Source organism: Sorex fumeus, unplaced genomic scaffold (assembly GCF_029834395.1).
Source record: "Sorex fumeus unplaced genomic scaffold, SorFum_2.1 ptg000034l, whole genome shotgun sequence".
NCBI lineage: Eukaryota > Metazoa > Chordata > Mammalia > Eulipotyphla > Soricidae > Sorex > Sorex fumeus.
Window position 1 is genome coordinate 22,922,081 of NW_026606091.1, and position 143,391 is coordinate 23,065,471.

The window sequence follows — 143,391 nt, forward strand, 5'->3', positions numbered from 1 at the left end:
GTTCTGACATCCGTCGACGATCAAGGATCAGGGACGCTGTCTCATTTGCCAAGGTGTCGAAAATCAGATGGGCTGGTCACGTAATGAGATTTAAAGACGACCGTTGGACTAGAGCTGTTACTGATTGGATTCCACGGGATGTCAAGAGACCGCGTGGCCGCCCACCTACCAGATGGTCAGACTTCTTCATCAAGATCATGAACGATCGGTTTGAGGCCCTTCATGTTCCCGGAGCGAACAGATGCCATTGGGCTACACTAGCACGTGACAGGGACAAATGGAGACGTTACTGGCGCCCGCTCGAGCAAATCGACGACTAACGGGAAGTTAAGTGATTAAGTGATTAATAGGGAGTGGAGCAATAGCACAGTGGTTAGGGCGTTTGCCTTGCACATGGCTGACCCGGGTTCGATTCCCAGCATCCCACAAGGTCCCTGGAGCACTGCCAGGAGTAATTCCTGAGTGCAGAGCCAGGAGTAAACCCTGAGCTTCACCGGGTGTTACCAAAAAGCAAAAAAAAACCGAAAGAACCCCCAAAATAATATAATAATAGTAATAATAATAAATAAAAAATAAACTTCCTTGCCTGGCTTTGATAGGCAGGATAAGAAAGGAATGTCACTAACAGAGGAAATACTGTTTGAAATGAATTACAGACTGGACTTGAACCCTCACCCCAATCAAGAACCCCAATCTTTGGACAGAGAATACAGGGTTAAAGCACTCTCCCTGCATGGGACCAAGCCCAGATCAATCCCAGGCCTGTATATGGTTCTCTGAATATGTTCAGGAAGGGAACCCTGAGCACAACCAGGCATTTTCCTGAGCACCAGCAGTAAAGAGGGGAAAATAAAAAACCCAGCCTGTAAATTCCTCAAAGGTGCTTAAATTGCTTTACTATGATACAGCAGCACAAAGCTAAATCCTCCAACAAACCTTTTGATTCCAAATTAACCCACCCCAAGCAATAGTAGACCAGGTAGGGCGTTTGCCTTGCACGCGGTCACCAAGGGTTCGATCCACAGCATCCCATATGGTCCACTGAGTACCGCCAGGAGCAATTCCTGAGTGCAGAGCCAGTAGTAACCCCTGTGCATCGCTGGGTGTGACCACTCCCCCCCAAAAAAAAATTAACCCATCCCACTCAAGGCAGAAGGGAATTCCAAACCCAGTGCTCGCATGGTCTAGTTTGCTCACTCCTGACCCTTCTCAGAATGGAGGGAACTAGCCACTCTGGCTTCCGGTGAGGCCCCATCTCCACTGCACACGTGCCTCCTGTACTGCTGTGTGCTGATCTTTGCAGCAGGGACTGCAAACCCTGACTGGAACATGCGCAGACCAGCAGTACGTGCGGTGGTTCCTGGAGCGGAGTGCTGCGTCTCCTAGCAACAGACAGGGGAGTTGCAGATTGGGTGGATGCTCTCGGATGTTCTTGGATTCCATAGACAGTGTTTAAAGCCTCTGATCAGGCTGCCTGGGAGCCAGCGGGACAAGGATTATCTTCCATGAAGCCACCTTTGTGCTCAGGCATAAGACTCCAGGAGCACTCTGTCTGGGAACATATCCGTGGCTGGCTGTCAAGCTGCATGACACACTGAGGCAAAGAACCTGGGAAATGTAACAATTTTTCATCACAAATGTAATGCATAGGGCTGAAGCAATAGTACAGCAGGTAGGGCGTATGCCCTGCACACAGCCGACCTTGGTTTAATCCCCAGTATCCCATATGGTCCCTCAAGCACCACCAGGGGAGATTCCTGAGTACAGAGCCAGGAGTAACTCCTGAAGCATCTCTAGATATGGACCCCAAACAGCAACAACAACAAATGTGATGTATACGCTTTTGGTTTACTTCTTCAAGCAGTACACCCTGTACCTTGAGAGGACTCCATCCATGTGTAATACAATGCTAAATTTGGGGTAAACAGAGGAATGTCCCCAAAAAGGAAAAAAAAACAATCGGGGCTAGAGTGATAGTACAGCAGGTAGGGCGTTTGTCTTGCATGCGGCTGACCGGGTTCGATTCCCAGTATCCCATATGGTCCCCTGAGCACCGCCAGGAGTAATTCTTGAGTGCAGAGCCAGGAGTAACCCCTGAACATTGCTGGATGTGACCCAAAAAGAAAAAAAAAAAGGAATGTCAATTTTCTGGGAACTCTATCAACAATAGCTCACCTGGAAAAGAGGTTTCATGGGTCTATATAATTTATCTTGTGTGGGTTCCTTCTAACTCTTGTTATTAATCACATCGTTCTAAGAGTTATTATTCAAATCACTTAGTAGCCTGGGTGAAGAAATGAAAAGGTGTTCACTCTTCCAAACTGTCCCTCATTGCGTCTCCTATAGCATAGTCGTGGTTGTTCATTCTCTTTTTGCTGCTGTTGTTGCTGGGGGGAGGGGGGATGGGGTGTCACACCAGGTAGTTGGTAGATCTTATTCCTGGCTCTGCATTACTCCTGGTCTCCTGGTGGTGGGGAATCATATGAAGTGCCAGGGAGCAAGGCAGGCACTTGACCCACTGTACTCGCTCTCTGGTCCCCATTTCTCTTTTTTTAAATTAGGCCCTTTCTTCTCCCCACTCCCTGCTTCCCCTCCACACTGCAGTGACCAGACATCATCATCCACCTTTGGTGATGGTGCTCATCAGCTGTCGTGCACACCTGTGGCCCTCTAGAGATGGGCTTCCCTGTGGTACCATGTATCCCCAACAGCAGGGCCTCTCAGGGGTTATTCAGGTCTGTGGAACAGTGTTGGGGGTCAAAATCAAGGGCTCACAAGCCTCAGGCTTGCAAGGAAGGTGACTCTGCCACAGAACTATCCCCTGGCCCCGCTTCCTCTTATTGATTACAATTCCTTACAAAATAGTGTTCTTAAAATTTGTGTTTTGATTTTAATTCATTATGCTGGTGCCGCAATGTGTTCATTAAACTTCATTCAGGTCTGAGTCACCAGTGGCATGCACCAGTGTCAACATGTTAATATTAATATGCCAGGCTGGGGCGATGGTTCAGTGGTAGGGCATTAGCCTTGCACGTGGCTGGCCCAGGTTCAATCCCCAGCATCCCAGATGGTCTTCTGAGCACTGCCAGGAGTAAGCCCTGAGCACCACCAGCTGTGGTCCAAAAACAGTGAAACTGAAAGTTCACTGGAGGGCCTGAGAGATAGCATAGGGGTTAAGGTGCGGTCTTTCATCTAGTCTGAATCCCCCGGCACTATTTACAGTTCCCCAAGCACCAGCAGGAGTCACTCCTGAGTAACAGAACAGTCCCTGAGTACAGCTCAGTGGATCCAAAATATCCAAAAGTGAAAAAATAACTTTGGGCCAGAGTGATAGTACAGCAAGTCGGGTGTTTGCCTTGCACACAGTCGGCCCTGGTTCAACGCCTGGCATCAATATAGTCCCCCCCAAGCACCAAAAGGAGTAAGTCCTGAGCATCACCAGGTATGGCCTAAAAGTTGAAAATAAAAGTCAGTGAGCACTTTATTTGAACTGTGAATGTTTCCAAATTAAGGAACCTCGAGAAGGGTGTGGTGGGTGAGGTGCCAGAGACTGAACTCAAGGGGTCATGCATACAAGGCATGAGTGCCACCCCCCAGCTCTAAACTCACTTAGATGTTCTATAATTCCTAGTCCGAGACAACTTAAGTAGTAGAGCACATTCCTGGCATGTATGACACCTGGATTCACTGCCAGAGACCACATGCCTCTATTGGATATGGGCCTCAGCCCCTACCCCCTGCACATGGAAAGAGAAACAGAGGGGCCAGAGGTCTAGGACAGCGCCTAGGGCGCCTGCCTTGCATGTGTCTGATCCAGGTTTGGTCCCCAGCATTCCATATGGGTCCCCCAAGTCCCCACGAGGGATGCCTGAGTGCAGAGCCAGGAGTAAGTTAAGCACGACTCCTAGGTGTGGCTCCCCCCCCCCAAAAAAAAAGGGAAAAAGAAAAATATAGTGCATTGGCTCGGCCTGGGCTTCAGGGAGATCTCTGCCTTAGTTCAGTAATTCAAGATGCTTCTAGCTGTACTGGTCTTCAGACTGACAGTTCGTACTGTTAACATCCTGTTTGGAAGAAATGCAGTCCGTGCCACTGACCTGGGGGTCATGATGCAAGTGATCTCTAATAGGATGAGTGGTGCTGCTTTCCTCAAGAAGCTCATCTTGCTCAAGTCCTCATCTTTTAGATCAAATTACTAGGAGCCTGTCAGGAAGGGCTTCCAGCTCTCTGGAACCCACTGAGAATTTCTAAGGGGGGGGGGGGGGGGAGTGGAGGGAGAGCTGAGTTGAAATAAAAATCCTGACCTGCAGCCTTTAAGGAAAGCGGAAGATAGTCCAGCAGGTAGGACACTGGCCTTGCACAGCTGGCCAGGAGTAATTTATGAGTGCAGAGTCAAGAGTTACTCTGAGCATTGGTGGGTGTAGAAAAAAACAAACAGAAAGCATCCTGGAGACAGTCAGTTGGTGCCTGAGATCTCAATGAACAGAGAGGATCCTTCCCTCCCAAAGAGAACTTCTCAAGTTGGAATCCCGATACCAAGAGGATACAGAAGCACGTAAAAGATAATAGATCCCCTATTAACAGGAATAAACTGTACCTATACATAATTCTGGAGAGCCAAGTCTTCATGGGTTGCATATATTTTTTAATCTACCCCATGGAAAAATCTTCATCATTCTGTGGAAGTCTGAGCTGGGGTTACTTGGAGAGAGGCAGGCCAGTTCGGACCCAGTCCTGACTCCCGGATATCCAGTGACTGGCTGCCAGTGCCAGGCTCCATGCCATGCCCCTGAATGTACAAATTCTTAATAACTATGCTAAGCATGCTCTGGTGTGGTCCATGGAAAGATCATTGGTAGGTAGATCAGAGACGGGTCCAGAAAAGGAAAATATCCATCTGTGCCCCAAGCCTAAGGCTAGCTACACTCATTCCAAGCCCCAGACCAAGTCTTTGAGAGAGAGCTCTGGGCGGAAGAGATGGGAGCTATGGAAAGAAATGGTCAGTAAGTCCAGGTCATCTCCAAAGAGCCTGGGGACAGAGCAACCTCCAACACACATGGGAATACAGTCATCCTTCCTTGTTTACCTGGTCCAGACTCTGCAGAAGATAGGCCTGAACCTTAGCCCAGAAAGCCAACCAGGAAGTATAGGCAGCCCAATCTCAACATTCAAATACTTTTATTTGGGGGGCACTGGGGGGGTTGTCTGTTTCTGGGCAACAGTCAGCAGTACTCAGGGGATATTTCTGACTCAGTTCTGGGGGGGCCCTCTTGGCAGTTCTTGGGGGACAATTTGATTGCAGGGGTGGAACTGGGCCTCTAGCATCAAGTACTCAGTCTACTGAATTTTATCTCCAGCACCCTCTGTCACTTTTAATATTGTGGCTCTCCAACTTTAGTGTAAATAAAATTCCTGGGTCCAGGAGACTGTGAATCAGTAATTCTAGTTGGTTTTCTAGACCAGTTTTTACTTTTTTTGGAGGATGGGGTGCATTTTTAGGGCCACCCCAGGTGATGCTCAGGAGTTACTCCTGACTCTGCACTCAGGAATCACTCCTGGAGATGCTCAGGGAACCATATGGGATGCTGGGGATCGAACCCAGGTCAGCCGTGTGCAGGGCAAATACCCTACCCACTGTACTATATAGTTCTGGCCCCGGTGTTTACATTTTAAAAAAAGAAAATTTGATGGAGTTCATGCCCAATTCAATCAGTCTAATCAATGGCTGAATAAATAGCAATACTCCTACATTTTAAAAAAAAAAAAGAAAATTTGGTTCTAACCTTAGGAATTGGGGCCTGAGGGGGAAAAAATAGTAAAGTTTGCTCTAAACTATGGAAAGGACATAAAGGAAAGAGAAAAGTCATGTTTCACTTACATATACAAAATCCAGAGTCCTCAGAAGACTTGACTTATTGGTTTCAGGGTCTGATTTGGGGATATTTGTGATTAACTGATAGGGGAAGAAGTGCACAAAGTAGAGATTAGAGATAAAGAATTAGGATTAGAGGGCTGGAGCAATAGCACAGCGGTAGGGCGTCGGCCTTGCACACAGCTGACCCAACCCGGGTTCAATTCCCAGCATCCCATATGGTTCCCTGAGCACCGCCAGTAGTGATTCCTGAGTGCAGAACCAGGAGAAAGCCCTGTGCAACGCCACGTGTGGCCCAAAAAGGAAAAAAAAAAAGAATTAGGAATAGAGACAGAATACTAGGAGGAGTGCCTGATGGAACTGGGTGTGCCTTAGGAGCACTGTGATGGGAGTAACTCAAATAAACCTAAAGCTCCTTTGAGAGGAGCAAGGACAAATCAACGTCACTTCTTAAAATGCTTAGAACTGTAATCCAATAGGAAAGTACCCCATGAACCCCTACAGGAGAGAAAGGCGATGACAGAGCAGGCCTGTAGGCCCAGGGTAGAGCCGGACAGGTATTGGAGGTAGCTGAGCTGATTAAAAAGGACCATATTCCTAGTGTGCTGAAGGAGCCGTGGACTGAAACGAGAAGTGTTAGGCCAGAGCACACGAACAAAGGGGTCTTAAAGGGACCGACAGTCAGAGACATCAGTGTTCTGCCACGGAAAGCCTTTGCCCCGTAGACGCCCAGAGTCTCCGGGGAGCATCCGGCTGCAGCTGCCTGTAAGTAACAGGACACTACATTTATAGTGCTCAACTGAGAGGGCAAGTAATGGGTTTAAACCAAGACCAGCACCAAGTCCAACTCGGAAGCCCAGGATCCTTTATAGACTATTGGTTCTCATCTTTAAATGGGGATTAACCTACCCTCAGAGCTACATGCAGTGAGAAGTAAATGAGACGAGTTAAATAAAGTATGTAACATAATACCAGACTCATAGGAGTTGGACAAATGCTAGCTGCTATAAACATTAATTACTGCTAATTGTTAGTATACTCACGCTCAACCATAAACCACTCGAGCATCTTGTTGATTTGTAAAGACACTGAGGTCAACTGAGGTCTCTGTGGGTTAAGTTCTTGTAGCCCTAGGAAAGCGACTGTTAAGGATATTGGTTTTAGGCCAGAGAAATAGTACAGAAGGCAGAGAGTTTGCCTTGCATCTGGCGAACTGGGGTTCTATCCTGGCCATCCCAAGTGGCCCTCTTGAGGACAGCCAGGAGTGATCCCTGAGCACAGAATCAGAAGTAACCCCTCAGCACTGCTGGGCGTGGCCCAAAAATCAAAACTAAATGTGGTGTTTTTTTTACTTGACAGAAAATCAGATCATCTAACCCCAAAATTCAATAATTTTGTTACAGCAATGTTTTACATTTCCCTTCATTCCCTGACTTGATGTTACTGTTCTGTCCAAATTTGTTCTGAGGGAAAAAAAATTATACCACTGAACAACTACCTTTTCGTGCATAAAACTGATTTCATGATTTACTTTAACTCCTGAAAGTTTCCATAAACAAATAACTTTATTTTCAGATAAAATATTCATGCAGTCCAGCAAAAAGTAATCTGAAGTTGAACCATGGTAGGAATACGTCTGGTCAGTATTTCCCTAACAGTCCAGGAACCCCTGATATTAAAATAAAACCCCAGGGCTAGAAAGATCTTAGGTGGGGAAAAGGTGCCTGCATTGCTTGCAGCACCATATACTCACTGTAGTACTGCCAGGCGTGATCCCTGAGCAGAGTCAGGCATTATCCCTGAGTAGAGCCAGGTGGGATCCCCAAAAAACAAACACAACAACAGAAAAATCAAAATACCATCTGCAGATATAAGATGAGGCAGTGCTAGCTCTTTGGAGCTGGAGAAATAAACCCCCAGCCCCTCTACAAAGGGGGCCAGAGCAATAGTATAGCTGGGAAGGCGCCTGCCTTGCAGGTAATCATGAAGGTTGATCCTCAGCACTGCCTATGGTCCCTGATCCCCACCAGGAGTGATCCCTGAGCATGGTACCGGGAGTAAGGCCTGAGCACTGCCAGCTGCAGCCTAACAAAACAAACAAAAAACTCTACCAACCCCCTCACCCCCCCAAAAAAAACCTCTCCCTGCAAAAAAGTAGAAGAGGAAGAATAAAACTCTGTCACTTCACCCCCACATCTCACCAGTGTGCTCAGTTTGCTAATGAGACAGACTTTCTGAGAAAAAAAGAACATGGGTGGTTTTCTTAGCACTAAAGTGGATTTTTCCGCACTTGCGGGTTCTTAAGAATGTATGAAAGATATGCATACAAAGCTCAGATGCTTAACTTAAAATTTAGGGGCTAGAGAGAGAACAGGAAAGATCTTTGCCTTGCACACAGCTGAAACTGATTCAATCCCTGGCACCCTATATGGTGCCAAGACCTCCAAGAGTGATCCCTGAGCACATAGTCAGGAGTAAACCCCAACCACACTACTAAGCATGCCCTGCAAACTTTTTTCCATCTTCCACATGTACAAAATCATTTGTCTCCTCTCTCCCCTTGCCCCCTCCCTCTCATCCAGGAAGATAAATGTAAAGACAGAAATACAAGCCAGGATTTAGTTAAGTGGTACAGTTCAAGTTTTGCATGCATGAGGTCCGAGTTAAATCCCTGATCTCTCTCTCTCTCTCTCTCTCTCTCTCTCTCTCTCTCTCTCTCTCTCTCTCTCTCTCTCACACACACACACACACATACACACACACACACACACGAAGGAACATATAATCAGCCTCTGGTTTTCATATTGGAACATAGTGCTATTCATGTCCCAGCCATCCTCATCAGAAAACACATCCGTAACAAACCCTAATACCAAACCTATTTTGAACTACCCCAGTCACAAATAGGACAAGCTTTGATTTATTGGGGGTGAGGGGTGCAGTCTGGGCCATACCTGATGCTGCTCTGGAGAACATATGTGGTGTCAGGGGTTGAATCAAGGTTCGCCACATGCAAGGCAAGTGCCCTCACTTGCCTTGCAAGGATGTACTCTCTCTCCAGCCCCCAAAGCTGTGCATTTTAATTCGAGAAATGAAAGGTCCACCCACAATGCAGGACAGGTGCCCAGCTCTGGATAGCCAGCCACAGTTTGTGCAGTAGACCACGCTCCACAGAATCACTTCGACCAGTGCTTCTTGAGATGCTCTTTCAGATGAGGCATGGAAGGCAGCAGCTGCTGGCACTCGTGACAACGGAGGGGCAGTTTCAAGAGCTCAGGCATCCCGTCTCGGACTGTCACTCTGCCAGATTCCTGTATCATCTCCACCACAGCTGCAGGCAAGGACAGAAGCTGACTTACTCTAGAAAGTCAATCTGATAGGAAGGAAAGGGGAGGGAGGGAGGGAGGGAGGGAGGGAGGGAGGGAACTTCAATATGATACAAAGGAAAGGAAAGGAAAGGAAAGGAAAGGAAAGGAAAGGAAAGGAAAGGAAAGGAAAGGAAAGGAAAGGAAAGGAAAGGAAAGAAAAAGAAAGGGAGGGGCTGGAGCAATAGCACAGCGGGTAGGGCGTTTGCCTTGCACGTGGCCCAACCCGGGTTCGATTCCCAGCATCCCATATGGTCCCCCGAGCACAGCCAGGAGTAACTCCTGAGTGCAGAGCCAGGAATAACCCCTGTGCAATGCTGGGTGTGACCCAAAAAGCAAAAAAAAAAAAAAAAAAGGGAAAGGAAGGAAAAGAAAGAAAGAAAGAAAGAAAGAGAAAACCTGATTCCAAATGAAAATATGAAATATGCCAGGTGTCCTAAAGCTGGGCTGGAGCGATAGCACAGCGGTAGGGCGTTTACCTTGCACACGGCCCACCAGCCAAGCCAAGTTCGATTCCTCTGCCCCCTCAGAGAGCCTGGCAAGCCACTGAGAGTATCTCGCCCGCACAGCAAAAGCCTGGCAAGCTCCCTGTGATGTACTCGATATGCCAAACACAGTAACAACGAGTCTCATAATGGAGACGTTACTGGGCCCATTCAAGCTAATCAATGAACAACGGGAGGACAGTCCTAAAGCTAGTAAACTTCAGGTTAGACTCACTGTGAGGAAAATGGTCTTGATGAGATTCTCAATCTAGAAAACCTATTTCTGAGATGATGACATCCCTTCAGGTTTGTGCAAAACCGCTGTTCCTCGGCCCTGTTCCAACCATGTGCCCCCTCCAAACCTCGTTTCCTTTCTGCTGCCCCCTGACCTACCCGAGTCTCAGGCCGTGGTTTCCTATTTCACCTGTCACATCCTTGGGATACCTTGGGATCACATGCCCTCCAAAGGAGAAACAGCTGCTCTATATAATTCATGATAAAATGTCAAAGGTTTATTAACAGAGCTTTGCCCCTCAAAAACCCTCAGTCAGTGGGAGGGTCGCTGTCATCATTAACATCCCAGCACTGAAGCTGAACAATATAGACACTGGGAAATGCATCCTTCCATGCACACACGGGCTGGAGCGATAGCACAGCGGTAGGGCATTTGCCTTGCACGCAGCCAACATGGCCGACCCCGAGTTCGATTCCTCCGCCCCTCTCTGAGAGTCCAGCAAGCTACCGAGAGTATCTCACCCACACAGCAGAGCCTGGCAAGCTACCCGTGATGTATTCGATATGCCAAACACAGTAACAAGTCTCATGATGGAGACGTTACTGGGCCCGCTCAAGCAAATCGATGAACAACAGGAGGACTGTGACCATGACCATGCACACACACATAGCCTCCCTGTCTTTAAGGACCTTGACGGAAGACTTTCCCCAAGATCATGCCCTGATCATGTCAGATGAGAGGAAGAACTGCTCAGAGTTTAAATATCCAGAAACTCCAATAATTATCAGAACAGCCTTTCAATCCCTTGCTATTACAATCAAACACCCTTCTATTCTTTCTAGATGCCCTAGAAGGCTACTCACAGCAGTGGCAATCCACTAACAAGCCAAATAACCCAGCTTTTGGTCTTCATTTGGTTTTGTGGGTTTTTTAGGTGTGTGTGTGTGTGTGTGTGTGTGTGTGTGTGTGTGTGTGTGTATGTGTGTTCCTGAAATAGGGTTCTTTCTCATCAAGAAGAAAAAGCAGAACACAGGTTTTTGAGAAACATTATTTAAGGAAACAGACATAAAACTGAAGAACAACATTTACCTTGTGATTCTAGGAAGTATTCTGTATTGAAAGAATTCCAATGCTTTTTATTTTTAAGACAAGGAGAATCAAAATCCTGGCTGATTACGTGAAGGTGTACTTGGCTAGTAGAGAGGGAAGAAAATTGATCATTAAACTGATTATAAATTATAATTTAACCATTGTAACTAACAGAAGTATGGTCATGTACAAAATAGTGCTTTTATTTATTCATTCACTCAAGAACAGTGCACAATAATGATCTAGAAATGACTCAATAGTAGAGCAGATATCTCACACCTCTGAGGTCCTGGGTTCAATTCCTGACACTGAAGGGGAAAGAAATGAGGTCAGAGAGATAGTACAGCAGATAAGCATTTGCCTTGCGTACAGAAGACCTAGGTTCAATCCCTAGCATCCCATGTGGTCCTCTGAACACCAGGAGTGATTCCTGAGTACAGACTCTGGAGTAACTCCTGAACATTGCCAGGAGTGGCCCCCAAACAAACAAAAAGTACTCAAAAAATGCTGCTCAGCTCATGTCAAAAGCAGCACAGAAGCCAACCCAAAGGAGCTGCCAATGACCAAAGCTGGAACAAAGCAAATGTAAACAGACTGAACCAAAACCAGCAGATTAGGGGGCCGGGAAATCAAAGGAGCACACATTTTCTGTGCAGGAGCCCCAGATTAGATCGTAGCACAACATGGTTTCCCAGGCAAACGAGCAACATCCCTGAGCACCAAGGCCCTGAACACATGCAGGTATGCCCCTCGCTCATCGAAAAGAAAAAAATAAAGACCTACAGGCTACAGCTTTGCTCTTTCAAGCTCTGTTCTCTTTCTGTCTCCTTGTTCGCTTTTCCCCACTCTGGAGGAACCCTTGCTTCCTCTTAAAATATGTATCCCTCTCTTTACTCTCACACTTTTCTAAGGAAATTCCATTCAATTGAAAAAAAAAAAGACCTATAGACTAAAATAATTATGAGTCCACACTAGTAAATGATCGAACATATAGATAACAGGAGAGACAGCTCTTCCACACACAATTTCCAACTAATAAATTAGAAGGAATGAAGAAACATAAAATCTCTAGTGGTAAACACCACAGTCGTATTGCAGGTTAGGAGCACCGATGGATGCTAAAATCACTGAACTAAAGTTTGAGGAGAATCAGGAAAGTAGTATAATCTCAAACCATTCTCCCAAAGATATTTATCAATCACAAAGGGGAAATTCATATAGTACAGTAGAGAAACACAAGACACCACCACTTAGATAAAAGTGGATAAGGTTAATATCACAAGCAATAAACCATTTCAACACCAGGCAATCCTTGAGGCACTGAGAGCAATACAATAGCATTTCAGTGATATTTTAGGGAAAAAAAATCTAATCAGAACTTTTTTTGGGGGGGAGGGGTCACATCCAGCAATGCTCAGGGGTTACTCCTGGCTCTGCACTCAGGAATCACTTCTGGCGGTGCTAGGAGAACCATATGGGATGCTGGGAATCGAACCCAGGTAGGCTGTGTGCCAGGCAAATGCCTTACCCGCTGTGCTATCACTCCAGCCCCATAATCAGAACTTTAAAGTGCATGATGGACCCTGATCGAGAGACAAAGCAATGAAAACAGCAGCTCGCCAGAGATTTCTCCAGACCCTGTGTGGAGCCAACTTCTCCAGGGCCTCAGGTGGAGCAGGTGTTCTCTCTCTGCCCACTCCAAATGAGCCCCTGGTGGCCAAAAACTTCCAGAAGAAAACCCCAGGTACTCGGGACCAGGGACTGAAGACTCCAGACCACATGGGGGCGGGGACAGGCCGTCCCCTCCCATCTCCCCACCTGCTCGGGGGTCCTGGCTGTCAACCCCACAAACTGCCTCCAGATGCCATTTACGCGCATTAATGAACTTGATCCAGAGACTCACAAATGAAATCTCAGAATGGATTAGCTACCTACAGAGATGTTTCCGGACCCCAATCATTTACAATTTTAGAAAAACAGGAGTGCAAGGCCTCAAAAGCAGCCATGGGAACTCTCATGATATTCATAATAAGCAACAGAAAAAAAATTATTGAGCATCTGCCTGTGGCAAGCAGGCTTAAATGGTAGTGGGAAAATTTGAAATAATGGTGGTGGGAAGGTGTAATGGTAGTGGGACTGATGTTGAAATATTCAATGTCATTAATTAATGTGAACAACCTTATGAAACTAAAATTAAAAAATTTAAAAAAATCTAATCACGAAAAACACCAAACAAACCCAAATTGAAGACTTCCTCTAAAACAAGATGTCTCCAATCAACACTTATCAAAAGTGTCAAGTTTGAGCTGGACCGAGAGTACAGCAGGTAGGGCATTTGCCGGGTAAAAGGTAAAAAGGTAAAGGCCCTCCCGTTGATCGTCGATTTGCTCGAGCGGGCCCAGTAACGTCTCCACTGGAGACTTTTGTTGTTACTGTGTCTGGCATATCGAATACTCTCGGTAGCTTGCCGGGCTCTCCAAGAGGGGCAGAGGAATCGAACTCGGGTCGGCCATGTTGGCCGCGTGTAAGGCAAACGCCCTACCCGCTGTGCTATCGCTCCAGCCCCAGGGCATTTGCCAGACCCAGGTTTAATTCCCAGCATCCCATATGGTCCCCCAAGCACTGCCAGGAGTGACTCTTGAGTGCAGAGCCAGGAGTGAACCCTGAGCATCACCAGGTGTGACCCAAAAAGTGAAAAAAAAAAAAGTGTCTAGGTTGACTTGCTCTTTAAACCCATGTTCAACATGTATCTTGCTAGCTTGTATTTCTTTGCTTGCCTTTTCCAGTCTGAAGACTATGTTCACTCTCAAACATGTAGTTCTCCCTTTCTTCACTTACATCTTTCTAAATAAAGTTTCAAACTGTCAAGGTTATGAAACCCAGAAAGGAGGAACTATCACAAATTAGGAGAGACTAGAATGACAACAAATAAATGTAATGTGAGATCCTGAATTGGGTACTAATTTGCCTTGCACGTGGCCAACTGACCTGGGTTCGATCCCCGGCATCCCATACAGTCCCTCAAGCACTACCAGGAGTGATTCCTGAGCACTGGGTATCACCCAAAAAAGCGAAGGAAGGAAGGAAGGAAGGAAGGAAGGAAGGAAGGAAGGAAGGAAGGAATTTAATTCTAGGGTATAGCAGGTAGGACACTTGCTTTGCATGCAGCTGATCCGGATTTCATCCCCGGAATCCCATATGATCTACCAACTACCACCAGGAGTGATTACAGGGTGCAACTCTGAGTACCACTTGGTATGGCTCAAAAACTGAAAAATAATACTAATAATGAAAAGCAGGCTGGAGCAATAGCACAGCGGTAGGGTATTTGCCTTGCGTGCAGCCGGCCCGACTGAGCTGGGTTCAATTCCTCCGCCCCTCTTGGAGAGCCCGGCAAGCTACCTAGAGTATCTCGCCCGCACAGCAAAGCCTGGCAAGCTACCTGTGATGTATTATTCAATATGCCAAAACACAGTAACAAGTCTCATGATGGAGACATTACTGGACCCGCTTGAGCAAATCAATGAACAACAGGAGAACAGTGCTACAGTGCTACAATAATGAAAAGCAATTCTAATAATATTATCTGTTTCAGGGGGGCAGAGAGATAATACAGCAGGTAGAGCACTTGCCTTGCACTTAGCTGACCAGGTTCAATCCCTGACACCCAATATGGTCCACCAAGCACCACCAGGATTGGAGTGATCACTAAGCACAGAGGCAGAAGTACACCCTGAATACAGCTGGGTATGGCCTAAAAACAATAAAACAAAAAGTGGGGAAGCTAGAGGAAGGGACTCCAGGAAGCAACTGCCAGGCAAGCTTGCGATCACAAATTCAATTCCCAGTGCGACCCATGTGCACCCAAATCCTGAGATCCCTGATACCACAAAAGTGTGTAATCTCTGGCCAACAGTCAGGTGTGTTTAAGCACTACAACTAAAATACAGAACTGCCAACAAGCATTGGAACTAAACGATGAGCAGGCCAGAAATGCCCTCAAGAGCAGCAGCACTAACTGAAAATGACCTCACCAGTGTGACAACAAAGGGAAGGGGACTATACGGAGATAATGTCTCACAGTTTTGTTAATGTGCCTGCCCTGTGGCCTAGCAATTCCACTACTAGGTATTAACCCATGAAGAAAATGAAAAAAGTATGTGCACAATATATGAAAGCGCATGAATGAGTCTCAAAATTACAACTAAGAAAAGTGGAAAGAATGGGTACACATGTATGACTGTGCTTATGTGAAGTTCTCGAAGAGACAAAGCTAATTTCTGCTGAAAAATATCAGAAGAGTGCTTCAAATTTGAGGGGAGAATTAATTGGAAAAGTGTTGGATAACACTGGGTTGACCTTGCACCTCCCATAGGGAGCTTAGATTTATCGAGTTACTTCCACAACAGTGCTCCTAAGGCACACCCAATTCCATCAGGCGCTAATCATCCTATATTGCTTTTCTCTTTCCTTTATGCCACTTGCATAGTTTAGCAACGGCTTTTTCGTATAGACACAGGCAGACAGCTGATGCTATCCTTTATAACATGGGAGTTAACTGACTCCAAAATAATCTTTACTCCTGGGCATCTGTCATTTTTACCTGACTTAAGCCTCAATTGCCCTTACTTCCTAACACCCCCCCACCCAAAGGAAGGTCCCAGCAAGGGACAAGAATGGACCCAGGACAAGCCGTAAGCTACCCATGGAAATGGGACAAGTTAAGTGCCATAAGAAGTATATAATAAGTCTAGAGCACAGTCATGGGACAAACTCTATCATGACCCAAAAAGAAGTAACTGAATAAGACCCTGCTGAGGTTAGGAAAGACTAACCTGGCCTGAGCACTGTAGTCTGGGATATATAGCAAGATGCTCCCAGGAAGAGCCAACCTTTATGCTTAATATATTTGATGATTGTATAATTGAAACCCAAGCACAAAAATTTGTAAGTCTACAACTGTACCTCATGGTGTCTCACTAATAAAAATTAAAATAAATAAATAAATAAATATATATATATATCATGATCACGACCATCCTGCTGTTCGTCGATTTCTTAGAGCAGGCACCAGTAACGTCTCCTTCTTCCTAGCCCTGAGATTTTAAAAGAGCCATTTCAATGCTCTTTCAGGATTAGGAGAATGAGACCCATCATTGTTACTGGTATTTGGCATATTGAGTACGACACAGAGAGTTTGCCAGACTCTGTCGTGCGGGCAGGATACTTTTGGTAGCCTGCCAGGTTCTCCAAAGGAAAAATAAGATAATAAGATGTCGCTTCTTGGCACTTCCAGGAGCTGGGTTTTATAGTCTCTACGTCTTGGCCGTTGATGGGACCAACCTGGCGCTGGTGGCAGCTGGTGGGTGTGGCGCCTACCTACTGGAAGATTGAGGGGGAGGGATCTGGGTGGAGAAGGCCCTGTCCCAATCCGAGTAGGCTTGGAACCTCAGCCCCGGGACCCACATGCCTGGGTTCCTCTGCCAGTTCTTTCATGCATGAGGCCCGTCCGGACGTGTGGAGAGTGGTCCCAGTATGGCCCTGGCTGGCTCCAGAGGTCATCAGCTGCTGGGGCTCTGCTCGGGGGGCGGGGGGGGAGGGGAGACCTCAGCCCCAGGACCCGCATGCCTGCATGCCTGGGTTCCTCTGCCAGTATATATATATATATATATATATATATATATATATATATACACACACACACACACACACACATATATATATATATATTTTACTGTGTCCATACAAAACGACTAGAACTATTAGTAAGAAGTAATTTTCCTTAAAAAAAAAAGTAATTTTACTATGATTGCTTAAATGTATTACTAGCTGAGGAAAGGAGAAAGTAATGCACCCTAGATGGGATCCCATCCTTAAGCGGATTTCCTGGTTATCTAAAGTGCTTGAACCCCCAGAGATGAGATTTTGTCCTTTAGTTAATGTTTCAGAAGAACTTCCCCTGAAGGAGTGGCTTTACCTCTGTTTGTTGTTACGACATCTTATTATGACATCTTATTATCTTATTCCTACTTTGGACAAACTGGCAGGTTACCGAATGTAGCCTGCCCACACGGCAGAGTCTGGCAAACTCCCTGTGGCGTACCCAATATGCCAAATACCAGTAACAATGATGGGTCTCATTCTACTAAAGAGCCTTGAATATAATCTCAGGGCTAGGATGAAGGAGACGTTACTGGGGCCTGCTCGAGGCAATCGACGATTAACAGGATGATTTGTGATTTGTGATTTTGTTGTTATGACAATGTTCAACCCCACCTACGTGTACCCCCACCCTTCATGATTTCTGTATGACTATGCTGTAAGGGAAGGAGCTGGGGGGAGAAGAGATCTAACTATGTGGAAGAAAATACTGACACTGTAATGGGGAAGAGATCTAACTATGGGAGAAATTACTACGCTGTAATGGGGAGGAAAATCATGACACTATCATAGGGGAAGAGGAGAAATAACGATGCTGCTGTAAGGGAGAGAGAGATCTAATGATGCTGGGGAAGAAACAACTATGCTGTAGGAGAAGCAGGAGAATGAAGCTGTAAGGGGGGAGACGGAGAAGAGAGCGAAATAAACCACCAACCAGCCTGGGGCCCTATTTCCCCATTCCCCCATCCTCCTGTCCTCTGTCCGTTTGTAACCGTGGACCAGCCAGGAGAACAGTTCTCGGCCATAAAAACGCACGCATCCCTCGCACCCACGCTCCTTGAAGCTCACAGAAAGGAACACAAGGGATGCGAACACGAACCATTCCTCTGTACCTTGATCAGAGTGATAGCTAATTATTAGGCACATAATTAATTTGTCAAAACCCATCAAACTTTAAATCTTATTATGCCTGTTACTGTATGTGAGTTAGGTGTCAATTCAATAAAAAGTGTTGAAACTCACAACAAGCAGTCATTCAACCATAGAAATTAAATGCCCAGTGTCGGTATAATGAACATAGACACACCAGAACCACCACCAAGGCTTACCTCATGCTGGGAATGGCATGGTAGCCCAGTCGGAAACGGACCTCACTGGCGCCAGCATGGTCTGCAATCACCTTCTCCCCCACGGAGTGCATGTGTTTGAGCAGCTGAAGGTGCTCCCTGCTCACAACCTTCAGACTGGAAATGGACGCCCACGGTAAGACCAGCCAGTGGTACCGAGCCTTGGGGTATTTATCCTTGATCACCACCACCTGCTCGTCTTTGTAAACCTAGCAAAGAAATGCATGTGAGAAGGAAATGAAGATCTACTAGCATCTTCTCTGTGCCAGGTGCTTGCGTATACAGTATGTCACTTAATTCCCACAACAATCTTGAGCAAAGGGTCCTTAATATCTCAATTTGACAGTTAAGAGAGCACAGAGCTTCAGGCAAAATGAGCACCCTGTACATAGTCACAGGGCTATTAAGCGGAAATCTGGGCTGGAATCCCAGGTCCAGCTGAGTCCAGAGTCTGTGTTTTCAATCTCTACACCACACACAAGGCCCAGTGTGAAATAGTTCCTAGGGACCCGATATATCCTCAGGGATATTCTCAAATATCACCCCCTCCCTCTAACAGCAGACCATGACACATGCACATGTGTTCCAAGAAGCCATAATGGATCTGACACTTCTCACTGAGTTGTGATTAGGAACTCAAAGACTCCTCCTCAGAGGATGCCTATTAATCCAACAGGAGTCAAGTAACTCCAGTCACAACATATTGTCTGATGTACCCTTGAAAAGGTACCCTTAAACTAAGTTTAACACAACGTTTCTTAATAATATCTAAAAATGGGGGAGCAGGAGATAGAACAGCAGATGCGGCATTTGCCTGGCACACGTCCAACTCAAGTTCAATCCCCAGTACCCCATATGGTCCCCTGAGCATTGCTAGGAATGATTCCTGAGCACAGAGCCAGGAGTAAGTCCTGAGCACCACTGGGTATAATCCCCACCCCCCCAAAAAAACCCAAAAGTTTAGAAAGAAAAGGATATTCATTTGAAGAACTTACCTCCTCTAAAGAAGAAAAGTTGCTAATTTCCTGGCAATAGAAAATACCCTTTTTTTTCTCACAGAAAAGTAGTCCAATAAAACAAATCTCATTCATTTGTAATCAGGACTAATAGCTAATTTTGTTTGTAATTAGGACTTCTTGGAGGGATTATTTAAAACATAAAATGTATTTACTGTAGGGGGAAGGGATACTGGGGACATTGGTAGTAGAAAATGTATACTGGTAGAGGGATGGGTGTTCGATCATTGTATGACTGAAACTCAAACATGAAAGCTTTGTAAATGTTGCTCTCAGTGATTCAATTTTTAAAAAAATGTATTTACTTTAATGCCAAAATCTTATTCTGACCTGCATTTTTGGGTCCTGCATAGAAACCTTCAAGCCTTGACTCCAGTGGCCCAATGATTCCTAAAATCAAGAAAACAGAGATATCTGAAAGCTTTGTAACTTCTCTCGGTGATTCAATAAAAAAAAAAGAAAGAAAACAGAGATATGATTTGCAAATAATACCAATTTTAGTTTGGCATTAGTAAACAGTATCTATTAGAAAAGTCCAACCAAACTTGGAAGACTAGTTTTTAAGACTTAACTAGATTGGAAGGCAGCTATGCTCACCACTGTACCACCAACGCAGGATTACTTCACTCTTGTCTTTTACAACCATCAGGCAATTCCATTGTGTTGCTATTCAAAGCTGTGTGTCCAGATGAAAGCTGGGTAATCTCATTTGCATAACCCTCTTCATCTACTCAGCCTAAGATTTCACATGATAATCACATGACCTCTGAAAAGTGCTCCTATAGCTCTACAAACACCTGACTCACTCTAGCAGTTCAATAGTAAGCATACTGCCACTATCACCCTACCTTCAAGTGGCTAGCCTCAGGAATTGAAGAGAGAATAATGAGATAGTCAAATGATTTTTCATGTCACAAACAAATGACTCTTTCATCATGGTTTAATAACCCCTTACTGTGTCTGTTTTCGGTAAGCTAAACAATTAAGCAATCATTACATCTCATTTAGCCTTTGGCATCGCCTATTAAGCACATAACCCTCACCTTCTTGGTAGATGCATCATCTTTGCTCTTCTTTGGGGAAACAGAGCATTGGCTAGAGTGGATCCCAGACTCCAGTCTAGTCCCAGGCTCAGGCTCCGGAGCAGCATTACTTTCTAAAGAATCCCTGTTGCCTGACCTCTTTCTCTTCCTGGGTGTCATCGGACCAGAGCTCGTTGACTCTTCCTCAAACTCTATAATATATGGATAAAGCTCATTCACCATGTGGAGAACCTGGCCAGGCTGCAGCTTCACTTCTTGGTCCTTCCCAATTATGACTGAGTCAATGCTGGTGGGATTGACCCCGACCTAGAGAATAAACAAGCAAAAAATAATTATAGTAACAGCAATAAAACCATCAGTAATATAGCCACTGCTCTATGCCGGACACCATGCTTAATGTTCATTTCTATTACTCTGTCACTGCTGCTCGTTAACTGGCACAGACATTCTAAAATCAACAGCACAAGGAGATCAAGTATAAAATGAAAATCCAAGTTACATGCAGACGTACCTGCTTCACCTTGACATAGCCTTTATTACATTCTGCTTTCAATTGTACTGAAAGAGATTAAGAAAAGTTAAACACAAATACCACAAAGAACCAGTCTCCTGCTTCCATTCCCCCTATAAGAAAATGATGCCTCACTTTGGGAAACCACCTGACAGGTGTTCCCTCAAAGGCCTGTGAGCAAAAACCATTTGTCACACAGTGACTGATGCTCCAAATGCATCAATTTCTAAGAGCTCCAAATCCTCCAATAAGGACCGGAGCAATAGTAAAGCGCAAAAGGCGCTTGCCTTTCACACAGCCAACCCGGGTTTGATCCCCAGCACCCAATATGATCCCTGAGCACCACCAGGAGTGATTCCTGAGTGCAGAGCCAGGTGTGGCCCCCAAAACAAACAAACCAAATCCTCCAATCAACTGCCCAGTAGTGCATAGACTCCCTTACCTACTACTAATGTCACTGTGAGGCGGCTTCATAAATTTCCCTATTTCAAAGCAGCTGTTCTACATCTGGTTCAAACTTTGCAGCCAAGGAAGGAAACCCACTGCTCTCACAGCTCTTGGTTGTAGGATTAAATACGGTTTCCACTCTTACATAAAACCATCAGATGCCTTTAACAAAGAAAGAGATAAAATACATTTCTAGGGGCCAAAGCAACAGCACAGCAGGTAGAGCACTGGCCTTGCACCTGGCTGACCCAGGTTCAACCACATCAGGTTCCCAAGAACAGCCAGGAGTGATCTCTGGGTACAACAAGAATAAGATCTGAGCACCATCAGGTGTGGCAAAAAATAATAAAAAATAAAAAAAAAATAAAGGATTCCTGGTTCAGGCCAGTTTTGAGTATAAAGACTAAAGAGAATGTTCAAAAGGAAAAAAAAGAAAAAGAAAGAAAGATGGCAAGAGTCTGTGTGAGAAAAAATATTAAGTACTGAAGTTCAGGTAATCTTCATAATGAATACAGATTAATATAGGGCTGAGGATGAGGTTGAATGGTGAAGCACAGGCCATGGATGTGTGAATCCCCAAATCTAATATCTGACCCTGGAGTCAAGAAACAAAGTTTCTGGTACCATTCAGGAAGCAGAAAAGAGATATCGCTGCTACTCTCTAGGAAAGAAAGACAGAAAACTGGCTGGCAAACAGGTCCCTACAGCTGCTGCCAAAGAGAAAACAATGTCTACTTCTGCTTCCTGCTCAAGCAGGGCTTTTCCACTGTGCAGATTAAGGGCTGGGAATGCAGCTCAATGTAAGGCCCTGGGTTCATTCCCTAGAACTACAAAAAAGTAAAGGGGGTAAGTCACTTAGAGTCAATCACATGAAGGGAAATCTTTTTTTTTTCTTTTTTTCTTTTTGGGTCACACCCAGCTATGTACAGGGGCTATTCCTGGCTCATGCACTCAGGAATTACTCCTGGCAGTGCTAGGAGAACCATATGGGATGCTGGGAATAGAACCCAGGTCAGTCATACGCAAGGTAAATGTCCTACCCGTTGTGCTATCACTCCAGTCCCCCTGGAAATCTTAATCAGTGCTACAGACTCCAGTTCTTGAAAAGGGTTGGCAGTAATGGGAGTATGGGAAGCTTGAGCAGTAAAGAGCATGCCTGAAGTTTACAAGAGAGAAAGAGAGGTACTTGATACAGCTTTTTTTCTGAGGAATTTCATTCCATTAAATCTCAGGAAAGACATTCCAATGGCAGGATGCCAGAGCCTTCTAAAGTAAGGCAATATTGGGGCTGGAGCGATAGCACAGCAGTAGGGCGATTACCTTGCATGCGGCTCACCCAAGTTCGATTCCCAGCATCTCATAAGGTCACCCTGAGCACCGCCAGGAGTGCATGAGCCAGGAGTAACCCCTGTGCATCGCTGGATATGACCCAAAATAAATAAATAATAAAGAAAGGCAATATGTGAAGGATGGGGTCATCCCATCACTTCTCAAAGTATTCTGCCTGCCTGGAGATTTCCAGAATTCTGTGGTCTTGCCACCCATCAAGAAATATCCCTGAGGGAATGCCCTGCCATAGAGGCAGGGGGGATGGGGGGGATGGGGGGTGGGAGGGATACTGGGATCCGTGGTGGTGGGAAATGGGCACTGGTGGAGGGATGGGTATTTGATCATTGTATAATTGAAACCCAAGCACAAAAATTTGTAAGTCTATAACTGTACCTCATGGTGGCTCACTAATAAAAATTTATTAAAAAAAAAAAATCCCTGAGAAAGAGACCTGGATTTAGTCTCACCAGTCCACAGTAGCAGAGTAGAATCTGTCTACTCTCTACATACAATCTACCCTGCCTTAGATATTACCGATTTCAGAGGGTGGAACCAGGAGTGAAGAGGGCCGTGAGTGGTGCTGACTAAAAGTCCTGCTTGTGGCTGACTGAAACCAAAAGGTTTCCATGAAAAATTCGTACGCTTTTGGTCATCACGATCCTAAGGAACCAGTTTGTGGTGCTCTACATTCCTGTGAGCAGTTACCTTGTTGGCGGGAACATTTCTTGTCTGTGATCTTGGTCTCGGGGCTGCGCCCAAGCACAATCACTTCCAGATGTGGAAGCTTGATTCGTTGGTGCCGATTGTCCTGCCTCACCAACCAGCACGCCCGCATCATTACTCTGCAAGAAGACATGATGGGGTCACTGGAAACGCTGGCACTAGGGAGTCACACCCAGGAACTGCCACCAGCCATTTTGCCAGCTGTTCATCTTAAGGTAAGTGACTTCTCCCTAGTCTCAATTTCCCCACCGTAAAATGTCATAATGACAGGACTCATGAGGCTGCTGTGAGGATTAAATGAGATAATGTGGGTTTACTGCTATCTATCTGAATCATGTTAGAAAATCAAATATTTTGTTAAGACTACTGACAGATTCCATGCACTGGACATTGCACTACAAGCTGAGGATCAAAGAATGATTAACACCGTGCCCATCCTTCAAGGACCTGGAAGGGCAGTGAAGCAGACAAACTCATGTATCAGACATTACCAAAGAATATGATTAAGACTGTGAGAAGAGGCTAGTGAAATGTGGCATTAGCTCAGAAAAAGAACAGCTCTGGTGGGGAGTATTTAAAAAGGTTTTTTGGGTTTGTTTTTTTTTTTTTTGGCTTTTTTAGGTCACACCCAATGATGCTCAGGAATTACTCCTGGTGGTGCACAGGGAACCATATGGGATAGCAGAGATAAAACCTGGGTCAGTTGTGTGCAAGGCACTACCCACAGTGCTATTGCTCTGGCCCCTAAGAAATATCTTTACGGGACAGAGAAATAGCAAAAGAGTTTAAAACATCGCCTCCCTTGCAAGTACATGGTGAGGAATCCACATTCCCAAGTATTCCACGGGCACAACCCTGGCAGCTGTACTACTGCAAGCACTACAACGAAGAGGTGCAAATACTGCAGCCAAAACATGATTTCCTCACTGGTCTGGCACATGGTTGACTCTGGTTCAAAATTCCAGCACCACATATGGTCCCCTGAGCCCTGCCGGGAATGCCCTGAGCACAGAGCCAGGGGTAAGATGTGAGTACCACCAGGTGTGGTCCCAAAAAAGATTAAAAAAAAAAAAGGCAGTGAAACTTGTGTGGAGTGTGTATGTGAAACCAACAACAACCTCTGGCAAACACAACCACTGCCTGTGTGGGCAGAAAGCATATATACAAACACCACAGCTACAGGAGTGCAAACTTTCCTAAGCATCACCGTCAAGAGTGCAAACACTACAACCTAATGTGTAACCACACCCCAGCCAGCGGGGCGGGGAGGAAGGAGGGGGGCTTAAGGCCACTTGTGTGGCTGACAGAAGCCAGCACCCTCCAGGTGACTGTCATCTCCTGGTGGCTGTGATCTCTGACTTCCTTCCTTCTCAGCATACTTCACACGGCCCCTGCGCCTGCAGGTAGCCACAGGCAGCCCACCGTGGGCAGTGCTGCCATGTCCTGAGCCGTGACTCCAGCCCCTGCCCAAGCGATCCTGCATCCTCCACGCGTGCATTGCCGGGTCGGGTGGGATGGGGTTGGAAGCTAATCAAAGGCGGCGGGGATAGGGACTCAAAACGTTAGGGCCACACTGTAACAACCCCAAAACCTTAAAAAAATTTTTTTAAAAAGCAATTAAGATCAAACCTAATGATCTGTATATAATTTATCATTTTATAATTTACAATTATAAATCATAATTATCGACTCATGTAAGGCAGGCAGTGCTGACTGGCACCGGGTCGAAAGGGCACAGAGGCACTTGTGGCCTTCTGGCAGACTGGCCACCAGCCGTCCAGCCGGGCGTGAAGCCCACCCGGCGCGGGGCCTTCCTGGGCTGCATCCGAGACTGTAGGGGATGGAGAGGGGGTGGTCTCCGGCTGGAGGGCTCCCACTGGGAGCCCACAGGAGCGCGCCCGGCCGGCTGCCGGCTCTCCCCGCCCCCTTCCCTTCCTCCCGGCCCCGGGCGCAGCCCGCAGGGGACTGGGAGGCGGGGACCGGGGGGCACGTGCACGGCGCCGGCGGGCGGCCGGGCGGAAGGGGCCGGCCGGAAGCCCGGCGCTCGGCCTGCCGGGAAGGAGGGCGTGCGTCAGCGGCGGGGCCGAGGCCCAGCGCTCGGGCCGCGGAGGAGGCCTTCCCGCCGCCGCCGCCTTACCTCGGATGCCCAGGCTCCCCGCCACGCTGCCGGCTCCGCCGCGGCCGGCGCCTGGGAGTGACGTCACGGGGCGTGTCGGCGCCTTGGAGTGACGTCACCGCGCGTGCCCTCGCGCTCCGGGCAGCCGCGCCCCTTTCACAGCATCGCACGCCCCCAGCTGGGAGGCTCGGCTGGCAGGCAGTCTTAGGGCCGTTTCGGTGCGCCCTGCGGCGTCCTGGTGCTTCCCGGATCCGCCGCAGATTGTCCCTGCGATTGCATTGCCCGGCCACCCCCTCCTTCTCATTTATTCGGGGGTGGGAGGCGGATTAGGCCACACCCGGCCGGGCTCAGGCCTCACTCCGCGTGCCTGTGCAATTCAGGGATCACTCCTGGCGGGACTCGGGGGACTTATATGGGGTGTTGGGGATCGAGGTCAGCCGCGAGCAAGGCAGCCCCCCTCCCCCCCGCCCTGCAGTACTATGTCTCCCCTCTCCCTTTCAGTTTACTGCAGTCTACTCTTGCTTTTTTTTTCTTCCGGGGAGAAAAACAGGATTAGAGGCAGGGAAAAAATACACTGCATTAGGAGCAGGAGGTTGGGATGAGTCGTTTGAAATCTTATAATGACTTATAAATCATTCCAGAATGTTCCCTAAAAGTGGTGTTGCAATTATGCAAAGGCAGATGGAAGAATCCTATTTTAGGGATTAAGACTTGGTTGATCAACCTGATTTCTCAAACTCGATAGAAACTGGGTTTTAAACAGATTTCTTCATTAAGATGAGGCTATTGTTTCCTCCCAAAGAAAAGCAAAAACTCCACTGAGTGATGGAAATGCCAGCTAAAACGAAAGTTGGGTAAATTTGCAGGGAACCTCAGAGAGGGTTGTCTTGCTAGCACAGAAGATGCGGGTTTGTATGTAGGTCACAACAGGAAGTGGGGAACAGGAAGCATCTCCAGGCACTTGAGGACCCGTAGCCAATGGTGTGCGGTTTCCCTGCTTGAGGTGGGAAGGACACGCTGTTGTTTCTTAGCTCAGAATTATCCTTCTGCTCGCTTTAGTGAGTCTATTTAAAACAGATCTGGATTATTCAAGTATGTCAAATAGGTCTTTTCACCCTCCGCTTGTTCCTTCCAGCCCTTTGTCTCAGAGAATGCCTTGGTCAGAGAAGTAGGATGACTTAGCATGGAGCAAGTTAAGAGAATTATGGCAGGCCCGTAAGACTTTCCAGCCTCCAAATGTTTGCTCACAGATATACAGTAATAATATAATGGTCTGTGATATCACCAAAGTGATAGCTAAAAAGGCACTTTGTTGGACCTCACCACAGATTTAAGATGCACCAGAAAAGGGGAGTACGGGGGTAAAGCCAGCAATCTTTTTTCTTTTAGTTGAATCGGGTGAGATAGTTATAAACATGTTTATGAGTTTCAGTCATATAGTGTTCCAACACCCATCTCTCCACCAGATTTCCCATCACTGATGCCCCCAGTTTCCCTCCTTCCCTTCCCCTAACCAAAAGCCTGCCTCTAGCAGATATTTTTCTACTTTTCTACCCAGCCCACTCTCCCTCCTTTTAGGCACCATGGTTTGCAGTACTATAACTGGAAGGTTATCATACATGTCACCTTACCTCCTTTCAGCACTCAGTTCTTGTCAAGAGTGATCATTTCCAATTATCATTGTCATAGTGGGCCCTTCTCTGTCCTAACTGCACTCCCCACCCCATCCCCCACCCCTTGTGGCACCTTCCTACCTCTGAATAGTCCTCCCGGCCCTTGTTTCTGTTATGTGTGGGTATTACTCTCATCTTTGTTTGTTTGTTTGGCTTTTTGGGTCACAGGGATGCTCAGGGGTTACTCCTGGCTCTGCACTTAGGAATCACTCCTGGCAGTGATTGGGATGCTGGAGATCAAATCTGGGTCGGCTGTGTGCAGGGCAAACACCCAACCCACTGTATTATCGCTCTAGCTCCCTATTCTCATGGGTTTTTTTTTTTTTGTATCCTACAAATGAGTACAATCATTCTATATCTGTCCCTCTCCCTCTGACTCATTTTACTCATGATACATGCCCATTCATATATAATCAAAGGGCTAGGACAAAGGAGACATTACTGGGGCCTGCTGGAGGCAATCAATAAACAACAGGATGACAGTGATGTAGTGATACATTTTTCCTAATGGCTGTATAGTATTCCATTGTATAGATTTACTATAGTTTCTTTATCCAATCATCTGTTCTTGGGACACTTGGGTTGTTTTTCAGATTCTAGCTATTGCAAATAGTGCTGCAATGACCATAGGAGTGCAGATGCCTTTTCTTTTTGTGTGTTTTAGGTCACCAGTGTATATTCCCAGGAATGGTATTGCTGGACTGAATGAAAACTCAAGTTCTAGTTTTTTGAGAAGTGTTCATATTGTTTTCCAAAAAGGCTGGACCAATAGGCATTCCTACCAGCAATGAGTCCCTCTCTCCATTCATTCATGCCAGCACTGGTGGTTCTTGTTCTTTATGATGGGTGCCAGTCTCTGGAATGAGATGACATCTCATTGTTTTTATTTGTACTTCCCTGAGATGATTAGTGATGTAGAGCATTTTTCAAGTGCCTTTTTGTTGCGGGGGGAGGGGGGAGACACACACTTGGAGGTGCTCATGGGCAACACCCAGCTCTGTTCTGGAGTCACTTCTGGCTGTACTCCAGGGACCATGCACGTTGGAGATGAACACAGGACACCTTCATGCTAAGCAGTCACTCAGCACTTAGGCCTATCTCTCTGTCCCCCAGCAATATTTTGGAGTCAGGGAGGGGTGTAGGCCATACCTAGCAGTGCTTAAGACTTACTCCTTGCTCTTCACTCATGGATCATTCCTGGTGGGGCTCTGGGGGCTATATGGAGTGCCGGGTATCAAACCCAGGTCAGCCTATGCAAGGCAAGCATCTTACTGTATTATCCAGTCCTTCCCTGGCAATCTTTTAGTAAACATCAAGGCTGTTCTGATGCCTGCTCAAGTTTTAAATTCACTGCCAGAAGGTCAAGTCTTCAAACTGCAAATGTATTTTGTGCTGTACAGTTCAAGGCCATTGGTTCTTTTCTCTTTACTCAAGTCCTTTTATTAAAAAAATTGTAGCCAAGTACATAAACCTAAACTTGCCATCTTACTCATTTTTTCCTTAATTTTTTTGGGGCCACACCTAGCAGTTCTCAGGGTCTATACCAGGCACTGCATTCAGGAATTACTCTGGGCAGTAATTTTTCCTGGTAACCTAGGTCGCAGCATGCAAGGCAAATGTCCTACCTGCTGTACTACCATTCCGGCCCATCTTAACGATTTTTAAATATATAGGTCAGTATATTCATGTTGTATTAGAACCTGTCTCCAATACTTTTTAACTTTGAATAAATAAAACTAGGAGCTGGAGCAAAGGTACAGCAAGTAGGGTGTTTGCTTTGCATGTGGCCAACCTAGGTTTGATCCCTGACAGCCTATATAGTCCTTTGAGCACCACCAGGAGCCATCCCTGATCATCTCTGGGTGTGACCCAAAAAGCCAAAAAACAAACCATAAAAAGGTGAAATTGTATTAATTTATCAGCTTCCCATTTCTTCCTCCCCTAGCTTCAGTCAGCAGCCACTTGCTTTCTGTGAAGTTCACCACTCTAAAATACTCTAAATATTTAATATAAGTGAAATAATAGCTTCACTGTTTGTTTGGGAGCCGGGGCCGTGCCTGGTAGTGCTCAGGGCTATTACTCCTAGCTCTGTGCTCAGGAGTCACTCAGAGAGGTCATACTACCTCAGTGGGACCATATGTGGTGCCAGAGAGGGTACCAAGGTCAGTTGCATGCAAAACAAGTACCTGAATCTCTGCTCTGTCTGTCTGGTCCCTGTTTGGGGGTTGTTTTTTTCTGGGAGGGAACCACAGCTGTGAGTAGTACTCAGAGACTACTCACATGTGGCTCTATGCTCAGGGGTCACTCCTGAGGGTGCTCAAGGAACTATGCGATGTCAGAGATTGAACCTGTGCGACTGGCATGCAAAGAATGGCAAAGGCCTTTGAACTCCTTCTCCAACCTATCAAAATTTCCTCTTAGTAGTGCCAAGAATGCAGCTTTGTGGTAGATCACTTATATAAAACCCTGTGTGTTTGATCCCCAGCACGCGCACAAAACCCCTCCCTTTTAGGTTTAAAACAACACTTCATTGAATAATGCATACATTATACATTATTTTCCCTCAATGGATGGATTTAAATTGTTTCTACTCCCTTTTATTTTCAGTGCTCAATATCAAACCCAGGCCTTCACACAAAGATAGTGCTGTACCACTGAGCAACATCCCCAGCCCCCAACTTTTTCCTATTGTGAATAATGCTACTATTGACATGATTGTACATCTTCAAAATCTGCCTTCAATTATTTGTGTGTGTATGTGTGTGTCTTTGTGTGTGTGTGTGTGTGTGTGTGTGTATCTCCAAATTCGTTTTTTCTTCCTATGGGGATCACACCCAGCAGTGCTCAGGACTTATTCCTGGCTCTGTGCTCAGAGATAACTCCTGTCAAGAAGGCAGCACTCAGGAGACCATATGGTATGCATGAAGGTATCGGCAGAGGAACAAAGGCATGCGGGTCCCGGGGCTGAGATCTCCAAGCCTGCTCGGATCGGGGCTGAGCATCCTCCACACAGATCCTCCATCTTCCAGTAGGCAGGGGTCACACCCACCAACTGGCCCTCTGACACCGTGTAATCCCATCAATGGTCAAGACCTAGAGACTATAAAACCCAGCTCCTGGAAGCGTGCGACCACATTTGCAGCCACGCAACATCTTATTATCTCATTCTTACTTTGGACAATCTGGCAGTCTACCGAATGTTACCTGCCCACATGGCAGAGTCTGGCAAACTCCCCGGGGCATACCCAATATGCCAAATACCAGTAACAACGATGGGTCTCATTCTCCTAACCTTGAAAGAGCCTTGACTATGGCCCTTTTTAAAATCTCAGGGCTAGGACAAAGGAGATGTTACTGGGGCCTGCTCAAGGCAATCAATGAAAAACAGAATGATCGTGATCGTGATCAGGCTCAAACCCAGGTCTGCCATGTGCAAGGCAAGTGTCCTACCTGCTGTACTATTACTCTGGCCCCAAAGTGCAATTTCTGACTCATAAAATAATTCTACATTTAGTCTTTATAAAATGAAGGAAAAACCTACTATTTTTCAAAACAGCTATGCTGCTTTACATTTTATGCACCAGCGGTAATTTCTCCACATCCTCTCTCACACTTATTTTCATTTGGTTTGGGTTAAGAGCCAGGGGTGATTTAATAGCAGTCATCCTAATAGGTGTGAGGCATCTTATATCTCATTGTGGCACTGATTTGCATTTATATAACAGGGATATTGAGCATCTTTGTATATGTTATTTGGTCATTGCTATATCTGTTTTGTTTTGTGATCACACCCAGCTTTGCACAGGGCTTACTTCTGGCTCTGCACTCAAGGGTCTTACCTGGTAGTGCTCAGGGACCATATGTGATGCCGGGGATCAAACCAGAGTCAGCTGCATGCAAAGGCAAGTGCTTTTGTTCAATCTCTCCAAACTGTATGTCTGTATGCTGTATATTTTGTTGCTGTTTGCAGTGCCAAGGATTGAATCCAAGATATCACACATACAAAGCACGTTCTCTTGCCACTGAGAAACCTACCTGGTCCTTCATTTCTCCAAAGATCTTTATCTTTGGAAAAGTGTCTATTCAAGTATTTTACCTATTTCATCATTTATTATTAATTATTATCACTTATTTGGTTTAGGAGCCATACCCAGTTGTGTTCAAGAGCTATTTCTGGGGACTGGAGCCATAGTACAGTGGGTAGGGCGTTTTCCTTGTACACGGCCAACCCAGGTTTGTTTCCCAACATCCCATATGCTCCCCTGAGCATCACCAGGAGTAATTCCTGAGTATCACCGGATATGACACAAAAAGAAAAAAAAACGAGCTATTTCTGGCTCTATGCTGGTAAAGTTATGGTACCATGTGTGGTGCTGATGATGGAACCAGGGTCAATCACAGGCAAGGCAAGTACCTTAAGACCTGTCCTTTCTCTCCAGCCTAGCCCTACAATCCAGACTAAGGGGAGAACGTACACAAAAATCCAAGAGCAGGACCTTTAGCATCTTTTTTCAAGCATGACAGAAGTGGAGCTAAGGTGCAAGTAGCAAAAGGAAAACAAAAGCTGAGATCTGAGCCAGGGCCAGACAATAATACACCGTTGAGGAACGAGGCAGGGTTCATCCTGTATTCAGTGAAAAAACTCTGAGGAGTTAGCCAGGATGTAGCATGTGATTTTCACTTTATGACGCTCACTGTTACTGCTGGGAGGAAGAATGGGTTAGAGCAGGAAGGGGAAGTACAGAAAGGTTGAGTGGTGGGGAGTTTCCTGATGTACTACTGCCAAGGGCGCTGCAGGCAGGACCAGAGAAGCGACTGATTTAAGAGATCATTTAGAGGCAGCATCAGCAAAGACAAAAAGACAAGACATAGTCTTCTCTGCAGGCCCACCTCAGTCCATGTACTGTCATGTCCTGTCCTCCCCTTGTTCACCGATTTGCTTGAGCAGGCACCAGTGAGACTTGATGTTACTGTTTTTGGCAGTATGCCACGGGGAGCTTGCCAGGCTCTGCTGTGCAAGTGAGATATTCTTGGTAGCTTGCCAGGTTCTCCAAGAGGGACAGTGGAATTGAACCCAGGTCAGCTGCACGCAAGGCAAATGCCCTACCCACTGTGCCATCATCGCTCCAGCCCATGTAATAAGAGTAATTACTCTCAAGTAGTAAGTACCACTAGGAACAGAACCAAGTGAGCCTTAACTATAGTTACATGGTTCGTGTATGTGACAGCTTCGCTCAGTGCAAGCGACTCGGCATGCAGACTTCATCTGGCCCCTCTGGTCTCCGAATGCTAGAAAGAGGAAATTTACTCCCTGGGGAGCCAGAGATGATATGGAGTCGCTGGGCAAGCTTTGCTCCTGCCGGGGTGAAATGCTCTTGAGCACCGACCTCAGTGTCTCCCAGAAGCTCTGCAAGGAGCAATAAGTGGCACATTAACCCACCTCATGAGCTTCCTGCTGGTTCTGGTCTCACTTCCCCTCTACCCGTCTCACACTTAGAGTTACACTCCCACATAAGGAGTTACACTCAAATCCTGTCTCAGTGTGGCTTCTGGAGGCCTCCCAGCCCACACTTCTGACTGCCCTCCTGTGATCCAACCACATCCTTAGCCTGTTTCTCCTTTTTGATGTTAACAGTTCCTACTGCTTTCCAGCTATTAGAGGTGGGGTCTCCCAAATGTGCTCTGGGGACGATACTCAATCAGGTGGAATGTTCAGTGTTATGCTGCGCATGCCCTCAGTGCCAGACCACCAGAGCAACCCTGGCTGAGCTCAAGGGGCCGCCAGAGTGACATGGAATAATACTCAGGGTCCATGCGGTGCTGGGGTCTGAACTTGCATGTGCCCTAACCCCTTTTTCTACCTCCTTGTCCCAGCTTCTCTAAATTTGCAGGGCTTTGGAGTGGGGTTGGTTTGGGTTTTGGTTTCAGGACCACCCAGAGTGCTCAGGATTTACTCCTGGCTCTGTGCTCAGGACAATTCATGGCAGTACTGGGGGACAATATGCAAAACCAGGAATTGAACCAGGGTTGGCTGCATGCAAAGCAAGTGACTTAATCAATGTACTAGTTCTCTGGCCTTTCAACTTCCCAATTTTTTAATGTCATAGCACAAACATAACATGCACAGAACACTATGGGGTAACTGAAGAATTCAGTGAAAACAAAATCATTACTTTTTCTTTATAATTATGTATAAGAAAAATATACTACGGGAAAATAATATTGATTTTTTTTTACTAGATAGCCATATATATATTTTTTCATGATGAAATGACTAAATAAGTTTCTTTCCCTTTTTGGTGCTGAGGATTAAGTCTAGGACCTCACATGTGCACTCTACCTCTGTGCTACATTGTGGCTGACACTGGTTTGTCCTTGCTCAGGACTCCCACTGCAGTGCTCCCAAGGCACACCCAGTTCCATCAGGCACTCCTAACCCTATATTGCTTTTCTCTTTATGTCCTTTGCATGGTTTAGCAATGTCCTTTTTGTAGAGACACAGGAAGATAGTTGATGCTATGCCTTTATAACTCCCATGTTAAATGGTTCCAAATAATAATTATTTACCTGACTTAAGCCTCAGTTGCCCTTACTTCCTAATACCCCCAAAAGTAGGGTCCCAGCGAGGGACAAGAATGGACCCAGGACAAGCTGTAAGTTACCCTGGCATGGAAATGGGACAAGCTAAGTGACATAAGAAGTATAATGTTAAAAACGCGGTCATGGAACAATCTCTGTCATGAACCAAAAAGAAGTAACTGAATAAGGACCCTGCTGGGGTTAGGAAAGACTAACCTGGCCTGAGGACTATAGTCTGGGCTATATAGCGAGATATCTCCAGGAAAAAGCCAACCTTTAAGCTTAGTATATATCTTCCTGTGTCCATACAAAATGACTAGGAATATTAGTAGGAAGTAAATTTACCATTATTGTTTAAGTAGATTACTAGCTAAGGGAAGCAGAAAGCAATACACCCTAGATGGAATCCCATCCTTGAGTGGATCTCCTAGTAATCTAGAATGCTGAACCCCCAGATGAGGTTTTTGTCCTTAAATTAATCTCCTAGAACTTCTCCTGAAGAAGGGATTTTACATCTGTTTATTGTCATGATAATGTTCAACCCCACCTATGTGTACCCCCATTCTTCACGTTTTTATATAACTATGCTGTGATAGAGAAGTAGAGGAGAAAAAAGAAATAAATGGTCCCTGACTACCAGCCCGTGGGCCCTGTTGCTCCGTTTCCCTCATTCTCCTGTCACCTTTGGCAGGCCTGGGGAGGTGGTTCCCGGCCACCAAATGCATGTGTCGCATGCCCACACTTTTAAAACTCACACTACATCCCCTGCTTTCTTATTAAAATTTGTGAGTGACAGACCAGAGATAGCACAAAGGACAGAGCAGATGCATTGCATGCAGAGGTCCAGCTTGGTACCAGCACCACATGAACCCTCAAGAACCTCCCTGTGCACCAAGCTGAGAGTATCCACTGACCATCACAGGGTGTGGCTACCAAACCAAAGCACAAATAAACCAATGAAAGTTGTTCATGATAATCTTTTCAAATTCTTGGCAGTCACAAGTATTAAAATGGATTCTAGGGTCCAGAGTGATAGTAACATGGGTAGGGCACTTGACTTGCAAGGGTCAACCCATGTTTTATCTCCATGTTTGATCTCCATATGGTCCCCCAAGCACCACCAAGAGTAATTGCTGAACACAGAGCCAGAAGTAACCCCTGAGCATTGACAGGTGTGGCCCAAAAGCAAAAAAAAATTTTTTTAAATAAAATTTTAAACAGTATGTAGGCCAGAGAGATACGACAAGGGTTATAACCTTACTTACTGTCTTTGGTTCATTCCATCAATTAGTACCAGCACTGCTGGGAGTGACCCCCAAGCACCACCAGCTGTAGCCAGATGAAAAGGAAAAAAGGAACTTGTATTTTAACTAAGTAACTCTCATTTAGATATGTTTCCTCTCTCCTACGGCTTCTTTAAAACATACTAAGGAGCGGGAAACATAGTAGAGCCGGTAGGGTACTTGCCTTGCATACAAGCGAGTTAAATCACCTGCACCCCATATGGTCCCCCAAGTTCTGCCATAAGAAAAGTCCTGGGCACCATTTTAGGTGTGGCACAAAAACAAAAATATTATAAATATAAAGAAAACGCATTAAGAAGCCCCTTAAATCTAGCTTGCCTTGTATTAGCTTTTCATTCCTAAGCCTTATATCAGCAGTTCTGAATTTTGGCTTTTCCACCCCACCTCCCCCATATATCTAGATGAGTTATTCCTGCCAACTCGTGGTCTGATTGCAACTCTCTAATGTCTAGCTTCTTCTGTGTGTTGCAGTCCCATATGGGGTCACATAAATGAATGTGGGTGTAAAAAGAAAAATTGGCAACAGTAAAAGATTGCTGAACCACAACAACCAAGAATTAATTAAAAATCAAGCACTTAATGAATCTGAGAAGTTTCTGGCAAGGCTCACTCATATTGCATCATGTGATTCAAGAAGTGATCTCAGAGGCTGTAGCAATAGTAGAGTGGGTATGCCACTTTCCTTGCACACAGCCAACTCACGTGGGAACCTGGTATCCCAGATGATCCCCCAACCACAGCTAGGAGTAAACCCTGAGCATCGCCGAATGTGACCCAAAAACAAAATCTAGATAATATCTCATAGCACAAATCTAAATATGTGTATGTGCCCGGGGATTGTCGTTTATTGCCGACCGGCTCTGTGCACGCTCTGTGATTCACATTTTACAGGATATGACCTTTGATTCAAGAACCTCAAAAAGTAGCTCGTGATCTTTGAAGCGTTCAGCCTAAGGACCACATGGAGGGTGCGGGAACCACAGATCCCGGAGGGGAAAAAAAAAAAAAAACAGGTTCCAAAAAGAGCCGAGATCACCGGCAAGTTCCAGATGGAGTAGGTGCCGCATCCCGCCTCCCCCAGATGGAACCCCGGTGACCAGAAGCCTCTACAAACACAGCTCGAGTATGCGGGAACGAGGACTTTTTCTCAAATCTGCCGGACTACACCTCCCAGGTAACCTCTGATTCCGGAAGTCACGCCCACAGCCCGCCCCCCAGCGCCATCTTTGAAGCGTTCAGTCTAAGAGAAGGACCACATGGAGGGTGCGGGAACCACAGATCCCGGAGGGGAAAAAAAAAAAAAAACAGGTTCCAAAAAGAGCCGAGATCACCGGCAAGTTCCAGATGGAGTAGGTGCCGCATCCCGCCTCCCCCAGATGGAACCCCGGTGACCAGAAGCCTCTACAAACACAGCTCGAGTATGCGGGAACGAGGACTTTTTCTCAAAACCGCGCGGCCGCGACATCTCTCTATATACAAAGTGATCAATGAGAAGTAAACCACCCAATCTTTCTCCCTGAAAATCAGAGTTAAGTTTGGAGCACGGCCACAGCCCCAGAAACACAAGGACTTAATGCAGAACCCAGCAGCTTAGAGCAGAAAAGTGAACGGACGATGCGTTAACCCAGGCCATCATTTCTGCCCAGAGGGGAAAGGGTGTTGCCCCATTCGCCCTCTCTTCTCTGGAAAGAAGGATGGCGGCCGCATGGGAGCCTTGTGGACAGCAGGTATGAGCCGGGGGTGTGGGGGCGACTAAAACCTCATGGGAAGGGGGGCGTTCCGGTCCGTCCTTCACGCCCTACCGAGGTCACCAGTTGCCCCCCGCGAGCGGCTCTCCAGCACAGCCACGGCCCCAGAAGCACAAGGACTTAATGCAGAACCCAGCAGCTTGGAGCAGAAAAGTGAAAGGACTATGCGTTAATCCAGGCCATCATGTCTGCCCGGAGGGGAAAGGGTGTTGCTCCCTTCCGCCCTCCTCCCTCTGGAAAGAAAGATGGCGGCCACATGGGAGCCTTGTGGACAGCAGGTATGAGCCGGGGGTGTGGGGGCGACTAAAATCTCATGGGAAAGGGGGCGTTCCGGTCCGTCCTTCACGCCCTACCGAGGTCACCAGTCGCCCCCCACGAGTGGCTCTCCAGCACAGCCACGGCCCCAGAAGCACAAGGACTTAATGCAGAACCCAGCAGCTTGGAGCAGAAAAGTGAACGGACTATGCGTTGATCCAGGCCATCAAGTCTGCCGGAGGGGAAAGGGTGTTGCCCCATTCGCCCTCTCTTCTCTGGAAAGAAGGATGGCGGCCGCATGGGAGCCTTGTGGACAGCAGGTATGAGCCGGGGGTGTGGGGGCGACTAAAACCTCATGGGAAGGGGGGCATTTCGGTCCGCCCTTCACGCCCTACCGAGGCCACCGGTCCCCCCGCGAGCGGCTCTCCAGCACGGCCACGACTCCAGAACACAGAAACCAATTTCTTAACTATCTGACTTTCAGTAGAAATACTTCCAGGGTCAATAGGTAAAATAGCAGAAATCCAAAACCAACATTTAATTCTTGAACCCAGCTGTAGAAAGCAAATCACTTCACAATGCTTTTTCAGCATGTCTGATTTGGGGGGGGGGGGGTAAACTCTAAATAATAGTGGTGAATCTTTTATTGAAACAATGAATCTAATCAAAGCAGATAGAGTGTTAACTAGAATTCATCTGCCTCACAGGGACGGGGAGGGGTGGGGGGTGGGGTTTTATTGGGGTTCTTCATGGTAAAAAATAAGTATTGGTAAAGGGAAATGTGTTTGATGTTTGCATGACTGAGACCTAAACCTGAAAGCTTTGTAACCTTTCCCACAGTGATTCAATAAATAAATAAATAAATAAAAAATACCACTACAAACATGAGTGTACAAAAAAAAAATCTAAATATGTAACACTTCCCTAGACTTTCAGGGAAACTTCCATGGACTTCCACCACACTGAATTATGACTCAACTCATTTATTCTTACATTTAGAGAAAGACATACACACACACACACACACACACACACACACACACACACACACACACACACATTATCACTCTCTCCTGCCTATCCAAAAGGCAAATTCAGGGACTTGCTTTCAGTGTTTTGTTTGTTTTGTTTTTGTGTCACAGCCAACAATACTCAGGGCTTACTCCTGACTCTACCCTCAGAAATTACTCCTGGCAGAGCTCAGGGGTCCATATCTGGGGTGCCAGGGATCGAACTGAGGTTGGCCACATGTAAAGCCCTACCTGCTGTACTCCAGCCCCACTTCCAATTTTTTTTTAATTAGTCAAAGTCTGTATTTATAACTGGATAAAATGTGGTCTAATTACACACAGCAACATGGCAAACAGAAGTAGGAGTGCTCTGAAAGCATCTCAGTTTGAAGGGGGGGGTGGACTACTTCTGGCTAGGTAGGTGTTTGGGGGTCATTCATGGGAGTGCACAGGGTGAAGGGATCAAGCCCAGGCAAGGCCTGCATGCAATGCTTGTGCTCCAATCCCCTGAGCTAGGTCTCTGGTCCAACTACATCTAACTTTTTTTGTTTGTTTTTCGGCTACCTGGCAATCCTCCAAGCTTGCTCCTACCTGTGCTCAGGGATTATTCCTGGAATGCTCAGAGTTTATGAGTCTGGTTCTATCCCCAGCACAACATATGGTCCCTTGAGCCTTGCCACGAGTGATCCCTGAGCACTGCCAGGCATGGCCCCAAAACAAAAGGTATTTTTGAAGGGGAGGTTTGGGCCACACCTGGAGGTGCTCAGGGGTCACTCCTGGCTGTGCTGGGAGGGGAGCCTTAGGTGGTGCCAGAGATCAAACTGGCCTGGCAGCTCTTAGGCAAGCGCCTTACCCCAGTACTATCTCTCAGAGTGTTTCCCCCCGCCTTTTTTTTTTTTGAATGCAGAGGGAGTCTTTCTTCCCTGGGTAGTCTTTAACTTCAGTAAACCCCAGAGCTACTGTGCTGTGAGCAGCATAGCTGAACAACCGAGAAGGTGGAGGACAAAACTGGCACTCAGCCCCGCTGCTCCTAGCCAGCAGGCACTGAGGTCAGCTCACACAGGGAGACGAGCTGTCCCTGCCAAGCCTCATCCTGATAGCAGAACTTCAGACTCCGTGTAAATAAATTATTGTTGTTATTTTAAGCTGCCAGCTTTGAGGGCAGTTTGCTGCTCCACAGTATCAGATAACCAAAACATTCCCATCTTTGAAGAAAAGGTGGGGTGTGGGGAGTGAGCTCAGGTGGAAAAGAAAACGCATACCATGAACAAGGCCCTGAAATCAATCCCTGGTACCACAAGGCCCCTCAGCAACCGTGTCGCCCTGGATGGGGGTGAGGTATGGGGAGGGCTGCCAGGCTTGAGCATCAAACCATAAGGGCCAGTGGTCTCAAGTCACTCAGCAATACTTTAAAAATAGTAAAAAAAAAAAAATACAGCAAGAGAGAGAAGCATTGAGGGGCCAGAGAGCTAGCACAGGGGTTAAGGTGCTTGCTTTGCAGGCAGCCAACTCCACTCCAATTCCAGAGCACTGCAGAAGATCCCTAAGCATTGCTCAGAGAGACCCCTGAGTGCAGAAGTAGCCCCTGAGCACTGTTGGGCATGGCCCCCAAAGCAAATTTTTTTAAAAGGAAGGAAGGAAGGAGGGAAGGAAGGAGGGAAGGAAGGAAGGAAGGAAGGAAGGAAGGAAGGAAGGAAGGAAGGAAGGAAGGAGAGAGAGACAGAGAGCACATGCAAAAGCGAGTGCTCAGTTCCTATGGTGTATGGGAAATCTTAAGACTAAAATGTTTGAACTCTGAGTCAAAGTTCACCTTCCCTGATAAGAGAGCTGTCTTTTATACTCGTTAATCATTAGTTTAATGTCTGTGCTCCTTGTCATCTATAAACTCCATGAGGTAAGGATCATATCTCTCATAGTCAACATCATTTCTATTTAACACCCCCTCCCCAAGACGAATACTTAGTAAGTACTCAGTATTTTGGCAAATCAGCTTTGTGTTGATAGCAGGCCGGGGATGTAGTTCAGTCGAAGAATGCATGCCTTACATGAGGCTCTGGGTTCAGTCCCTCACACTAAATCCTCACCCCTCTCTTCCCAGTAACCAATTTAAAAAAGAAAAAGTGCAAAAGATTATAAGGAGTTGGAGCAATAGTGCTGTGGGTAGGGCACTTGCTTTGTATGCAGCCTACCCCCTACCCCCGTTCAATCCCTGGCACCACATGTGATCCCCAGAGCACCATCAGGACTGACCCTTTAGTACAATGGCAGGAGTAAGTCTTGGGTACTGCCAGATGTGGCCCAAAACCCAAACAAACCCCAATAAAAAGGTTATGTTGAATGGTTAGAGTACCTGCATAAAATAATCCTCTGTGAGACAAAACTGTATCATAAATACTCCCATTCACAGATCTTTGCATTCACTGCCCCTCCTTCCTGTTCTCCCCACCTCTTCATACTGCCCCAGCTGTAAGTCAGACTCCCCAAATTAGACAGTTCTTAAGATTAACAAATGAAAGGTTGTGTTGATGTAGCTAGTTCTCCTGTTTAAACAGTAATTCTTCTGATGTTATTTAATTGTTGGTTGGTTTGGTTTGGAGCTATACCATGTGTACTCAGGGGTTACTCCCAGCTCAGTGCTCACTGACTTCCACTTGGATGAGTACTTTCTTTGACACATCACTCACTGCCAAGAACACACACACACACACACACACACACACACACACACACATGCACACACGCACACGCACACTCCTGCCCTGGCCTCACTTCAATTTTTTGAGGAGACATGGCACATTTAATGTGTAAATATTGAAACAGTCATTTAACCCCAAGTTACAAAATGAAATGCAGAGTTAAAAGAGATTTTTTACGTCTTGCTACTTAAGGGCACGGTTGCAGAGAATCTTCACACTGGGTCTTTTTCATTTGACCTTCACTCAACCAAGACTTCTTGACATTTCTGCGTTGATCATGGTCCTGGATGTGGAAGGGAAAACACTTTGAGGCCTTCCTCACTGAAGGAGGTTCTGCCCAGCACACTGCCATTCATTGGACTCCAGCTGACTGGAAGGGTGCACCCCGCTGAACCCCTGTACCACCCCTGTCAGGGATGCTGGCGAGGACACTGCTCCTCATATAACACAGCGTTCTCTTTTTCCGGGATGAGAGCACACCCAGTTATGCTCAGGTTCTGTCATTCCTGGTGGGCTCATGGAGCCATATGGGATGTCACGAATCAATCCCAGGTCAACCATATTCAAGGCAAGCATCTTACCCATTGGACTATATCTCTAGTTCCCACTCTGATATCCTAATAAAATATAAATAAATAAATAAATAAAATATAAATAAGGAAGTTCCTAGCCTGCTTTAACTAACGTGAAAGCCATTCCTATTTCATTTCAGCTTGACCTGGAAAACCATTTTTCTTTACCCATGTTTTCACTTCTTTATTCTCTCATTTGATTTGGCATTGTGTATATGTGTGTAGGAGTGGGAGGAGTATTTTGAGGGTTTCTTGTATCCTTGAAATCAGTTTAAAACCCTTTCTGGATGGAGACTCTAACCTTTATACATCAAGTAATTCATATCAAAGGGGTGATCCGGAACACAGTTTATAAATTAGTCAATATCACTAGAAAAGACTTTGCAATTTGCATGAGTTATTTTTCTTTTGTTTGCTTCTTTGTTTTGTTGAGGATGTTATAAAGGGTATTCAAAATTCAATCATTGTAAAGCAAGATCAAGTTATTGCCAAGTGCAAAAGATAACTTTTTAAAATCATATGTTATGTCATATCAGGGATTGATGAGACTATATAGAAATTGCAACATGTTGAGGTTAATTCCACAAGAATCTCCTCCCACCAATTCTTATAAAATATTGGTGTGAAGGGCTGGATATATAATACAGTGTATAATGCGCTTGCCTTGCACATAGCCAACCCAGGTCCAATCCCCAGCACCCCATATAGTCTTCCAAGCACCGCCAGGAGTAATTCCTAAGCACAGAGCAAGGAGTAACCCCTGAGCATCTCTGGGTGTAGCCCCAAAACCAAAGAAAATAAAAGATTGGAGGTAAAACAGTCTATATTTGCATCAAAATGTATGTGCAGAGAAAGAAATTCAGATGGAATATCAATATATGAGAGCAAGAGCGAAGAATAATTATAGAGGCCCCGAGATTGCTCAGTTGCTTAAAGCATCTACTTTGTAAGCATGAGGCCACTAGTTTGACCACTAGGACTGCCTGTATATGCCAAGCATATCCCCTGCAGATCTGCTGTCAGGGACACCACCAACACGTGATGACTGCTTCTTTTTGTACGTTGTAGCTAATTCATGTATGAAATCTTAACATCTAGTTTGAGGTCTACTGTATGCAGATTTTTTTTTGTTTTGGGGCCACATCCAAAAATGCTCAGGGTTTACTCCCAGCTCTGCACTCAGGAATCATTCCAGACAGTATTCAGGGGACCTTATGAGACGCCATGGATCAAGGCCACACTGGCCATGTGCAAGGCAAACACCCTACCCACTGTACTGTCGCTCTAACCCCTGTATGCAGTTTGGCAGTATTAGTTTTTATATCTTTACTATGAAAACGATGAGGGGTTAACTAGAATTTAACATAGGACCTCACACACATACAACACACACACACACACACACACACACACACACACTGCAGTTACTCTAGCACTGAGCTACATCTGAATTTGTAGTAAAAAAAAATTTTATATTGACTATCTTTAAAGATATTCTGCTGATCCAGCACAATTAAAGCAATGTGTCAGCAATTATTCCTTCTTTCACATTACTCTCACACCAAGCACACAAGCCAAGCAGACGCCAACCAAGGCTGGGAGTCTACCCACACAATGGGAAGAAAAATTAAGGCAGATTTAGGAAATTAGGAAACTGCAATTTTTAAAAAGCTGGAACTGGAGCAGAATCCCTGTTCTGTCTGTTGCACTGGGGAATGTTTCTTTTGCATGGTGGAACAGGGCTACTTCTTTAGCTGGTCTGGCCAGTTCTGGGCTCATACCCAGCAGTGCGGTTCTGGGTCTACAGGGACCACACTCTATGGGACTTAAGGGCTTCCAGGACCACACCCTACAGTGCTTGGCTGTGGACTGCTGGATGCCATGCAGTGCCAGCTACAAACTTGGGTCCTTACAGGGCACATGTTCCTGATCCCTGAGCTCTCTCCTTCCTGCCATCTCTGTATTTCTTGAAATATCTAACATTTTCCATTAACCAACAACGATGTGTAGATGTCTGATTGTGTTTCCCTGCCCTTCCCTTTGTGCCATTGTCACCATGACCACAGGGTGCACACATGCAGTTGTGGTGTCTGCCAGGGGTTAACAGTCATTTCCTGGGAAGGACGGTGGTTCACACACAGGCCCACCCAGGGCTGAACTACTGGCTGCAGTGCTCACACAGTTCTAGTTGTGGTGCTCACACATGCCTGACTGTATGCTGATGACGTCCCACTCTGCTGTGGCATCAGGAGTACCAGCTGGGACAGTGCTCAGCACAGCCGGGCGGCAGCAGGATGGAACTCTTGGCTTCATGCTTGCAAAGCAGGTGCTCTCAGCCTTTCCACTCTCCTCTGCATCCCTAAACTGCTGAGTGGTAAAGTATATAAAAAGAACAAATTATTCCTTTTCCTGCTTCCTCCTATTATTTTTGTTTGTTGTGAGTAACCACACAGACATTGCTGGGGCTCAAATTCTGGACTCCTACATATGTGCAAAGCCTATACAGTCTTTTGAGTCATCTCCTTAGCTCTTTTCTTTTTTACTAGAATTTTTTTTAAACTTGAAAGCAGAATTTCCACCTGGAGAGACAGTACAGAGTTATCTGTTTTGTTTTTGTTTTTATTTTATTTTGGGCCACGCTTGGCGAGGATCAGGGGTTACTCGTGGCTCTGCACTCAGAAACTACAGGTGGTGCTCAGAGAACCATATGGGATGCCAGGGATCCTAGGGTCACTTGCGTGCAGAGCAAGAGGCCTACCTGCTGTACTATCTTGGCCCCAATAGTACAGGAAATAAGGCACTTTCCTTGCATGCAGCGAGATCCAGTTCCATGCCCTTCGCTGTTTATGGTCCCCTAAGCACTGCCAGTAGTGATCCCTGAGCACAAAACCAGGAATAAGCCCTGATTGCTGCCAGGTATGGGTCCCTCCCAGACCAAAAAAAAAAAAAAAAAAAAAAAGGCAAAATTACCTGAAAATTGCTCATCTCTGAGGAAAGTCTATTTCATACAAATCACTGTGACTTCTCTTGGTTGGAGAGCAGATAATCAGAAGAATAATTTTGGTCTTTCTTTGTTGGCTAACATAAACTACTCCTAAAAAAACTATAGTTAAGGCTTTTCAGATATTGATGAAAATCTCAGGTCTGCGAGTTTTGTAACTGAAATCTCCAGGCTCTCAAAGAATCAGGAATGGGCTACCTCCCCCCCATCTCCCTGTTCTTCCAGAAGCCTGAAAGTTATGCCCATGAACTGTCTCTGAGCCAAATAAGTTCATTAACCGGGCCATGACCCAGAGACTCATGAATAAATCTCAAAAGAGAGCAACAAGTTGCAGAGATGCTTCTGGACCCCGTGCAAGGCTGAGTCATCCAGGGCACCCAAAGTCACCATCCAGTTAAAAATTTAACTCCAGCTGTATTCCCCATTCAAAATTTTTGAATTCTTGGAACATGTGGCCGCATCTGCAGCCATGCAACATCTCAAACTCTACACCACTGATGAACCAGGAGTAGCACAGCACATTGGATGGGATGTAAAGTAGAAGGCAACCAATCTCAATTAAGAAAATATAAACACACAATGATTTAACTGATAACAACATGTTAGTAATCTCTTCTTCCAAGGCATAAGAGCTTCATGGTGAGATACAACAATATTCACACATGTTCTTCTAAGGAAACATTTCTTGATCATTTTTAGCAAATTATAAGGAGCAATGTAAAATAAATTGTTCAGGGCCTGCAGATTTGAGGGGTTTGGGGCAGATTTGAGGGGTGGTTGGAAAAATTGGAAATAATGGTGGTGGGATTGGTATTGGAATATTGAATGTAGTAAATCTTACTTTCATGTAATGAATGTAATAAACCTTATAAAATTAATTTTTTTAAAGAAGACTTTCATAGGGATACTGGGATCCGTGATGGTGGGAAATGGGCACTGGTGGAGGGATGGGTATTTGATCATTGTATAATTGAAACCCAAGCACAAAAATGTGTAAGTCTGCAACTGTACCTCATGATGTCTCACTATTAAAAAAATTTTTAAGAAAACAAATAAATAAATTAAGAAGACTTTCAGACAAACTACAAAGAAATAAATCTCTGAAAGAATCTTGGTCACATGACAGGGCTGCATGCAGGGCAGAATTTCTGGAAACAACTTTGCAAAGTGAAGAAATGAGGCAGAGGTCCAAAATGACAGGGCCAAACTGCGTGTTCCATGGGGACAAGAACCATCCCTGCTTTTCCCGCAACTGTAAATCCAGTGCTGACTTAAGGCTTGGCACGATGCATATTCATGTCATTGTCCCACAAATACACATTGAGTATCTACTCTGTAGCAGGCGGTGTTCCAGACACCTTGGATATATAACAAAACAAAAACAAACAAACAAAAACCACTTCAGTTACATCAGAAAACAAAACAAAGACCCTCGTCCATGTGAAATTTTTATTCTATTAAGAAATGTTTATAGAGGGAAGAAAAGAGAGCAGTGGTGGCTAATATGCAATGGGGGGCAGGGACCACATGGGGTCAGAGAGATAATACCGGGGTTAAAGCACTTATTGTACATGCAGCTCACCCCAGCTGGAACTTGTTTGTTTGTTTGTTTGTTTCGGCTTTTTGGGTCACACCCCGCAATGATCAGGGGTTACTTCTGGCTCTGCACTCAGAAATTACTCCTGCCGTGCTCAGGGGACCACATGGGATGTCAGGGATCAAAACTGGGTCAGCTGCATGCAAGGCAAACACCCTACCCACTGTATTACCACTCCAGTCCTCTAGTTTGAACTCTGACACCGCCACATATAGTCCCCTGAGCATCCAGGAGTGACCCCTGAGCAGAAACAGTCAGGAATAAATCCAGAGCACAGTCAGGTGTGACCCAAACGCTTCACTACAAAAAGAAAGACAACATGAAACAGGCTAAGAGGCATTGGGAGTACAGAGGAGTAGCAAAAGGAAATTCTGAATGTAGCAGACATCACTGGACACATTTCAGAAAACAAGGGAGATGAGGTGCTCAAGAAATGACAGGGTAAAATTAAGGAGGCAGAGACGTTCAAGCATATTCAAAAGGTTACGGTAAGGAAGCAAGTTTGAGAACTAAATTCATCTTGGTTAGATGAATTGGAAACCCTGGGTAGCACTGTAGCACTGTCCTCCCGTTGTTCATCGATTTTCTCGAGCGGACCCAGTAACGTCTCCATTATGAGACTTGTTGTTACTGTGGCATATCGAATACGCCACGGGCAGCTTGCCAGGCGTTGGCGTGCGGGCGAGATACTCTCAGCAGTTTGCCGGGCTCTCCGCGAGGGGCAGAGGAATTGAACCCGGCTCAGCTGGGCTGGCTGCACACAAGGCAAACGCCCTACCCAAAGTCATGGGGTGTAAAAAAACCCTCACAAGGTGCTGTAAACTCCTTCACTTGGAGATTACACATTAAAGGTTGTTCATGGGCTCCCCAGCGGTTCTCTTTTCCTGCTGGCATTTGGTGCTCTCAAACCGCTTTGCCACCCGGGACGGCTGTTGCCTTGGACAAATGAAGGAAGAACGAGGGCCAAGCTGGTTGCTGATTAGTTGCCATTTATTCAATCTCTTGTCTCTCCCAGCTCTCTCCAACCCTCTCTCTAACTCACTCTACAGTTCTCTCCGTGATTCCTCTCCAATCTCCCCAGCCACTCTTACTCTCGGCTCTCAGCCTTCTCTCTAACACACAATCTTCTCCTCTAACTCGGTGTCTCTTCTCTCCATCTCTGTCTCTGTCTCTTCCTTAATCTTCCTCGTCCTCTCTGTCTCACTCAATCTACTCCTTCCTCCTATCTCCTCGCAATCCTTCCCGCTGTATCCATCCCTGCAGCAACCTTCCACCTCCTCCTCGCAGCTGCTCTTTTTCTTCTCTCTCACCACACCTCACCAACCACACCTCCCCACGGGAAGCATGATCAACATGTTTTTCCAGTCTTCCCGACCACCTGCCGCCCATGAAGGCAAAATAGCCCTTAAGGTGTGTTTCTCCTCTCCTTAGACCAGCAACTTAATTAATATCTTTAATTCTACTCCTAATATTTACCATTCTGTATGGACACAGTAATAGACCCTTCTAGGCTTGTAGGGTGATTCTCCTGGGGACATCTCACCACAGACTCAGACTACAGTGCTCAGGCCAGATCAGTCATTTCTAACTCCAGCAGGGTCCAAATATGGTAATTAATTTTTGGATCATGACAGAATTTGTTCGTGAGTGGGGGCTGGAGCGATAGCACAGCAGGTAGGGTATTTGCCTTGCACGCAGCTGACACGGGTTCGATTCCCAGCATCCCATATGCTCCCTCGAGCACCACCAGGAGTAATTCCTGAGTGCATGAGCCAGGAGTAAACCCTGTGCATCGCTGGGTGTGACCCAAAAAGAAAAAAAAAAGATAAAGAAAAAGAATTTGTTCGTGACCATGCTCTTAACTTACAGTTAAGCATTGTGTCACTGTGGCCAGACCCATTTCGATGCCAGGGTTGCTAGCTCACCACTTGCCCTGGGTCCATCCAGTCGCTCGTTGGGACTCTGCTTCTGGGGACAGAGGAAGTAAGGGCAACCGAGGCTTAAGTCGAGAGAGTAGATATCCAGGAGTTAATATTATCTGGAGTCAATCAACTCCCAAGCCACAGGCTTGTCTTTCTAACTGTCTTCCTGTACCCATACAAAAAGCAATTGCTCTGAAATAGCTAACCATGTAAAGGACATTAAGGAGAAGAGAAAGACAATATTTACAAGTCAGAGTCTGATCAAGAGACAAAGGTAATTGACAGGTTGAGGGAGCAATCAACAAACACAAGCTCCCAACAGCCAGGGAGGAAGGACAAACCAATGTTAGCCTACACTGGGGCCAGAGTGATAGTACAGCAGGTAGAGTGCTTGCCTTGCACACAGTCAAGCTGAGTTCAATCCCTGGCATACTACATGGATCCCAGATGATCCCACATGGATCATTGCAAGAGTGATCCCTGAGTATAGAGCCAGGAGTAACCCCTGAGCATTGCCGGGTGTGGCACAAAAAAAAAAACAAAAAATGAAAAGGTCGTAAATTTACAAAATTTAGAATTTACATTCTCAGATCCCTGTCACTGTCACTGTCCTCCCGTTGTTCATCGATTTGCTCGAGCGGGCCCAGTAACGTCTCCATTGGAGACTTTGTTGTTACTGTGTTTGGCATATCGAATACTTCACGGGGAGCTTGCCAGGCTCTGCCGTGCGGGCGAGATATTCTCGGTAGCTTGCCGGGCTCTCCGAGAGGGGTGGAGGAATCGAACTCGGGTCGGCCATGTTGGCTGCGTGCAAGGCAAACGCCCTACCGCTGTGCTATCGCTCTAGCCCCTCAGATCCCTAATGCTCATAATTCTGTCTTCATTTTACCAATAAGCAAACCATATTCAGAGAACCTGGGTAATTTTCCCAAGATGGCATTTTCCCGGTGCATCTCACCCTCCAAATTACTGTAAGGAATTAGAAGATATTCCACATAAAGTGTACCAGCACCATCAAGTGTTGCCTCCAGCAGAAAGCCAGGTAAGGTCCCAGAATATAAAGCCATATATGGGCCCTCAGCATCGATGAGTATGACCCCAAAACCAACAAAAAGTATGTGGGGGGGGGGGCAGATAATAAGTGAGTAAGGAATCTGCCTTGTGAGTGGCCGACTGCAGTTCAAATCCCCAGCACCACGTATGGTTCTTGAGAACCACGAGGAGTCATTTCTGAGCACCATCAGGTATGGTCCAATAAACTAAAATAAAAGAAAACAAGATACTCCCTTAGAATTGGATTAAGCAATACAGGGCACAGAGGATTGCCCAATCAAGTCTGAGAGGTCTGATGTTTAACTATCAAAAACATGAATTTCTGGTTTGTTTTTTTGGTCCACACCTGGCAATGCTCAGAGTTTCACTCCTGACTCTGCACTCAGGAATCACTACTGGCGGTGGGACCATATGGGGTGCTGGCGATCAAACCTGGGTTTGCTGTGAACAAGGCAAATGGCCTACCTGCTGAACAATCACTCCAGCCCCCAAGACATGAATTCTTGGGCTGGAGAGATAGAACAGAGGGTAGTACACTTGCCTTGCCCACAACCAACCCAGGTTTGGTTCCCAGCACCCCATATGGTCTCCTGGGTTCCAACCAGGAGCAATCCCTGAGCACAGAGCCAGGAGTAATCCCTGAGTACTGTAGGGTAGCCAAAAGAAACAAAAGTAGATGAATTCTTGAGAAATGAAATGTTCTTGAGAAATAAAATGTTGAGTCAAGGCACAAAGTAAAAGATTATCTATGAATACTTTTGCATAACAGGCACTTAGGGAAGCTGGCTGAAGTCAATGACAGAGTTGATGAAACCAGAGTGGTGTGGGGAGAGATCAGAGGTTTTGCTCTCAGAAAAACCCGGTTTACGTTCCATCTTCACCACTTACTGAGCAAACTACTCAAATACTTGAACTTTCAATAAACAAGCACTTCCCAAACGTCTACTCTGTGCTAAGCCCTGCCTCACTGCCCAGGGCATCAAGATATTGATTTCTAAAAGTACAGAATGGGAAGGGAGTGATGTCCCCATGGAGAAACCTAAGAACATTACCTCAGTCAACTGATCGACAGTCAACATCAACGGTGGAGAGATGTGTTCAGCACAGACTCCAGGAGCCAGAGATATAGTCCAATGGGTAAGACACTTGCCTTGCTCACAACTGACCCAGGTTTGAGCCCTGGCACCCCTGCCTCTGAGCACCAAAAGTGATTCCTGAGCACAGACCCCAGGAGTAACCCATGAGCACAGTCAGGTGTGCTCCCTCATCCCCACCAAAAAAGTATGTACTCAGGATAACAGGGTGAAACTGGCAAGTAACTTTATGGTCCTTCTCCCCCAAACACATAAAACCTACTCTAAAATATTAGACAAAGCGAAGAAGAGTCTACAAAACTCCTTAAAGCTGTCAAGGCTGGTGAAAAATGAGGAGTTATCTGAAAAGCAAAGATAAATGGAGCTGAAACATGGCAGCAAACTTCAAATAAAGAATGGGCTAGAGATATGGCTTATGGGGCTCTTGTATGCTTTGCATGCAGGAGGACCAGGTTTGATTCCTTGCAGTACATGATACCCAAAATATGAAGCCAAGAATGTTCCCTAAACACCAATGTATTTAGCCCCCAGATAGCAGTGTAGCACTGTCCTTTCGTTGTTCATCGATTTGTTCAAACTGGCCCATTGTGAGACTGTGTTACTGTGTTTGGCATATCTAATATGTCACGGGTAGTTTGCCAGGCTTTGCTGTGTGGGCGAGATACTCTTGGTAGCTTGCCGGGCTCTCCAAGAGAAGCAGAGGAATCGAACCCGGCTCGGCCAGGCCGGCTGTGCGCAAGGCAAATACCCTACCAAGGCTGGAGACATAATACAGCAGGCATGGAACTTGTCTTGCATATGGTCAATCCAGATTCAATCCCTGCCACCCCATATGGTCCTCTGAGCCCTCCGCCAGGAGTCATCCCTGAACATTACTGGGTGTGACCCCCCCAAAGTAAATTAAATAATTATAATGCTAGAATTGTTTTTAAAAGATATTTATTATTAATAGTGTATTAGAGTATTTTATTCATTAATAATAGTGTGTAGTAACAACATTTAACAGCATTAACAGTGTTAATTAGCAGTATTAACAATAACGGGTCTCATTCCCCTGATCCTGAAAGAGCCCAAAGTACACCATTGAACCATGCTAGCACACGACAGGGACAAATGGAGACATTACTGGCACCCACTCGAGCAAATCAATGAACAATGTGACGAAAGTGATACAAGTGATACAAGAATAATAGCATATTGTTTCATTAATTAAAATAGTTCAGCCAAATCTCCATTAAAAAACAAGCTTTTTGTTTGTTTGTTTTGTTTTGTTTTTGGACTACACCTGGCAGTGCTCGGGTCACTCCTGCCTCTGTGCTCAGGAATCACTCTTGGTGGGTCTGGGGACCATATGCAGTAGCAGGGATTGAACCTGAGTCGGTTGCATGCAAGGCAAGTCCTCCCAGCAGTACTATCACTCTGGTCCTTTTGTTTTGTTTTCTATTATTTAAATAGTATACTTACTCTAGAAAAAAATGTCAAATAACAAGAGTGGACAATTCATAGAAAAGTTAGTAAAGATTCAGAATAAGTTTAATAACTATTAAAGGAATGTTAATTAGAATGAATAAGACATTACTCTTTAATCTGAAAGGTTAGCAAAACTGAAAAAGAAAATTTAAAAGACAGGGTCTGTAGAGATAGATAGTACAGGGGTTTGCTTTACACGCGGCCAACCAGGTTCACTCCCCAGGTACGGTCCACATATGTGTTCCAATCCCTGGAGATATCTCTCCAACCCTTGACCCTTAATAAAAAATTAAGCTAATAGTGTGCTTGCAGATACTAAAAGTACTTTAAGTATTATCTGTGAGTCTTATGTTGGTGAACTCTAGAAGGTGTTTTCCCATCACATATCTATCTTTCTCAAAGTAATGAGTGTGAGCTCAAAATGTGGGTGTGCAATGTGTGTGTTCGGTAAATGAGAACTGCCTCCCCAGGCCCACCGACAAATGATGGACTAACAAATGAGGAACCGAATAGGGCCACAGGCTGGTTGATAATCTGTGACCTTTTGTTCAAGTCTCACAGTGTAGTTATATAGAAATCGTGAAGGCTGGGGATACACATAGGCAGGGTTGAATATTATCATAACATTAAACAGATGTAAAGCCACTCCTTCAGGGGAAGTTCTAGGAGATTAACTCAAGGACAAAATCTCATCTGGGGGTTCAGCACTCTAGATTACTAAAAGATTCGCTCAAGAGCAGGATTCTCTTTAAGGGCATATTGTTTTCTCCTTTGCTTTCTTCTTTCCTCAGCTAGTAATCCATTAAAATTAGTCATATTAAATTTACTTCTTACTGATATTCCTAGGCCGGAGCGATAGCATAGAGCGTAGGGCGTTTGCCTTGCACACGGCCGACCCGGGTTCAATTCTTCCGCCCCCCTTGGAGAGCCCGGCAAGCTACTGAGAGTATTCTGCCCGCATGGCAGAGCCTGGCAAGCTCCCCATGGCATATTTGATATGCCAAAAACAGTAACAAGTCTCACAATGGAGACGTTACTGGTGCCTGCTTGAACAAATCGATGAACGACGGGAAGACAGTGCTACAGTGCTACTAATATCCCTAGTCATTTTGTATAAACACAGTGAGAGATATATTAAACTTAAAGGGTGACTCTCCTGGGGACATCTCACAATATAACCCAGACTACAGTCCTCAGTTCAGGTTAGTCTCTCCTAATCCCAGCAGGGTCCTTATTCAGTTGCTTCTTGTTGGGTCATGACAGAGTTTGTTCCATCACCATACTCTTAACATTATACTTCTTATGGCACTTAGCTTGTGCCATTTCGATGCCAGGGTAGCTTACAGCTTGCCCTGGATCCATCCAAGTTCCTCGACAGGACCCTCCTTTTGGGGGTGTTAGGAAGTAAGGATAACTGAGGCTTAAGTCAAATAAATGTGATGGATGCCCAGGAGTAAATATTACTTGGAGTCAATTAACACCCCTGTTACAAAAGCATAACATCAACTGTCTTCTGGTATTTATACAAAAAGGACATTGCAAAAAGTATAGTCGAAGTGACATATGCACTTGTTTGTTCATTGCAGCACTGTTTACAATAGCCAGAATCTAGGAAAAAACCGAGTGCCCAAGAACAAATGACTGGTTAAAAGAAACTTTGGTACATCTACACAATGGAATACTATGCAGCTGTTAGAAAAGATGAAGTCATGAAATTTACATACAAGTGGTTCTACATGGAAAGTATCACGCTAAGTGAAATGAGTCAGAAAGAGAGGGACATAGAAAGATTGCATTCATCCGTGGAATATAAAGTAACAAAATAGGAGACTAACACCCAAGAATAGCCGAGATAAGTACCAGGAGGTTCGCTCCATGTCTTGGAGACCAGCCGCACATTGCTGGGTGAGAATGCAGCTCAGATAGAAAGAGGAACACCAAATAAAGGGTGTTGGGAGGATCCTCCCGGGATGGGAGATGCATGCTGAAAGTAGACTATAGACCAAACATGATTGCCACTCAATGCCTCTTTAGCAAACCTCAGTACCCAAAATGAGAGAGAACAAAAGGGAATGCCCTGCCACAGAGGCGGGGTGGGATGGGGGGATGGTGGTGGTGGTGGTGGAAGGGATACTGGGATCCGTGGTGGTGGGAAATGGGCACTGGTGGAGGGATGGGTATTTGATCACTGTATAATTGAAACCCAAGCACAAAAATTTGTAAGTCTACAACTGTACCTCGTGGTGTTTCACTAATAAAAATTAAAAATAAATAAATCAATCAAAAGGACATTGCTAATGCTTGCAAAGGACATAAAGGAAAGAGTAAAGCAATATAGGATTATTAGTGCCTGATGGAACTGGGTGTGCCTTGGGAGCACTGTGGTGGGAGTAACTCAATAAACTTAAGATCCCTGTGGGAGGAACAAGGACAAACCAATGTTATGCAACAAATGAGAATTTCTATTGGATTCCTGAAGCACAAGGAATTTCTAAGAATTTCCAGAATACTAAGCAGAGCCAGGGGATAAGCACAGGAGTTAAGGACCCTTGTACCACATGGCCTCCCAAGCACTGGCAGGTGTGGCCTTGGAGGCTCCCAAGCAGTACCAGGGTGGCCCTGAGAGTCCCCAGCACCACCAGGCCCCAGAGGTACCAATTCTTCAGACCCTAGCACTGAACTGCCCATCTAGGTGGCTGAGAATCAATGGTACTGGCCCCTGGGTCCCCTAAATATCACTTGGGAAGTCCAAATAAACACTGGAATTTAAGATACTACAAATACAGTCTTATGTACTGTAAGAACTTTTTTCTTGCAGGGGTTGGAGAGAGAGAACTTTTGGCTATGGGATTTATCTGTTTATTTACTTTCAGCAGTGCTGGGACAAGGCAGCAGGGTGGGGACATGCAATGCTGGGGATCAAACCCAGTATCTCACTCATGCAAAGCTGGTGGCCTTACCCCTTTGAACCACATCCCAGCTCCTGATGTGCTTATGTTTTGTTTTTTGGGCCACACTGGCTATGCTCAGGATTACGCCTGGACTGGGCAAGGGCCATATGGGGTGCCGAGGATCAATGATGGGTTAGCCGCATGCAAGGCAAGCACCCTGCCCATGGTACTATCTCTCCAACCCCTGCAAACTTGGTTTACTATACAGCACAGAGATGCTTAGATCATGTTTAACCAATGTTAGACTCACAGACACACAATCTGTGTTTCAATAAAGTGGACACTTGAGAACCACTACATCCACATCCCATGAATGCTATTGTCTGTTGTTTATGTTCATTCGTGTTTTCACATTGGCTGAAAGTTGGGGTACTCATCTGATGAGTAAAGGCTCTCCCCTGCTCTGCATCCCAACACTCATCCCTTATTAGCATTTATCACATAGTCCTTCTTTCGGCAGTGATACTCCAAATACAGTCCCTCCAGGACAGGGATGCAACTTACATGATCCAAATTACCAAGGTCCAGTCCCCTGTCTGGCAATATCAGACTTCTAAGGGTTGCTTAGAAGGAAAAACAAAACGGGGCCAGAGAGACAGAGCAATGGATTGAGAGCATGCGCTGCATGGGGAGGTCTGAGCTCCAGTCCCAGCCCCACTCTGTCCCCAGCACTGTTGCGGGCCTCCCCTTTCACCCTCATGGAGCACAGAAAAGAGAGTAGCTTCTGAGGACCAGTGGACATGACCCAAAAAGCAAAACAAAAAAGAAAATTAAAACAGAGGTGATATTTGGAAAGGCAACACCTACGACTGATGTGCCAGCCAAAGCAAAGGAACAGAGAACGCTGGCATGGCATTGCTGGCTGTGGTGTGGAAGAAGGAATAAACCGTATCCCTAAAACACAGACAGCAGCACAAATGATAAATTCAGGGGCTGAAGGAATAGCACAGCGGGTAGGGTGTTTGCCTGGAACGTGGCCAACCCGGGTTCGATTCCCAGGATCCCATATGGCCCCCCGAGCACCACCAGGAGTAATTCTTGAGTGCATGAGCCAGGAGTAACACCTGTGCTTTGTCAGGTGTGACCCAGAAAGCAAAAAAAAAAAAAAAAAAAAAAAAGGTGAGTTCAATCAAAAGTAAAAAAATGCATGGGGACGGAGGTTAGGGACTTGTCTCAGAGAGGTTAGTCCCTCACACGTGGGAGGCCTTAGGTTAAACCCCCATTCTGCAATGCCCCCCTTCATGCACCCCTGATGGTTCCCTAGAGTCTGCACCACAGGGAGTAGAGTGGCCCCAGCTGGGCCCTTGCACCACCACCAGATGTGGTCCCTGCAACAATGAAAGAAAATGCATTTGAGAACCACTAGGAGCTCAGAGTGACTGAAGGAAGCAGGCAGGGTGCAGGGAAAATTCTCCGGTCAGCTCCTAGAACAAGGGGGCTGGAATCCAGTACCACATCTACTCCCTGGAGCAGAGAGCCAGCCATGCACTCACACGGGGGGGGGGGGGGGGGGGGGGGGGGGAAGGGGGGGGAGACTAGTTCTAGAAAAAGGAAAAAAAAAGCCACCTAGTTTGGCTTGTCTTGCTTCCCACCTTAGTCTAAGCGACTATGAACCAGCGTTTTCAGTATTACATTCCCAGCATCCTTGGTGCTGGAAACTTCCATACTTGCAGTGAATGTACACAGCAGACACATTTTGCATCCCGTGCCAGATCCAAAGAGTGAGAACCCATGTGATCCAGGCTCATGAACTGGGGGCCTCCGGTTCACCAAGAGTCAGGGACCCGGCTCAGGTGGAGCACAGGCATTGTCTAAGCCAGGTGTTGGGTTTCCGGCCTGGGAAGGTGTAGGCGTGTCCATGGCACCCTGCGGGCGGTAATTCCCTGAGTCCTGAGCCACCAGGAGGGGAGCTGGAGTGAACAGTCCATAGGCTAGCTGGAGGAAGGCCCAGGCGGTTTTAAACCCAGATGATCCTTCTTTTTCAAAAAAAGGGGGAAGGGGCTGGAGACGGTAAAGCGGGTAGTGTGTTTGCCTTGCACACGGCTGACCTGGGTTCAGGCTTCAGCATCCCCTATAGTGCCCTGAGCCCCGCCAGGAGTGATCCCTGAGCACAGCCAGATGTGCACACCCCCGCCAAACAAACAAACAAAAGCAATCCTCGGAACTGTCTGGCTAGACTGAGTGAAAAACTGGCCACTGGCAGTCCCGGAGCGCTCCGGGAGTGAGAGGGTTTCCCTGCCAAGCGCCGACCTAGGTCCAGTGTGTCAAGGCCAAGGGCGGAGCCAGTGTCCCGTGGGGCGGGGGGTGGAAGAAGGGGGAGGGCTGGCGTGGCACAAAGAACTCTTCCAGCTGCAGCTGGACAAACGCTGCGGCCAGGGGTTGCGCACGAGGAGCTGCAAGACCCAAGGTCTCCCCGCGAGAGGGTTGTGGTGGAGCCCAGTGCATCATCTTGCTCCGCCCTTCGTCTCCGAACCTCCGGGGAGCCGAGAACCCAGCGGGCTGGGGGTGGGGGTGGGGGGGGGACGCCTAGAGAGCGGCGCCGGCGGGCTTTGTTCCCGGAGAGGTTCCGGTTCTGCACTCAGCACCCGCCCGCCCCGGGGCCCGGTCCCCTCCCTCCCAAGGCCTCCCCCGAGGCGGTGCAGTGAGACAGACAGCACCCCCAACCCCCCGGCAAGGGTCGTCGGGAGCCAGCCCCACCCGGGTCCTGGGCGCCCCGCGGGAGCCAGTGACGCCGGCGAGTTTCCAACAGGCGCCCCAGGAAACCCAGCCCCGCGGGCCGCATCCCTCCCCTCCCCCTCCCCCGCTCCCCGGCCCCCAGCCGACCTTGCGCGCGGCCCCGCCCAACCCGCGCGCGCCCCCGCGCCGTTGCCCCGGCAACCGCGGGGCGGAGGCAGCGGCCGCCCGGGCGGGACTTCCGGCGGGTGACGCGCCCCGAGCTCGGCTACAAAAGACGACGGCTGCGGCGCGCCGGGCGGAACTTTCCAGAACGCCCGCTGGGGAAAAGAGGCGGAGGGGGAGCCGCGGCTGCCCGAGCTGCGCGCACAGCCAACGCCTCTGAAACCCCCACCTCCACGCTTCCACCTCGCTCGCTCGCCAACACCGGCCTCGGCCCCGCTCTCCGGTGAGTCCAGGAAGCCATCCCCCCCAGAGATGGGTAGAGGCGGGGGCGCCCTGCCTTCCCCTGCCCTGCGCGCGGCTCGGGGTTGGGGGAGGGGGGTGCCGGGAGGCGGTTGGCCGGCCGCGCGTGGGCGGCGGGTGCGTGGCTGTCGGTTGCGGGCTCCCCTCCCTCATTCTGCGTGCGGCCTTTCCCCGCGGGGGGGGTGCTTGTGCGGGAGGGAGGACCCCCCCACGGAGGTGCTGCAACCCCCCCGCCCGCTCGCTCGCCTGCCCCCCCGCGGGGCCCCCTCCTCCCGCGCTTGCTGGGGGCGGCCCGGCGCGCGCGCACACAGACGCACGCGCACACCCGGTGCGCGCGCGCGCTGCGGGTCTGGGCCGGGGGCTGCTGGGGGGAGCTGGGCGGGCTCTGGCTGCGCGCTGGCTGCGGCGCTCGCCTTCTCTGTCTCTCTTTGCAGCCTCTCCTCCCTCCGTCTCTTTGTTGAGGGCTGGGCTGCTCCCACCCGCTCGGATCCCGGGTGGGAGGGAGGGAGGAGGGAGGAAGAGCCTTTAACGGTCGGCGTCAAGTGCAGGGGTGCGGGGTGGAGGGGAGCGCCCCTCCTAACGTACCGAGTGCGGCGGCCCCGGCGGGGCGGGCGGCGGCCGAGCGAGCGAGCGCGCTTTCCGGCGTTGATGCCCCGAGCCCGTTGCACCGGCCACGCCCGCGCCCCCTCCCCTTCCCCCCACCCCTACCGCGCTGGGCCTGGTCTGCCCTGGGAAGCGTGCGCTTGCTATTGCTTGCTTTTTTTTTTTTGAAATCGGATTATACCCAAGGTAAGGATGACTGGCTTGAGCCATGGGTGCGCTGAAAACAGATGGGTACCGGTTGTTTTTTTTTTTTTTTTCCAAAGGGTTTGGTTTTGTTTTGCTCAACGGCTTGTGTAGTCAGCTGCTCAGGGATGGAAAAAGGCTAGACTGGTTCTGCTGCAGCTGAGGGTCCCCTGCAAGGAGGGGGTGGGGGAACAGCCGGCAGCTTGAGGCGCACGCGGCTTTGGACTGATCTCTTTTTTTTTTCTTTTCTTTTCTTTTTTTTTTTTTTTTTGCTGTTCTGGGCTTTCGGACGAATTAGCAAAAAGTGTTCGTTCCTTTTTACCTCTTCTCTGTGAAGTTAAGGAAGGGCAGTGAACCATTAACTAGATTCGCCCTGGAAAAAGGTTTGTAGCCCTCATTGATCTATTTTTTTTTGATTGGTTCGTTCTTGGGCCACACCCAGCAGTGCTCAGATTTTAACTCCTGACTTAGCGATCATTTCTGGCCGGGCTCCAGGGACCGTTTGGGGTGCCCGGGATTAAACCTGGGTTTAAGCACGTGCTAGGCAAGTGCTCTACCAGCCCTCTTACAGCTCCAGCTCCTAACCAATCTGATCTTGTGGGGGAGAAAGGGAGTGTCACAACCAGCGATGCTCACGGATTACTCCTAGCTCTGCACTCAAGAATTAGTCCTGGCAGTGCTCGGGGGACCATATGGGATGCAGAGGACAACCCAGGTCGGCCATGTGCAAGGCAGACACCTTCCGGGTTATATTATTGCTCCAGCCCCACCCAATCTGATCTTAAATTGTTAAAGTTGCCCGTTGAATATAAGTTAAAATATACATGTTCTTATTCCAGGCTGTAGAAAATGGTGAAAGAAACCACTTACTATGATGTTTTGGGGGTCAAACCCAATGCCACCCAGGAAGAATTGAAAAAGGCTTACCGGAAACTGGCCTTGAAGTACCACCCAGATAAGAATCCAAATGAAGGAGAGAAGGCAAGTGGTATACACAGCACTCCTAAACATGATTGAGTTTTTGGCCGAGTGTGCAGTGTTTCCATTAACACCCTAAAATTGAGTCACGTCCAGTATTGTGGCGAGGCTTTGTAATCCTTGTGGGCTTTGAGTTTTGATTCTTAGGGTGGCTGGTGTCAAACCCAGGGCCCCATACACACCGATCATGTGCTATGCAAGCACTTTTTTAAAGTGAAGTTTATTCCGCTTTTCTTACACAGTTTAAACAGATTTCTCAAGCTTATGAAGTGCTCTCTGATGCAAAGAAAAGGGATTTATATGACAAAGGAGGAGAACAGGCAATTAAAGAAGGTGGAGCAGGTGGCGGGTTCGGCTCCCCTATGGACATCTTTGATATGTTTTTTGGAGGAGGAGGAAGGATGCAGAGAGAAAGGAGAGGTAAGAATTCGGCTGCAAATTAAAGTAACCTAGTTACAGCAAATTCTTGAACACCTGTTTTTGAGTGCTTATTTAGATGTTGGTATAGTGTTGAAAATGAACTACCACTTCAGTGGGTTTCTAATTATATACAGTGTGTACATAATTATTTTGGTTCTGGGGACACATCTGTCATTCTCAGGGCTTACTCCTGGCTCTGCACTCAAGAATCACTCCAGGTGGGGCATGGCTGGAGGACCTTAGGTGGTGCTGGGGATCCAACCGCAGTCAACTGCGTGGAAGGCAAGTGCCTTACCCAATATAATTTGTTCTGCCCCAGGTTTCTTTTTTAGTGAGATTTATTGTGACTGAAAATAGCTTAACCAATAAAGTGCTGACGGGTGTTTTCTAAAACACTCATGTATGTTTTGTTGTGTTTTCCATAGCTTATCACCTATTGACTAAAAGGACTAAGTATAGGGACATAATTCTCAAAGCCTTCACAGATTCAGTTTTGTGTCTCATGCTCCTGGGTGTTCATTGCGTTTCAACCAAGAGTGAATGTTCAAAAAGCTAAAAGTATCAAGGTCCTATAGCAAAGATATCCCTTAGAAAGGTTGTAATCTACTTAGTACTAAAACGATTTGGGATGGGATGGTTGCCCCCCTACAGTGCTGAGACACCGTGATGGTGCCCAAAGATCAAACCTGAAGCTCCCACACACGAGACATAATTCCACCAGGTCTTTGAACTACATCCCCTCCCTTATTTTTAAGGAGAGATAGTATAGTGGTAGGGCACTTGCCGAGGCTCAATCCCTGGCACCCAGTGTGACCCCCTAAGTGCAGTCTGGAATAAGCCCTGAGCATAATAGGGTGTTACCCTAAAACAAATTATGATTAAATAGTGTGTTCTGTGTCCAATGACAGGTTGAGAACTGCTTTCACTTAGGCATGAGGCAGTGAAGTTTTGTGATAGAGAAGTTCTTATGGGAGAACCACTAGCTAGAGCTTAACATTAGTGACTGTGGCTTCAGTATATAATCAAACCTTTTCATTTCCCAGTCTTAAAAGATAGGGTATCCCTGTATATCACTCACCACTTTAAATCTGGATTAATTCAAAATCCAAATGAAAATTTCTCTTTCACTGCTAGAGAGTACAATGGTGGGCATTTTCTTGCACATGGCTAGCCTGGGTTCAATCCCCAGCATCCCATCTGGTCCCTCAAGCCTGCAAGGAGTGATTGCTGAGTGCAGGGCTAGGAGCAAGCCCTGAACATCACCACCCCCCCAAAAAAATTCTCTCTGACAGAGCCATGTTAATATGCCTCAGTTAGCCACACCTCACTAGAGGCCACTGGTGAACTGCATAATGTAAAACCAATGAGAAAGTTGTATCTGACAGCACTATGCTGAAGGACAGGATGTGGAAAGCTAGTCTTCAGTGCTGACCCATCTGTAAAAGTCTGTTCTGTTTCAGGAAGAATCTGGGATTTGAGTCAAAACTTTTTGGGAGACAATAAATATCAGCTTCCCTGGCTGATGTTAATTTTTATTAGAACTTAGTGTGCTGAAGACCTGTAGCATGAAGTAATAGTGTACTGAAGAACTTCTGTGTGAAGTGTTGCTCAAGACTAAGGGAAAGAGTCAAATATATTGGGACAGAAATGCAGCTAATTTATTGTGAAATTGGATTTTTTTTTTTTTTTAAACAATAACCTTGTTTTGGTTTTTGGTCCACACGACAGTGTTCAGTGCTTTCTCCTGGCCCTCTGCTTAAGGATTATTCCTACCAACCTCTGTACCATAAGTGGTGCGGGGATCAAACATATGATTGACTGCTTGCAAGGAAAGCAGCCTTTGTGCTGTACTATCTCTCTGACCCAACAGTAACATTTTGAAACTGATAATGCACTTTGGCTTTGGGGGCAAAACAAAAGTTGCTGGGGTTAATTCCCAGTGGTACTTAGGGGACCATTTAATTCTGGGGATTGAATTGGAGCTTCCACATATGCAGCGCTCCAGTCCTTTCAGCCATCTCCCTTCTCCTGATCAGCCATGATTTGTAAGATGCCACATAAGTCTACTTCGATAGGCAAGAATGTAGATCTCCTCGTTTTACTCAGCTAAAATTTAATCAGCTGGAGACTTGTGATAGTACAGTGTCCTGTGCATTTATGGTACGTGCTCAGTGACATGTACACTTTTTACCAGAATAGTGCACTGAACACACTTAAGGTCTAGTGTCTAAGATTTTCCAATGAAAATGTTTCATTTCAGGTAAAAATGTTGTGCATCAACTCTCTGTAACCTTAGAAGATTTATACAATGGTGCAACAAGAAAGCTAGCCCTGCAGAAGAATGTGATCTGTGACAAATGTGAAGGTATTTTTTATGGTCTTAATCAGCTCTAATACAACAAAAGGGAACTAGATGACTTTACTACAAGTGTGAAGGAAACAACTGAACCTGCCACCTACAGAAATAGCCGCTTGCCAGCACGTTCTGTGCATTTGGAGCCAATGTGATTTGATCTTTTTTTCTCAATAGCTCTCAATAAATAATCCAAGATGAGAACCATCGGTATTCTTAAAACTTCACAAACGTTCTAATGGCTTGACTCTATACGATATGATTTATTGTTTTCCTCTTATTGGTGGATAGTTGGCTACTTGTTTAGGGATGAAATTATTGGCTAGGAGCATCAAGAGCTTTTGTGTGCGTGCATGCGTGTGCACGTAGATAACAGTTGGATTTTTAGTGCCAGGCTGCAGGAATAAAAATGTTGAAACAACTGTTTTGGGATATTCTCACAAAACAGATAAACTAATACATTCTTCTTTGGGAAGTGCTTGTTCAGCAAGGGCGGGCACCTTTGGCAGATAGTTCATAAAGGTTATAACAGTTGAGACCGCTGGTGCATTTTGTCAGAATAAAAAGGCTTATAGATTATTTAGGGCCTCATCCTCAGATACTCAAAAAGAGTATTAGTGAGGTGATTGATGTCTTGTTAAAGTTCACTCCGGGGTCTGATGTTACCCTCTTGAATGGTTTAGGCCGCGGTGGTAAGAAAGGAGCAGTAGAGTGCTGTCCCAATTGCCGAGGTACTGGAATGCAAATACGAATTCATCAGATCGGGCCTGGAATGGTCCAGCAAATTCAGTCTGTGTGCATGGAATGCCAGGGCCATGGGGAACGGATCAGTCCTAAGGACAGATGTAAAAGCTGCAATGGAAGAAAGATAGTCCGAGAGAAGAAAATTCTGGAAGTTCACATTGACAAAGGTGAGTTCAGATCACTTTACTCTCAATTCTTGGATGCTATGACAAGTATACTAATAAGTATAATGTTTTAAGAGCTGTACTTTATAAGGTATATGTGAAAGATGTGATTTGGGGGAGTGGGAGGTTTAATTTACCCCGTGCTCAGGGCTTACTCTTAGTGGGGTTTGGAGGACCATAATGTGCCAGGATTAAAGCAGGATTGTGATGGTCACACCTAGGCAAGCACCTTAATATTTGTAAAAAAATCTCTGGCCGCGTGACCAAGAAATGCTTGCCCATAGCCACATAGTAAACTGGGTTTCCATGCAGATTTTGTTTTGCATGTTTTTAGGGAATATGCTATGGACCTCCTCGTTGAAATGTACTGGAGCCTGTTTTTTTAAGGTAGTTTTAAGCTTCTCAGATTAAGCCATTAATTCTCCTTTTCCTGAAGTTAATTTCCTTAGGAATTGGTACATTAGGGATATGTATACATCTAAGGATGGGGGGGGAATATGGGTCTTAAGTGAAAAAAATGGCAGTGTCACTAAATGTTTTTCTGAATGTGCTTTTTTCTTAGTTCACTTGTAAAAACAAGACTGCATGCCCTAATTTTGGTAGGTAGGGACATTATAGGGCTTCATAGGGTAACATGGGAAGTTGGGGGCTGAAATTGGGGCTCCAGCCCTTTCACTCTCTCCCCAACTCTAAGAACTTAGATTAATGGGGGGGGGTGTTTTGTTTTGTTTTTTTTGTTTTTGCTTTTTGGATTATACCAAGCGATGCTCAGGGTTTATTCCTGGCTCTGCACTTAGGAATCACTCCTGGCGGTGCTTGGGGGACTATCTGGGATGCCAGGGATCAAACCCAGGTTGGCCGCGTGCAAGGCAAATGCCCTACTCGGTGTGCTATCGCTCTGGCCCCAGTTTTTGGTTGTTTTAAGACTGTAAACATACTTAGAAGACATACTTAGAAGAAGTTTATCCTCTTTGGTTTCAGTTACTTTTTTTTTTTTAATTAAAACTTGATTTTTTTTTTTTTAATTTTAATTTAGGAGGCTGTGGGGAGGTTGTGGCACACTCCAGCAATGCTTAGAGGCTGTGCCCAGCTCTTCTCGGGGTCACTCCTACAATTGCTGGGGGAGGGGGACCATGTGATGGCAGGGACCAAACTGGGTTCAGCTGCATGCAAGGCAAACTTCTTAACTGCTGTTTTTCTGGCCCAGCTAGTTTCTTTCTTTTCTTTTTTTTTTTTTTTTAATTAGAACATTTTAGAAAATGTTCTAAAGTATATGTAGTTCCATTCTGGGGACGTACCCTGTACAGCCATGATTCCTCTATCAGTTCAGATATAATTGGCTGTGGACGGTCAGGAAATCGTTATGTTTTTAAATTAAGATCTAGATATCGACCAAGAATATGTATTTTTGTTTGGGGCCCACACAGTTTTACAGTGTATGCAAGGCAGCTGCCTTGATTGCTGGATTTTCCTCTATTGGCGCCACAAGTATTTTTCTTTTGTAAAAAAGTTTGGAGGGGGGCTCCACCCAGCAATCTTCAGGGGTTATTTGTGCCTCTGCTCAGGAATCATTCCTGGTGGGGTTAGGGAACCATACGGAATGCCAGGGAGATCAAACCTGGTAAGGCTGCATGCAAGAATTTATTTTTAACATCAAATATAATTGCTGGATCTGTTTCTCATAGTAAAGGTGAAATAGTGGTACTATTGCAGAATATAGTGGTACAGCATGCTGTTCTGTGAACCTGTGAGTGGCGTTAAAGGATGTTGTCTATGTGAAGGTTGTGTTATGGCCAAAATATTGCCTGAAGTGCAAGATCATGCACTTAGACCCAAACCTGGTGCTCTGAATGCACCACAGTAACCATGCATGCCATGCACGGAGGTCCCTGGTGCAGGAATTTTTTATTTTATTTTATTTTTGCTTATTGGGTCACACCTGCCAATGTGCAGGGGGTTACTCCTGGCTTTGCACTCAGGAGTTACTCCTGGCAGTGCTCAGGGGACCATATGGGATGCTGGGAATCGAACCCGGGTCAGCCACGTGCAAGGCAAACGCCCTACCTGCTGTGCTATCTCTCCAGCCCCAGGAAAAATTTTAAGAGCCCCTTTACCCATGGCGAACTAAAATAGGATCTGGGGCAGAGATATGAGGGGATGGAGAAAATTGTAAACTGTTGCCTTGGCCCTATTGGGAAACTGTTTACTTCTGTAAAACAGGCTGTACGTAGAGTCTTTTGTAAAGGATTGTTAAACTACTAATACTTAAATATCTCCAGATTTTAGGGGTCAGAGAAATGAACACAGGTTAAGGCATCTACCCTGCGGGTGATCAACCACAATTATATTCCCAGCATCTGGTTTTGGGGGGATGAGGGTGCTTAGGGAGTGCTCAAGTATGGTCTGGTGCCAGGGACTTCACCCCTGGGGTTGTCTGTGTAAGGCAAGTGCCTTGCCTGCTGTACTCTCTCCTTTACCCCTTCTCTCTTTGTTGGGCACTGGCTGTGGGCTAAGAGATTCTGCCCAGCAGTAAGGAACATTTTAAGGAAATGAAGTTAAATCTTAGAATCAATTTATGCTGCTGTTGGAATTTTGTAGAGTTCTTTTTTATGCAGGTAATAAAATTGGTGGTTGTCACGGTTATAGTGTTTGCAAGGTACTGCATGGGCTTTTTTCCTTCTAGTAGTATTAAAGGAGTAAATCTTAGGAAAGGTAAGATTAAAAGGTTATACAGAGGTAGTACAGGTAGGGTGCTGGGTTGCACATGGCTGACCTGGCTTCAGTCTACAGTACTGTACCATGTGGTCCCTTGAGCTAGCTAGAAGTGAGCCCTGAGTGCAGAGCTAGTAGTATGTCCCAAAAAAGTTATGTGGGAGATAGGGTGATAGTATAGGGGGTAGGGCATGTGCTTACCAGCCTGGGTTCTGTCCCATATGGTCCCCTAACCCCTGTCAGAAGTGATTCCTGAACACAGCTGGGTGAGGACCAAAGGCCCCCTCCTCTACCCTCTCCATCAATCATGTGGGTATTATTTGTTTTGTGATCTTCAGCATCTTCTGCCTTCAGCATCTCAGAAAAAATGTGGACGTTTTAAAACACATATCTATTTCATTTAGGTGCAGGTTGAGTATAAAATTAGCTCTTTGTTTTTAGGCATGAAAGATGGCCAGAAGATAACATTCCACGGTGAAGGAGACCAAGAACCAGGACTGGAGCCAGGAGACATTATCATTGTTTTGGATCAGAAGGACCATGCTGTTTTCACTAGGTAAAAAAGTTTCATCAACCTTTGAAGCTGTTGGTGTGCAGGTTTTCTTCATATAAATGAGCTTCTCATTACACTTAAAACATTTCCTGGAAATGGTCTAGAGCAGTAGATGCAAAACAGGCTGTACGTAGAGTCTTTTGTAAAGGATTGTTAAACTACTAATACTTAAATATCTCCAGATTTTAGGGGTCAGAGAAATGAACACAGGTTAAGGCATCTACCCTGCGGGTGATCAACCACAATTATATTCCCAGCATTACATATGGAGCACTGCTAGGAATGTCACCTGTTTCTGGCAGGCTGGGTTGTTTATGTAAATTAAAATTTTCATAGAACTCGAACTAAAAGAAACTAAAGGAGCATACGAATTTAGGCCTATGGGATACTGTATTTACAGTGAACTTAAAATGAAGCACACAACAGATTGATGGTAACAGTGAGTGCTATATTGTTTCACTTTTGTGTTTGGACCACACTCTACATTGCTCAAGATTTGTTTCTGGCCCTGGGGTCAGGAATCATTCCTGGTGGGGCTCAGATCCCATAAGGGGTCTTGATCAAACCAGATGGGCTTCATGCAAGGCAAGTTTCTCCCTGCTGTACTATGTCTAACATTCTCGGTAGAGAATGTTAAATCTTCAAGGATCTGAGTTTGCATTAGTTAGAACTAAGGGTTATTAGTTAGAACTAAGGGTTTTACAGATAATGGGAAATGCTCTCCTTTCCAGGCAGCCTGGACAATATAGTTGTCCAGGACAATATAGTTGTGTGCACCTGCCATGCTTGTGCACGCTCCCTGATACGGTGCCCAAGATTTATGCAATATGCTCGGCCCATTTTGAGCACTCCCTTCTCTCTTGCCCCCCCCCCCCCCCCCCCAAGTCCTCTCTTTTGGTGTGGAATTCTGAAGAATTTATCTGTGGTGTGTTCTGTGTAATTAAAGATTATTTGGGGTTGGTTTTGTTGACAGCTTCTGGGGATAAAACGCCAAGGACCTTGCTATCCATTGAAAACCTTTGCTCTACCTTTGAGCTATGTCTCCAACATACAGATAATTCTCAGCATGGATTAGGAAAGAGAGAGTCTAAGCATGAAAAGGGAGTGGAGGGGAAGGAAGGAAGGAAACTGCTTACAATCCTAAGAAATTGTGTGGGCTGGAGTGATAGTCCAGAAGATAAGCTTTGCTGTAAGAAAGCAGAGTTACCAGCTGTGGTCAGTCTTCCATTGGGCGTCCCCAGTATTTGAAAGATAAAATTTTGCCATGTTTACATGTTGCAGGCGAGGAGAAGACCTTTTCATGTGTATGGACATACAGTTGGTTGAAGCATTGTGCGGCTTCCAAAAGCCAATATCTACTCTTGACAACCGAACTATAGTAATCACTTCTCATCCAGGTATGGTAACTAACTAGATGCACTGCCTTTTTTCTGTTCTAATATTTTCTCCAGTTGTCTGGTAACCTTTTTTATTAAGTTACATAATCCTCTGTGGGCTGGGCTAAAACTGTATGGTTTTGGCTCCTTTGGAAGCCCCTAGAAAAATCCGTAAGTGGAAAGGTATCACATAAACTACTCATTGATAAGTTAGAAATGACCTTCTCTTTATTTTCCTGCTTGAAAACTGTCAAAGAAAGAACTTGATCTTAATGTTGTAGGTCAGATTGTGAAGCATGGTGATATCAAGTGTGTGTTGAATGAAGGCATGCCAATTTACCGTAGACCATATGAGAAGGGTCGCCTAATCATTGAGTTTAAGGTAAGTTAAAATTATTCAAGGATTTTCTGAATGACTTCATATAGAACTATATAGAAATTCCGTTTTCAACATTTGTGTTCTCTGGGAAGTTACAGATATAAAACATTCTTTATTAAGTTGGTGTTTCGCTTCCTTCTTAGCTACCCAAGATTGGTGGGGAGGTACCTTGCCAGGATGTCCTTGATCACAGAGCTGCTTTTCCTAGGGTGGGGCTTGTTCATTGCACTTGGGGTATGCTGCCCCATGCATGGTTCCCAAATGTGGAAGGTACTATGTAGTGGGACAGCTTTGGTGTTCTCCACCGGCCTTTTTTGGTGGGGGGATATTAAAATAATGATTGAAGAAAGGTGGGGGGTTTGTGGCAGATCAGCGATTGGGTGGTACGTCAAACAATTGAAATAACCCAGAAGACAGTAGAGGTGTTCTTTTCCCTCCGTGCTGCTGATGCTTTTTCTACCTCACCTCTCCCAAGCACCTACAGGCATGACTCAAAAGACAAACACAAATAATTGTGCAATTTTTACAAAATAAGTGGCTTAATAAAAGCTTTGAGCAAATTTTGTTTAAACTGTTGAACAGGATTAGGATGGATTTTCATTAACTGCTGACTAGAATAAAAATTATAAAGACCTGATCATGTTGTATGCATTAAACTGGAGCTCAGATTACTAGATAGTTTAGATTTTACTGTGCTCAAACTCAGGAACGCAAGCTATGCAGGGCAAATGTGCTACCACTGAGCTACATCACCAACTCACTTTCTAGAAAACTTTTAAACCTGGCATTGGTAGGTCGGTAGTATTGTATGTTATTTGGGAGGTGAGTGAGTTGATGGTAATTTGTCTAAAGACCTAATGAGAGAAATAATTGAACTTACAATAGAAATTTATTTTCATAGGTAAACTTTCCTGAGAATGGCTTTCTCTCTCCTGATAAACTCTCCTTGCTGGAAAAACTCCTTCCTGAGAGGAAGGAAGTAGAAGAGACTGATGAAATGGACCAGGTAGAATTGGTGGACTTTGATCCAAATCAGGAAAGACGGCGCCATTACAATGGAGAAGCTTACGAAGATGATGAGCACCATCCTAGGGGTGGTGTTCAGTGTCAGACCTCTTAATGGGGACAGTGAGTTACACACTTCTGGCATTTCATGTGCAGTAGTGAATGAGTGAAGGACTATTCAGTAATATACTCACTACTTGCAATTGTTTTGTTTTAATATTCAACTATAGTAGTGTTTTAAAAGTTAAATGAAGAATAAACTGAAATATGAAAGCTCCGACTTTGCCCTGTATGTATGATGACTTCAGTGTGCAAGATGAAGTTTAATACTTGTAAAAATTACTTTAAAGGAAAATTGCCCCTAACATGTTCGACCATACCTTGTAATTGATTGCAGCTGTGTACATGGAATCGCTTGGATTGAAAACCGGGGTATATGTATTGACTTCACTGTATGACCCTTACATGTTTACGCTATGAAACTTAAAATTCTGTATTTAACTGGCAATCAGACAAAGATCTTAATTTGTAGAGAAGTGTTGGCTTGTATAGTTACTTGTGTTAAGTGGGATTCTTGTTATGCCTCTGCATTCATTCTCTACGTCAGCTGTTACTTGATGGCATGATACATAATTGAGCCTGTGGTATCAGTGTCAGAACAGATAGCTTTCTGAAGAAGGGTTTTATCATCTATGCTGCTTCTTAAGGGCTTGCACTTGTAGAATTGAATTCCCTTGTGCTGTGCCATTCCCCCCCCCCCTTTAATATATATATATATATAAAATGCTGACCTGGTTACACACATTCTTCCCTCTAGACCATGATAAGCCTCATTAGTGACTTCTGGTGCAGGATTTACTTAAAAGTGACAAGACCTTTAACATGGAGAAGTATTTGCATGTATGAGATAGGAAAGTATTTTTAAGATATGTTACAGGCTTACTATAAACCATTTAACTGTGCTCCAAAGTAACTGTATGTTGATAGTATAGCAAATTATGATGAGTAGCTTTAATTGTATGTTTAAGTCATGTTCACAAGCTTAAATCTGGAAATCAGAATTTAAGCAATTCTTGAAATGTATGAATGTGTCCTTAATATACTGATTACAAAGTACTTCCGATGTGTGTCACTACAGGCTTTTTTCCCCTCAGATTAAAACATTGATTTTTACTATCATAGGGAACTTTTTCACTTATTTAAATGAGTAAAAATACCAAAATTAGGACTCAACTATGGTTAAATGTTAAATGTAAGGGACAGTGAGTAAAAATGTGAGCAAAATGTCTGAATTTAGCAAACACTGGAATATAATCTTTTTCACCTATTCAGCTTTCTCTAGGTTATATTCCTATAACTAGGAAATTTCCAGTCTGGAAATGAGCCACATATTGAGTCGCTCAAATTCCAATATTTGAGTTGCAAAGGGAAAACTATGGGCAATAGAGATTGTACTATCAAGGAAGGCGCTCGCCTTGCACACGACCAGTGGATCCGGGTTTGATTCCTGGCTTGTCATAACGTCCCCTTGAGCACAAGTCAGGGATGTGCTCAAAAAAAAGGGGGGGAAATTGAACCTTAGTGTAAATCAAGTGACAGAATCCACAGTGGTCCAAATTATAACAAAGACCAAGGTCACTTTCTTGTGGAGAGGATGGGGGAAGGGTGGGGTCAGCCAGGGATCACTGGCCAGAGTCAGGGGACCTTAGTGGTGGCCCTGGATCGAACCTGTGTCAGCTGAGGCAAATGCCCTACCCACTGTAGTATCTATGGCCCTGTTACGGGAATCTCAACAGGCTTAGGCTTCATAGAGTGGTTCTGAGAAGACAGGGCTCTGTGAAAGGAAGGGCAATGCTAAATACTCAAGTTGAATAAACTGGTACAATAGTAGCTGGCACCAAAAACAAAAGGGGCTATGAAAGAATAGTGGATGGTCGCCATCATTTGTTAAATAGATCAGAACTAGGACAAAGGTTCTTGCCCAGGAGTTAACTTCCCACCCCACTTCCCCATCCCAAAACCCTCTAGTTGGTTATATTTGTCTGGCACAGAATTTGCAGCTATGCCAGAGACTGTTTGGAAAGGCTCCCCCATCTCGTCCCCCTCGCCAATGTAGACGGCTTTTAGAGATAGCTCCCCTTGCACCTCTTAGGGCAGCCCCTCCTAACTCAGGACACCTCCACTAGGTTCCCCTCCTTTGATGAAAACAGAAAAAGTTGAGGGGGTTGTGAAGCCATAGTACAGTTATTAGGGCACTTGCCTTGCACACATTTGACCTGGATTTGATCCCCGGCTCTCTCTGCCACATACGTCCCTTGAGGCCTGCCAGGAGTAATCCCTGAGCACCCTGCAAAGAGTATGTTCCCCCTGTAACTCTACCTTTTAATTTGCTTTTCTTCCCAGTTTCAAACATTGTTGAGGCACTAATCGCAGGAATAGAATGAGGATTTTGATGAATTCCTACAATGAATGTAACATTCTGACCAGATCTTGCTCTTTAAGAGCCTCCCAAACATTCCCAAGGCCAGGTCCTTTCTCATTTACCTGCCCAAGTCCCTGCCCACCCCCCACACTCAGCTGTCCAGTGTGTAAGGGCTCCTTTTCATTAGAGCCTCTTTTTCCCGTTGTATCTGTATATCCCAGACGAAACTGTCTATTGTTTCTCCTCATTTTACTTAACATGATACCCTCTAGTTCTACCCATATTGTAACAAATTGCAAGATTTCATCTTATAGCTGAATAGTATTCCATTTGTGTAAATACAATTTCACTCACCTGTTGTAGGGGACTTGGGTTGTTTCCAGATCTTGCCTATTATAAATAGCATTAAAATGAACATAGATGTGAATATATTTCTTAATTATTGGCTTTGTGTTCTAGGAATAGCTATCAAGGACTTGAAATACTTTATTACATGGTAGTTCAGCAGTGGGACACACTCGAGGGCTCTTTTTCCTGGTTCTGTGATCAGGACTTGCTCCTGGCAGTGCTAAGATCAAAATCAATGGTCCTGCACACACACAAAGCATGTCCCCAGCCCATTGAGATATCAACCTTGCCCTCTAATTTTCAATTTTTTTCTCTGGAGGATTACACTCAATGGTGCTCAGGGTACCATAAGCAGTGTAAGGGACTCTTGACTGCATGGAAGTCAAGAATCCCCTACTTTGCAATATTTTAAAAAGTCTCCACAGTATTTTCCATAAAGGCTGAACATGATTATAGTCTCACCAACAGTGAACACACCAGCAACACTGGGTTTTTTTTTAATGTAGTCAACAGCACATTCTCATTTCCCAAACAGTTTGTTTCATACAAAAGGAGAGATGCCAAAACTAAACATCTCATAATGGGTCCTGTAACTAGTTCTACTCAGAAGATGGAGTGGCTATTTCCCCACGTGGACCAGAACATGTAAGAAGGCAGAGCTCAGATGATTGCATGTGAATGGGGGAGGGTACAGAAATGAGATCTGATGCCAACACCTGACTGTTGCATTCATTTACTTACTGGATGCCAGAATCAAACCCAGGGACCCATACATACAAAGGCTACCAGCACTGAGCTACATTCCTGGGCCCCACCAAACCTTTATATATAAACCTTTATATTCTACCCCAGGAATTGACATCCTGCTGAATTTAAGATTCAGGACAATATAGTTGTGTCACACTCCTCTACCGACTCTGTAAGTAAATATGTAACTAGGACACTTATTTACAATGGAAAGCAGAGCCTCCAGAAAGGTGTCAAGTTTATTAACATCTTTTAAAAAATGGAAGAGAAAACCGCTACTGAGTATGGTGATTTTTCCTATTTACAAGTTTCACTGAAGGAGGCGTATTTCAAATAATCACAGGAATATAACTTTTATCCCACTAGATTGATGAGGATTTCACTCTCTGGGTAGAGTATTAATTGAAAACATCAAGTGACTGCCCCAATTAAGAATCATAAATGAATAGCGTAAAAATTTTTTTTTGATTTTTGAGTCACAGCCAGCAATGCTCAGGAATTCCTCCTAGCTCTGCACTCAGGAATTACTCCTGGCAGTGCTCAGGGAACCATCTGGGATGCTGGGAATCGAACCCGGGTCGGTCACGTGCAAGGCAAACACCCTACCCACTGTGCTATCGCTCCAGCCCCAAGAAACAGCCACTTGAAAAATGAAAGTGAAATCAGGGTTTCCAGAGCTTGAGGAGCCCATCTTCGCTGTAGGTGGCGATCAGGTTCTGATGTGGGTGATGAGCAATGCCAATCACATCCTTCTCATGGACCTGGAATAAGCAAAGCAGGGTTAGGGCCTTAGGGCACTCATAAATTCCCCTGTGCAGGCTTTCAGAGCTCAATGGAGAGAAGAGGGAACTCATCTTTGAGGATTCCTCAAAAGAGGGCCGAACACACACACAACCAAAAACTCCAATGAGGTTATCATCCCACCAGTTTCACAATGTGGGTGCTGATTTTCATACTGTGTGCCAAATCACTTATTGGGGGGGGGGGGGGGCACACCTGGCAATACTCAGGGCTTACAGGGATCACTTCTGGCTGGGCTCCGGGATCACAAGCAATGCAGGGGAGTGAATTCAGATAACAGCTGCATGCAAGGCAAGTGCCTTACCCACTGTGCTGTCTCAGCTCACAAGTTACTTTCGCACCTGATCCTATTCACCATCTTGCAAGACACAGGCTAGGCTAAGCCCGAATGATTTCTTCAACTCCCTGAACTTGTATTTTCCAGGCTCCTCAGCTACATGACACATTCAACCTCATCCCATTTTGCTTATGTCTCAGATTTGTATGTGGAAGGGACACAGAACAAATGAATCAAAAGTTCACCCAATAATAATTCAAAATAAATTCTTCAGGGCTCAGAGCAGAGCAGAAAGGGGTTACTATCCTAGCCTTGCATTCAGTTGGTACTAGTTCAATCCCCCAAGCACTAGGAATGAAGCCTGAGCAGAGCCAGAAATAGTCCCTGAGTGCAACTAGGTATAATCCAAAGGATGCAACAAAAACCTAGAAGATGAAAAAAATTTCTCTCTGGCCAGAGAAATCGATCGTTTAATGGGTTGAGTATATGCTTTACAAGTGTAGGAGACCTGGATTAGTTGTCCAGCACCTGAGCACAGAGCTAGGAGCAGCCCATGATCACAGTCCGGTCTTGCCCAAACATCAAAAACACAAAAATAACAAAATTCCTCTCTTTTCACAGACATAACTCAAAGGGCTAGTGAATATGCTTTGCATGGGAGCGCCCTGGATTTGAGGCCCTGCATTGCACGGTCCCAAAGCACTACCAGGAGTGTCCCCAAAATAAAATAAGTATTATTGTCTAATAGGTATATCTAGGACGTTTAAATTTTTTAAAATTTCATTTTAGACACTGTGATCGGCAGGGTGTGCTTCCCTCTACCACTGTCCCAGCTTCTCCAGCTCAAGGTACCCCCTACCCACTCTTCCCACCACACCCACACCCCCAGGGTAGGTTTCCTACTGTAGACCTTTTCTTATCCTCACTGTTCCATTTCACCTTGACAAAACAACTGCACTCCTTTCCCCTTTGCATCTGGGCTGTGGCCCTGTGACTGGACCCCAGGCAAAGAATAATGAGGAACTAAGTGACACATACTGCTGGACAGGCTCCCTTTCTTCCAGTCAGACTCACCGTCAGCGTTCTCTCCAGTTTGCCAGTGACTGTGCTGAAACAGTAGAGCACGAAGTCCTCCCCCACGCAGTAGATCCACTCGCCACGAGGAGAGAGCGCGCAGCAGACAAAGTCACCGCCCTCTCTCTTACCAGAGCTGAAGCTTCTGACAATCTGGATCACACCACCGCCCAAGGCAGAAAAAAAAAAAAGCATTTGGCTTAGCAACAGTCCGACAATTTATTGTTATGGTACAAACCCTTTGACTTACTGTTAACAGCTCTGTTAATAATGTGCAACATCATAGGCTGACCGAAATTGAGAATCTACCCATCCAAATCATGATTCCCACCCTTTAGTCATAGAATGAGATGTTTCGCCCCACGAAGAATGAATCTCAGTCTCCACCTGTGCGTCACCTCTGGGGCCACCACGGCCCCAGCGTGCCACCACTGGAGAGCACCAGTCAGCAAGCACATGTGATCTGGCGAGCACGGCACTAAAGCGCCCCCCCACCCCCACCCCCACCCCACCAAGTGTCTGTGGCTACTAGAGCAAAGGGAAGAGGAAAACAGAATTTTTTCCAGCAAGGTCCTGAAGGAGGCATCAAGGCAAGTTAGGAGCCTGGTTTAACACGCCAATGCAGGCGCAGACCACGAACGGCTCACGCACAAACACGGTTTTGATGAACACAACTACAGCACCACTTGTCAGCGTATTACCCCGAGGAGTTGAAGGAAAGGCAGGACACACAACCACTGCAGGTGGCTGGAGGGAGAGAGTTCTGCTGAGGCCAAGAAGGCAGCCCGAGGACCCTCACAGCAACACGCACTCACCTGGCCCTGCATGTTCATGATGACCACTGTGTTGGACCTGTTGCACACCACGAAGTGCTCGGGGTTTTTAGGGAGCAGGATCACACTGTTCACAGTGATGTCTGTCCCCGCAGTGCTGCCCAGGGACTTAAAGGTATTGGAACATTCTGTGGTCTTCATATTCCAGATCTATGACATAAACAGGTATAGGATAAATATTTTGGGAGGGGGAGGGAGGTTAAAAACAAACACAACAGGGGGCTGGAGCAATAGCACAGCAGGTGGGGCATTTGCCTTGCACGCAGCAGACCCGGTTTCGATTCCCAGGATCCCATATGGTCCCCTGAGCATTGCCAGGGATAATTCCTGAGTGCAGAGCCAGGAGTAACCCCTGCGCATCACCAGGTCTGACCCAAAAAGCAAAAAAAAAAAAAAAACCACAACAGATTACTGAAAATATAGCTGATGCAGGAAAGAGCTATTACCAGATATTCAGTCTGATCAATTCTCTAAGACAGCTCTAATAGTGGCTGGAGCGATAGCACAGCGGGTAGGGCATTTGCCTTGCACGCAGCTGACCCGAGTTCGATCCCCGAGATCCCATATGGTCCCCCAAGCACTGCCAGGAGTAATTCCTGAGTGCAGAGCCAGGAGAAACCCCTGATCATCACTGGGTGTGGAAACCCCCCCCAAAAAAAGACAGCTCTAATATATAGTACACATTTGTATGCTGAGGAATTGGTGTGAGCAAAAAGTGACAAAGCTCCATGTCAGCCATTCTAAGCTGACACTCCTAACATCAGAAACGGGGCGGCAGTCAGGGTGCTACCCAGCATGCACCAGGTCCAGGTGGAGCACCAAGCATGGATTGGTGCAGTACCACACCCTGAGGTCCTTGCATTTAACTGTCCTCACAAAATTTGGGGGGTGCGGGGGGTGGAGAAGGTTAAATCAAACATTAAAATGACTGAAATCGGGCTGAAGCGATAGCAGAGTGGGTAGGGTGTTTGCCTTGCTTGCGGCTGGCCCGGGTTCAATTCCTAACATCCCATATGGTCCTCCGAGCACTGCCAGGAGTTAATTCCTGAGTGCATGAGCCAGGAGTAACCCCTGTGCATTGCCAGGTGTGACCCAAAAAGCAAGTTAAATACAATGACTGAAATCTAACATGCTTAAAGAAGGGTCAGACCAAATTTTGCGTGGCATTTTCTGGACCCCACTTTCTTAATAAGGCTCAGAGGCATTCGTCTGTTTTATTGTTTCCTGTCTTCCACTGAACTTTAACATAAAACTGGTGCCAAGGAAATACCTATTAGAAGAACAGTTGTCCCAACATTTACTTTTCATTATTATGAAAGCAGTGCTACTGTATCACAATTGCCTGGAGAGTCCAGTAACCCAAGAGTTCTCACAGTTAAGAATGACGGGACATCTCTTCTGCTACACCTGAAATGGGCATTTCAGGAGTAAGAATTTTAATGCTTCCAGTATTTTCTGCCCAAAATGTCAGTAAGATGCCTTTATCCCACTTTTGGGGGAGGAGGGACCAGGAAACAGAGCAAGCCCATGTCACCACCTCTCCAGAGGTCCAATCCTGTGTCTTGAGCCTCCCCACCCATCCTGAGGAAGAGTTTCTTCTACAGGGTTCTGGTTCAATTTCCAAACTAGAACAAGAACAAGAAAGCTCAGGGGCCTATTTCTCTGTGCTAAAATGTTTAGGTCTTCTCCCACAAAGCATTGGCTTTCATCTGGCAATTTAAAAACAGGTTCAGAAAATAAATGGAGTGTGTCAGATCTGCGGCAATTTTCTGTTTGGATTTCTCTGTCTTTTCTAGGAAATGAGGCCCTTGCTGGAAATAACTGCATTTTTCAGGGTAGTGAAGACCCATTAGTTTCCCACTGAGAGCTGAGGGCAGTAAATGAGCATCTAAGAAAAAGGCAGTTCCACCACTGCTCCTTTCAAGCAGTCATTAGGAAGGCTCCCGATGTGGGAACCAGAGGTGGGTGAGGCTGAGACTGGCGCACAGTCCACAGCAAAGGAGACTGTGCCTAGGGTAAAACAGGTTACCTCTACAGATAAGAATGACGGGACATCTCTTCTGCTACACCTGACAGCACGAATGCAGGTTTGAGGTCCCTCGGCCAATAGGAATTACCCACATTGTACCAGACTCAGTCACGTCTACAATAGCTGGCAGAGAACTTTACTCTACCCATCACAGTATCACCACTGAAACTCCTCAGAGGGCAATGACAGAAGAGACACTGCACCATAAACCAGCAGCAAATACTTAACCTTCACTGTGCCATCAGAGGACGCGCTGATAATATAGTGTCCATCTTGTGTAAATGTTGCTTCATTCACAAAGGAGGAATGGCCACGGAATTCCTTCAAGGTTTTCCCAGACTTTAAACCATGAATTCTGTCAAGAATAAAGGAGATTGTAAAAAATTAATTTTTTAAGTGTTATCATTGTGAAAAATGATACACTAGATGAACTAGATGAATTCTAGGACTTCACACTATAAAACTAAGTGAATAAAGAGGGCTGTGAAATTATGTATGCGGTATCATTTTCATTATGTTGAACAAAACCAAACAAAGGTTTTGCACAGAAAAAGATGACTGGGGTGAGAACGATAGTACAGTGAGTAGGGCCCTTGGCTAATCTGGTTTCAATCCCCAGCACAGCAGATAAGGCACCTGCCTTGGAGGCAGTTGTGCTGAGTTCAATCCCCTGCACTGTGTATGATCCTGACCCCAGCCAGGAGTCACCCCTAAGTACAAAGCCAGGAGTAAGCCCTGGGCACTGCCAGGTGTGACCCAAAATCATAACCAAAAAAAGACAGGATGAAAAATAACACATCGCTAATGCCACAAGCTTCTACATACAATTTGTGTGTATAAAATGCCCTCTGAAATGACTGGAGGCAGGCGTGTGCACCCGGGTAATCTCTAGAGGTAATCTCTCTAGGGGTCTTGTTGTACAAAAGAACAGCATCGCTAACATTCATTTTATTGTAACCAGGCTGCCTAAATCACAACGAAAATAAAAAGTAAAATAAGTGAAAAAGAACAACACCTCCATCAGCACTACTTTGGGGGTAATGGGGTCACACATAGCTTCACACTCCATGTCAGAATGTCCTGATGAAAGGATAGGGAGTCACAAGGGAGTTGCATTATAGCAGACCGAAGCCAGGGCAGTGCAGGGTTACTACTCACCTAATTGTCTGGTCAAAAGAGGCACTAAGAATCTGACTGCTGTCCTTAGAAAAACTCAGGCAAGTGACACCTTTACTGTGTGCCCTTTCAAATCTCCGTAAACACTGCCCACTCTGAATCTTCCATACCTGTATTTAAAAACAAAAACAAACAAACAAAAGCCAGTCAAAACTTGTACCTGAGAATGTCCCATTAAAGTCAGCAGGGTCATGCAGTGCTGATTAGTGCATTAACACATTAAAAATGCATGCCAAGAGCCGAATATGATATGTCTGGTTCACATAGTACCATGAACTGAATCCCCTGAATCTTAAACCTCTTCCCTTGTAAATTATTAAAGCAAAATTTCAGACTCTACAAATCGTTCTAGTATTTTATCTAGCAATTAAATTCAAGCCACAGCTAATGATTTGTGGACCACCACGATAATAAAACAATAAAGCACAACACATCATTCAAAAGGAGCCAGGGTAGCATGGGAGGAAGGATATGGAAAGATCTAAACTGAATTCCCAGGCCACTTGTCAAGTATGTGGTCTTGAACAAATTTTTAGTGCCCACCCCTACCTCGACCCTTCCCAGCCCAGGTAGTGTTATTACTAGGATCAATCAAACAACAGCTCGTGCTACTAATCCAATACCTTGATTTTCCCATCTTGGGCACCCGTTGCCAACATTTCTGTGTCTCTGCTGAAACACATGCAGAGGACTGCATCATCCATCATCATAAAGTTATCCTGGGCCTGGTACTTAAGATCCTAAAGAAAACAATGGTACGCAGAAATATTATATAGAAGTCTAGGTCCCAATCGCCCCAGGTCTCTACAACCTCACGAAAATCAGACAATAAATGGATTTACTCTGAATCTCTAAAATAAATTGTAGTACTAGGCATATATGTACATAGATATTTTTTATACAATGCAAAACCCAATACTGTAAAAATGCCAACATTATACTCTTGTTTTATTGCTTACCTTTTCTAGGTAAAACTCCTTCCATAGATTCATATTTACTTTTATTTCTGGGTCATGGGGTCATACCCAGTGGTACTAAAGAGCTCAGGGGACCATATGAGGTGCTGGGGGTCAAACCTGGGTCCAGGGGCTGGAGCAATAGCACAGCAGCATTTGTCTTCCATGTGACCGACCCAGGTTTGATTCCCAGCATCCCATATGGTCCTCTGAGCACCGCCACGGGTAATTCTTGAGTGCAGAGCCAGGAGTAAACCCTGTGCATTGCCGGGTGTGATCCCCCCTCCAAAAAACAACCCTGGGTTCAATGTGAATAAGGCAAGTGCCTTACCTATTGCACTATCTCTCAACCCTCTGAACCCCCTTCCCCCATCACCTTTATATCTAAATGTATTTACAAGTATAATGTGCAAAAGTTGAATGATTTCCCAAATTAGCATCTACTTTTTCTAAAACAATTTACTGGTTAACACATGTGTAATGTTTCTTTCATAATTCACTGCTCAAAAAAAGTATTTTCCTAATTATAAAATGAGATTTAATATATAGAGTATTTTTTAAATCTTTATATATTTAAAGTTGAAAGTAAAAATAACACAAATCCACTACCAATGGAGTGGAACCTAGTATTCCATGACTGGAGTATTTTAAATCAATGGGTAGACAATAAGCAGCTTGTTTGGGCACGGAATTCACTAAGCACTGTAGCACTGTCCTCCCGTTGTTCATCGATTTGCTTGTGTGGGCCCAGTAACATCTCCATCATGAGACTTGTTGTTACTGTATTTGGCATATCGAATAAGTCACGGGTAGCTTGCCAGGCTCTGCCGTGCGGGCGAGATACTCTCGGTAGCTTGCCAGGCTCTCCGAGAGGGGCAAAGGAATCAAACCCAGCTCGGCTGGGCCAGCTACGTGCAAGGTAAACAAATACCCTACTGCTGTGCTATCGCTCCAGCCCTGAAAACAATCCAAAAGAAAAGTGGGCAAAGGATATGCACAGACGTCAAAGAACAGGAAATACCGGAAGCTTTTCACATATGAAAAGATTTTCAACTTCATTCAAAAGAGAAACACATGCAATAGCACAAGTACAAGACAAGAATAATTTCACATACACAGAATAATTGTACAGTAACAGGCAATAATTAACAATGAGAGAACTTCTCCCAAAATAGAAAAGTTACTAAATTAAAAGATACTTTACCTTCCTGATTTTTCCCGTTGTAAAGTTCCATACTTCAATGAATCCATCGACAGACCCAGTGACCAGATACTGACCATCTGGAGAAAACCGAGCACACTCCACATGTGATTTCTGACCGAACTGTTTCAAACAAAGCAACGGAACAGATGTACTTTCACGGAGAGCTCTTCCAACAAGTTCCCTGTGACCACCCACCCCAGCAGAGTGTGAGGTGGCCTGTGTCCCCAATACTGGAGGGATGCAGCTGTTCCTGGGCACAGCAGGGGTGGGACCCGTAGTTCTCTGGCCAGTTTTATGCCCAAGGCTCTCAGCTGAAACTACTTTTTCCAAAGTAAAACAAAATACATATTTGTGACTTAATGGCTCTTACAACAAATAATCCTGCTAAATGTAAGTTTTTACTGGATCCAGCCGATGGGCATAATTTCACACTCAGTGATAATATGGCCTAAGAAGTTCCAGCTGTGCATATGGGAAAAATATTCTCCCCCTCTTCCCCCGCCATCAAAAGTCTATTTTTATTTACTAAAATATCTTTTTATCAATTTAAACCAACAAGTCAGTGACTAATTCAAGAAGTAATTAAAGCTATAGACAATTGCTTTATTATTATTAATATTATTTTTTGCTTTGGTACCCAATATGCCAAATACCGGTAACAATGATGGATCTCATTCTCCTAAAGAGCCTTGAATATAATAGCACTTTCTTAAAAATCTCAGGGCTAGGATTGTCCCGGCCCCACCGGAGAATCCCTGTGATTCCCAAGAGCATCCCTGAATGCTATTAGAACTGAAGAGTAGGTCCTGTGCCCCAACCTACAGCCTTAGCACAGGGCCTGGCCGAACAAGCTCATGCTCAATCCTCATACATGACTGCTGCCGGCCAGCGTCTCAGGATCCTACCTTAATATGCCTGCTCAGCTGCGTAGGAAACTTCTCTTCTTCCACATCTTTGACAGCTGCTTTGCCTCGGAACAAATCAATGGTCATGCCGGGAGGGAGTAAGCCCTGATGCTGCTGCCACTTCAGGGCCTGTGAGGAAAGACATGCTACTTGGGAACTTGGAAGAGCTGGTCTTCACTGCTCAGTCCAGCCTGAAGGAAGAGGGTCCTAAGCACGCAGCCCCACCCAAGTACAGCCTCACCTGTTCCGGTGTGACCTGGAGGGACAGGCTCACCTCCAGCATGGAAGGGGACTCAGGGACCAGCAGGCAGATCTTTCCCACACCTGTTTCCTTAGTAGTGTGCCTCATTACTAACAAAACTATTTGGAAAATAAATTTGCCCTAGTTTCAACATCCAATTTGGAAAATAAATCTCCCCTAGTTTCAACATCCAACCAGTTGCTGTTAACCATGTGTTCGTTATTTTCTAGTACTTGACCTTTACGCATCAGCTATGACTGGACTGTATTTTAAATTTTATGTCATCTTTACCTATCATGAGGTGATTTTATAAGATAAATATAAATTCTATTGCGATAAAATAGTGAATTGGATGTGGCCCAAACACAAAAAATAAATACGGTGGGAGAGAAGAGATGAACAAACACTTTCTCTCAAGGAAGACAGAGAGCTAACCGACAGGCATATGGAAACATACTGTTCATCACTGATTATCAGGGAAATCAAAATAGTCAGCAATAGTAAGACAACACCTCACTCCGCTAGGAGATTCTGTGTCAAAATGTCCAGAAACAGTGCTAAAGGCAGGGTATAGCCCTGCAAGTGGTCGGATGACCGGGATTCGATCCTCAATACCCCATTTGGTTCCCCAAATCCCACCAGGAGTCCTGAACTCTGAGAAAGTCCTGCGCACTGCCAGGTGTGGCCCCAAAACAAATAAAAGCAAAAACAAACAAGAAAAACCCAAATCAAAAGTCCAGAAATATTGAAGAGCTGGCAGAGCTACGGTAAAAATGGAATGAATATTCACTGTAGTGGGACTACTTGTCGGTTCAGTCTCTTTGAAAAATGGTTTGAAGATTTCTCAAAGTAAATAAACTCAAGAACAGAGCTTTCATATGACCCAGAGTTTCCACTCTTTGGAGCAGGGGAATCTTATTTCCTTAAAAATTAGATATTTTTATATTTGTTGCTAAAAATAGAAACCTGTTAGTTTTGGATCACCTGGTGTTATGAAGGCTTACTCCTGACCCTGTGCTCAGGGATTCCTCCTAGAATAGAACCCAGGACCTTGCCCGTGTGAGCTAGGTAACCTCTTAACACAGAGCCACAATCCCAGTCCTGAGAGTTATTGTAATCTTTTTTTTTTACCCTTATCTCAATAAAACTTTATTTATGAAAACCGAAATCTGAGTTATCAGAGTCTTAACTACAAATCTCCACTGCTTCTGGAGAAAGAGGACGGGGGCATGGCTTAGCTACTGCTCCAAGCAGCTCAGTAGATAGCACACAACTGTGACGACACCCTTTAGCACACACAGTTCCTATGGGGGAAACAGCACCTAGGGTTCAACGTCACAGTGGTTCCTCAGGAATTTCATTACCTGTCCCAGCAACGCCATGAGACGAGAAGGAGGCACCACACTGACTTCCCCAGCTAAGGCCTGGGCAATTGCTGCTCGTCTCTTCTCTTTGCTACTTCCGTCTGGGTACGCCTGGAAGGGGAGAGGGGGAGCACTGTTTCCACAAAGCGGCTGGGAGGTATGTTTGCAAACTGAAAATATCCATCATAAACATTCAAAAGGAAAACATGGAAAGAAATCAGTTACACAGGGGGTTCATTAAATCAACTCTTTTTTTTTAAAATGACTTCCAATTCTATCCCGGCTTGCACTTCCTAAGCAAGAGCTGGAACAGATTTGCAGTTGATCAATCCAGGCACTGCTGTAACAATGTGTTTCTCAACCATTCTCTAATCATGGCCCCTTTCTGACTGTTTTCTCACTGCGGCTCCCGTCCTACTGGTTGGCTCCAGCCTAATACCAGCACCCCCACTTCCTCCATTTTCACCTGTGGACCCTTTGGACCATCCTGGTGGTCCACAGAGGGATCATATGTCCCAAATGCCACTGTAAGAGCCACATCCAAGTCAGAGCTGTCTTCCCGGGGTCTTAGAAACGGCAGAGCCGAGGATTCCTTACATCCCATGTTATCTGCTCAGGACAGAAGTTCTTCTCCATCTCTAACTTAAACCTGTCCTGGTGATCTAAGCTCCTTTCCTCATCCAAGCTCCTTTCCTGGCATCTGTGAATGATTCTCCACTACCCAGTCCTGCTAAATTCCTCACCACCTATTTCGATAAAACTCTAATAAAAGGCTGGATGACAAAAGAATAAAACTACACATATGACAACATTTGGGGTGTTTTATTTGGAGGCCAACGCTAGTGTCTAGGGGGTGCTGCCCACCCTAGGCTGCCCACTGTGCTTAGGGGACCAGACACTGGTACATTAAGTATGCACCCAGCCCACTGAACCATCTCTTAGCCCCCAGAGAATAACACTCAGGGAAAATGGAGAGATCAGTGTCGCTTTAACAGCATGCACACTGACTGAAAAGCAAAAGCATATGATTCCAAGACCCCAGGGAGCTGGGAGGATACAGCCACTGCCCGGAGCACACCCCTGCACAGGCTGCACTCTGGGGCCGACTGTCTGGCCTGAGAGAAAAATAATGCCAGGATATATTTTCTGCTTCTTTAAAGATAAACAATCTCCTAAAACTCAGGAAATCGAACAATATTGTTCTAACAGGGGTAAACAAACATCAATGAACATAAACAACAAAATAAAAAGAATCGTATCATTCTCAAAAAATAAATCATAATCATCAAAAAGTAGTGGCTGGAGCGATAGCATCGCAGTAGGGCATTTGCCTTGCAAGTGGCCGGCCCGGCAGAGCCGGTTTCGATTCCTCCGCCCCTCTCAGAGAGCCCGGCAAGCTACCGAGAGTATCTCGTCCGCACGGCAAAGCCTGGCTAGCTACCTGTGATGTATTCGATATGCCAAACACAGTAACAACAAGTCTCACGATGGAGACATTACTGGGCCCACACAAACTGAGCAAATCGATGAACAACAGGAGGACAGTGCTACCGCGCTACATAAAAAACTATACGATAAGACTACTTGAAAAGATTATACTATTTCTTCTATTCTCTTTCTTTCTTTTTTTTTTTTTTTTTTGCCTTTTCCGGTCATACCAGCAATGCTCTCTCTGGGCTTTGCATTCAGAAATTACTGCCGACAGTGCCCAGGGGACCATACGGGATGCCGGGGATCGAACCCGGGCCGGCCACATGCAAAGAAAGCATCCTACCCGCTGTACTACAGCTCCGGCCCCAGTAACAGTTTCTTTCCATTACCACCATCATACCTCTCGAGGATCAAAGTAAGACCTGGCCAAGAGGTTCTCCAGGTGAATGTAGCGCTCTGGCTGTGTCTGTTTCAGCATGATCATGGGGTCAGTCTGTCTCAGAAGTGACCTGGCAGCACCCAACTCACGGAGTTCTATCAATTCCAGAACCACCTGGGTAAAGGGAAGAAAATGGCTGTTTCAGTGTATTCATTCAACATTGCTTTTCCAGTACAATTCTGATGCAGAAATGGCCTGCCAAAGAGATTTCCAATATTAGAAAACGTGTCTTCTCTTTTTCACAAGCAATTCAAGTGGACAACTAAATTATAAAAGGGCAGAGAGACGGTACAGTAGATAGGGCACTCGCCCTGCTTATGGCTGACTTGGGTACCCCATATAGCCCCACCAAGTTCCTTCATTCCTGAGTGCAGAGCCAGGAATAAACGCAGAGCACAGAATAGTGTGGCACAAACAAAGAATTATAAGTAGTAAGTTCAATCCTTCAACTCCCACCCTTTTCCTTGTTTGGTGGTGATGGAAACTGAATCCAGGCCTAGGGCCTCACACAGCAAGTACTCACTCCATCACTAAAGCACACTCCCAACCCCCCACCCAGAGTTAAGTTTTGGGGCCACACCTGGTTGTGCTCAGGTCTTACTCCTGGCTCTGTGAGACGGATTATTTCTGGCACTGCGTTGGGGCCACATGAAGTCAAACCAGGCCGCACGCTACTATCTCTCCAGTCTCTACTCTTTTAAAATATTAGTTTATCTATCAATCTTCTCTCCTCTCAAATCTCTTGTTCAAAATATAAGTGAAGTAAAGTAAAACTGTGATGATCTCCATGGACTCCAAAGGAACCTTTCTCCAGTTACCAACATTTTCCTAGAGGAATTGCCAAACTCTGGTGAACTACAAAGAAACAAATCCATTTTCTGATTTCCACTCCAAACAGCTCATTCTTATTTTCACAAAGTGCCCATACTCTCTCCTGGAATGGAGCTCCCCAAAGCCTTGGAACTTCCCTGTAAGAGGAATATCTGTTATTCTCCATGTTGCCATCACACCTGACTCAGTGCAAAGGAGAAGGTTCAATCACGGGTTCCCAGAAGGGCCAATTCATAAAGTGAATTCAATGAGACTGAAAGGCTGAAACTGTGGGAGCGAGATGAACATCCAGGAAGCGTTGGGGAGCCGGAGACCAAACAAAACCCAAATTAAGATTGCAAAGGGCCTTCCTGGTACAAGAGGATGCTAATGCGCCAGGGAGAGACCCCCATCCTTGAGGAGAGGCACGGGAAGCTCTGCATCCAGGCCCCTCACCCTATGCGTCTCTTCATTTGGCTAGTCTTGACCTGAATCTGTGCTAAAGAAGACTGTAAGTAAGTACAGTTCTTTCATGAGTTTTGTGAGCTATTCTAGCAAATTGTCAGTTCAGAAGGGGTCAAGGGGACTGCTGAATTTGCTGGCAACGAATCAGAAAAGGGGGTGGCCTGAGACTCCACAGTGCAGTTGTTGTCTGCAGAAAGGGCAGCTGTACCGAGGGCCGAACCCTTGTGAGCTATGTGAGAAAGAACCCTGGGTGGCCAGAATTTCAATTTGAGAAAAGCTTGGCCATTTCCAAAAAGAGAAAGTATAAAATAAGGAGTCCTGGAATTCTATCGTGTAAGGGGGGGAATGCTCACCACTAACTTCCCAGTCCTGGGTGACCCGCGAGCACTCCCACTCTTACCTGCTCATAAAGGTCAATGAGGGTTTTGTCCGGCAGTTTCAGAGACTGGATAGCCTGTAAGACAGTATCCCAGTGGCCACTATTAATGTCAGCCACAAAACTCTCGATGCTGTCCACGGTGTTGAGAGAGACGGTTGTCTCCTCCTGCAGGGTGGCTAGTGCCCGATGTAAACTGTTCTCCTTCAGGTACTGCATGATCAGACGGATCACACTGGAAAAAAGGAAAGACCTCTCACTCTGGGATCCTGGCTCCCCAGAGATGGCAAAGGAAAGCCCTCCACTTAATTCTCAGTCAACTAGCCTTCATTTCCATGTGTTTCATTTTCTTTTAGGAACACACCAAGCAGAGGTCAGGGGCCCAACAAAGTTTTGAGTGATCTCCGCAGCATGTTTTCCATTTCTTTTTCCGAGCTTGGGGGGGGGGGGGGGGGGCGGTGCTCCCAAGTAGTGCAGGGGAGGGAGGGGCTGGAGTCCACTCCCAGTGATCCCTCACTAATGGGGCTGGGACAGTTCAATGTGAGGGCACAAGGATGTGGCTGGTGCTTACGGTGTCTGGCACCACAGGTTCAAGTGCTGGGTGGGGTGGGGGTGGGGGGTGCGAGGGCACCACTTATACTTGGCAGTGCTGGGCCCTCCAAAGTTATAACCTGGGACCACGAATGTGGTACTGGGGAGCAAACCATACTCAGGGGTTACAAGGCATGACACTTAACCCCAAAGCTGTCTCCTGTTCCTTTACTTCCATTTCTTTACCATAAGCAAAACTCTCGAATCTCAGAATCCGGAGCAGGAGAGACAGTACTGCAGGTAGGGCGCTTGCCTGGAACACAGCTGACTAGGCCTGGCATATGGTCCCCGAGCACCACAAAGAGTGATTCCGGCATGCAATATCAGGAGTAACAACCTCTGAGCATTGCCAGGTGTGACCCCAAAACGCAACAAAACAAAACAATCAAAGAATCTAAGGGGACCAGAGAATCAGCGAGGCTTAGCTCCATCTCTGAAACAGGAGAACTAGGGCACAGAAAAGGGAAAACAATTTGTTCGATGTCTACATTTGCCAGGGAGTTGATTAATAAAATGACTCTCTTCCAAAGCTAGAGAGCACTTAATTATGCCCAGTTTCTTGTTTGTTTTTGCATAATTCCACTGCACACTGCAGTTGTGGGAAATGAGTGGCCCACTCTGGAGTTCTCAGGGCCATTCCCAGCAACACTAGGCCCAGTGGTGTGGGCCTAAGGGTTTAGTTCTCAGAGTCATAGCCAAAGCCACTGAGAGGGTGGAACTTGGTGTGAGGATTGAATTGGGGCCTCCACATACAAGCTGTATGCTCCGAATCTCTGAGTTACCTCCCCTGCCCCAGTGAAGATTCAGTTGGTTGTTACCATTTTGGTTTCTGGGCCTAGGTGCTCAGAGGCTAGTTCTGGTGGTGCTAGAGAACAACATGCAGTTATGGGGACCAAACTAGGGCTGGACACATGCATGACAAGCTCCTTCTTTGAACTATCTCCCTTCACCCTGAACATTTAAACCTAGGCTAGTCATCAACACAAAGTAATTGAAACAACTACAGGGCGATTTGGTTGTTTTTAAATAACAACCCCCCTAAAAGTGAACTGAGATTTTCTTAGATGAGATTTGCTGAACACAAATAAATAGAGCTATACTGCATGTAAAAGCAAAATAAAACTGTGCCTACTCACTGGCAAAAATAGCACCTATCCACAATTATTTCCTGGGGACGTGGGGTGCTGACCTCACCCAGTGGTGTTCAGGGGACCGTATATGGTGCTAGGGATTGTAAGGGGTCTGCCACATGCACATAAGTGCCTTAACCTCTGGCCCATATCCACTAACTTCATTATCAAAGTTTCAAAACAAACAGGAAAAAAAATAAAATCAAAGAACACTACACATTCAGGGAAAGACCCAATTTCCAAACACTGAGAGAATGTCAACATGTGACAGAAAGATTCTTAATTATTTGTAGTAAAGACACTTTGATCATGGGCCAGAGACACAGTACAGGGAGAACTTGCTTGCAAGTAAGCAACCCAGTTCTATTACTAGCACTAAATGGTCCCCCAAGCCCTCTGAAATGAATCCTGAGCACAGATCAAGAAGCAGCCTCTGAGCACCTCCAAGTGTGAGGCAAACTTCCCCCCCTCAAACAAAACAAAAACAGCTAAAACAAAATTTCCTATTCAATGAATCTGAAGAATCTGCTTATATAAACTCACTGTAACTGTACAACACTTTGATATTGTTTAAAAGCACATACATTTGAAAAGAAAAAAATAACACTTATGGTGGCGAGAGTGAGTACAGCTGGCAGGGCATTTGTCTTGCACACAGCTGAGCAAGATTCCACCCCCTGCAGCCCTCTGCAGCACCACGACACCATGAGCCCTGAGCATTGCCTGACCTCACTGATGTCTGAGTGCAGAGCCAGGAGTAAGCCCGAGCACCGCTGGATGTGTGTCTCCCGCCCTCCCCCCCCAGCACACACATCCAAATATATATGGCACAACAGTATTTCTACTGGACAGTAGTAGTATAGAGGCTTCGGTTGTCAGATTGGAATTTAATCAACTCCCTTTTCCAGGCGAGAAATGATCATCATAAAACCACCACCAGTGCTCACTGTTTATAACAGTCACTGTCACTGTCCTCCCATTGTTCATCAATTTGCTCCAGCGGGCCCAGTAACGTATCCATTTTGAGACTTGTTGTTACTGTGTATATCAATACGTCATGGGTAGCTTGCCAGGCTCTGCCATGCCGGCGAGATACTCTCGTAGCTTGCCGAGCTCTCTGAGAGGAGCGGAGGAATCGAACTCGGGCTGGTCATGTTGGCTGCGTGCAAGGCAAATGCCCTACCCGCTGTGCTATTGCTCCAGCCCACTTTTTATAACACACCAAGAAATATTCTAAGCCTTTTAGGTAAGAGTGGTTCACTTATTCCTCAAAACAACCCAGATAGGTAATACTAGTGTTGATTTCACAGATGAGGATCGGATCAAATAACAGAGAGAAGTGGGAAAATAAAGATTCAAATAGCAAAGCAAAACTCCTGCCGGAACTACCTACTCCTCCCAGTTGTCTCTTCTCTCTGTGGTCCCTCTAGGGAACCCCTAGGCGCTCCCATTTTCCTTCAGATGCTCTCAAGCGCACACCCACATGAGACACCCTCCCTGCAAAGACCTGACCCAGCAAAATCAGGCTCACTTCCTTCAAGCACAATGTCACACTCTGAGCTAAAAATGAGTTGACTGCGATTTGAAATCAAGAGTCCCACGTCTCACCGTGAACTTGGACAAGCCAGCCAACACCTCAGTGCCAGGCCCTGATCTTGGAAGAAAAAACCCCTACTCTGCAGCGTTGGTGAAAGGGTCAACTAAACTGTTTCTAACAAGTCAAGCGCAGAAAATGCTCCATACACAGAAGATTTGATCAATAATAAAAATATGCAGTATCCCATAGTAGGGGGGAGGGGAAGTTGGAAGCAGCTATGAAACAAGCTCAAAAGCATGAAATCCTTTTAGACTCCTGCTGAGGGGCTGAAGCAATAGCACAGTGGGTAGGGCGTTTGCCTTGCACGTGGCCGACCAGGGTTCAATTCCCAGCATCCCATATGGTCTCCCGACCACCACCAGGAGTAATTTCTGAGTGCAGAGCCAGGAGTAACCCCTGAGCATCGCCGGGTGTGACCCCAAAAAAGAAAAAGGAAAAAAAACTCCTGCTGGGGTGTCTTTTTAAAAAAATTTTAAATATAGTGATGTACCATTGGTTTTACAAGCGTATGAGCGCCTTCTATGCTTTTAGGGCTACAATGTTAGAACGCCCCTCTACCACCGTCCATAGGGCCCTTCCCTTTCGCTCCTTCCCCTCTTAGTTATGGGGTGTCTGTCTGATCCGCCCGCACTCTCCATCGCCCCTCTTGATTTTGTTTTTACTCACAATACTGACGACCACCTGCTAAGTCTCATTTTGGCGCACACTCCCCCACGACACACATACAAAGGGGCATTCTCTGATGGCAGGGACCTGTCTGCTCGGCTCACCTCTGCACCACCCCGAGTCCGGCACAGCTCGCTGTAGCCTTCAACATTCGCTAAGTGCAGGAGTGCATGACCCTCCCTGCCTCCCAAGGCAAGTCTCCCAAGGCCGGGTCCTCTCCTCCCCGCCCCCTCCCCGGGGCACATGGGAAACTTGCTGCCAGTTTCCTTCCAAAGTGCCAGCACGGGCCAGGCTGGGGGAGGGGGGTGGGAGGGGAGAGATGGGAGTCCCGGAGAAGTGAGCTGCACAGCCCCTCTGCGTTCATCAGTCCAGTCGCACCCACCCTCCTCCATGCCACCCCTCCCCGCAAAACTACCCAACCTTCCGACCCCGGCCCCCAGCCCCCCAGGCTCCGACGATTCTCCGGAACTACGGAGAGCTGCTGCCCAGGCTGAAGAACTCAGGCCCGGCGGGTGGTCTGATGCAACGGCCCCCAGTTCACCCACTGCAAAGGAAGGACAGCGCCAGGGACGTCGAACCCGAGCATCCCTGCGCAGCAGCGCGTCGCGGGGCCGAGCCGCCGGGCACGATCAAACTCGGGTCCTGCCCCACCCCCACCCCCGCGGGACCGCCTTCCGGGTGGCCTCTGCGCGGACACGGGCAGGCCCCGCCGCTCCCTCGCCTCTGGACTGCCTCCCCCCACTCCTTGGCAGACATCCGTCCCCGCAGGACTCACTCCGAGGACTCGATTTCGATCGACATAGCGGAATCTCGCCGCGAAGGGGCTCCGCTCCACGATCAAGCCAGGCCCCGACGCGCCACCAGTCTGCGTCACTTCCGACGTTGGCCTGACGTCACTTCCTCGCGCCGGGACAACCCGCTCGGGGGCGGGGCGTACTGGAGGGGGCGGGGCGTTAGGCGGGGCGTCAAAAGGCGGTGGAGATGGGGTTGGGCTATGCGTCCGCTCGCGGGAGCGATTCCGGTTTGCGACCGGAAGGGGAGCTTTTTGCTTCTTTTTTTCCCTTTGTTTTTATTTTTAAGGTTTTTTGTTATTGTTGTTGCGGGGTACACCTGTTGGAAGGTGAATACCTGAGTATGCATATTCCTGGCAGGCTCTGGGGACTGTATGGGTGACGGAGCTCGAACCCTGGGCAGACGCGTGCAATGCAAGCGCTTTACCTGCTGTACTATCGCAGGGGTGTGTGTGGGGGGGGGGGTTCTGCTTCGAAGAGATTGTGTAGAAGTGCTGCTTGGGTTTCATGCAATTCGATTGACAGATAGGATTGAATTTGCAATTCCTGACTCCTGACTGGTAGATTAATTCATTCGAAACTAATAAACAAATGCTCGTGTTTATCGCAAATGCTGGAGATTTGAATTTCAAAACAAAAAAATGTGAAATATTTTGTAGCTTAAAACAGTTTATTTAGCCTAATAATAAAAAAATTGGGGACCCTTGGGGATGAAGTCATAGTTCAGCCGGTAGGGTGCTCCCCTTGTGTGCCACCGACCCGGGTTCAATCCCTGGCAGCTTAGTCCCTTGACCCCTACGGAAGTGATCCCTGAGCACCAACGGGTGTGGCCCCAGAAGGAACAAAAAAAAGTTTGGAACCAGATAGGGTCTGCACACCTTTTTTTGGGAAAGAGCAAAATTAAAGCATTTCCCACTAATACTTCGTTGGAAAGGACTTGGAAGGAATTTTACAATTAAATGCAAATATCTAAAGGAAAATTTGAGAGTCCTTCTAAGAGAACTTCAATCATTTCTCTCCTTTTTTTGCCAGTGTTCAGCGGTGGTTAGGGACCATCCTACGCCAGCATGGGATTTTTAAAGCTCTGGCTGTCAATGCTGCCCCCATTTAAATCTTTCTCACCCATGCTGGGAAAACTGGATAGCTACCTGCAAAAAAATGAACGCTGACCTCTGTCTAATGATGGGCACAAAAGTCAGATCAAAGTGGATTAAGGACCCCAATATCAGGCATGAATCCATAAGGTACAAAGAGGAAGATGTAGGCAGAACTCTCCACAACATTGAAGCTAAAAACATCTTTAAGGATGAAATAGCACTGACAATGCAAGTGGAAGCAAACATAAACAAATGGAACTACATCAAACTAAGAAGCTTCTGCACTTTAAAAGGAACAGTGACCAAAATACAGAAAGAGCCTACAGACTGGGAAAGAATATTTACCTAATACCCATCTGATAAGGGATTAATAGGTAAAGGTAAAGGCCCTCCCGTTGATCATCGATTTGCTCGAGCGGGCCCAGTAACGTCTCCATTGGAGACTTTGTTGTTACTGTGTCTGGCATATCGAATACGTCACGGGGAGCTTGTATCCAGGATATACAAGACACTAGTAGAATTGTACAAGAAAAAACCTCCAACCCCATCAAAAATTGGGGAGAAGAAACGAACAGAAGTTTTCTCAAAAAAGAAACACAAATGGCCAAAAGGCACATGAAAAAAATGTTCCATATCGATAGCCATCAGGGAGATGCAAATCAAAACAACAATGAGATATCATCTCACACCAGAGACTGGCACACATTCAAAAGAATAAAAGCAACCAGTGCTGGCAAGGTCTCAGGGAAAAAGGAACACGCTTTCACTGTTGGTGGGAATGCCCAATAGTCCAGCCTTTCTGGAAAACAATATGGACAGTCCTTCAAAAACTAGAGATTGAGTTTCATATAACCCCGCAATACCACTTCTGGGAATATATCCCGAGGATGCAAAAAAGCACAGTAGAAATGACATCTGTACCTCTATGTTCACTGCAGCACAGTTCACAATAGCCAAAATCTGGAAACAACCCAAGTGCCCTAGAACAGATGACTGGTTAAAGAAACTCTGGTACATCTACATAGTGGAATACTATGTAGCTGTCAGGAGAGATGAAGTCATGAACTTTGCTTATAAATGGATAGACATGGAGAGTATCTTGCTAAGTGAAATGAGTCAGAAAGAGAGGGACAGGCATAGAAGGACTGCACTCATTTGTGGAGTCTAAAACAACATAACATGAGACTGACACCTAAGGACAGTAGATACACGGGACAGATAGATTGCTCCATAGCTGGAAGCCTGCCTCATGAGCAAAGGGGAGTAGGAAGCTGGAATAGAGAAGGGATCACTAAGAAAAAGTTGGCTTGAGGAATCAGTCGGGATGGGAGATGTGTGCAGAAAGTAGATAAAGGACCAAACATGATAGCCTCTAAGTATCTGTATTACACACCATAATGCCCAAAAGTAGAGAGGGAGTATGGGAAATATTGTCTGCCATGGAGGCAGGGGGAAGGTGGGAAAGGGGGGGTATACTGGGGATATTGGTGGTGGGGAATGTGCACTGGTGGAGGGATGGGTGTTTGATCATTGTGTGACTGTAACCCAAACATGAAAGCTTGTAACTATCTCACAGTGATTTAATAAAATTAAAAAAAATCTTTCTCACCCATATTTTCTCTGTAATAATACACTTGATCTTGATCTTTTAGTTACCATCTGCTATGAAACTGAAATCTTTACCAAATTAGAGCCGCCCCCATTCCCGACTAAATTGATAAGTATATTGGTCCCAACTACATAACTTGTCAGTTACCATATCCTTTTTACCACCCAAATCATATACATTTATTATCTTGCTGAACTCTTAATAGCTAGTTGATAAGGACAACTGCTAAAGATCAATTTGTGCAGCTAATTTTAACATTAGGTCTCTCACTTCATGGATGGATAAAGAAATTCAAAACAGGCACACAACACTGACAACTTTTCACCTCTAAATTAAGAAGTTCTATTGTTCAGAAAGTTTCCTACCCAGACCCGGAGGCTGGTTCACAGTCTCCCGGGGCCTGATTACTGACTTTTGGTGAACAGCCTAGAGCCTACCCGAAAGCTGAGTCTCTTGACCACATCCGTCTTCCGAAAACTGGTCCTTCCCGGAAGTCTACATCTCTGCAATTAAGCTCTGTAAACCAGCAGAGGGCAGCCTGACCACAGAAAAAGTGGAGGAGAGGTATGCCGGGGCTATCCCCAGTGGGACAAAGGAAATAACAAGTAAGTAAAGTAAAGTAAAGGCCCTCCCATTGATCATCGATTTGCTCGAGCGGGCCCAGTAATGTCTCCATTGGAGACTTTGTTGTTACTGTGTTTGGCATATCGAATACGTCACGGGGAGCTTACCAGGCTCTGCCGTGCGGGCGAGATACTCTCGGTAGTTTGCCGGGCTCTCCGAGGGGGGTGGAGGAATCGAACTCGGGTCGGCCATGTTGGCTGAGTGCAAGGCAAACGCCCTACCGCTGTGCTATCGCTAGCTAATGAACTAGATCAATTTCATCTAATATGGCAATAAGGGAAAGTTTAGAGAAAATTTATCACACAATTCTAGGGGCTCTGGACAGATCATGATTTCAAAGTGTTTAGCAGTTCCCACCTCCTCCCTCAGGGCAGGAATTCTCTAAGAAAGACCTTCATCCTTTTAGTATACCTAAGTGAATGAAAGTCACCTGCTCCAACCTGTAGTAACAATTGTTTTCCTGCAATTCCCAAAGAACAAGCCTGTCCTGGATTCAAAGAGAGAGAGGGAGGGAGGGTGGGAGGGAGAGGGAGAGAGAGAGAGAGAGAGAGAGAGAGAGAGAGAGAGAGAGAGAGGCACCTGCTAGAAGCCTGAGTGATAATACAACAGGTAGGGCATTTGCCTTGCACACTGTTGACCTGGGTTCAATCCCATATGGTCCCCCAAGCACCGCCAAGAGTGATTCCTGAGTGCAGAGCCAGGTATAACCCCTGTGTATTGCTGGGTGTGACCCAAAAACAAAAAGAAAATAATTGAATCAGTGATTCAGTTTTAAAAAGTTAAAAAGTGGGGCTGGAGAGATAGCACAGCGGGTAGGGCGTTTGCCTTGCACACGGCCGACCCGGGTTCGATTCCCAGCATCCCATATGGTTCCCTGAGAGCCGCCAGGAGTAACTCCTGAGTGCAGAGCCAGGAGTAACTCCTGTGCATCGCCAGGTGTGACCCAAAAAGGAAAAAAAAAAAAGTTAAAAAGTGTATTTCTCCTCATGTGCTCATTTGACTTTGTGTTGTGAGGATGGGGTACACTGCTGATGCTCAGGGGCTATTCCTGGCTCTGTGCTCAGGGATCACTCCTAGCAGTACTCTAGGGGCCTATATATGGTGCCAGGAATCAAACTGAAGTTGCCCTACATGCTAGACAAGCACCTTAACTCTATACTATCTCTTTTGTCCCTTATACACTCATTTGGAGTAGGGGATGGGGCCACACTTGGCAGTGCCCAGGGTTTACTCCTGGCTATGTGCTCAGGGATCATTCCTGAAGGTGCTCAGGGGATTCTATGTGGTGACAGGGGTTCAATGGCTCCCAGTACTACTTGGTCTCTCATGCATTCATTTTCATCAAGGAACTTTCCCAGAATCTTTTCCCCTTTCAGTTGGTACATTGACTCAGGTAGCATATATCCATGGTCACATTGACTCAAGGTCACATGGTCACCAGGCAAAAGGAACTCAATATGCACACTGGAGCTTTGGTGTGCTTTTCTTTTTTAATTGAATCACCATGAGATACACAGTTACAAAGTTGTTCACGATTAGGTTTTAGTCATACAACGTTCCAACACCCAACTCTTCACCAGTGTGCATTTCCCACCATCAAGGTGTTTTCAGTTTTGTTTTTTGCCACTTCTAGCGATGTACAGGGCTTTAGTCCTGCCTCTGCCATGAGGACTCAGAGCAGTTGACCAGTTCAGAGGCAGGGAACCAGGGGCCATGAGATGAGGCTGACTTAGCTGGAAGGGACAGAGAATGGGACCACACAGTAAAGAAAAGCCAGAGGGTTCTATAAAGTGAGCACAGCAAGGACACCTAAAACAGGCCAAGTGGAACTGACCAGGGGATTCAGGAGTGAGAAACTGTGGATTCTCCCCAATGCTAAAAATCAACAGTGAGGGGCTGGAGAGATAGCACAGCGGGTAGAGCGTTTGCCTTGCACGTGGCCGACCCAGGTTCGATTCCCAGCATCCCATATGTTCCCTGAGCACCACCAGGAGTAACTCCTGAGTGCAGAGCCAGGAGTAACCCCTGTGCATCACCAGGCGTAACCCAAAAAAAGCAAAAATAAATAAATAAAAATCAACAGTGACAGTGAACTTTTAGCCCTAAATCTGCCACATCCAGGTCCTAAAGGTCTGTTTTCAAATTTATGATCTCCCTTTCAGCCTCATTCTAGCCTTTAATGACAGCTTCTTTTTTAAAAAATTTTTATTAGTGAAACACCATGAGGTACAGTTGTAGACTTACAAATTTTTGTGCTTGGGTTTCAGTTATACAATGATCGAGTACCCATCCCCCCACCAGTGCCCATAATCCACCACCAATGATCCCAGTTTCCCTCCCACCTCCCTACCCCCCCACCCCCCCATCCTACCCTGCCTCTGTGGCAGGTCATTCCCTTTTGTTCTCTCTCTCCTATTGGGTGCTGTGGTTTCCAAAAAAGGCATTGCATGGCAATCATGTTTGGTCTATAGTCTACTTTCAGCATGCTTCTCCTGTCCTGGGAGGATCCTCCCAACACCCTTTATTTGGTGCTCCCTTCTTTATTTGAGCTCCCTTTTCCCCTAGCATATGCAACTGGCCTCCAAGCCATGGAGTAAACCTCCTGGTACTTATCTTGGCTATTCTTGGGTGTTAGTCTCCTATTTTGTTACTTTATGTTCCCCAGATGAATGCAATCTTTCTATGTCTGTCCCTCTCTTTCTGACTCATTTCGCTCAGCAAGATACTTTCCATATATTACCACTTGCATGTAAATTTCATGACTTTATCTTTTCTAATAGCTGCATAGAACTCCATTGTGTAGATGTACCAAAGTTTCTTTAACCAGTCATCTGTTCTCAGTTACTCCGGTTTTTTCCAGATTCTGGCTATTGTAAACAGTGCTGCAATGAACAAACAAGTGCAGATGTCACTTCAGCTATACTTTTTTTGTCTCTCTGGGATATATTCCCAGGAGTGGTATTGCTGGGTCAAAGGGGAGCTCAATTTCTAATTTTTTGAGAATCGTCCATACTGTTTTCCAAAAGGGCTGAACCAGTCGGCATTCCCACCAGCAGTGAAGGAGGGTCCCTTTCTCACCACATCCATGCCAACACCGGTTGCTTTTGTTCTTTTGAATGTGGGCCAGTCTCTGAGGTGTGAGATGGTATCTCATTGTGGTTTTGATCTGCATCTCCCTGATGATTAATGATGTAGAGCATTTTCTCATGTGCTTTTTTGCCATTCGGATTTCTTCTTTGAGAAAGTTTCTGTTCATTTCATCACCCCATTTTTTGATATGGTTGGATCTTTTCTTCTTATGGAGTTCAACCAGTACTTGGTATATCCTTGATATAAACCCCTTGTCTGATGTGTATTCAGCGAATATTCTTTTCCATTCTGTAGACTGTCTTTGTACTTTGGTTACTGTTTCTTTTGAGGTGCAGAAGCTTCTTAGTTTAAGATAGTCCCATTTGTCTATCTCTGTTTTCACTTGCTTGGTGACACCTTCTTTCTCTGAAGTAGCTTTGGAGAGGCTATTTCTTGCTTTCAGAAGTGTCTATGCAAGACTCTGCCATAAGCACCATCTCCTGGTTCACAGCCCCATTCAGTGGCCACCAACTGTGTGACAGAAATAAGTCGCTTAGCCTTATCTGTGTCTTAGCTGCCTATCTCTGAAATTAGGATGATCGCAATATCTACCTTATTAGAAAAGGTTACTACATGCAAAATACTTAGAACTGTGCCTGGCATATGTTAACACCAGATAAGAATTTTTTGTGGGGGATTTGGGGCCACATCCAACAATGCCCAGGGGTAACTCCTGGAATTTTAATCATATTTATTATTATGAGTTATTTCTGTTGTGTGGGGGGGGGGGGGCAGTTATTGAACCACACCTGGCAATGCTCAAGTGTTATTCCTGGTTCTGTGCGCAAATGTGGTGCCAGAGATTAAACTGGCCACATTATAAAACAAATGCCTTGGGCTGGAGTACAGCGGGTAGGGCACTTGCCTTGCACGAGGCCGACCCGACTCAGGTTCGATTCCCAGCATCCCATATGGTCCCCCAAGCACCGCCAGGAGTAATTCCTGAGTGCAGAGCCAGGAGTAACCCCTGAGCATCGTTGGGTGTGACCCAAAAAGAAAAAAAAAAGCCTTAACCTCAATACCATTTCTCTGGCTCTACTTACATTTCTTTTTAGTTTTGGAGCTGCACCTTGCTGTGCTTAGGACTTACTTTTGGCTCTGCACTCAGAGATCACTTCTGAAGGTGCCCTGTGGGCCATACAGGGTGCCATGGATCAAAACCAATTCATCAGCATGCAAGGCAAGCTTCCTACCCACTGTACTATATCTCTAGCCCATATTTATATTTCTTAACACAACTAAAAAATGAATACTAGAAGTCAGAATAAAAGACACGGGCATATGGCTCTGGTGGTGGTGTGCATGCCTTGTTCATGTGAGGTCCTGGGCTTGATCCCAGGCACAAGCGCCCCCTGGGTCCTGGAGGAACTGCCCTCTCCATCCTGCCTCTCCAAGAAGACTCTGAAGGTGGTCAGATGTGGCCACCAGGACACTTCTCTTGGGGTTCAGTGCTGCCTCTCAACAGGGCCTGTATCTGTGTATCTGGGGCCAGAGTGATAGTACAGCAGGTAGGGCATTTGCTTTGCATGCATCCAACTTGGGTTTGATCCCCAGCATCTCATATGTTCTCCCAAGCACCGCACCGCCAGGAATAATTCCTGAGTGAAGAGCCAGGAGTAACCCCTGAGCATCACTGGGTGTGACCCAAAAACCAAAACAAAACAAATCAACAGGGCCTGTATCTTGCTCTTCTGCCCCAGCTCCTCCTGGCCTCCTCCACTCAGATCTTGCGATTCAGGTGTGTGATCCACTGACTGAGGCAGGAGGGAGGGGTGTGGTATTTATTGGGGCAGAGTTCTTCCCACAAGCCTGGGACTCAGATGGAATGATAGGAGGCCAGGGTAGGGGAGCCCCTCCCCTCCCCTTGTCATCACCCCAAAACTTGCTAGTACTTGCCATTTCCTAGCTCCCTTGGCTCCCCTTTGATCTGAGATCTCTGCCCACGGGACTCACAGTGCAGGGCTGAGACAAGCCCCAGCAGCTTCCTGTATTTGCCCGCCAGGGCTTCCCACCTGACTCTGCTTCTTAACTAGTCTCCCTCCTCTCCCAGCCTCCCCACTACCCCATCTTTCGTCCTCCTCCAGGGACTTTGGGGCATAGAGTAAGAACCAAACTTCCCTACCTGGAATGTTTGACCCACCTTGAGAAGGAGCCTTGTTCAAATGTAGAGATTTCCCCAGCTTCAATACTCGACAGATTGGGGATGTCTGGTCAACTCTCAAATCCCTTTTTTCCTTGATGTGCTCCAACTGGGGCTGGAGCGATAGCACAGCAGGTAGGGCGTTTGCCTTGCAGGCAGCCAACCCTGCTGACCCAGGTTTGATTCCTCCGCCCCTCTCAGAGAGCCCGTCAAGCTACCGAGAGTATCTTGCCCGCTCGGCAAAGCCTGGCAAGCTCCCCGTGACGTACTCGATATGCCAAACACAGTAACAAGTGTCACAATGGAGACGTTACTGGGCCTGCTCAAGCAAATCGATGAACAACGGGAGGACAGTGCTCCAACTACCTTCAGGGTGGGCCTGCTCCAGTAGCATTTTATTAGGTTTTTCCTCTTTCCTTCTGATTCAGTGGTGAGCACAAGATAAGACCATTGAATTAAAAATACTCTCCTTCTGAGATGCTGAGTAGTTGTGAGTGCTGGTTTTCTCTTACACGATACACCAGCAAAGGAAGTTAGGTTGCTGAGAAAAGAATGAAAGCAGTTGCACAGAGAAGGGAGACCAGTGAGAAACAGCTACCATCTAGTTTCCCTTTTTTTTTTTTTTTTTAAAGACCATACCCAGCGGTGCTTAGGGCTTACTTCTGGCTCTGTGCTCAGAAATCATTTCTTGTGGGACTTGGGGAACCATATTGGTGTAGGTAGACCCCAAGGGTGGCTCACATTAGTCGGTAGGAGAAACAGTCACTTTCTCCCGATCTGCCTCTGCTACCTAGGACCCAGGGTTACTGGGTTCTTGTCTCACTCACAGAAAAGAATTTCAGGAGTAAACAAGCAGTGAAGTAAAACAGATTTTATTTGGAGGGTTTTTGAAGTGAAGGAGAGAAAGTGGGAGAGAGTGCAGAGTAAGAGAGACAGCGAAAGGCGCTCAATAGAGAACCCCTACACGCGTCCCAGTGTTAGATAGGAAAGCATAAAAGTACACATCTCAAGAGGGGAGATGCCGGCAACACATGTGCTCGGCCATGTGGCCACAAGCAGCACACAGGCTTGGGCAGCATCTGCGCACCCTTCAGTTGTTCATGGTGTCTTTTATAGGCTCTTCCCGGGTTGTCTTGATCCTGAAGTTTTGGAGTCTTCTCAGGGCTGGGTCACAGTTTAATCAGATTAAGGGAGAGGACTGAGCGTTTGGGGAACTTCATGGGGAGGGGTCCAACCTCCTCAGGGTCTGCTGAAGGTCTTATCAGGTCTGTTTTCTGTATCCACAGGGTGGATCAGTCTTGGGATTTTCCTCCCAGAAGTTCTATTGACCTAAGTTTTATTGCCAAGGGCCTTTCCCTATCTACCTGCCTACGTCAATAGGATCCCAGGTTCCAGGGATCGAACCTGGGTGAGCCACGTGCAAGGCAGGAGCTCTACTCATTACACTATCACTCTGGTTCCCCCATGTAGGTTTCTAATGGCATTTTTAGCCCTCATATAAAACTCTATAGGGTAGGAATTGTTAATCCTATTTTACCGATGAGAAGACTGAAGCATAGAAACATGTCCTTTTCCAAAGGATATCACATGAACTCCTGAATCTAGCTCCTCTTAAAAGAACCCAGCTTTACATCAAGAGAGTACAGGTGTAAGCAGCTTGGCTTGCATGCAGTCAACCCCAGTTCAACCCTCACCAACACATGGTCCTCATAGCACTGTCAGGAGAAGCCCTCCACAGAGCCAGGAGTGAGCCCTTACTGACCCCCTCAAAAATATATATATAATATAACCTTGGGACTGATAGGTATGTGAGCTGGGGCAGGATTAGGATTCTGACCCTTTGTAAAACAGTTCTCAGTTCTCAAGTCCTGACAGAAGCAACTGAAAAGGATTCTATAGGCGTGGTTGTGAGGGGAAAGTAGAGAACTTGAAGACTTTCACCTTGAGGGCGTTTCCCTGGTAAGGGGTGGCAGTAAGTTATTTGTGTTAAGATCAGTCACAGAGTGGGAGAGATGGTAGGGCTGGTGAGGTGTTTGTCTGACATGGGCCAACCCCATTTTAATACACAGATGATCCCCAGAGCACTGCTGGGAGTGACCCCTGAGCTCAGAGCCAGGATTAAGCCTGAAGCAAAGCCAGATGTGGACCCCAAACAAACAAACAAACAACAACAACAACAAAAGCAAAAACAAAAGCTCAACCAGAGTACCTGTGATGGAGAAAGGATACAGTTAGGAAAGAGCCTTAACTGGGAGAGGGACACGTGCTCAGCCATGTGGGCCCCAGCAGCACATTTCTACATTTCTATCTACATTTGGGGGGTAGTATTTGCCAGGAGGAGTAAAAGTGATGTCGGTGGGCCCCACTGGTAGCTTATGTGAAGAGGGGAGGAGAGAGATGGTCACTTTTTCTAATCCACCTCTGCCACCCCAAGACCCAGCTGGGAAGAGTAGGACTGATGAAGTCTGCATTGAGTCCCTGCTGGGCATGAGCCAAAGCCCCGCCAACCCCACCAGGAAGCTGTCAAGCTACACCTGATGTCCACTTGGTATTCCTGGCATGGGAGTTGATCTCCACCACCCAATTTCTCAGGGAGCCACAGACTCAGGTTGGGACGAGGAATTGCTCTTTGCAGGAAAAAGAAAGTCTGTCCTAGACCTTATTCAGGGTTGCTGGGTCCTTATCTTGCCTCTCAGAAAAGAATTTCAGGAATAAACGAGTAGTGAAGTAGAACAGATTTTATTTTGAAGGTGCAGAGGGGAGGGAGGGAGGGAGGGAGGGAGGGAGAGAGAGAGAGAGAGAGAGAGAGAGAGAGAGAGAGAGAGAGAGAGAGAGAAACATACTCAAGGGAGAACGTGGGCTGTTCCAAGGGCGGAGAGAGCCCCTACACACACCCCACCCAAGCATTAGATAGAAAAGTACACATTTCAAGATGTGACACATGCGCTCAGGCGACACATGTGTTCAGCCATGTGGGCACAAGCAGCACATGACTCGGGCAGCGTATGTGCGCCTCTCCTTTGTTCAGGGTGGCTTTTATAGGGTTTTTCCAAGGCCAGGAGCAGCAGATTCTTTCAAAGGAGAGGAAGGCAAGGTCTAGGATGGGTGATAATGTAGGAGAGGAAGAAAAGCGAAGGATTATGACTTTGATAAACACTACCGGGGCTGGTCATGGGACTCAGTGGTAGAGTACTCGGTGGTAGAGTGTGAGGCCCTGGCAGAAAGGATGAATTGAATGGGTCAGAGAGAGAAATCAACAGGCTGGAATGAATGTTTTGCTTGCAGAAGGCCTGGGTTTCATCCCTAGCCTTGCAGGGATCTCCGAACACAGAAGCAGAAGTAGCCCTCAGCACACCTCTGGGTGTGGCCGCTCAAAACTGGAAAGAAAGACTCACTAGCCTGGCAGGGTCCAGGGGATTCGTGCTAATTAAAATGCTGCTAGGAAGCCTTCAAAGCCAATATGTGCATTTACCTATCACATGAGCATGAACTCTGCCTTTCATGCAGATGGCAAACATATACATCATCGGTCTAATAAACACATTGTCATATGCACTCCCAGCAGAATAAAAACTTGCTCACTTTCAAATTCTTTTCTGACCCACTTCATCATTTTTTTTCTCTCCCATCTCATTTCTCCACCTTCCTACATAACTAGATTTCTAGAAAGAGCGATTATCTCCCAACATGCTTTGTTGATCCCCCTATCTCATTCGCTCTTAACCGGTTTCCAGTGTGGCTTTGAACGTGACCATTTATTTCCTCAAACTTGCTGGTGGCAAGTCCCCTGGGCAGCTTCCTCATTGCCCACCCAATGGCGGCTCATGAGGTCTATCTAGGGCCTCCTCTTGGGAAAACAGAGACGCTGGACATTAAGTACAATTTGATTTGGGGGTCACACTCTGCCATGCTCAAGGACTATACCCAGCACGGTGGTTGGGGGGCGCCCCCAGGGTGCTTGTGGGGCATGAGGGCTGAGATTGAACCTGGGACTCTCACATGTCAAGCCTGAGCTCCAGCCCTTTGAACTGTCTCCTGGGACCCAGACTTTCACTTTGGCTTTTAGCGGTGGAGAGGTGATTTGGGGAGAAAAGAGAGATTCTGTGATGAAATATGGGTCCCTGGAGGCTGTGGGCATCTGTGGGTCCAATGTCACAGAGAATAGGATAGCAGAAATTCATCCACATGTTGGCATAACAGGAGCAAATGGTTAGTTACTTTCTTCTCTGCAACTTGGTAGGATGCCATGGAGTTCGAGAGAAGAAATCATCCATGATTTCCTGTGCTCCCATGAGGACAGAAACTTGTGAAGAGAAAATAAATAAAACAAATAAATGGACAAACCAGAGTGGTTCTGATGCTGACGAGAGTCACCAGTGACTTATGTGAAGAGGAGAATGGGGCCGGGGGAGGGAGAGAATGACAGCAGTCCCGAGAAAGGAATCTGCCATCTTCTGCCTATCCACCTCTGTCACTCAAGGAATGGCTGGGGAAATCCACTGTGAGCCTGGCTTTTTGCAGGAAAATCAGTTCTGGGCCTTACCCAGTCCTTTCGGATCATTGCCTTTCTTTCGGAAAAGAACTTTAGGGGTTGCAGGGGCTGGAGAGATAGCACAGTGGGTAGGGCATTTGCCTTGCATGCGGCCGACCCGGGTTCGATTCCCAGCATCCCATATGGTCCCCTGAGCACCGCCAGGAGTGACTCCTGAGTGCAGAGCCAGGAGTAACCCCTGTGCATTGCCGGGTATGACCCAAAAAGCCAAAAAAAAAAAAAAAAAAAAAAAAAAAAGAAGAAGAAGAAGAAGAAGAAAGAAAAAGAACTTTAGGGGTTGCACAGTGAAATAAAACAGTTTTTATTTGGAAGTTTTAAGAAAGGACACACAGAGAGAGAGAGAGAGAACACAGACTTTCCAGAGTGCAGAGATCCCCAGTACATATCTCAGAGTTAAAGTATGAATGTACACATCTCAAGGGGAAGATGCGGGTGACACGTGTGTGTGTGGGGGGGTGGGGAGCACCATGTTCATGGACTGGCAACACGTATGTGCTCAGCAGCAATACATGGGCACAGGCAGCACACAAACTGTTTCACAATTTGACCCTGCCTCCCTACAGAGGACAACTGGAAGATGTAAAACAGATGTGGTCGAAGGCATAGAAGAGATAATAAATCAGCCAACTCCAGAATGTGAAACCAAAGGGCAGATGCTATTTTTGAACCTAAGGAGAGAGATGAGAGCTAAGGAACAGCCCAAGTGAGGAAGTTTGATGAACCTCCTTAGATTTAATCTGATGAGGGGCCAGAGAGGAGCCCAATAGACTGCACATATGCTCTACATGCAAGAGGCCAGGGCTCCATGCTCAGCACCACATGGTCCCTGGAGTACCATGGGATGTGGCCCCACAACAAAACAAAACAAAAATAAATAAATCTCTAGAGCCCTAAAGCCCTCTCATTCACATTCTTCCAACAGCCTATGACCTCCCCAAGCAGCCATGGTGGTCCTATGGCCTCACATGACCCTTCACCAAGCTTCCTGAACTCACTGGCCTTTCAGGAGGAGCGACCTTGTCCCATAGACCCAATGTCCTCGCGGGTCCCTCTCCTCTCGTGTAAGCTGCAGGTGGCACCCGAGCACCAAGGCCCTTGCAAAGAGAGGCCTCTGGTGCCTACCTAGGCCCTGGGCCAGAGAGGGTCAGGTGGGAGCACCTTGAGAAGAGGATGCTCTGTGCTCCCTCACAGTCTGTCTCTAGTCGTGTTCTGAGAAAGCATGTTTTCTTCCTGGGAGACGTTCTCTGTTTTGCTCTGTGAGCTGAATGTTGTGTTATTGCTGCTTCAGTCCCGGCCCTGGGGCCAAGTGCAGGAGAAGCCGAGGAGTCCTCCAGGAAGGCCCAGTTCCCAGGAACCTACGAACAGTGTCCCCTGGGTATCCACACTTCCCCCTTCCCCCTCATCAGCTTCCTGGACTAACAAAAGAGATCTTTGAGGCTGTCTTCTCCTAGAGGCAGAGCAGGGGAGTAGAGAAATGAAACTCAAAAACACCTCTAAGAGTTTTCCTAGAACCATAAACTGGCAGCTGTGATGGGCCCTTTGAGCCCCCAATCGGGTTCCAGATGGGAACCAGAGGTGACCCGACGGCCTGGGTGGTGGAGGAGTCAACCCTGGTTCCTCATCTGAGTCTTCCTCAGCTTCATCTCCTGACTAAATCCCCCCAGAGAGGGGAGTCTCAGAGAAATGTCTCAGAGACATTGGTGAGGGGTCGGGGGAAGAGCTGAGCAGGCCTAGTTTTCCAAGTAGCACTGTATCACTGTCTTCCCGTTCTTCATCGATTTGCTCGAGTGGGCACCAGTAATGCCTCCATTGTGAGACTTGTCACTGAATTTGGCATATCGAATACACCACAGGGAGCTTGCCAGGCTTTCCCGTATGGGAGGGATACTCTCGGTAGCTTGCTGTGCTCTCTGAGAGGGACAGAGGAATTGAATTCAGGTCAGCCGCCACGTGCAAGGCAAATGCTGTGCTATCGTTCCAGCCCAGATTTCTAAGTACAAATTAAAATTTAATGCAATGTATTTTAGATGCCAGAGTTGAAAATGTATTTATATAAATAAGAGTAGGCATTCTACTATATTAAGTGATTTGAGTTTCTTTATTTACATAGGTTGAAACCATACTGCAACCAAGCATCACAAATTGACTTTAACAGATTTATTGTCTGATAAATCTATTTGCCATTCCTTTAATTTTTGTTGGAGTTTGAAGGCTAGAGAGAGAGAGTACAACGAGAAGGGCACTTGTTGAGCACACAGCTGACCCAGGTTAGATTTCCCCAGCAACACATATAGTCCCCTGAGTACTCACAGGAAGTGACTTTTGAGTGCAGAGCCAGGAATAAATCCTGGGCACTGTTGGGTATAGCCAAACCCCTGCCTCAAAAAATTGTTGTCTAAAAAAAAATTTCCCCTTACACTTTACAAAATTGCTCACGATGATTTGTTATAGACATTCAGTATTCCAATACCAATCCCACACCATTGCACCTTCCCCCCACCATTATCTCCAATTTAAAAAAAGTTTTATTGGAGCAATAAATATGAAGTAAATTTGCTATGTGTCCACCAAAGGGACACGGTGCGAGGTAGGGGGGAACCTGCAGTCATTGGTGGAGGGAAGATCACACCAGTGGTGGGACTGGTATGGGAACATTAAACACTGGAATCAACTGTATTATGAGTGACTTAGTAAATTGCCGTGTCTTAATAGAAATAAATTGAAAAGAAAAGCCTGGAGTGATAGGACAGCAGGAAAGGCACTTGCCTTGATGCAGCTGCTTCAGGTTTCATCCCTGATACCACATGTAAGTGCTACCAGGACTGATCTCTGAGCACAGAGCCAGGAGTAAGTCATGAGCACCACAAGGTGTGGTCCAACATAATTCCACTGCCCACCTTCCTCCACCAGACCCCCCCCCCCCCCAAAAAGACAGTTTTCTAGAGGTTGTAAATAATGAATGACCTTGTAGGACAGGGCAGGACCAATGTGGAGAGTGCACACAGTCCCAGTGATAGCAGGATCACAGTCAGGACCCAGAGAGGTCCAGCAGTCACTGACCCCAGGGCCTGAGTCAGAGACACAGCTTTAGGGATGAAGACAAATGAGTCACAGAGAAGATATCTGTCCTCTTTTCCTGATGCCAGGCAGCTTCTGTCCTGAACAAACTATAAGAAGAAACATAAATCACAAAGGCCTGCAGCTGGACAAGGTTAAACCCAATGGCCTGCTGGATTTCTGTTTTGGCTTTTATATTTTTGCTTTGCCCTGTCTAATCATCATCTCTGAGGGCCAGAGAGATGGTACAGTGGATAGCGTGGTTTTCCTGTATGCAGCCCTCATGGGCCCAATTCTCAGCACCACCTCTGGTCCCTGGAGCCCCATCAGCCTTAGTGATAGTACAGAGGGTAGGGTGCTTGCCTTGCACACGGTTAAGCTGAGATCGATGCCCCTGGCATCCCATATGGATCCCATATGATCCCATTTAGATCACTGCCAGGAGTGATCCTTGAGTGCAGAGCCAGGAGTAAGCCCTGAGCACTGCCAGGTGTGACCCCCAAACAAAACAAAACAAAAAAAAGAAAAAAGAAAGAAAACAAATTGTTTTTAAAATTAAGATATTAAAGCAGAGAAGGGACCACGATGACAATGATTATTGGGAATGACCACTCTGGACATGAACTGAGTGCTAAAAGGAGGTGAAGTGATATGCACGATACCCTTTCAGTAACAGTATTGCAGACCACAGCACCTACTTGCAGAGAGAGGACCAATGTCCCCTGTAGAGGCAGGCTGGGGGTGGGGTGGGAGGTGGGGTGGGAGGGAAACTGGAAACATTCGTGGTGGGAAATGTACACTGGTGAAGAGTTGGTGGTTGGAACATGAAACCCAAACATGAAAACTTTGTAACTGTGTATCTCATGGTGATTCAATTAAAAAAAAAATAGGGTTTTTTTTCCCCCAAACAAAATAAAGATCATGTGTCATAAATCAAATCTTTAGAAAAATGCAGGTGGGGGAGGAACCCCATCCTCCATGCAGAGCTGTCCTGCTTTGGGGGCAGGGCACACAGTGTGGGTTACCTGGGAGTGGAGAGGGGAGGAGTCTCAGGAGGGAGCAGGGGGAGCAGAGCAGGGGTCCAGGCCTCAGCAGGGCTGCCTGTCTCTCCCCTTTCTCTTTGTGATGAGGTCGAGCAGTGGGTGCAGGAGTTCATCTTCCTGGTCACTGGGATCTGGGGAATACTGCCTTGAGACACTGGGTGACAGCCCCACTGACCCACACTCAGGAATCTCTCTTTCTCCTTCATACCCACTGGCCCAGACCTCCTCCTCTTCGAAGGTCATTTCACAATGAGTGACAACCATGTGCAACTTGTGATGGGGCTGCCCTGGTGTCCCGCTGTGCGGGGAGCTGCCAGCTGGTCCATGGAGGGGAAGGGGGGCGTGGGGGGGACAGGAAAGAATACATGCAAAGCAGGAACCATGGTCTTGTCTCTATGTCTAGACTAGATTTCTCTTGGCTCTGGGTGGAGCAGCAGCTGGACCAGGGCCCAGATGTTAGAACGAAAGTGGCTTTTTTCTGCACTTGGGGGTTCTTGAAAATTGTGTGAAAGGTTTGCATGCAAGACTTAGATACTCTAGAAGTTAAAGTTTAGGGTCCAGAGAAAAAGTACAGTGGCACTTGCCTCGCAGGTGGCTGACCCGACTTAAATTCCCCGGCACGCCAGATCTTCCCCCAAGCCCCTCAGAAGTGATCCCTGAGTGCTGAGCCAGGAGTAAGCCCTGAACACTGTCGAGTGTGGCCCCCAAACAAACAAACAAATAAAAAGTAGAGGTTTAGTGTGCAGTTCAACAAGATGAATCCGGGTTCCTGTACATGACATCACTCATCCTGTCTGGTCTGGGTTACCGTGTCCTGGTCGCCTCCAGCATTTGCCTGAAGCTCTTCTCGCCTTAGGCACACGTTCCTGCTCTGCACCCTGTCCAATGGAAAGGAACCCTGTCACTGTGTCTCCCTGCTGGGCTCGCTGCTCTGTAACCTTTCGCTGCGTCTTCTCTAGGACTGTACCCCAGCTGTTCCCTGTGCCCTGGATGCCTTAGTCTCTTGCCATGGACACGTACACGTGGGTGAGACTCCTACGCTTAGCTCTCTGGGCATGGGTGAGCTGGGAGAGAATGAGACAGAGAGAGAGAGAGACAGAGACAGAGACAGAGACAGAGACAGAGAGACAGATTTCTTCTTCCTGTCATTTTTCTAAGTGTTCCATTTCCTGACTAATCTGCTATTATACCCACCCTAGTCATCACATTTCTTCTTCTTCTTCTTCTTCTTCTTCTTCTTCTTCTTCTTCTTCTTCTTCTTCTTCTTCTTCTTCTTCTTCTTCTTCTTCTTCTTCTTCTTCTTCATCACACCCAGCATGCTCAGGGGTTACTCCTGGCTCTTCACTCAGGAATTACTCCTGGCAGTGCTCAGGGGACCAAATGGGATGTTGGGGATTGAACAGGGTAACCTCATTCAAGGCTAGTGTCCTACCTGCTGTACTATGGCTGCAGCCCCATCCCATTATTATTATTACTATTATTATTATTATTATTTATTGGATCACCATGAGATGCAGTTACAGAATTACAGACTTTAATGATTACTTTTCCGTCTTACAATGTCTGAGTACCCATCCTTCAACCAGTGCCCATTCTCCACCACCAATGTTCCCAGTATCCCTCCTGCCATCCCCACCCCTTCCCTGTGACAGGCACATTCCCTCTTACTTCCTCTATCCTTTCCCCTCTATCCTTTTGCCATCCCATTATTCTTGACTGGAGACCTTTTGGATGGTTGAGATGAAAATGAATGGATTAGAGAAACCTTAGACTAATTAGTTTATCCAGCAGTGCTACACCCTCTGACTCCCACTGAGTCACAGAGGTCTGGGGCTACAACCCTGAAGACAGTTGGGGCAGATGCTAACAAGAAATCATGTGACCCCCTCCTCCAGCCTGGCACACATCCCATGATCTCCACAAACGTGTTCCGTAGACCAGGTAAGGAAATACGGTGCATGTACCAGAAAGCAGAAGGGCTCTCTGCCCGTACCCTTGCTCGCTGCCTCCCTCACCATCTCCTGTGCTGCTGTCAACCCGGCAGGCCATATTCTCTGCAGCCACAGCAGTGGGACCTAGTCACCACCATGAGGGGTCCTCCAAAGGCCCCCGCCTGAGGGCCACACTCTTGGCTGGAAACCCTCCGGGTCACCCTGTCTGCTGTGCTCTCTGTGGGTTCACACTGAACTCAGCAGGACACTTTAGGGCCAAGTGCATAGCTCTGGGCACTCCGCCAGAGAACCGTCCAAGGCAAAAGCATGTGCAATGGTTGGTCATGCCTTAGTGCCCTCCAGGTGTTGGCACATGCCTCCAGGCAGGCAGAGGGCCAGGCATGAAGGCCAACTGCCGGGCATGCAGGTCTAACCCAAGAATGAGTCTCCAGCCTCTGCTGTGGCAGAATTCACCCAGGAGGGCCTCCTGGGACAGTTGGTTCCTGGGTTCTGAGACCAAAGATCCGTGGGCACTGGCGAACTGGCCCCTGCCCCCTGGTCCCAGGCCCCTCATAGGCCTCAGACCAGTCCTGCACTCACAGCCAGCCACTGGCCCTTCCCTGTCCTTTCTGTTTGTTTGTTTGTTTATTTATTTATTTATTTTTGCTAAGGGGGACAGGGTTTAGCATACCCAGAGAGCTACGCAGAGGAGTCTCACCCACGTGCATGTGGCCATGGCCAGAGAAAAAAGCCAGGCAACAGGGAACAGCTGGGGTATAGACCTAGAAAAGACCCACACGTGACCAGGGCACAGGCTCTATGGGGGAGGAAGCCCCATCATCCTTCCAAGTTTGGGGGATTTTCAGGAAGTGTAATAGGAGACCCCAGCATGTTCTCTTCCTGAGGCCAGGATTGCCAGGGCATAGGCCCTCAGGTAACCCCAGAAAACCTAAGTTTGTGACCCCAGAAGGGGAGCCTGGCAGCATCTCTGTGCCCACGGGGAAGATGAGCTCCTTGCTTTATTGCTCGTGCATCTGCCACTGGAACAATTAGGAAGTAATTTCTGCACTAAATTATTCATGTGTTTCCTTGCTGCGCATGGAAATTCCATTCTGTAATTTGCTTTTTCTCCCTAGACCTCTTTCCAGTCGATAAACAGAGATCCACTTCATCATCCCCAGTGATCACAAGGCCCTGAATTGTTTGCCGCGCCTCTGTGCACTCAGCACAGGCCTGGCCGAGAGTGGCGCCTAGGTTTTCAGTGTTATGAGAAATGCCAAAGGAGCACTGTGCACATACATCATTGTGCATGAACATGATTTCTTCTTTGGATAAAAAAAAAAATGAGGTGGGGGCTGGAACGATAGCACAGCGGAGAGGGCGTTTGCCTTGCACACGGCCGACCCGGGGTTCAATTCCCAGTATCCCATATGGTTCCTCGAGCACCACCAGGGGTAATTCCTGAGAGCACAGCCAGGAGTAACATCACACCTGTTCTGTGCATTGCCGGGTGTGACCCAAAAAGAAAAAAAAAATGAGGTAAAAGAATACGTTTTCCCTTTTTGGTGGCAGGGGGGTATGGGGGTGTTGCAGGGGGAATTTGGGCCACACCTGAAGGTGCTCAGGACTTCTTTCTTTCTTTCTTTCTTTCTTTCTTTCTTTCTTTCTTTTTAGTTTTTAAAATCAAATCACAGTGATACACAGCTACAAAGTTGTTGATGATTGAGTTTCAGTCATTTAGTGTTCCAAGACCTGTCCCTTCACCAGTGTACTTTTCCCACACCAATGGGCCCAGTTTCCATCCTCCCATGCCCACCTTCCTCTATGGCAAGCACTTTTCTTCTTCTTTTTCTTCTCTCTCTCTCTCTCTCTCTCTCTCTCTCTCTCTCTCTCTCTCTTCTTTTGAGCCTTACGGTTTGCAGTACAAATAATGAAAGATTATCAGGTATATTCCTTTACCAATTTTCAACACGCAGTTCCTGTCCAAAACGATCATTTCCAACTATTATTGTCATGTTGGTCCCTTCTCTATCTGCACACTGCCCTGTGCCGCACCCACAACCCCCTTCTTGTGGCAAGCTTCCAAACATGACCAGTCCTCCTGATCCCTGTTTACCCTTGGCCTTGGATATTAGTTTCATACTGTATAAACATAAACATGTATGTATGTATATCTTTTTATATCCCACAAATGAGTGCAATCATTCTATATCTGTCCCTCTCCTTCTAACTCATTTCACTCAGCATGATACTCTCAATGTCCTTTCATTTATAGGCAAATTTAATGACTTCATTCTTTCTAACAGTTGCATAGTATTCAATTGTGTAGATGTACTATAGTTTCTTTATCCAGTCATCTGTTCTCAGGCACTCAGGTTGTTTCCAGATTCTGGCTATTGTGAGTAGTGTTGCAATGAACAGCCAAGTGCAGATGACATTTCTACTGTGTGTTTTTGGGCACCCAGGGTATATTCCGAGAAATGGTATCTCTGGGTCAAATGGGAGCTCAGTTTCTCATTTTTTGAGGAATGTCCATATTGTTTTCCAAAAAGACTGGGTCAGCATTCTCTCCAACAATGAAGGAGAGTCAGGACTTACTCCTGGCTGTGCACTTAGGTATCACTCTTGTTGGGGCTCAGGGAACCATATGCAGTGCTGAGGAGCAACCTGGATCAGAAGCATGCCAGTCAAGAGCCCTCCCCTCTGTACCATCTCTCTGGTTTTATTTCTGACTAGTTTTTGTCTTAATATAACATTGATCTCATAGAAGCTGTTAGAAAGTGTACCTGTTTTGGGGGCTGGAGCAATAGCACAGTGGGTAGGGTGTTTGCCTTGCACGCGGCCGACCTGGGTTCGATTCCCAGCATCCCATATGGTCCCCTGAGCACTGCCAGGAGTAATTCCTGAGTGCAGATCCAGGAGAAACCCCTGTGCGTCACCAGGTGTGACCCCCCGCAAAAAAAAAGTGTACCTGTTTCTTCAAATTTCTGGAAGAGCTTCAGGAACATGAGTAACAAATTCTTTTTGAAATCTTAGGAGAATACACTGGTAAATATGTTTGAACCTGGGATTTTAAGGAAAGTTATTTTATTACTGCTTCAATTTCCTTACTAGTGTTGGTATATTTAGGCTATTTCCCTTCTGGTTCAGAATTGGGAAGTTGGATGATTGCCCCCAAATGTATCTATTTCTTCTCTTTTCCAACTTAGTGGCATTAAGTTGTTCACATGTGGAGGCAGAGTTCAGTCAACTCATGCAAGGCCAGTGCCTTACCCACCGTAATTTCTCTGCAGTCCTCTCTGCTGTAAATTTTATCATTTCCCCTCCTAATTACTTTGGGTTCCATTTGTTGTTGTTATCCTAGTTTCTTGCAATGAGAGGTTCATTTATCTGAGCTTTTTCTTGCTTCCTTATATGAGCCTGTATTGCTACGAACTTCTTTGTATTGCTTATGCTAAGTCCACAGATTCTAATAGGTCTTGTCTTTATTCTTGTTTGATTCCAGCATTCCTTTTAGTTCTTCTTCAATGTCCTTTTTAACCCTAATGATTATTCAATGGCATGCTGCTTAGTCTCCAAATGTTTAAGTTTCCCCAAACTTTCTTTTTATGGTTAATATCTTCATAGCATCATGAGCTAAAATGATACTTGATAGAATTTATATTTATATTTTAAGAACATTGCTTCATTATTTTTTATTTTTTAATTTTTTGCTTTTTGGGTCACACCTGGCGATGCACAGGGGTTACTCCTGGCTCTGCACTCAGGAGTTACTCCCAGCATTGCTCGGGGGACCATATGGGATGCTGGGAATTGAACCCGGGTTGGCCGCGTGCAAGGCAAACGCCCTACCCACTGTGCTATCTCTCCAGCCCCGAGGATTTATATTTTTGTGATTTTATGGAGACTTTGTTTGTGCTCAGCATGTGGTCTCTCCTGGAGAATGTCCCCTGTATAGAATATGTATTTGTCTTTTTGGGAGTTGGAAAGTCCTGAATATGTCTATTAAAATCAGTTCTTCCAAATTCCTTTAGGACTGTTGTTTCCTTATTGATTTTTCTCTGGGTTGATCTGCCCAGTGATAAAGTGGGGTATTAAAGACTCCCACAACTATTGTGTTTCTCAAGTTTATTAAGGGTTGAGTTGCTTTACAGAACTTAGCTATACTTTCATTTGATGCATCTATGTTGAGAAAAAGTAAGTCCCCTTGCTGAATTAATCCCTTAAAAAATACATAATGTTCATCCCTATTACTTATTACCTTAAATTTTGAACAAATATGGCCTGAAACAAAGTCCCTGCACTATTTTGAGGCTACTGTTACCAATCTAATTGTTTTCCAGCTTGACTGTGAGCATTTATATGGTCAGAGTTCAAAACCATCTCTGTAAACAGCAGAAGGATGGGGTTTGTATCCTGATTCATCCAGTGACTGTGTCTTTTGACTCATGAGTTGAATCCACTGACATTTGGAAGACTTGATTTTGGTTTTGCTTTTGGAGGAGGGTGGCCCACACCTGGACAAGCTCGGGAGCTGTTTCTGGTTGTTAGCAGGAGTGACCCCAGTGGTGCTCAGAACACCAGATGAAAGATGGAACTGGTAGGGACCGCATATAAGGCAAGTTCTACAGCTCTAGATAAATTGTTGCCAGAAAGAAATGTATTGCCATTTATCTGTAGGGATTTTGGGTGCTTTGCAGTTTGTCATTGTTTCTTTGGCTTTCCTTTGTTTTGTCCATTTGACTTAGATATTGACTACTTTCATCTGCCGTTTCCTGTTTGCTTTCTTCCCCTAAGTACTTTTGCTTTGAAAATACCATATAATGTGATTTTAGAGGAGATCATACTCCACTAACGTCCACCAATGGCGCTGTCAGGTGTTTTAAGGCAGTTTTGAGTATACTATTCAAAAGAACTCATCGTAAGGATCCTATGGCATGGTTCATCATAGTGCCTCTGTATTCATAAGAACTGAAGGTATAAAGAACCAGGAGGAACAGAATCTTTGAAATTAGAAAAGGACTTGATTACTACACCATATAAAGCTGCATGCCTGATTATATAACTTGATTCTTCACCACCTCATCTAGGTCAGCACAGCTGCCGGCTCGCGACCCTGGGACCTCCATCTTTCCCTGCAGGACCCCAGGTGTCCCCCAAGATGCCTGAAGAGAAGCAGTTTTGAGCGGCTGCCCTGCCTTCTTCACTCCTGACGGCGGTGCCCATCTCATCCCAAACCCAGGGTTCTGTAGAGGCGTGGCCTCCTCAAAAGTGGGCGTGGCCTCAAAAGTGGGCGTGGCTTAATTTCCAGCGGGCCAACGCTCATGCGGCTGCAGGTTGTTTTCCCATACTAAGGAAACTAGTCCCCAAGGAATCTAGTTCCCAACCTACTCAGCAATATGAAGAAACAAAGAAAATCTCCAACACAAGGGGAGAACAACGAAAACAATCTAGACCATTCTGTCAATACAGCTCACCTAAGGGACCTCTCTGACATAGAATTCAGATATGAAGTCATCAAGATGTTCAATCAACTCAAGGAAATAGTCAGACAGCCAGCCAGTAACACCACAGAAAAAATCGACAAATTACGAGAAGAAATGAGGGCAGAAATGTCACGATTAAAAGATTCCATAGATGAAATGAGAAACTCAGTTTCTTCTCTTAAAAATAGAATGACCGCAGCTGAAGAGAGAATCAGTGACCTGGAAGATCAGCTGCAACAAGCCAACACGCAACAACAAACAGTGGCAAGGGACCTCAAAATGGCTCTACAGAGAATCAGAGTCCTAGCAGATGATTCCAAGAGGAACAATATTAGAATCATGGGACTACCTGAACCTCAGGGAAACAATCCCAACGAAAAAAACACCGTCAAACAAATCATTGCTGAAAACTTCCCAGAGCTGCACAATGCAGCCATTCAGGTTCAAGGAGCCCGAAGGGTGCCAGCTAAAAGAGACCCCAACAAAAACACTCCAAGACATATCATAGTTAGAATGACCGATACTGCCGATAGAGACACAATACTGCAAGCAGCAAGAGCAAAGAAGGAAATCACATACAAAGGAGCATCCCTTAGATTCACAGCAGACCTATCAGAGGAAACCCTACAAGCCCGAAGGCAGTGGAGAGATATAGTCAAAAAACTCACGGAAATGAATGCTTCCCCAAGAATACTCTACCCGGCTAAACTCTCCCTCAAAATCGAAGGAACGGTACACTATTTTGTAGATAAACAGCAGCTCAGGAACTTCATAGACTCAAAACCAAATCTAAAGCAAGGCCTAAAGGGGCTACTATAAGACAAGACAAACCCTACAACCACAACACACCCGCACAGAAAGATGACACAAAACCCCATAACCATTCTCTCTCTCAATGTCAACGGTCTAAATTCACCAGTTAAGAGACACAGAGTGGCAAAATGGATACAGAGACAGAACCCAACATTCTGCTGCCTACAAGAAACTCACCTCAACAGCCAGAGCAAACACAGACTCAAAGTCAAAGGATGGAAAACAATCCTGCAAGCACACAACTCCCTCAAAAAAGCTGGGGTGGCCATACTAGTATCCGACAACATTAATTTCACCTTGAAAAAGATTAGAAGGGACAGTGAAGGCTATTTTCTCTTCATCAAGGGATACGTACAACAGGAAGAAATCACACTCTTAAATGTATACGCACCTAATGAGGGAACAGCTAAATATTTAAAACAACTGCTAACAGATTTTAAGGAGGACATCACTACCAACACAATAGTACTTGGAGACTTCAACATCGCCTTATCACCTCTGGATAGATCAACAAGAACAAAACCCAGCAAGGAATTATTGGCTTTGAAAGAAGAAATAGAAGAGAAAGGGCTTATGGACTTATACAGGGCTTTAAACCCCAAAAAGAAAGAATACACATTCTTCTCCAGCGCGCACGGAACATTTTCCAAAATAGACCATGTGCTAGGACACAAAACATACCTCAACAGAATCAAGAAGATAGAAATAGTATCAGCCATCTTTTCAGACCATGATGCACTGAGGATAGAAGTGAATCACACAAAGACACGGAGAACCAAATCAAACACCTGGAAATTAAACAACTTGATGCCGAACAATGAGTGGGTCAGGAACGAAGTCAAGGATGAAATCAAAAGATACCTGGAAACAAATGAGAATGAAGACACAAACTACCAGAACTTATGGGATGCGGCGAAAGCTGTATTAAGGGGAAAATTTATAGCTCTGCAAGCATATCTTAAGTCGATAGAAACGATGCACATAAACAATTTGACCTCACATCTCAAGACCTTAGAAAAGGATCAACAGAAAGAGCCTAAATCAGGCAGAAGGAAAGAGATCATAAAACTTAGAGCAGAAATCAACGACATGGAGAACAAAGAAACAATCCGAAAGATCAATGAAACCAAGAGCTGGTTCTTCGAGAAAATAAATAAGATAGATAAACCACTAGCAACACTCACAAAGAAACAGAGATAGAGAACCCTAATAAATCGAATCAGAAATAAGAATGGGGATATCACAACAGAAACTAAAGAAATTCAAGAGATCATCAGAGACTACTTTGAAAGTCTCTATGCCACGAAACACGAGAACCTGGAAGAAATGGATAAATTCCTGGATTCCTACCATCTCCCAAAGCTGAATCAAGAAGATATAGAGTACCTGAATAGAACTATTCACATCAAGGAAATTGAAACTGTAATCAAAAGTCTTCCCAAAAACAAAAGCCCAGGCCCAGACGGATTTACTAGTGAATTTTTCCAAACATTTAAAGAGGACCTATTGCCAATTCTTCTCAAGCTTTTCCAGGAAATTGAAAAAACAGAAACTCTCCCAAACAGCTTCTATGAAGTTCATATCTCTCTAATACCAAAAGGAAACAAAGACACCACAAGAAAAGAAAACTACAGGCCAATATCCCTGATGAACACGGATGCGAAGATTCTCAACAAAATACTAGCCAATAGAATACAACAACTCATCAAAAAGATCATACATCATGACCAAGTGGGATTCATCCCAGGGATGCAAGGATGGTTCAACATTTGGAAATCAATCAACATAATCCATCATATCAACAAAAGAAAAGATAAAAATCATATGATCATATCAATAGACGCAGAGAAAGCTTTTGACAAGATCCAGCACCCATTCATGATGAAAACCCTTGCCAAAATGGGGATAGAGGGGACTTTCCTCAATATAGTTAAAGCCATCTACCACAAACCTACAGCAAACATCATCCTCAATGGGGAAAAACTGAGACCCTTCCCCCTAAGGTCAGGGACGAGACAAGGATGCCCACTCTCTCCACTACTGTTCAATATAGTACTAGAAGTACTTGCAATAGCGATTAGGCAAGAAAAAGATATTAAGGGCATCCAGATAGGAGAAGAAGAAATTAAGCTCTCACTATTCGCAGATGACATGATACTATACTTAGAGAACCCTAAAACCTCTACCAAGAAACTCCTAGAAACAATAGGCTTGTATAGTAAAGTGGCAGGCTATAAAATCAATACCCAAAAATCCATGGCATTCCTATATGCAAATAGTGAAAGAGAAGAAAGTGACATCAAGAAAACAATCCCATTCACAATTCTGCCCCAGAAAATCAAGTATCTAGGAATCAGCTTAACTAAGGAAGTAAAGAACCTGTACAAAGAAAACTACAAAACGCTACTTCAGGAAATAAAAGAGGACACAAGGAAATGGAAAAATATCCCCTGTTCATGGATGGGGAGAATCAACATCATCAAAATGGCAATACTTCCCAAAGCACTGTACAAATTCAATGCAATCCCTATAAGGATACCCATGACATTCTTCAAAGAAATGGAGCAAACACTCCTGAAATTTATATGGAACAATAAGCCCCCACGAATAGCTAAAGCAATTCTTGGGAAAAAGAAAATGGGAGGAATCAACCTCCCTAACTTCAAACTCTACTACAAGGCAGTAATAATTAAAACAGCATGGTACTGGAACAAAAGCAGAGCTGCAGACCAATGGAACAGAGTTGAATATACTGACATTTCCTCCCAAACATATAATCATCTAATTTTTGATAAGGGGGCAAGAAAAGTGAAATGGAGCAGGGAAAGCCTCGTCAATAAACTGTGCTGGCAAAATTGGACGGCTACATGCAAAAAAAGTGGGCTCAGATCTCTGCCTAACACCATGCACAAAAGTAAGATCAAAATGGATTTATGACCTCAACATCAGACCAGAATCCATAATGTTTATTGAAGACAAAGTCGGCAAAACTCTCCATGATATTGAAGCTAATGGTATCTTCAAAGATGTCACGCCACTGGCCGAGCAAGTGAAAACAGAGATAGACAAATGGGACTATCTTAAACTAAGAAGCTTCTGCACCTCAAAAGAAACATTGACCAAAATACAAAGACAGCCTACAGAATGGGAAAGGATATTCACCAAGTACACATCCGACAAGGGGTTGATATCAAGGATATACAAGGTACTGGTTAAACTCCACAAGAAGAAATCACCCAACCCCATCAAAAAATGGGGTGAGGAAATGAACAGAAACTTTCGCAAAGAAGAAATTCGAATGGCAAAAAGGCACATGAGAAAATGTTCTACATCACTAATCATCAGAGAGATGCAGATCAAAACCACAATGAGATATCATTTCACACCACAGAGACTGGCCCACATCCACAAGAACAAAAGCAACTGGTGCTGGCGCGGATGTGGCGAGAAAGGGACCCTCCTTCACTGCTGGTGGGAATGCTGGCTGGTCCAACCCTTTTGGAAAACAGTATGGACGACTCTCAAAAAATTAGAATTTGATCTGCCATTTGACCCAGCTATAGCACTCCTGGGAATATATCCCAGAGAGGCAAAAAGGTATAGTCGAAGTGACATCTGCAATTGTTTGTTCATTGCAGCACTCTTTACAATAGCCAGAATCTGGAAAAAACCTGAGTGCCCAAGAACAGATGACTGGTTAAAGAAACTTTGGTACATTTACACAATGGAGTACTATGTAGCTGTTAGAAAAGATGAAGTTATGAAATTTACAAACAAGTGGTACTACATGGAAAGTATCATGTTAAGCGAAATGAGTCAGAAAGAGCGGGATAGACACAGAAAGATTGCATTCATCTGGGGAACATAAAGCAACAAAAAGGGAGATTAACACCCAGGAATGGCTGAGATTAGTACCAGGAATTTTGTTCCATGAAAGAAGGCCAGCCACAGGCTCTAGGTGAAAAGGAAGCTCAGATAGAGAAGAGAGCACCAAATGAAGGGTGTTGTGAGGGCCCTCCCAGGGTGGGAGAAGCATGCTAAAAGTAGCCGATAGACCAAACATGATTGCCACTCAACGCCTCTCTTGCAAAACACAGTACCCAAAAGAAGAGAGAGAGAGAACAAGGGGGAATACCCTGCCACAGAGGCAGGATGGGGGGGGGGATGAGGGGTGGGGGGGGGGATGCTGGGACCCGTGGGGATGGATGACGGGCACTGGTGGAGGGATGGGCACTTGATCAATGTATAACTGAAACCCAAGCACAAAATTTGTAAGCCTATAACTGTACCTCATGGTTTTTCACTAATAAAAAAAGAAAAAAAATAAAATAAAAGAAAAAAAAGAAAAAAAATAAAAAAGAAAAAAAAAAGAAAATACCATATAATGTACAACTGGTGTTCTATGTTTATTGCCTTTTTTTTAGTTTTTAAAATTTATAGCAAGTGTACCTTGAGTTCATTCTGGGAATCCTCCTGGGTGCTTCTTGCTTTCCCCATTTTGTGTTTTGTTTTTTAGGCCACATTCAGTGGTGCTCCGTTGCTATTCCTGGCTCTGTGCTCAGGAGTCACCTCTGAAAGTGTTCAGGGGACTATATGTTGTGCCAGGGATAGAACCTGGGTGTGCTGCATCCAAGGCAAGTGCCCCACCCACTGCATATCTATCCAGCACAATTTATGTTCTTCATGTATCTTTGTGGGCTGGAGCGATAGCACAGCAGGTAGGGCGTTTGCCTTACACGCAGCCAACATGGCTGACACGAGTTTGATTCCTCCACCCCTCTCGGAGAGCCTGGCAAGCTACCGAGAGTATCTCGCCTGCATGGCAAAGCCTGGCAAGCTCCCTGTGACGTATTCAATATGCCAAACACAGTACAAGTCTTACAATGTTACTGGTCCCGCTCGAGCAAATCGATGATCAACGGGAGGACCGTGACCGTGACCATGTATCTTTGTATTTCACAGTGGGGTACCCTGTCATTGATGGAAGACCATGAAGTATTTCTTGTAGAGCCGGTTTAGAAGCCACTAATACCTTTAGCTGTTGTTTCTCTGAAAATGTTTTTATCCCTCCTCAAATCTGAGTGATAATCGGACAGGACAGAGGATTCTCTGTTGGTGGTTCTTTTCATTTAAGACTTTAGATATAGCGTATCATTTTCTTTCTGTTTGTAGAATTTTGAGAAACCCAAGGTGAATTTTAGGGGTTCCTTATATGTGAGTCTTTGCTTTTTCTTGCTGCCTAAGGACTCTGTATTTTTGTGATTTACAGTATGGCTTGTGCTTCGGATTTATTGTACTTGCAACTCTTTAGACTACTACATCAAGTCACATAACTTCTTCTTAGACTGGGGGACATTCTGAACTATTATTTCTTCTACCAGCATTTCTTTTTGTTTCTTCCTTTTTTTAAAAAATATTTATTTATTGAATCACTGTGGGAAAAGTTACAAAGCTGTCAGGTTTAAGTCTCGGTCATGCAATGATCAAACACCTTTCCCTCTACCAGTTCTTACTTTTCACCACCAAGAACCCCAATCTACCCCCCTGCCACCCCTCCCAATGCATGTGAGGCAGATGAATTCTACTTAATTATCTACTTTGATTGCATTCATTATTTCGACAAAAGATGCACCATTATTGTTTAGAGTTTACACCCAACAATCAGAACTGCTGAAAAGGCATTGTGAAATAATTTGTTTTCTACAGCTGTTTATGAGAATCATATGGTTTTTGATTTCTGATGTTTTACTTATTAAGCCTGGAGGGATTTCTGCCAAGAGCCAGATAATTATGAGATTGGTTTCTGTGGCTCTGGAGCCATGGCTGTGCCAGAGAGCCGCTCATGGAGGGCAACTCGTGACCTCGGTAGGACATGAAGGACGAGCCGGTACTGCCCCCCTTCCCATGAGACTGCAGTTGCCCCATCACAGCTGGCTCATACCTGGCTTTCCAATAAGTTCTGAGGCAGCGGCCACCTTGCTGCCAGGGGGCGGGAGGGGGGGGGAGAAGGGGAAGGCGGAAGGGAGCAACACCCTTTCCCTCCTGGGGAGGCATGGCGCCGTAGTTTAATACATGGTCCATTCACTTTTCTGCCATAAGTTGCCGGGCTCTGGATAAGTCCTTTTGCCTCTGGAGCTATGGCTGTGCTGGAGAGCCACTCGTGGGGGGCAACTTGTGACCTCGGTAGGGTGTGAAGGACGAGCCGGGACCGTCCACCTTCCCATGAGGTTGCAGTTGCCCTGTCACCGCCGGCTCATACCTGACTTTCCAAAAAGCTCCGAGGCAGCCACCATCTTGCTGCCCAGGGGGGAAAAAGGCAGAAGGGAGCGACACCCCTTCCCTCCTGGAGAGGCATGGTACCATGGGCATTTCTTTTTCTTGAATCCCTCTGATGTTAATGTTGTTTTTCTTAACACTGTTCTATAGTTATCTTGTTCTCTTTATGCTTATTATTTCTCCTCTTCTTTATTGATGATATCCTAGAACTTATTCTTTTTTTTTCATTTTTATTGAATCACCGTGAGATACAGTTACAATACTTTCATGTTTGAGTTTCAGCCATACAATGATCAAACACCCATCCCTCCACCAGTGCTTGTTCTCTACCACCAATGTCCCCAGTATTACCCTCCCTTTTCCACGCTCCCCCCCCACCAGCCTCTATGGCAGACAATTTCCCCCATACTCTCTTTCTACTTTTGGAAATTATGGTTTACAATACAGATACTGAGAGGCTATAACGTTTGGTCCTTTATCTACTTTCAGCACACATCTCCCATCCCGAATGATTCCTCCAACCATCATTGACTTAGTGATCCCCTCTCTATTCCAGCTGCCTTCTCCTCCAGCTCATGAGACAGGCTTCCAACTATGGAGCAATATTCCTGGCCCTCGTGTCTACTCCTAGACCTTATTCTTTTTTTTTTTTTTACCTTATTGTTGTTTTCTTTTTATTTATTTATTTATTTATTTATTTATTTTATTAGTGAAACACCATGAGGTACAGTTGTAGATTTACAATTTTTGTGCTTAGGTTTCAATTATACAATGATCAGATACCTATCCCTCCACCAGTGCCCATTTTCCACCACCATGGATAACGTCCCCCCCACCCCCATCCCCCCATCCCCCCCTGCCTCTGTGGCAGGGCAATCCCCTGTGTTCGCTCTCTCCTTTTGGGTGTTGTTAGACCTTATTCTTAAGGACACTTATTAAAATTTAATTTTCTTCCATTCTGCTGCCAAATTCTGCTGTGTTATCTTTTTGTTCTTCTTTCTCCTCTTCCTCCCTTTCTTTTTCCTTCCTCCTCCCTCCTCTCCCTCCTCCCTCCTTCTTTCTCCTTCCTATTCCTTGATTTTGGAGTAGGAAATTGGGGCCATGCCTGTCTATGCTTTAGGGTCACTCCTGGAAGTGCTCAGAAGACCTCATGGTGCTGTTCTCTGAACCTGCACCTCCTGCATGCAAAGCCTGCACTCAGCCCTCTGAGTCATCTCCCCAGCCCTCCACTAATACATTTTTAATTTAGCTACTATACCCTTTAGCACCTTCATATTTATTTAGATGAGGTTTTCCATACATTCTTTTAAAGTTTCTCCAAACTTATTGATGGTCTCTGCCCTGATCTCTTCATTTCATTGAACACTAATAGGGATGTTGCCCAGAAGTCTTGCTTACGCAGTTCAGAAATGTATGGCATGGGGGTCTTTCTGGGGTTATGTCCCCATCCATGAGTAAGGGTAAAATCCCTTTCTTCCTTTTGTCTCCAAGGAGGGCCGGTGGTAGAAATCTGAGCACAAGCTGGCATGAGCACTGAGTCAGGGCTCATGCTTGCCAAATTAAGTCCATGCCCTTGGTTTTGAGATTGTGTGGACCTGGATGCCCATGGGGTGGCTGGTGGGGGATTTGTGGCCATGTGTAACCTAGAGCAGCTGGGAATTTACAGACTCCAGCTTTCTGGGTCAGATGTAATCCTAAGGCTGAGCAGGCAGGGGGTCACAGCCCCAGGCTCTGGACAATTCTAGTGTTGGTCAGGTAGTTGCTGTTGCCAACACCTTGAAGTCTGTTTCACCAAGCTCAAGCCACCCTGGCGAATGTCCCGTGGCCCCACACTAAGATTGATCAGATCTGGCATCCTAGCAAATGATCACTCCAGCAGGTTTCAGTAAGTCTGTGGCTGGTTTTCCTTAGTTCTACAGCATTTCCTTTCAGTCCACACTTACCACCTGTCGGAGTGGGCTGGGGCAGGGGCTGGGAGTTTTGGCCATGAAGGCCACGACACCTACTGTTGATTCACCCTCTCGGCTTAGAATGGGGTTGGGGGTGGGGGTTGCCCTTGGTCAGCGTCCTGTTCTAAAGAGCTAATCTCTAGTATCTAGGCAAGTGATTCAAGGGTATGAACAATGTCAGTGGATAATAAACCCAGGCCACTGTATGACACGTGACAGTTCAGTGTTCTGAGTTGATAGGTTTTGTGGTGATGCCACACAGTGCCAGACACCAAACCCAGGGTCTTACCCGTGCAAGGCATGTGCTCTACCACTTGAACCATATCTCTCAGGTTCTGGTTGCTGTTTGGGGGAGTGGGGGTGGTAGAGCAGGGGTTTGGGTTGCTGTATTCAGGGCTTACTCTTGTGCTCTAGGATCACTTCTGGGGATACTCAGGGGACCATATGGGATGCCAGAGACTGATCCCATGTTGGCCACATGCAAGGCAAGGCAACCCAGTGTACTATGGTCCAGGCGCCCTAGTAGACCTTTAAGAGTCCCTCCCGCAATGTTCAAGGAAGCCCTGGATGGGAAGGGCTGGCAGGCGGGAATCTTGCTTGGTTTGGAGTCACAGCTGGCTCAGTGCTTAGGGATCACTCCTGTGTGGTTTCTAGGATCAAATCTGGGGCTTGTGCAGGCAAAAATCCTGTCCTCTGACCTGTTTCCCATATCATGTGGTCTTGTTCTTGCTACACGGGAAGACTTAAGATAGTGACTTCCTCCCAGGTGACCTTATGTGAGATAAGGGGGAAACACACACACACACACACACACACACACACACACACACACACACACAGCCCAAGACTAAACGGGAAATGGCCAAGACTCTGGGGAGGTCTGGGGTGGGCACTATCTCATGGCTCACTGGGGGAGGGGACTGTGAGGGTACTGTGAGGAACACGGCCCATGACGGGAGAGGCATGGGGAACCTGTGAGGGTGGCAGTGTGTGCACCCTTCTCCTGGCTGTCACCCCAGCCCTCTGCCCTGTGGACCAGCACAGATCTTGCTGACATGAAGGTGTCCTTGCATGCCACATTCCTTTGGTTTCTGGTCTATTGATCTTGTCTCTTTGGTAACACTCAGATCTGCCATGCTGGTGCAAGTCCCCAAGGCCAGGGGAGGCAGCACACAGCCACCTGGGGACTCTGCCAGAGCCTGTGAAGCTTGTTTGGTAGGGCCACCCATCACACAAACTTTGTTTTCTTCCTCCCTCCCTCCCTCCCTCCCTCCCTCCCTCCCTCCCCTTCCTCCCTCCTCTCCCTCCTTCCGTCCTTTTTTCCTTCCTTCTTTTCCTTCCTTCCTTCCTTCCTTCCTTCCTTCCTTCCTTCCTCCCTCCCTTCCTCCCTCCTTCCCCTCCCTCCCTCCTTCCTTCCTTTTTTCTCCTCCCTCACTCCTTCCTTCCGTTTTTCTCCTCCCTCACTCCTTCCTTCCGTTTTTCTCCTTCCTTCTTCCTTCCTTCCTTCCTTTCCTTCCCTCCCTCCCTCCCTCCCTTCCTCCCTCCTTCCCCTCCCTCCCTCCTTCCTTCCATTTTTCTCCTCCCTCACTCCTTCCTTCCATTTTTCTCCTTCCTCCTTCCTTCCTTCCTTCCTTCCTTCCTTCCTTCCTTCCTTCCTTCCTTCCCTCCCTCCCTCCCCCCCCTCCCTCCTTCCCTCCCTCCCTCCCTCCCTCCCTCCCTCCCTCCCTCCTTCCTTCCTTCCTTCCTTCATTCCTTCCTTCCTTCCTCCCTCCCTCCCGCCCTTGAGGGTCACATGCCCAGCAGCCAGTTAGCAGGTGTGTCAGGGGTAACATACTTGCCTGGTTTGTCAGCACCTGTGTCTTCGAAACAAATGAAACAAGTATTTGTTGTGTATGATGCTAAGTGCCATGCACATGCTAAGAACTCATCGACTCATTGGCTCTTCGTAATAGCCCTATGGGTGAGACAGTTCTGCCCATTACAGAGATGAGCACACAGAGGCAGTTTCATTTATCTCAGCCAGAGGGCTAGCCTTGCCTGAAATTCCCAGACCTGCTAAGACTTAGAGGTGGGATGTGAGCCCTGGTATTCTGGTCACTCTTTTAAAATTATTTATTTATTTTATTGAATCACTGTGAGATAGTTACAAAGCTTTCATATTTGAGATCCAGCCATACAATGATCAAACACCCATTCCTCCACCAGTGCATATTTTCCACCACCAATGTCCCCAGCATCCCCGCCCCCACCACCCTGCCGCCCCATTTGAGTCCTCTCCCTGCCTCCATGGCAGACAATTTCCCCAATACTCTCTCCCTATTTTGGGGAATTTTTTTGCTTGAATTTTCCCACCACCATTCAAGCCTACCTGCCAGGGACAGATGCTAGATAATTTATTTTCCATTACTTGTTTTGAATATCACGAGAGCTATATCATGAGAGTGGCCGCGTGCTTCTGGAATTCTAGATTGTAAATGGTTGGATTCTAGAGACATCTCTGTATGGCACTAATCCATTTTGGGATTCAATTGGGAGTCTCCAGACCAGGGCTGTTGTTGTCCTAAGATGGCACCCAGAGGCAAATTGTAGGTGTGACAGCCAGTCTTCTGGGTGGGCGGGGACCCGGGAGGGGCAGTCCAAGTCCTCTGTTGCCAGGTGACATGGAGATTTCATCCTGGAACCCGCATACCTGGGCCTTGCTTGTGGAAGCGCTTGGTCGCCAGGATTCCATCTGGAGTAGGTCGGGAGACTGTACCTGCTCCATCTGAGGTGGCCCAGTGAAATTGGCTTGGTGTGGGGCCCAGAGAGATCTTCAGTGCTGTGGTATCTTCCGGGACTCACTGCTGTGTCTCTGGTCCAGGGCTGTTGGTGCCTCTGGTCACTCTCACAGGCACACACCTGGGGCATTACATGTATGTTTTCGTGTACAGATCGGTGTGATATGTGCCTCTGGGGAAAAGGGGAAGGTGCTGACCTTAGTCCAAACCTTAGAGCTGGGAAAACCCTGGAAGGCAGAGGGCTGGAGTGAGTGCAGAGGGCAGGGCACTTGCCTTGCACGAGGCTGACTGTGGTTCCACGCCTGTTAGACATCCCTGTTGGACTAACAGGGGGTGTCGAAGAGGGCATCATATCTGGTACCCCCCTAGGATCCCCTCATCTCTGCCAGGAGTGATCCCTAAGCACCGCCAGGATTTTTGGCCCCCAAACCAAAAATTCAGCCCTGGAAGGAAGAGTGAGGCCTCACAGTGTTGAAGCCCCGGGCCAGCTGTGGGTTCCTGCCTGCAGATGGACACTGACGTACCCACGGCGAGCTCTTGAGGGGCTTCCCTCCTGCTCTCATGCCCATAGTCCCAGCTCTCAGGCTGGACAGGAGGGCAGGGAAGGGGGTGGTAACTCACACTGGCCTCTTTGGGGTGGGGGCCTGTTCAGTCTGACCCATATGAAAAAGGTGCTGGGGCCTGAGCCCAAGTCTCAGGGTGGGAGGACATCCCAGGGATTTAGTGTTTCAAGTAGCTGGGTCACAACTAGGACTGACCCTTTTCAACATCTGCTTAAATTTTCTGGGGATAGGGATGAGGCTATTAAAGAAGAAGATGGACACTGGCTGGTATCACTGTTTTCTATTTGGTTTGCAGTGAGACCCTGTGGACACTTGGTTCTACGGGGGTACCAGATATGATGCCGGGGTGTGTGTTGGGGGGTTGGTGTCTAACGGGTGATCTAAACAGGTACAAACAAGGCAAGTAGATTAACCTCCTGTGTAATCTCTCAGGCTCCTGGGTAATAGGACTGCAGGGTCACTTGGGGGTGAAAACCTTCTGTAAATGGCACTAAGAACTCTAGAAAAGTTTTAGCATTTGTTGAAACCAGCAGGAAGTGGCCAGAGAAGGGCTTGGGGTGTTCTGGTCACTTGGGAAGTGTCCCAAACTTCTCCCAAGTGGGTGCTGGTGAGGGGTTCATCATTGCTTTAATCCCAGTTCCTTTCATCCTGGAACGATCCTTCCTGGATCAGAACTGCCCTCCAAGAACCATCAGGAATGGGAGCTAACCACCCCACCCCACCCCCACCCCCGGAAATGCAAAAGGCGATGACAGCAGTTACAAAGATGCATCATTTATTCATGTTATATTTGGATTGTAAAGGCAGAAAATACAATCGTGTTTTGAACACCAAGATCAGAAATTTCCCTCCCCCGCCCACTGAGAAAAATAAAAAGGTAAAGAAACTCATCTGCATACAGGGGAACTCAAAGCTTACAGCACAATTGTCCAGCACAGGTGAGCTGCTACTCTGGTGGTGTGGGGTCCCCGCTCCCCCAGCCCTGAGCTCAGTGGAGACCAGGCCCAAGCTGAGAGCCAGCACCTGCATTTCTTTTCCCTCTTGGGCTGCCACCTCTGTCCTCAGATCATTCCCAGAGGCCACTGGGCAGGATCAGCGCCTCCAGGAGAGATAAAGGGAAGGCAGAGGCCAACTTCCCGGAGAAGAAGTGGCTTCCTGAGTGCCCCAGGGATGAGAGGGGAGCGGCCCACAGCAGCTCAGGACCTGGGGAGTATCCAGGCACTGGGCCCGTGTGCCCCCACCAAGAGCACCAGAAGGTCAGCAGGTGGACACGGGGAAGCAGCTTGGCCCTGGTTCCAAGAAAGAACCACATACACAACGATTCCAATGGAACAGAAAGGGGGAAAAAAGGCCAGTACTTTGTTTGAAGTGTAAAGTCCCAAAGAAGTGACCGCCTGGGTCGCTATCTCCTTTCTTTTAAGGCACTTTGGAGAAATGAGAATGGGGGGGGGGGAAGAGGACCCTTTATCCTTTGCATTTCCCAAAACTCCCTCCATGTGGCCACTCTAAGTCTTAATAGCATTGTCACCAGGGAAGGAGAGGAAACAGAAGAATACTCTTCAGAGCCCAGCTGCTTTTCGATCATTTTCAACCAAGCAAAAGTTGGGACACAGGAGGTGTGGGGGTGATGACCCAAGTTAGCATCTGAGATGTTCTAAAATGATAAAGGCACAGGTCAAGTTGGGGCGGGGTGCCAGCTCAGTCTGCACACTGAGGTCAGAGGTGGGGGTATGGGCTGACCCCCCATGGAAAAGTCAGGATTTGGTGGTGCAGCTGGAGGACCTTCACCAGGCTGGACCCAGCCAGGGTGCTCAGTGGCATAACTGGGCATCTTACCGCAGGCAGGCTCGAAGCTCTCCCAGTGAAGGGGAGCTCGGGGAAGCACCCCGTGGGTATCCTCCCTAGAGTGGGAGCACCTGGTAAAAACCTGAGGGAAGAGGGAGGCCTTCAGACACCAGAGTGGTCTCGGAGAATTGCAGTTGAATTGCCCTGTCTCTGTGGTATGGGGGATGGAGCCCAGGGCCTCATGCACTTAAGGCCAGTGTGCCTGGCCACTGAGCTACACCCCCAGCCCCCAAATCTCTAATTAAAAGGCACATTTGGGATGGAGAATGAATAGTTGATTTGACCCTGAGTGACACAGGCCAGTTTTAAGGAGGCCAATGAAGAAGGCAAAGGATAGGGAGGAGGGAGAGAGCAGGGGGGAGGGCAGCAGAGGACACGGCCCCGCACTAAAGGCCAGTACACAGTCTCACTGCTGCCACTGCTGACTCCACAGCCCAGGGTCCCAGAAGAAGGTCCCAGGAGGACGCAGAAAGTGTCCGGCAGGTCCTGCCTCCACCCAGAGGCCCTGCGAGTAGTTCTGACTAGGTCTAACCCTCATCAAGAAACCTAAGAGTGATTTCTGTCTAAGTCCTGGCTTCTCAGCTAGGTGGGAGGCCCATTTCTGGCCACTACTGCACACCTTATTTCTCACCCACCCCCACCCCACCCCCAAATACTCATTCACCCCTGCCCCCATATTTAAAAACACCACAATACAAATATACAGGAAATTCAAGTTTACAGAGTATGCTCAGAAAAATAAATTGCGACGATTTAGCACTAGAATAGCTATGCAAATCTGGATCAACACAAAATCAAGCTAGATCATAATTAGAACCCTCTTTGTTCTTTCTTTAAAAACACTACAAACTGCCATATTAAAAAAGTCTTTACATTCAGAAATCAGACGTTCTGGAAGAAAGGCATTCGAGTCTGGGGACACCCAAGGCTTCTGCTCTGATGTGGAGAGATGCCTGGGAAGTCACACGTTAGCAGGGTGAAGAAAACCTAAGGCTCAAGTTTTAAAATCCCTTGGCTAAGGCACACACGCGCACGTGCACACACACACACACACACACACACACACAGACACACCTGAGAGTACACAAACTGATTGTAACAGCTGAATACCCCCTACAGGGCGAGGGGCTGAGAAAAAAATGTCAATGGTGGGGACTGTGTTTTTCTGTCAAAATAAGCTGATCAAAAAAACCCCATCATTTCCATTTCAGCAGCACTCTCCCATGTTTTTTGTAAAGTCAGAAGAATACCACGACTTAAAGCAAAATTCTTATTTCGCAACAAGTTAGCAGTTGATCCCGGGAATGAGTCCCATGGTCACCAGATGCTGGACCCTGTCCAGCTGTCTTTGGGATGACACAGCGATAGTGCCGAGAATTCCTGAGGGCTGACAGTCGCTACACTCAAAACCGCCCTGTCGTGTTGATAAGTCACGTGCTGAGCTAAGGTGGGGATGAACCATCCCACTCTGGCTGCCTGGAAAGGCATCTGAACGGTAAGTGAAGGCCTATCGCTGTTGGGTAAGGACGAGGGACCAGCCCGGTGGATTGGCAGGATGCAGCAGGAGTCCTTGCCTCTTTAAGTTGCTTACTGGGGCGCCAAAATGCTAGCTTGGTGCCCCGATGTCCACTGTGATTTCGGTGTACAAAGGGAACCTTTTTGTGTCCACCACACGGTATTTGAGTGAGTTCAAACCATCGGACAACATTGTCTCCTTTGTGTGTGCGATACGGTCAAACCTGGAAGGGAAAAGAAAAGGCGAGGGTTGGTGCCTGAACAAATATTTTAAGAGAAAAAAAAAACAACCAAGTGGCCTCCCTTGCCTCCCTTGCACCTACCCCCTTCCGAAAGAAGGAACAGGAAGGAGTACACAATGTACCTTTGAGGGTTGGGGTCATTTTTCTTGTCTCTTGAGTGGCGGATCATCCGACACTTCCCGACCATGGCGTTGGGACGGGATATAGACATGCCTTTGAAATGTAACCTGTGAGAAGGCAAGAGACGCACAGTCATCACAGAGCTACCATACTGGGAGTGGTAAGAGCTACCATAGTGGAGTGGCAGTCCCCAGGCTACAGGACTGTGGTCCCTTCCACCACACTCCAGCCATCATGCCCATGGGTTAAGAACACACACCCCCCCACACACACATACACACACCCGCTCCCATCCCCCCCACACAAACACACCTCCTGTGGACTTTCACTGCTGGTTCTGCAGTTAGTGAGGTAACTCTGAGGCATACGCTGGTGTGTGTGTGTGTTGTGTGTGTGTGTGTGTGTCTGCCTTCAGAGTACTCACAAGTCTTTTTTCCTTTTTTTTTTTTTAATAAACTTTTTGGGTCACACCTGGCAATGCACAGGGGTTACTTCTGGCTCTGCACTCAGGAATTACCCCTGGCGGTGCTCAGGGGACCATATGGGATGCTGGGATTCAAACCCAGGTCAGCCGCATGCAAGGCAAACATCCCACCTGCTGTGCTATCGCTCTAGCCCCTACTCACAGGTCTTGACAGGGAAAGGAAAGTCGGTCGAGGGGCAGGACGGGCTGGATCCAGGCTTTTGGCCATACCCCTCTGCTACAGTGCGACCCTCTGCGCGGCCCTCAGTGAAGAGGCCGAGGAGGAGACAGGCCCTCTGCTGCTCTGGAGCCTGCTCCACCCTGCTCAGCCCTCTGGTTTCTCAGCCCCTGCCCACGCCTGCCTTCACGGCTGCCCCCGTCTTCCCAATAGCACAGACTGCGGGCCACAGGGGCCCTGCAACCCAGCATGTCCAGGGGCAGTGCTGGGACCTCATGTCTGCTGGGGCCTCAAGCCCACGTCCCCAATGACTTTGGGCTAGCTGGCACTGTGCCCTGTATGGAGCCGACACTTCAGTGAAGTGCCCGCTTGGGGATCTGGCCATAGCTTAGTGGCACTGGTGTCTGAACTACAGTTGGGAGGCTGAGAGCTTGGTTTCCGGCATGGCCCCACAAGCGTGATCCTGGCAGCGGTGCCCTCAGGGCTTCCTGGGGCCACAAGGAGGCATGTGATCTTCTGTACCTGGCAACCCCGAGTGTGTGGGCAGCGTGACAGGTGTGAGAGGCTCAATGACTGTCCCAGTCAAGCAGGCACCACGTTCGGTCAGCACAACAGCAAAATGCAAAGGGAAAAGGAATCGTGGGCGGAGGGGTAAAGTGGTGGGTGGGGGGTTTGGGTCACACCCACCTGTGCTCAGGGTGCCCAGGATTGAGCCCAGGTCAGTCACTTGCACGGCAAGAGCCTTCCTACGCTACTATTTGCCAGCCCAGCTCCCCGAGCCCCAGGAATCAATTTATCAATGTTTCCTTTTCCTCTCCCTCCCTCTCTCCTTCTCCCTCTCCCTCTCCCTCTCCCACCCCTCACTCTCTCTCTGTTTTGGGGTCATACCCAGTGATATTCAGGGATTATTCCTGGCCTCTGGACCATATGGGATGCTGGGGATGAAACTCAGGTTGGAACAGGTGCGAGGCAAGTGCCCTATCTGTTAATACGATCTCTCTAGCCTCAGGAGTCAAAAAAAAAATTTTTTTTTCAAAGCAAGTGCCAGCAAGCTCAAACTCATTTTCTTTAGAGTCTTTTTACAAAGACAAAGCAAAGTTTTCATACAAAGTTAATCTTGAATGACACTTTCCATTCATTTGCAAATAATAGGCACTTTGCTCCAGGGTAAACAGGGAAAGGCATCAGGGTGCACAGAGACAGCAAACACCTTAATACGGCTCAAGTCTATCACTGGGAGGGAAAAGATGGTTTTCTGGAGGTAGGGAGCTGCCAGGGTTTCTCCGCTGCCAAGGAGAAACGCCAGTGACAGATGCTTTTATGCTACGGGGACACTAGGAACTCCTGGCATCCAATTATGGAGAGCCTCAGAGCCTGGATGGGGGCATGTGTGACTGTGTAGCCATGGCTGTTAATCAAGACTCTGGAAGGGCCGGGATGCTGGGACGGAGAGCAGAGCTGTGAGCATTACCTGTTATAAATGTCATCATCTTCGCCTCCCCAGCCCCAGTAATTGTTTGGAAATCCATTGATGGTGAGAAACTGCTGTTTACTGAGAGCAGAGACGCCTCCAAAATACTGTAGGTAAGGCAGGCTGTGGGAAAGAGACACACAGCAGTTAGAGACCTGGGACTTTCTCAAAATCAAGCTTGCTCAAAAAAGAAACAATGCATTTTTTTTTTAAAAGACATCAGACTCAGATTATTTTAGAGAAAACAAAGATATAAAAATGGACAGACTTCTTTCTCTTCACAGGAAGATTGTGCTGCTTTCGTGGTTAAGAAAAAACTGTGGCAAGAGCCTGTAAGCCCATTCTTCCTCCTAGGGGGGGAGGGGGTGCGTGTCTGCTATCCTGCCCATTATCGGTCCACCAGTCCCTCTGTAGGTTGAACTTTCTTCTAAGCTCGATCCAACGCAAACCCCACCAATAAAGGGAGTATTTCTAAAAACTGGCTAAAGCAACGATTTCTGAGAAAGTTCTACGTCATTTAGGAAAATGTATAACCAACAATCTATTTGAACTTATTTTAATTCTTTTGAGTGGGAGGGGGAGCTTTCCACACAGTGCTCAGGGTGCCTGGGGGAGCCCTTCCCAGTGATGTTTGAACTAACAGGACTCTCAGCTTGAGGATGTGGTGCTATAGCGGGGAAAAGATGCTGGGAATGATGCCAACCAAACTGGCAGAGCTGGGGGTCTCCTGGAATGTCATCCAACGATACTCAGGAAGCCATATGTGGTGCTAGGGATCAAAGTGGGGTCAGCCACATGCAGGGCAAGTGTCTTAACCCCTACTTATCTCTCGGGCACGCGACACATTTTCTAACAATAGGCATCTTGGCTCTCATCCTTGCAAACCTTTCAGCATCTCGAGGTTTCAATGGTTTGAAGGTGGACTCTTGGGCATTGCAGAACAATAAATCCTGAGGAGCAATGGTAAAAAGGAGGGCCTGTCCAGAGGTCAGCCAAAGGCCTTCTCGTGGGTTTGTGACAACCCTGGGCACAGCGGCAAACCACACTCAGGCTCTTACTGGTAGAATGCAGAGAGCTCGAAACCTCTTACACAAAATAAGGAACCTTTAACTTAGACTTTGAGAAAGAAGTCAGCCAAAACCATAGAAAACTTATAGGAGAAAAGGATGCAATTATTATTTTCAAATATCTCTGGGATTCTCAGTGCAAGTTCCCACAAGCAAAAACTCCTGTTTCCATGAACCTAAGGAACTCTGTCTATAATTAAGACTCATCACTTAATGCCAAGTCAGTCACCAATTATCTTATCTCACACTGCAATCTATGTTTTCAAGTAAGAGTTGGACAAGACAGGTTTTTGAAAAAAAAATCACTGGGGTTTTAATTGTGGGAGGGAGTGGGGGTAGAATCTGGGACTACACCCAGAAGCTCATTGCTCAGGGATTATTCTCATGCCAGGGATCAAACCTGGGGCTCTGACATGCAGAGCCTGTGCTCCAGCCCTTGGAGCCATCTCCTGGGCTTAGAAAATCCGTTTTTACCTACACGACTCTTAGTCCCTTTCAGGAGAAAAACACCACACTGATAAGTCTTAGTACCACTAAATCCACCATGCTACCTCACACACCTGTAAGAATTGCTCTGTTCCCCAAGCCGAACTAGTTCTGGGTAAAAGAGAAGCAGCTGAGGAAGGAATTAGGTGCTCATCACCATGCTTCCAGGTCACAATTAAGAGGGGCTGGGGTATGAGCCTGTGAACCTCAAAAGAGAAGAAGGTGACACTGAGTGGACAGAAGGGAGGGAAGTTAGGACATTTAAAGTCCAGTTCCCCTCCCCCCCTTTATTCTTATTTTGCTTTGGGGGCCATACCTGGCTGTGGTTGGGGCTTACACCTGGCTCTGTGCTCAGGATCACTCCTAATGGGGCACAGGAGTGATCCTCTGGGGCGCTGGGGATTGAGCCCAGCATGGTTGTGTGCAAGCAGGTGCCCCCCTAGCTACTGCACTATCACTCTGGCCCCCGCTTCACCTCTTGAACACCTTAAGCTTACATCTAAGGCCTTCAGAGTACCCCTAGTTTATCTCTAGCCCTCAGGCCTCTAGCAAGGAGAGAGAACTGTGTGCTAGCTGAATCTGCAAGGAGGCAGCGCCGCCTCACTCGAGCCCGAGCCTGGCTGCCCGCAAGAAACCCTCCGGAGGCAACACGGAGTGTCCAGGATATAGGTAGCACAAAATCTGGAGCTGAGTTGACTTAGAGCAGAGAGCGAAAGGTCAGGTTACTCAACCGGTGATTTAAAGAAAATCACTTTAAAGAAAATATATTATGTTAATATGAACATCAAACAGGGGAACACAGGGTCACCTTCCTCCCCTGATAAAGTGCTTTGCATTGAACCAGGTATGAGCTGGTTCCCCGCTAGGGAAAATCTGGATGGTGTTTGTTGTTGCCTTTTTTTTTTTTTAAGTCAGTGTGCTGTTGGAAAACTTGGGAAACAGAATCAGGTTCTGAGGTCGTCTTCTTTTTTTTGGACGGGGGGGGGGGGGGGGGGGTGGGGGTGTTGGGGGGATGGGTTGGAGACCATACCCAGCAGTGCTCAGGGCTTACTTCTGGCAGAGCTCAGGGAACCCTAGGTGGCGCTGGGGATCAAACCTGGGTGAGCGGCATCCTGCAAGGCGGCCGCCCTCTCCACCCTTTCCTTTCCAAAGTGGGTAGAGACATCTACTGAGGCAGGCAAACCGACTGGAGATGGAGGGAGAAGAAAGCGAGTCTAATGTCTCTTTGGAGTCTAAAGATGAGAGCCATCCTCAACATTAAACACTCCCCTCTCAGGCTGGGGAGATAGCACAGGGATGGCCTCGCACACATCTGGACTTGGTTTGATCCATGGCACCACCCCCACCAGGAATGAGCCCTGAGCACCGCTGGGTGTGGCCCCCAATCCCACCCCATAAAACAAAATGAAACAAAACAAAAACCAACACCCTACTCTCAGTGAAGGGTTTTTCTCCAGGCAGGCACTCCAGGGCCTGTGGAGCTGCACTTCCTGGAGACAACAGACTGCCGAGGACCACTCACCTGTATCCAAACTTGTCCATAGCAACGGAAATGTGCCGGGGCTGTACAAAACACCTGTAGGTGTTGCGGTCATCCATGGGAATGAGGTCCACATCGCTAAATACAAAGCAGTTGTAGTCATAGTCCTTCAGAGCCTCCTGGAAGCCGATATTGAGGAGCTTAGCCCGGTTGAACATGACTTCTCCGTCCTAGTACAGAAACAAAAGTTGGGGCATCAGAGGGCCGCCGAGAGGCACACGAACACCAGCAACCTGTCCACTCCACGTGGTCTCTTCGTCCCCCTCAAGTCTTCTCCTTTCTCTATCCTCCCTGTACAAATCAAGCCCAGGTGACAGGTCCCAAGGCAGCGCCCCAGTTCTAGGGAATACACCTGGGGCACTCCTCACTAGAAGCAAGAGATTGCACCAAATGATAACAGAAGTTTCTGGAGGGAACAGGTTCCAGAAATCGTGATGCATCCACCTACTAGAGTTATTTCAAATAATACGGAAGCTCTAACAGGAAATGATCCTCGAGATAGGATGGTTTGGTGAAAAGGTACCAACACTCCATTCGAGGAAGAGGCAATATCTGGACTGCACACGGGCACATTCTGGGAAGGGCACCCAGGAAACGGGTGCCTCCAGCACTTTCTGCTTTCCTGAGCCTTCCGTGGTTGGCTGTGGTGGGTTGCATCCCACACTGTGCCCCTCCCTGACAGATGTCCATCAGCAAACAAAGTGCTAGAGAAAGAAGAAGAGGCCAACTCAGTCCCTGCTCTCCGGGAACTCCAAGAAATCACAGTGACAGGTGGGAAGCTGCAAAGGGAAGGGTGCAGCTTTTCAAGGTCACCCACCCCTGGCTCCCCAAATGCCAGGTCTGTGGGTGTAAAGGTACTTTATATTTTCCTTGTTTATTTCTCGGTCTCAGGACTAGAATGTAAGTAAGCTCCAAGGAGGACTGGGATTTTTGACTTTTTATCTACTCAGTGCTTTCAACATTTCCTGGCACACAGGAAGAGCTCAAGAAAATAATGGGGAGGATGGATGCATGAATAAGTAGACGGATGGATGGATGTGACATACAATGGCAGAAGATAATATTTTCAGGGAAGTACACACACACACACACACACACACACACACACACACACACCCTCTGCAAAGGTTTTTTTCTTTTTCTGCTTTTTGGGTCACACCCAGTGATGCTCAAGAATTACTCCTGGCTCTGCACTCAGGAATCACTCCTGGCGGTGCTGGGGGGACTATATGGGATGCTGGGAATTGAATCCCGGTGGGCCGCGCGCAAGGCAAACGCCCGCTGTGCTATCGCTCCAGCCCTCTGCAAAGGTTTAAAGGGTTACCAGCATGGGTCTCTGCTCTTATCAACTTCCATGGACCCTGGTCAGAAAGGCCAGCAACAATGATGCTCATCACCGGTTCCCCTCCCAGCTCCCACGCTCGGAGCTCTCTCTCTCAATCTTCCCCAGACGCCATGAAGACACTAAGGCTGCGGGAGTCATAGAGCCGAACCCAAACCTAACATTCCAGAATTGCCCATGAAAGTTCTTTCCTAGTTACCTCTTGGGGTACACAAGATCAGGGGGGTTTGGCTTTGTGGGAGAAATATGTGGAGTTCCTTCAGGGCCTGTCCTGGAAACCAGCCTCCAGGAACCAGGATGCAGCTGGGACTCAGATGGGTGCCTCTAGGAACCAAAGCACTTAAGCAAGGTAAGGAGGTACCAGGAAATCGGATAAAGCAGGTAGGAAAATGCTAAGTGAGCTAAGTGAGCTAAGTAAACACCTCAGGGAACAGCTTCTTCCTCCACTCCAGACCGGTACCTCAGGGAGCCTGGCAAAGCAAGAAAGAACAGCGTTACCGTTTTTCTTGGCTCGCCCTATGGTCCAGAGTCTGGGGGGTGGGGTGGGGAGCAATGGGATAAGAACAAAGCGGTAGTTATAATCATTCTTTCCTCCTCCATCTCCATTAGTGAAGCAAGGTAATTTTTATCGAATGAAACTTACACAAAAAGATGTGAGGTGAGAAAATATGTGTTCAAGAGAGAGCCCAGGCTTCTTCAGAGTGGAAATAAGCAAGCAAAGACACAGAGACACAAGCAAGCAGGACCGAGCTCACAGGAGAACCTGGCTTTAAGAGCAAGCTTATAATCTAAGTTCTTCTAGCAATAGAAGGCCCGTGCTCACAGGAAGGAACTTCCCATGCATGGCAGAGCCAATGAATCAATCCACGTTCTTGGGAAAACCCTTACACCAACTACTTTGTTCTCCCCACATCTTTTGGGGATAGAGAGAAAGCAAGAATTTCCCCCAGGCCCATGAAGACCCCAAAAGAGTTAGTCACTCCTCAATACTGCCAAGCACAGCTCAGTCCCTGAACGCTTCTGCAAGCATGTGAAGCGGGAGGGTCTCGGAGCTGGAGCAATAGCACAGCGGGTAGGGCATTTGCCGTGCTCAGGGCAGACCTGGGTTTGATTTCCAGCATTCAATATGGTTCCCTGAGCACCGCCAGGAGTAATTCCTGAGTGCATGAGCTGAAAGTAACCTTTCTGTATTCCCGGGTGTAACCCAAAAAGGAAAAAAAAAAAAGAAATAAAGAAAGAAGAAGAAAAGAGAAAGGGCAGGGTCTTGACAAGCTTTCTTACACCTATGCAGCAGCAGAACTGGGGCGGGGGGGGGGGCGGGGGGGGGGGCGGGTTGCAGCACTGCAGCTCATATTTCAATCACATGGCCCAGACGACTGCTCTCTGTGGGCCTGAGCAGATGCTGGACTGCAACAACACTCAGAATTCTTCTCTCTCTCTCTTTCTTTTATTTATTTTTTTTGGAGGGGGGGTCACACCTGGTGATGCACACGGGTCACTCCTGGCTCTGCACTCAGAAATTACTCCTGGAGGTGCTCAGGGGACCATATGGGATGCTGGGAATCGAACCTGGGTCGGCCACGTGCAAGGCAAACACCCTACCCACTGTGCTATTGCTCCAGCCCCAGAATTCTTCCCTCTCCAAGATCTAGGACCGGAGTGATAAGACAGTGGATGATGCACTTGCCCTGCACACATCTGACCCAGGTTCAACACCCAGCACTCCATATGGTCCCCTGAACTGGCCAGGAGTGATCCCCGAGCACAGAACCACAAGTCCTGAGCACAGTGGGTGTGAATCCAAAACCAACCAAAAAGGAAAAAGAATTCTTTCCTCTCTAGGACCAACAGCTCGGGAACCGTGATTGCGTATCTCTGCAGCCTGGAGAAGAAACTAATCCCACCTCTCCCACACATGCATGCAACCGCTCCTTCAACTAAATCAAACACCTGGGGCTCTGGCCCACACTTAGAACCAATCAGGAGGGGTCCCCCAAAACACCTGAACTATGCGTGAACCCTCCCTATTTGGCTTTTCCTTTATGATATTGGGAGGATTCTGTGGGTGTTTTCACCTATCAGGGCCTCTAGGAATATCAGCAAAATAGAAGAGAAGAAAACTATGCCTTTGTGTTTTTCCCCTGGGATCAGAGGGAAGTCAATTCTGGACTGTTCTGGCTGAAATGTGGGAGCGTCGAGGGTAGCACTGGCTAAGAAGCACGCGTAATACTTAGGAAGAAAGATGGGTGGTAAGTCCACTGGCCCTAACAGGAGGTGTTCAGCCCTCTCCAGGAGGGGCAGAGGACACCTGCCTTCATTCCTGCCCATGCTCATGAGAGCACACTCCTCAAGTGAAGCCAGCAGCCTCGCTGGCTCCGGAAAAGGTTTACCAAGTACTTCCTGGCTTGACAGGCCAAGTGCACAATGGTGAAACAATTTTTGTTCGTCTGGGGGCCATACCTGGCAGTACTCAAGAGATCACTCCTGACAGGGCTCAAGCAAGTGTGCTATCCACTGTACATTTATCCTAGGAATGTCAGCTTCTTCACATATTAGTTATGTGACTTTGGGCACATTACACCACTAAACCTCAACCTCTTCATTTGTTCCTGGGGACAACAATGGGTTGGATTTGTTCAATGAGACAGCATGCAAGGCCTCGGAACACTGCCTGGCAATCAACAAAGCCTCCTCCTATTACCACAGGACTGGTTTTCACAGGCATCTGGAAAGGGTCAGACCTTTCACAATATCTCCCAGGGTTCAACAGAGAGAGGGCGGGACAGGGGAAGGAGGGCGAAAGGAGGGAGAGGGAAGAGAAAGAGGGAGAAAGAGAAACTGTCGGCCTGAGCAATAGGACAGCATGGAGGGCATTTGCCTTGCATGTGGCTGACCTGGGTTCAATCCTTGGCATCCCATATGGTTCCTTAAGCACCACCAGAAGTAATTTCTGAGTGCAGAGCCAGGAGCAACCCGAGAGAGAGAGAGAGAGAGAGAGAGAGAGAGAGAGAGAGAGAGAGAGAGAGAGAGTCTCTTCTTTACAATCAACTTTCAGTTTTTTTCCAACTTCTATTTTCTGATGTGGGGGTGGGGATTTCTAGGGTGGATTCTGAATAGGAGCGTGTCTGTAGCTCCAGGAGCTTGCCTAGAATTTCAGTAGCAGCAGCGAACTTTAGCAATGTTCAGAGATGCTTGGGGAGACACAGTTGGGGAGGAGGGATGGTGTACAGGGTGCAGGAGTCCCTAAAAAAATGCAGCTGTGTTAAGTATAAGCCTTGCTGTATGGTGTTTGCACACACAGACTGGAACTGACCATTTCCTTCTCAGGCAACTGGCTACTTCAATGGGGGGGGGAATGGGAGGAAGGCAGGCCCCCAAGGGAAAGTGACAGGACTATCCCACTGATGGACAGGGAAGCTGTGCCACTGGCCACAGCTACGGAAAAGTCTTTTATGACCGAGCATACAACCCTGACCAGTTGATCAAACAGAGCCAGTCAAGGTCGGGCTGGAAAGGACAAGCGTCTGAATGTGGTCAGGTGTAACAGCTCTTGGCAGAGCAAGGTCTGAAGGACAAGTTCCTCAGCGTGAAAGATAAAACAGCTACCACCAACACCACATGCTTCTGGTAGTTCTGAAAGGCCTGGAGGAACCCAGGATGTCTCTCTAGGACCAGCAGACCCTCCATTACACTGGACATAGAAGAGTAAACAGGACAGCACTGGACCTGGACTCTTCCAGGGCTGCTGGTGGGAATGCGTGGTGGTGCCATCGTTTTGGGAAGGAGCCTTCCAGCCCCTCAGACAGATAAACTGACCACTCCTGGGTTTAGACCCTAAAGAAATAAAGCCAGCCTAGACCAAGAAGACAAGGTGTACAGCGCTATGCATTACAAAGAAAAAAAAAAGTGGAAGCAACCCAAATGTCCACTTACTACTGATGAGTGAGTGAATCAAACATGTAATCCCTAGAAAACACAATGCTGCTCAGTAGTGAGAAGAAAAGACATACAGACATAAACTACAACAGTGGAACCTTGGAAACACACCGAGTGAAAGCAGCCCATCAGAAGGGAATCACATTTCCAACGGATTCATTCCGCAGAACACACCCATCAGCAAATCCTCAGAGACAGAAAACGTGGCTTCTCAAAGATGGGGCATTGGAGCATGGGTAGCTGAGAGGTCTGGGGCTTCTTTGGGGGAGGTAATGAATGTGTTGTAAAATGAATCTTGTGGTGATAGTTGCTTGACTTTGGATACTAAAGTCACTCAATTCTAACTTTGTTTATTTGGGTTTTGGATTACACCAGGCAGTGTGCAGGGATCACTCCTGGAAGTGCTCAGGGGTAAGCAGTTTCAGGGATTGAAATGAAATCGGATGTGTTGAGGTAAATACCTTAACCCCTGAACGATGTTTTTAGCATTAAACTAGCATTAAAACCTTTCTTTCTTTTCTTTCTTTCTTTCTTTCTTTCTTTCTTTCTTTCTTTCTTTCTTTCTTGTGTTCAGAAATTACTCCTAGTGGGCTCAGGGGACCATATGGGCGGTGGGGATTGAACTTGGTTGGACACATGCAAGGCAAGTGCCCTATTGCTGTACTATTGCTCTTGCCTCAAGTGCTTCTGTTTTACTTA

At 46.5% G+C, this 143,391-nt stretch overlaps 4 protein-coding genes across 5 annotated transcripts in view; 1 reads left to right on the plus strand and 3 right to left on the minus strand.

Moving 5' to 3' along the window:
• Window positions 1-1,528: 1,528 nt before the first annotated feature.
• APTX (aprataxin) lies at window positions 1,529-23,234 on the minus strand. 2 transcript variants are annotated; one of them, XR_008792873.1, is made up of 8 exons: window positions 23,102-23,234; window positions 20,621-20,667; window positions 20,110-20,415; window positions 19,397-19,456; window positions 18,033-18,259; window positions 11,044-11,147; window positions 8,824-9,200; window positions 1,529-1,608 (listed from the first exon to the last, which is right to left on the minus strand). XR_008792873.1 is itself a non-coding variant. In XM_056117161.1 (7 exons), the coding sequence occupies exons 1-7, from the start codon at window positions 23,232-23,234 to the stop codon at window positions 9,046-9,048; spliced, it is 1,032 nt and encodes a 343-aa protein (XP_055973136.1). In that variant the 3' UTR covers window positions 8,772-9,045. The 2 variants fall into 2 exon arrangements, 1 of the variants encoding a protein (XP_055973136.1); XM_056117161.1 differs by lacking the exon at window positions 1,529-1,608 and having other exon boundaries at window positions 8,772-9,200.
• Window positions 23,235-57,124: 33,890 nt separating this feature from the next.
• DNAJA1 (DnaJ heat shock protein family (Hsp40) member A1) lies at window positions 57,125-69,947 on the plus strand. Its single transcript, XM_056117110.1, has 9 exons — window positions 57,125-57,281; window positions 58,924-59,065; window positions 59,305-59,482; window positions 61,743-61,847; window positions 62,519-62,746; window positions 65,897-66,011; window positions 67,290-67,405; window positions 67,666-67,766; window positions 68,665-69,947. Exons 2-9 carry the CDS (start codon window positions 58,934-58,936, stop codon window positions 68,881-68,883), a joined length of 1,194 nt encoding a protein of 397 aa, XP_055973085.1. The 5' UTR covers window positions 57,125-57,281; window positions 58,924-58,933; the 3' UTR covers window positions 68,884-69,947.
• Window positions 69,948-72,505: 2,558 nt separating this feature from the next.
• SMU1 (SMU1 DNA replication regulator and spliceosomal factor) lies at window positions 72,506-91,529 on the minus strand. Its single transcript, XM_056117109.1, has 12 exons — window positions 91,426-91,529; window positions 86,691-86,901; window positions 84,977-85,129; window positions 83,146-83,256; window positions 81,541-81,669; window positions 80,636-80,755; window positions 79,099-79,215; window positions 78,458-78,585; window positions 77,528-77,654; window positions 75,253-75,420; window positions 74,438-74,590; window positions 72,506-73,046 (listed from the first exon to the last, which is right to left on the minus strand). Exons 1-12 carry the CDS (start codon window positions 91,449-91,451, stop codon window positions 72,948-72,950), a joined length of 1,542 nt encoding a protein of 513 aa, XP_055973084.1. The 5' UTR covers window positions 91,452-91,529; the 3' UTR covers window positions 72,506-72,947.
• Window positions 91,530-129,262: 37,733 nt separating this feature from the next.
• The window catches only part of B4GALT1 (beta-1,4-galactosyltransferase 1), a 67,223-nt gene continuing 53,094 nt past the window's right edge, over window positions 129,263-143,391 (minus strand). The window contains exons 3-6 of the mRNA XM_056117174.1: window positions 137,397-137,584; window positions 134,322-134,444; window positions 132,212-132,316; window positions 129,263-132,071 (exon numbers count right to left, since the gene is read on the minus strand). Coding sequence (XP_055973149.1) covers window positions 131,939-132,071; window positions 132,212-132,316; window positions 134,322-134,444; window positions 137,397-137,584 — 549 coding nt within the window. The 3' untranslated portion in view covers window positions 129,263-131,938. The remainder of the gene's footprint in view (window positions 132,072-132,211; window positions 132,317-134,321; window positions 134,445-137,396; window positions 137,585-143,391) is intronic.

Coding starts and splice junctions, on each gene's coding strand:
- APTX (XM_056117161.1), bottom strand. CDS start 23,234: ATGATGCGGGCGTGCTGGTTGGTGAGGCAGGACAATCGGCACCAACGA. Junction 20,668..23,101: donor GAAATGTTCCCGCCAACAAG/GTAACTGCTCAC, acceptor AATCTCTTTCAG/TACAATTGAAAGCAGAATGT. Junction 18,260..19,396: donor TGCAGGACCCAAAAATGCAG/GTCAGAATAAGA, acceptor TTTCTTTGCTAG/GTTTACAAAGACGAGCAGGT.
- DNAJA1 (XM_056117110.1), top strand. CDS start 58,934: ATGGTGAAAGAAACCACTTACTATGATGTTTTGGGGGTCAAACCCAAT. Junction 59,483..61,742: donor GATGCAGAGAGAAAGGAGAG/GTAAGAATTCGG, acceptor GTTTCATTTCAG/GTAAAAATGTTGTGCATCAA. Junction 62,747..65,896: donor GGAAGTTCACATTGACAAAG/GTGAGTTCAGAT, acceptor CTTTGTTTTTAG/GCATGAAAGATGGCCAGAAG.
- SMU1 (XM_056117109.1), bottom strand. CDS start 91,451: ATGTCGATCGAAATCGAGTCCTCGGA. Junction 85,130..86,690: donor TCATTGACCTTTATGAGCAG/GTAAGAGTGGGA, acceptor CCCTTTACCCAG/GTGGTTCTGGAATTGATAGA. Junction 75,421..77,527: donor CCTCTGATGGCACAGTGAAG/GTTAAGTATTTG, acceptor TTTATGTCATAG/ATCTGGAATATGAAGACCAC.